Source organism: Euleptes europaea, chromosome 6 (assembly GCF_029931775.1).
Source record: "Euleptes europaea isolate rEulEur1 chromosome 6, rEulEur1.hap1, whole genome shotgun sequence".
NCBI classification, from domain to species: domain Eukaryota; kingdom Metazoa; phylum Chordata; class Lepidosauria; order Squamata; family Sphaerodactylidae; genus Euleptes; species Euleptes europaea.
Genome location: NC_079317.1, coordinates 23061147 through 23205325, shown reverse-complemented (window position 1 = coordinate 23205325; position 144179 = coordinate 23061147). Strand labels below are relative to the sequence as shown.

The 144179-nt window shown below is 45.0% G+C and overlaps 2 protein-coding genes and 1 non-coding gene across 3 annotated transcripts in view; 1 reads left to right on the top strand and 2 right to left on the bottom strand.

The window, feature by feature from the left end:
• Positions 1-32660: 32660 nt before the first annotated feature.
• On the bottom strand, positions 32661-95418 carry SYNE3 (spectrin repeat containing nuclear envelope family member 3). The gene is made up of 18 exons (XM_056851439.1): positions 95336-95418; positions 86178-86335; positions 81560-81732; positions 79112-79421; positions 75678-75839; positions 74173-74517; positions 72240-72376; positions 68309-68483; positions 65784-65966; positions 65194-65337; positions 63741-63875; positions 58826-58987; positions 56543-56706; positions 53366-53489; positions 49932-50084; positions 49391-49540; positions 47850-47888; positions 32661-32892 (listed from the first exon to the last, which is right to left on the bottom strand). Exons 2-18 carry the CDS (start codon positions 86319-86321, stop codon positions 32695-32697), a joined length of 2898 nt encoding a protein of 965 aa, XP_056707417.1. The 5' UTR covers positions 86322-86335; positions 95336-95418; the 3' UTR covers positions 32661-32694.
• Positions 95419-136874: 41456 nt separating this feature from the next.
• On the bottom strand, positions 136875-137148 carry LOC130479842 (small Cajal body-specific RNA 13). The gene has a single exon (XR_008933389.1). It is a non-coding gene; the product is annotated as a small Cajal body-specific RNA 13 (non-coding RNA).
• Positions 137149-141405: 4257 nt separating this feature from the next.
• GLRX5 (glutaredoxin 5) overlaps positions 141406-144179 on the top strand; it is a 5895-nt gene continuing 3121 nt past the window's right edge. Inside the window, exon 1 of the mRNA XM_056851610.1 lies at positions 141406-141709. Coding sequence (XP_056707588.1) covers positions 141406-141709 — 304 coding nt within the window. The remainder of the gene's footprint in view (positions 141710-144179) is intronic.

The following is a 144179-nucleotide window of genomic DNA, read 5'->3' as shown; positions in this document are numbered from 1 at the left end:
CTCTTACAATTTTAACTTCTTTGGCATCATGGCACTCTTCTGCCAAACAAGCAACTGGGTGTTAATGGATGTTACAGACTTAATTGAAGACATATCAAATGTTCTACCCTATTCTACATCTACGCAAGTTACCTACCGTCTTTCGTTGCTTAATGTGTACAACATTATCTCAGTCTGCAAAACCCATGGATCCCAAAGCAATTTGTAAGGGAACTCCCAAGTTAAAATACAGAGAAAAGGCTAACAATATAAGGCAGAGCTAGGAAAGTTATTTAGTCCTCTGTCTTCCACAGTAACCTTGGAGTGTGAAGGTGTAGACAAAGATAACAGGAGAACTTGGAAGAATTAACAAGTTTGAAGAGCTGATGATAGAGCAAATGATTACTTATCACCACAGTCCCATAGATGCAGCTAAGTCCTTGCTTGTTGCAGTCGCTGATCAAGAGGGTAGGGTTGCCAGGTCCCTCTTCACCATCGGCGGGAGGATTTTGGGACGGAGCCCGAGGAGGGCGGGGTTTAGGAAGGGGAGGGACTTCAATGCCATAGAGTCCAATTGCCAAAGCTGCCATTTTCTCCAGGTGAACTGATCTCTATTGGCTGGAGATCAGTTGTCATAGCAGGAGATCTCCAGCTAGTACCTGGAGGTTAGTCTAGGAAATAAATGAAAAGGAACACCTATGCTGAGAAAATGTGAGTCACAATCCAATATACAGCACAAGGCTCTAATGCTCACAACAACTACAATCACAAGGAAACTTATACTTATTTCAAATTGTATTGTTTGGTAACAATATGGTACATGAATTTCAATGGTAATAAATATTCCTATGTCAATACAATATTATTACAATACAAAGCCACAATATATGAACAACCTTAAATTCTCAGTGAGAACAGCTATAATGAATATATCTGTGACCCAGACAAGCATCTCCCTAGAAAATATTTATTTACACCAGCATAACAGCCAAAGCAAGTTAATACCAATGCATACAGGAGAACACTAAACACAGCGTGGTGTGCGTTAAATGAAAAGGAAAGGGGAAGGAAAAGAAGGCGCTCCCTTTCCAATCAAGCATGAGTGGAGCTTAAGGTATCGAGTCCTCTCTGTATAATAAATAATATTTATTACCATTGAAATTCATGTACAAAAAAGTTTATATTGTTACTAAACAATACAATTTGAAATGTATAAGTTTTCTTGTGTTTGTAGTTGTTGTGAGCATTAGAGCCTTGTGCTGTATATTGGGTTGTAGTACCTGGAGGTTGGCAACCCTACGAGAGGGGGATATTGGGTACAGTCTCTTGGTGAAATCCTTGGCTCTGTGTGTCTCTCAGAAAGAGGTGAAGGAGGTATATGATATCCATGACATTATGAAAACCAGATTTAAAATTTTAGAAACGTCAGCTTATGGTCTCCATTTTTTTTTAACTGAACATGTGGGCAACAGAGATATTTAATAGGGCCTGTTGGTAAGGTTGACCACTTGTATTGCCATTCCTTATTAATACTGCTTCTTTCACTAAGGGGCGGCTCAGTTCTACGAATGACAAATGTCTGTACTCCAAGCCCTCAGACGTACTGATCCAAAGAATGCTGCCATGTTTGTTTTTGTGCGGAGGCCATTTATAGTATTTTGAAATAGCAGCAATGTGAAGGAAATGGTGACACTGGAACCACAATAAAGGTCAAGGGACACAGGGAGGAAGAAGGTCAAAGTAGTTAAGATGTGGAGAGCCATAATTAGGATATCCTGTGGCTTTTTCAAGCTAATTAGAGGCCCCATGCAGATGCTCTGAAGATTGGCACAGAGGCACTGAGAGAGGGGTGTTTAGCCCTTTCCTCCCTTGATGTGTCCACCATTGAAATCGCCCCTCTGAGCACCTGATGGGGGAAACAACAGGTGCAAGTATTATCTCTGTTTCCACCTACTGGAGCTAATTTTGCCTCTTTCACTGGAAATGGAGGGAGTTGATTTAAATAACTAATATTCATTAGGGGAAAGAGTTGAACCCCCATTCCCTTAGTAACCCTTCTCGAATGGACAAACCAGCTGATGGGGCTGTTAATGAACTTAACAAGCTAGTTTGACAGTAGTGGTTGTGGTGAGGTACCAGCCATCAGCAGCAGGCCCTAGTTTGCATTCAGGATAGGGTTGCCAGCCTCTAGGTGGTGGCTTGAGATCTCCTGGATAACATAGATAACATAGATCAGTTCACCTGGAGAAAATGGCCACTTTAGAAGGTGGACTGTATGACATTATACCTCATTGAAGTCCTTCCCCTCCCCAAACCCCGCCCTCCTCAGGCTCCACCCCCAAAACCTCCCACTGGTTGCGAAGAGGGACCTGGCAACCCTACTGCTGAAGTCCCATAAAAGGGAGGGACTTAAGGCCATTTATGCTTGGTAATTAGGGTTGCCAGGTCCCTCTTTGCAACCGGTGGGAGATTTTGGGGGCGGAGCATGAGGAGGGCGGGGTTTGGGGAGGGGAGGGACTTCAATGCCATAGAGACCAATTCCCAAAGCGGCCATTTTTCTCCAGGTGATCTGATCTCTGTTGGCGGGAGATGAGTTGAATTAGCAGGAGATCTCCTGCTACTACCTGGCAGTTGGCCACCCTATTGGTAATTAAGTGTACTTTGAGTAAGGGTACTTTTTCATTCATTTCATTGTTGAATTTGCTGGTATGGAATGTGGTGATGGCCACTTGTTTGGTTGACTTAGGCCTGTGGAGGATAAATTTCATCAGTGGCTATTAGCCACAATGACTAAATGGAACCTCTGCTGTGGAGGCAAAAACAGGGTGAGACATTGGCTTCTGTTTGTAGGCCTTCTGTGAGTTTTCAGCGAGCCATCTTGTGAAATAGGGCAGCAGAACTAGACAGACAATTGATTTGATCCAGCATGGCTGCTTTTTGGTTCTCTATTTGTTATCTTTTTGTGTACATGTCTATTAGTTCCAGTTCTCTCTTTTATGCTGTTGGTTTTGTTGACTCATATGAATCATTTATGTGCCTTTTATAGTTTTTTATGTGCAATTTATATTACATGAAGACTGTAAAGGACATACACTGTACCTTTATACATATAAGTCTGATGTATAATGCTGATCCTCATAATGCTGCGTACACAAATAATGCTGGAAAGCGTGCATGTTTGTCAGTTTGGTGTGAGGTAAAATAACACTGTACAAAAACAAATCACCTTTGGTATGGTTTGCACAAGGAAGAAGCAAAACTCAAAACAGGGATTTACATGCTGAGACAGCAGGGATGAGAGATTCTAAATCATCCCTAGTGACAATGCTGCTGGAACAAAATTGACATAATGTGATCCCAGCGGATTTGCCCCAGACAGTTGCTAGGCAGCTGCATTTTGGACTAATTGTAAGTCTCTTAAGATCTTTTCAGAGGCAGCCCCCACATAAAGTGCTTGACAATCGTCTAATCTGTGAGTTACCAGAGCATGTATAAAAGCTCCCAGGTCAGACTTTTCCAGGAAAGGCTATAGCTGGTATACCCACCTAGGCTAGGGTTGCCAACCTCCAGGTAATAGCAGAAGATCTCCTGCTATTACAACTGATCTCCAGCCGATAGAGATCGGTTCACCTGGAGAAAATGGCCGCTTTGGCTATTGGAGTCCATGGCATTTAAGTCCCTCCCCTCCCAAACCTCGCCCTCCTCAGGCTCTGCCCCCAAAATCTCCCGTTGATGGCAAAGAGGGACATGGCAACCCTAACCTAGGCAGATAAGCTCCCTCCCCTCCCCAAACACCACCTTCCCCAGGCTGTGCCCTTCAAATCTTTTCTCAAGCTGGAATTGGCAACCCTATCCCTGTGAGGGGGAAAAACGCAGATATGTAACTCAGTTTTACAAACATAATTGAAAAATATATTTTGTAGGAGAGTTTTCTCTCTCTCCTTGTCTTTGGGGGGGGGGGCTTGACAACCCCCCCTCCCATGCCTGGCACCACAGCAAATCCTCCCAAAGCCCAGATGAGTCATGGGACTGACAGCCCATTGGCATGCCAATTAGGTGCCTGGAATAGACTGCAGTGGGCGATGGAGGAGAGATTCTATGCAGGAAGCCACTCGCTTCGGTTGTTATTAGGATGGTGGCTAAGAAGGAACACAGGAGCAGGGGCTGCCCTCGGCATCCACCCCCACTTTCACCTCTGCAGAAAGAAGATGTCTTCTAGACTTTTCCCTTTCTGTGGGCAGAGGCCCCTGGAAACCTCTGATGTGTAAGCTGAAGAAGAAGAAGAGTTGGTTTTTAAACGCCGACTTTCTCTCCCACTTAAGGAAGAATCAAACCAGCTTACAATCACCTTCCCTTCCCCTCCCCGCAACAGACACCCTGTGAGGTAGGTGGGGATGAGAGAGCTGTGACTAGCCCAAGGTCACCCAGCTGGCTTCACGTGTAGGAGTGGGGAAACCAATCCAGTTCACCTGATTAGCCTCCACCGCTCATGTGGAGGAGCGGGGAATCAAACCCGGTTCTCCAGATCAGACTCCACCGCTCTTAACCACTACACCACACTGGCTCTACACCACATTGCAATGAAGTGTCTGTTCAGGGTTGCCAGCTTTTTTTCTGGCATTGCTCTTAATACCTGCATAGCAGATATCCAGAAGAAAAAGCTGTCCCCAGCATTGCATTATTATGCTTGGGAAAAGGTTGCATTTTTGCCTGTCGTATTGGTAATAAAGGCCCAGACTTCCACAGACTTCTCTTAGCTAAGAATACTTAGCACTTGAAATGTCCAAACCACTCCAGACACATCATCACAACCAGTTCTTATAATAACCCTTTAAGGTAGGCCAGTGTGATTATCCCATGATGCACAGGAACACAGGAAGCTGCCTTATACTGAATCAGACCCTTGGTCCATCAAAGTCAGTATTGGCTACTCAGAGCGGCAGTGGCTGTCCAGGGTCTCAGGAAGAGGTCTTTCACATCACCTACTTGCCTAGTCCCTTTAACTCAGGGGTGGGGAACGTCAGGCCCGGGGGCCGTATAAGGCCCGCGTTTGGTCTGGCCCTTCGTGGGTCCTGGCAGATTTCTAGCTCAGAAGGATCTAAGACTGGTGATCCGCTCCCTCCCACAGACAGGAATAGCCTCTATTCAAGGCGGATGTGTTTGTTTTGCCGAGAAAAGGAACCTTTTTTCTGCCTTGAAGAAGAGTCATTAGCTATGGAGCTGCTAGGACTGCCCAAGAGTATAGCAGGCTAATTTTAAGTTGATAATTTTGTATGGCCGGCGAATGATATTATAAATATCTAAATGGCCCTTGGCAGAAAAAAGGTTCCCCACCCCTGCTTTAACTGGAGATGCCAGGGACTGAACCTGGGACCTTCTGCATGCCAAGCAGATGCTCAACCACTAAGCCAAAGCCACTCCCCACAGTTGAGGCTCTACTTACAGATATATAGCTATGCAACTCTTAATCAGGAATATGCCCTGGCGTTTGTCCCCTATAATGAAAATATGTCACTCCTGGTCAATTTTCTAAGATGCTGGCAGCAGTTTTGAATTTCAGCTGAAGCTAATCTCAGTGTTTGAGCCACAGTGTAACTTTATACCTACATGGAACACTTTCTGCCTGAGAGTAACCACTATGGAACATTGGAGCACTACCCCAAATAAACAAAATAGGTTCTGGGCACGTTTTTTTTTTTTTGTATTGCCAAAGATTCTGGGGAATTTTCTAGGTCTCTTATTCAAACTCTGTTGGGCCTCATTGTCTGGGGGGAGAGGGCTAAGACTTGCTTAAGTCCAGTATTTAGATTGGCTCTTTCTGGGGATGACTCAAATTGCTGCTCTTTATCACGGAAGCCCTAAACCAGTGATCCCTGTGTGGCACCTGGGGACTGCTTAGTTGTTGCTGCCCAGTTGATCAGTGATGGATTTATTGCTCCAATTGTGACCACATGCCATCCTAACCAGAGGTTGCTCTTGGGCCCAGGCCTACTGCTGGACAAGTAGGTGGCAGCTGCGGCCAGGAATGCCTTTTACCAGCTTTGACTGGTTAGCCAACTGCGACCTTCCCTGGGCAGAAAACATCTAGCCACTGTGGTACATTCCTTGTTTACATCTAGATTAGATTGCCGCAGTATGCTTTACATGGGGGTGCCCTTGAAAATGTTCAGAAACTTCAATTGGTACCAACTGTTGCAGCCAGGATGTTGACTGGAGTGGGTCATAGGGACCACATCACTGCAGTCTTGGCCCACCTACACTGGCTCCCAATTTGTTTCCAGGCAGAATTCAAGCTGCTGGTGCTGACCTTCAAAACTCTATATGTTTTGAGACCAACACACCTGAAGGACTGCCTAATCCCATATGAACCCACCTGATAATTACAGTCATCTTTGGAGGCCTTGCTTTGGGTGCCCCCGCCTTCTGAGACCAGGTAGGTGGCAACTCAGGAGAATGCCTTCTCGGTCATGACACTGAAGCTCTAGAACTAGAATGCCAACCAATTTATGGCAACTGCTCATGAGATTTTCAAGGCAAGAGATGAGTAGAGGGGTTTTGCCATGGCCTTCCTCTGCATAGCAACCCTCGTGTTGGTCTTCCATGGTGGTCTCCCGTCCAAGTACTAACCATGACCGACCCAGCTTAGCTTCCGACAAGCTCAGGCTAGTCTGGGCTGTTCAGGTTGGTAAACTGAGTTACAACCTTCTAAATCCATTGAAGCGAGACAGTTAAAGTCGATGGGATTATCAGGGTGTAACTCTACTTATGATGGCACTGTGGAACACCTGTTACATCATGTATTTCAATGTTTTTGCCCCTGTACTCATCACTGGTGGTTTTATTGCTTCCACTTTTTAGACAGCTATTGCTATAAGTAAAGGTAGTCCCCTGTGCAAGCACCTGGTCATTACTCACCCATAGGGTGATGTCACATCCCAACGTTTACTAGGCAGACTTTGTTTACGGGGTGGTTTGCCAGTGCCTTCCCCAGTCATCTACACTTTACCCCCAGCAAGCTGGGTACTCATTTTACCGGCCTCGGAAGGATAGAAGGCTGAGTCAACCTTGAGCCCGCTACCTGAAACCGACTTCTGTTGGGATCGAACTCAGGTCGTGAGCAGAGCTTTTGACTCCAGTACTGCAGCTTACCACTGTGCCACGGGGCTCTCTATTGATCTCATTAGACATTTTTATACTGCTACTAATTGTTTTAGTTCAGTTTTTATTGTTTCATATTTTGATTCTTGTCATATTTTGATTCTTGTCATATTTGATTCTTGTCATATTTGATTCTTGTCATATTTTGATTCTTTTTAGACAGAATGCGGGGGATAGAAATTTTTTAAACAAATAAATGGTGAATTCACGGGTGAGGTGAGATGTTTAACCTCAGAGACTTTCCAGCTCTTCTTTGCCATTACGTTACACTCACTTTAAATTCACAAAGATCAAGTTGTACGAATATACAAATCCTTGAAAACATTTACCAGCTGTTTGGTTATCAGAAGTGGATTTGGAAATGAAGAGATTCTTTGGCAGTGCTGTCAGGAATATGTCTTTAAAAAATCCAAAAACAACCTACAATGAATTATGTAAGCTACTTTCAGATGATAACATGTCTGACTGTGATGGTGAAGTTCTCTTTTCGGACTAGTTCCTATTCCCAATGACACATATACTTATGACATTTCAACAGTACTCCATAAAGATATAAATAGTGATTTTCATGGGCAATAGGTTCAGGACAGAAAAACGCAACTACTTCTTTATTTAACAGGTAATTAAACTGTAGAATTCACCGCCAGTGAACACAGAGATTGTCTTGAGCATATGTAGCTTTAAAAGGGGGTTAAGCAGGTTCATGGAGGAGAGGTCCATCAGTGGCTCAAATAATCCATGGATGTTAGTCAAAAGATAGTAGCATATTATTGGGTACACTTTTGCTTAGATCCATTTTGCACATTAAAAAAAAGTAAAGGTCCCCTGTGCAAGCACCGGGTCATTCCTGACCCATGGGGTGACGTCACATCCCGACGTTTTCTAGGCAGACTGTGTTTATGGGGTGGTTTGCCATTGGATTCCCTGGCTGTCTACACTTTACCCCCAGCAAGCTGGGTCCTCATTTGACCGACCTCGGAAGGATGGAAGGCTGAGTCAACCTTGAGCCGGCTACCTGAAACCAACTTCCGTCGGGATCGAACTCAGGTCGTGAGCAGAACTTGGACTGCAGTACTGCAGCTTTACCCCTCTGCGCCACGGGGCTCCTATTTTGCACATTACACAGTAGCAAAAACAGGAAACATCCCCATTCTTGGCTCCCTGATAACGTACCTTCATGATACTCATCTTGACAACCTTGGGTTTGCCACAATCACACTTAATAGCAGACCTGGAATCCAGCCTTAGGACATGATAAAATATTCCCAGCTGATAATGTTACCTCTCTAACACTCTCCCTTTGCACCGTCTCTTTGCTTTGATAATTTTTAAGCCCTTCCGTCTGGTTTAACTCCCACCTCTTCCTGGATTATTGTTTGTTTGTTCCGTCTTGGTTCTGCTACAGAATTCCCATCTGCTTTCGCTTTCATGTGTCTTTAGTTCTGCTTGAGAGCTGTCATTTCATTTTTCACACGCACCCCTTTTAACTAACCATGTGCGAATGCTGTTATCGTGCCCTTAACTACTTGGCTCCTTCACTGATTTTCTCTCACTTGTTTGTGGTTTCCTCTCCTGACATTTATCAGGGCCCTCATATGTGACTTCTTCTTTTGCCTTGAGTTCATTTCATTTCATTTCATTAACCTTTATTGGCATACCAAAAGACAGAGATTTTGCCTTGAGTTCTAATCTCCTATTACCTTGTCGAAGGCTTTCACGGTCAGAGTTCATTGGTTCTTGTAGGTTATCCGGGCTGTGTAACCGTGGTCTTGGAATTTTCTTTCCTGACGTTTCGCCAGCAACTGTGGCAGGCATCTTCAGAGTAGTAACACTGAAGGACAGTGTCTCTCAGTGTCAAGGGTGTAGGAAGAGTAATATATAGTCAGAAAGGGGTTGGGTTTGAGCTGAGTATTGTCCTGCAAAAGTATTGTCCTGTAAGTATCAAGATAATGTGCTAATGAGGGTATGGTATGTTGATATGGAACCATTGTATCCTGAAGTGATCTGTTAATGTATGTAATCCAAAACTAATCTGTATGGCTATTGTTGAATGTTGTCTTTGTCTGGAGGTTTTTCAGGGCAGGAAGCCAAGCCTTATTCATTCTTAAACTCTCCTCTTTTCTGTTAAAGTTGTGCTGATGTTTATGAATTTCAATGGCTTCTCTGTGCAATCTGACAAAATAGTTGGTAGAATTGTCCAGTCTTTCAGTGTCTTGGAATAAGACCCTGTGTCCTGTTTGTGTCAGTCCATGTTCAGCCACTGCTGATTTCTCAGGTTGGCCAAGTCTGCAGTATCTTTCATGTTCTTTTATCCTTGTTTGTATGCTGCGTTTTGTGGTCCCGATGTAAACTTCTCCACAGCTGCAAGGTATACGATATACTCCTGCAGAGGTGAGGGGGTCTCTTTTGTCTTTTGCTGATCGTAGCATTTGTTGTATTTTCTTGGTGGGTTTAAACACTGTTTGTAGGTTATGTTTTTTCAAAAGTTTCTCCATCCTATCAGTGACTCCTTTTATAAATGGCAAGAATACCTTTCCTATGGGAGACTGTTTTTCTTGAGTTTTCTGATTTTTGTTTGGTTCAATGGCCCTTACTCTTCCTACACCCTTGACACTGAGAGACACTGTCCTTCAGTGTTACTACTCTGAAGATGCCTGCCACAGTTGCTGGCGAAACGTCAGGAAAGAAAATTCCAAGACCACGGTTACACAGCCCGGATAACCTACAAGAATCCTATTACCTTGTTTATATTTTCCTTTAGGTATTTGGCCATGCCATCATATTCCCTATTACTATGTATGGGTGTGAAAGCTGGACATTGAAGAAAGCTGATAGGAAGAAAGTAGATTCCTTTGAAAAGTGGTATTGGAGGAGAGTGTTACGCATACTGTGGACTGCCAGTGGGTTATAGATCAAATCAAGCCTGAACTGACCCTAGAAGCTAAAATGACTAAACTGAGGCTATTGTATTTTGGCCACATTATGAGAATACAAGAGTTACTGGAAAAGACAATTATGCTAGGAAAAGTTGAGAGCAGCAGGAAAAGAGGAAGACCCCACAAGAGATGGATTGACTCAATAAAGGAAGCCACAGCCCTCAGTTTGCAAGATCTGAGCAAGGCTGTCAAAGATAGGACATTTTGGAGGGCTTTGATTCATAGAGTTGCCATGAGTCGGAAGCGACTTGATGGCACTTAACACACACAGCTTGGAGATAGGGCACCTCCTCCACACAATAAAAAGGCCTCAATTTATTGCGCCTTCTATCCCTTCATTGTCAAGTGTGTTGTTGTGTGCCATGATAACACATATGGCAGTCCTGCCTTATTGTAGCCCAGGAGGAAAAAAGGAGGTTCACGGAAAGCTAGGGGTAATGCTCCAGGGAAGGGGTACACTTAGCAATTTTATTGTAAAAAATATTTGATGAAAGTTGCAGTTAGAGTTCCTGCTGTAATGGTACAGTAAGAAATCTTCTTTAAAGTGGGAAAACTGAAGAGCAAATATAAAGTGGCGCAGAGTGGTAAGCTGCAGTACTGCAGTCCAAGCTCTGCTCACGACCTGAGTTCGATCCCGACAGAAGTCGGTTTCAGGTAGCCGGCTCAAGGTTGACTCAGCCTTCCATCCTTCCGAGGTTGGTAAAATAAGTACCCAGCTTGCTGGGGGTAAAGGGAAGATGACTGGGGAAGGCAATGGCCAACCACCCCATAAACAAAGTCTGCCTAGTAAACTTCGGGATGTGACGTCACCCCATGGGTTAGGAATGACCCGGTGCTTGCACAGGGGACCTTTACCTTTTTTCCTTTAGTAAAATGGCATCTGCATGACAGAGAGGGAAAATTCATGGGTCTCTGGTGATGCTTCAGGAACTAGCCAATAGGTATCTACAGCATGCAATCCTAACCTACGCTGAAGGTGATGTTGTCGTTTATATGCTAGCTTGGTGAAGATCCAGTCTCAGGCTGAAATTTTATCAATGGTCTGTGTTTGGTTAGGGTTGACAACCTTCAGGTGGTGGCTGGAGATCTCCTGGGATTTCAACTGATCTCCAGAGATCAGTTCCCCTGGAGAAAATGCCTATTTTGGAAGGTAGACTGTATGGCATTGTTCCCCACTGATCCGATCAGAAGCCCCACCCACTTTCTTAAAACACTTGGTAGGCACCAAGAAAGATGTCAAGGGGTGCCACGGTGCCCATGGGCATAGGGTTGCCAGGCCCTCTTCGCCACTGGCGGGAGGTTTTTGGGGCGGAGCCTGAGGAGGGTGGGGGTTGAGGAGGGACTTTAATGCCATAGAGTCCAATTGCCAAAGCGGCCAATTTCTCCAGGTGAACTGATCTCTATCAGCTGGAGATCCGTTGTAATAGCAGGAGATCTCCTGACACCACCTGGAGGTTGGCAACCCTACATGGGCACCATATTGGGGGTCCCTAGTTTAATACATAGACCATTAGCAGCAGTGCAGTCATTACATTTGAATGGTTTCCTATTTGTTTTCCCATGTGTCAATGAACATCTGATGGGAAGACCCCAGGAGCTACTATGCTGGTTAGAAAAAAAAATCCCATTGTGATCTCTTTTGAAGCATGGAACCTTTCTCAAGTACCCAGTCCAGACATTGCAGATCTCACAGCTGGATTAACTGGCTGCAGTCAGCCTGCACTAACTCAGACTCTTGTCAGGGTTCATCTGTACTTGGTTTTTAGCTTCATCCGCTATCCCATCATGACCAGATGCTGGATAAGTCCATCTACAAAGCTGCCTCATACTGAATTAAATGGTTATTTTATCCAGCTAAGTGTTATCTTCTCTGCCTTCAGGATCTCAGGCAGAGAAAGTTTTTTTTAAACCTCCCAGCCCTGATCCTTTACTGGAGATGCCAGGGATTGAACCTGGGATCTTCTGTGGGCAAAGCAGGTGCTTTGCCATTGACCTGCCCCAGCCCTGAATCAGAGGAAGTGTGTGTGTAAAGTGCCGTCAAGTCACAGCAAACTTATGGCGACCCCTTTTGGGGTTTTCATGGCAAGAGACTACAGAGGTGGTTTGCCAGTGCCTTCCTCTGCACAGCAACCCTGGTATTCCTTGGTGGTTTCCCATCCAAATACTAACCAGGGTTGACCCTGCTTAGCTTCGGAGATCTGACAAGATCAGGCTAGCCTGGGCCATCCAGGTCAGGGCAAATCAGAGGAAGTATGTTACTATTTTTTTAAAACCCAACATCCTGAGAATACACAGGGTTGTGATATACTTTTGCTAAGGTCATAAACTCCTTCAGCCAAGAGTCTGCTGTTTGCTTGGCCAAAGGCCTTGTCTGGCCGCATGCAAATCAGCGTTTAACTTGTTCTGGCAACCTAGAAGGGCCAGATGAGAAAGACAGGCAAACACAGCCCGTCACTAGAAGTGCTTTGTTGGGCCTGAGGAGAAACTTCCTCTCGCTCTTCCAAGTTATCTGCAGGAACATTTCCTCCAAGTTAAACAATTTCAGGGGGACTGCAACGCCTGCTTAGTTTCAACCTCAGCCAGCCCCTGTTGCAGTTCACTCAGACGTATCAAAGTTAAATGTTTTAAATGGTATTTATCTAGTTGCTAGGGCTTTCCGCCTCCCCGCCTGTGTCAAGCACTTGATCCATCAAAAACGACAAAGTAATATTATTTTTATTTTTTTTATTTTTAGGGAAGGGTTCATAGACTTTTCTCATCATGTTATTCCTGCCCCTTTCCAGCTCTCTCTCTCTCTCTCTCTCTCTCTCTCTCTCTCTCTCTCTCTCTCTCTCTGTGTGTGTGTGTGTGTGCGTGTATGGGGCAGAGGGATATCTGTTCTGTAATACTGCAGTTAAATGAATTACTGCTGCAGATGGCCTGCAGAGATTTCATGCATGTTGCAGTTCATTTGTCCAGGATTTTTTTTTTTAAAGAGGGGGAGAACCCCTTGCTCTCCTCTCGGGTGGGTGTTATCAGTGACAGCAAATCAGACATTGTCGGCTTCACTAGCACTTCGCGAAGAGCCATTTCCTAAATTTTGTATGACTCGTCATTTACCATTCCTGATCTTTTAAAGTAGCACGCAAAGCTCCATAGCATGTAAGAATTTACTGACATGACCTCAGGTTACAATTCCTTTTTATTCTCCAGTTATGAAGTGTCACTGTGAACTGCTTAATGGATATAGATTTTGCCTTAGCAAGAGGCCGTCATCTGATTTTCCCGTTCTCACTGACTCCGTGCCAGGATTTTAGTGTCAAGCTCCTGAGAGAGAGAGAGAGAGAGAGAGAGAGAGAGAGAGAGAGAGAGAGCCAGCATGGTGTAGTGCTTAAGAACAGTGGTTTGGAGCAGTAGACTCTAATCTGGTGAACTGGGTTGGTTTCCCCACTCCTACACATGAAGCCAGCTGGGTGACCTTGGGCTAGTCATGGCTCTCTTCGAGCTCTATCAGCCTCACCTACCTCACAGGGTGTCTGTTGTGGGGAGGGGAAGGAAAGGTGATTGTAAGCCAGTTTGATTCTTCCTTAAGTGGTAGAGGAAGTCGGCATATAAAAACCAACTCCTCCTCCTCCTCCTCCTTCTTGAGGTGGGAATCCTTGGGGCAGCCTCACAGCTGGCTCTAGCTTTCCACCTCCTATCTGCTGCTGTTGTCTGGCTCTCTTTGCTCACCCCTCTCTGGGTTGCCTCTACACCCAATCCACATCCTGCATGCCCCTGCCTGGATTCCTTTAAGGTTCATGAAGCATTTGCTGTGGCAACCAAAATGGTACTCTAACTCCAGTTTTTTAAAGGTCTATGCAGTAAGTGCTATTAATTTTTTTTTGGGGGGGGAGGATTAACCCCCCCCCATTAGTATTCATCAAAGAAAAGTCAGATTTTTTTCAGGAAATGTATGGATTCCCTTGGGTTTGCAGAACCCTAAATCATAGCTATGTCTGGTCCTTTGTGTGAATTTCCCTATTTGCCCAGAGGCCAGCCCTTGGATATGAGGGGAGTATTGGTATGGATGGCTCAACTGAGCTAGACCAGGGTTCCCCAGTGAGGTGCCCATGGCATCCACCAGCACTTTTCCTGGCACCTGCCAAGTGCTTTTGCAGAGCAATCCTATGCAGACTTACTCCAGTTTAAGCCCATTGAAATGAACGGGCTTATACTGGAGTAACTCTCTTTAGGATTGCACTGTTAGAAATGGGTGGGGCCAAATGGGGTTCCCGCCTGGTTGGCCATTAGAGATCTGATTGGCTGTACAAATTATAACAACCACAGTGTTGGTTTTATCCTCTCAATCTTTCCCAGTGTTTTTTTTTAATTACTCCTCTTGTCCCCTGCCCTTGGTGTTCCTCTATGTGTGTGTGTGGTTGGCTCCACCTCCCATGGTAGCCATTTTGTGGTCGTGCCCAGAATTCCAAAGGCGCCCACAGGCTCAAAAAGGTTGGGCACCCCTGCACTAGACCAAGGTAGGATACTTGCCAGTCTTATACAGCACTATCAATATGCACAGTACTCTGCATAGTACAAGGAGACAAAACCCAGCCCCAAGGGGTTTAAGAACTGGAGGATGCCAACCCAGTAATCTCAGGAGAACAAAAGGTATCAATAAGTATTCCACAGAGAGAGAGACACACAGATAACTACCTGCAGGATTGTGGGGATTCATTATACACTGGCGACCATCAGAACAGTAAGACTTTCTGCCCTTAGTGTTCCTTAATGATAGAGGACTTGAAGTCTGGGGTAATGAAAACAGCTGAGAAGAGGCAATGCCGTTAGGTAGCTTCCAAGAATCCCAAATGATTCCCCAGCTGACAACCAGTCAGGATCTGCTCCCTGTTTCCATTTTCACTTCATTGTGTTATCTCTTTGGAAGTCAGGAAATCCCGGCAGGTCGGACACATGATTCATCATCTCGAGTATTTTTCTTATCAATGGTTGAAGGAGGTAGCAAAAGTCACCATAACAGTTCATGGAGACTTTCTTTGGCTCAGCTAGTAGTCTTTGGGTGGATCCGCGCAAGCATGCACACACAGAAGAGGGCAACTAAACAGGCTTCTATTATTTATACATTTCAATTGACAATTGGGGGACATTCAGTGAAAAGATTAGTTCTTGTGTGGCTAAAACACACACACAAAAGCATGAAATATTTAGTGCATTTGTAATGCACTGCAGATGGGAATAATACATATTTATGGACACTGTTAACCACATCTCTCCCACATTACTCTGATGGAGTGCATACACGCACTTGGAGCGGGGGAAAATTAAACAGCCCGTTAGAACAATTTATGAATACGGCTTCCTCTGAGGGAGCTGTATCAAGAGGTCTGCAGCCAGTGCAGTGTGGGCCAGCTGATACCATCTGCTGGGTTATTCAGTGAAGAAGATTATATTACAAGCCTTGGTAATGCCACGAACGTGACAGTAAAACTGGATGAGACTTTGGCTTGGTGCCGCCCCAGAAATGTGGAGAGCGAGAGTGGTTTTTCCACCGTCGGAGGTGGAGGCTTGTCTTTGTGGAATTGAAAGAAATCAAATTCAGAAGCCTTGAAATATATCAAGTTAAAATGAAGAGGGGGTGGGTGGGTTTGCACTTCTCTGCCTTAAATCTTTCTAGGATAGCACTCTCAGCCAAGCCCTCTAGACAATAGCGACTTTTAATGTTAGATAACTCTGGGAGTGATTGATCTCAGGATGGCTCCCAACCCAGAGCTATCTGTTAATGCTCATTTCATTACTATGACTTCACCTTTGGCAATCTTGCCCCCGTTCTCTACATTTTTTTAGCATTATAAGCGATAGTATCTTTGAACAAAAAAGTAGGGGCGTTATCTCTTTATTGATGGCTCTGCACTTGAATCACTATATTATTCTGGAAAAATGATTGAATTCTCTTTTTTAAAAAGTAAAATTAAACGTGTTCAGAATACCCAAGTTTTCTGATGCCCTGACCCAACTAGCGGCCATTCAAAAGAAAAGACCATCAGCGGTAGAGCTTGTGTAGAATATATACTTTGCATTCAGAAAGAACTAAGTCTGTCCCTGACATCTCCAGATAAAAGGATCACAGGGCCTAACTACATGGTACATTGTTTATAGGTTTATCCTGTGACTAACCCGTGTACTATTGACCAGACATATGTTGTGTGTTCCACGTTGAAACTTAATTCCTAGTTGTGAAGGGGCACCGATTCAGATTGGGCCCACAGATTGGGCCCACAGGGAGAAGGCACTTAAACCTTTTCTCCACGCATCATTTTCCTGACCCAAAAATGGCCCTGGAAGCCACTGTTTGCCTCAGTGGGGAAACTCATGGGTTGGATCTAGGGTTGCCAGTTCCAGGTTGGGAAATACCTGGAGATTAGGGTTGCCAACCTCCAGGTACTAGCTGGAAATCTCCTGCTATTACAAGTGATCTTCAGCTGATAGAGATCAGTTCACCTGGAGAAAATGGCTGCTTTGGCAATTGGACTCTGTGGCATTAAAGTCCCTCCCCTTCCCAAACCCCGCCCTCCTCAGGCGCTGCCCCAAAAACCTCCTGCTGGTGGCAAAGAGGGACTTGGCAACCCTACTGGAGATTTTGGAGGTGGAACCTTAGTTCAGTGCTATAGAGTCCAGCTGCCAAACGGCTGTTTTCTCCAGGGCAACTGATCTCTGTCACCTGGAGATCAGTTGTAATTGTGGGAGATCTCCAGCCACCACCTGGAGGTTGGCAACCCTAGTTGGATCCAAGCTAAGTTTTCCACTATATATTCATTTATTTAAACATTTATTAGCCCCCTTTCTTCTTTACAGAGCTCAAGGCAGCTTACAGCATACATAAAACACATAAAATATTAAAAACATAAAACCCAAAATTTAAAATCACAACTTGGGTTTGCTAGTAAACTTAACCAAATGTGGGCCTAAATAAAATCTGCCTTCCACTAATGGAAAGCAGTTTCATCAGTGGAACAGAACTTTCTTGCCTCTCCCCCCTTCTGATGAAGCCCCCTGATTTCATTGAAATACTGCTCCTAGGGTACAGGGGACCCACAGGATTGGCATGAGGGGCAAATCAGGGGTTTGCCACAGGAAGGGGGGAAGCAAAAATTACACCCCTTCCATTAGTGGAAAATTTAGCCTGGAACCAAACCTATATGTATGATGGGCTACATACAGGTTTCCCCTACAAGGCAAAGAACAACTCTCTAGTCTGTTTCAGGTTGGGAAAATAGTCTGGGATTAGGGTTGCCAGCTCCAGGTTGGGAAATACCTGGAGATTTTGAGGGTGGAGCATGAGGAGGGTGGAATTTGGGGAGGGGACAGACTTCAGTGGGGCATAATGCCATAGAGTCCACCTTCTAAAGCAGCCATTTTCTCCAGGGGAACTGATCTCTGTCGCCTGGAGAGCCGTTGTAGTAGTGGGAGATCTCCAGCCACAACCTGGAGGTTATAAGCTCAAAAAATCACCTGCGCTGTACAGTATAGTAGATAAATAAGAACCAGCACGCAGCTCAAATTTGCAAAAGTATCAAACAGTGTATTAATAGACAAAACAGTGGCCACAGTGGTGAAGTGCAAACAAACAATGAACACAACAAGAAGTAACAAAGTCTCAAGGGGCGTGTTGCAATAGACTTTTCAGGAACCAGAAGATCCAAAGGACTTAAAAGGTGTCTAAGTTTAGACAACTTTTAAGTCCTTTGGATCTTCTGGTTCCTGAAGTCTATTGCGACACGCCCCTTGAGACTTTGTTACTTCTTGTTGTGTTCATTATTTGCCCTTCACCATTGTTGCCACTGTTTTGTCTATTAATACACTGTTTGATACTTTTGCATATTTGAACTGCGTCCTGGTTCTTATTTATCTACCCCTGGAGGTTGGCAGCCCTGGCTGGGAGGGGAAAGATTAATGCCACTGTCCCAATCCAAATAAGATTCCAATCCAAATAAAGACTCAATGCACCTGGGAATACAAAACAAAACATCTGTCAGCAGAACCCAGGGCGGACCTGTAAACAGTGTAACATGTAGCTATGCCTGGTCCAGTAGCAAGTGCCAGAGAAGACCTTTCTCTGCCCAAGGATCTTGGAGAGCTGTTGCCAGTTAGAGCAGACAAAAGTTGGCCTAGATGGACCAGTGGTCTGATTCAATATGTCATCTGCTCTGGGTTCCACATGCATATATATCCAGAATTAGGTGGGGAAATCATTCATCCAAATAGGGGCAGAGTGCAGAATTTTCATGTCTGATTCAGCACATGCTGCTGATTGCCTGTAGCCACATCAAAATGATTATCAGTAGCAAGGGGTTGGATTTGAGCTCTCTCCTTCCTAAATATTGTCGAAGGCTTCCTGTTCGAAAAAGGCCTTGGTGTGATCATGGATTTTCTGAGTGTTCTGTGTGTGTAGCCCATGCTGCTTTGCATGCACACATTTGGGGTTGGATCCTGTCTAAATGCACACATTCGGGGTTGGATCCTGTCTAAATACACACATTTGGGGTTGGATCCTGTCTAAAACTTCCCCGGAAGTGCGACTTCCCTGCTGCTCCTCTTTTACTGCAGTCTGAAATGCCCCAGAAATGTGCATCTGGGGGAAGAGTTGGAGGGCTGCACAGGATGAGAAAATTGTCAAAATCTCCCCCTTGTGTGTGTGGGATTATTTCCCCAACATCCAAGCCCTGGATTGGGGCCATGGCATATCAAAAGGAGTCACTGCTGTCTTAACTAGATTTTCTGATTTCTTGGCTATCATGTATTACAAGCACGTGTCGCACAGACTAAGGGGATATACAAGGACACCCTATCCCTGGATGGCCCCTCTTTGTAGATTTTTTGATCCCCAAGGGGATGCCATATATTGCTACTAGGTATATGATGAAGACATGAAATGACTCAGTTACCTAAATAGACAAATGTGTACAGAAACACTTACACTTTATAATATTGTATTGAAAATAGCACATAGGCTATTTCCCCTCAAAATTGGACAAATGTAACTGTCCAGGATTTCCAATGAGTTCAACAGAAACCAAACCTTATAAACTGAAAGCATGTTGAGTGACAACTTTCCATTTGCTTTACCTGTGTACTTAAATTTTATTTCTCTTCTGGGTGCATGGTTGTGCGAATGCTTTCATGTTCTCAAATCCACATTTTCCAGTCTCACAAAACTTGGTTTGAATATTATGGTAAAATGTAAAAAAAATCAAGATCCAGTTCCATGGGGTCAACAATCCACAATAGTATTTCATAACTTTTCCAGTAGAGGAAGGAAATAATTCTATCACCCCTCCATCTTGCCACTTTCAAATGGAATATCAATTGGCCTTGAATTACTTCTATTTGTGTGACTTTTATTTCCAGAAATGTTATAGATTCAGACCTTGCCGTGGAAATTGTGAGTGCTCAGTACTGTTCTGCACATTTCTTGCCACTTTGGTACCACCTTTATGTTTGAAACTTCAATGCACCTTCCAGCTTTGAAATGAATAGAAAGTTCCAGTGTGTTTGAAGTGGGAAGCCAAAAGCTGGGACAATGCAGTAAGCTATTGAGAAAAGACTGAAGAAAACTGAATGTTCTTACCCTTAAGAAGAAAAGTCTGAGTACTTGCCATAATCTAAATAGTAACCACTTGCTGTCAGTTTTGCACTAAAACTTGAAAAGATTTAGGTTAAACAGAAGGATTTTTGTTATGCTAAAGCTGGTTCAAATGGCAACAATAACTAGGTTATTCTGTAATTTTAACAAGGATGTCTGTGCATTGTCCTGGGTGCTGATTGAGATAGGAAACATTATCTTTTTGAAATATTGACGAAGGCTTTCACGGTCAGAGTTCATTGATTCTCGTAGGTTATCCGGGCTGTGTAACCGTGGTCTTATCTTTTTGATTCTAAACAACGAACAATGCACTTTCAATCCACTTTCAATGCACTTCAGTGATTGTTTGCAAGTGGATGTAGCCATTTTACACAGTAAAATCCAGTTGCAAAGTGCACTAAAAGTGGAATAAAAGTACATGATTCAGTGCCCAAAGTGAAGTGTGCCACCAATTCTAATCCAAAGCAGATCAACAGTTTGGAAAATGGTCAACCATGTGTAAGTATAGTGGTGAACACCTCTTTGGAATTCTCTTAGAAAGAATGCATGGTACTCTTATATCCAGGTCTGCAGAAAAATGTGACCTCCCCCAAAATGGAAGAGAATACAAGGGAGCATCTTGTTCAGGGTAGCTTCCATCCAGAGCGGATGGAAGAGCAAGAATGGGAGCTGCCACCACCTAACCTGGGCAGATACAGGAAGAACTGAAGAAGAAGAAGAAGACTTTTTTTTTATATCCCTCTTTTCTTTACCCTTTAAGGAGTCTCAAAGCGGTTTACAATCACCTTCCCTTCCTCTCCCCACAACAGACACCTTGTGAGGTAGGTGGGGCTGAGAGAGTTTGGGGAGAACTGTGACTGGCCCAAGGTCACCCCGCTGGCTTCATGTGGAGCGGAGAAACCAACCCAGTTCCCCAGATTAGAGTCCGCCACTCTTAACCACTACTACACCATGCTGAGAGAGGCAGAGCCGTCGCTGCACGCGCCAGGCAGCTAAGAGGAAGAAAGGACAGCTGCCGTCACCGCCACATGTGCCAGGTGGGAGAAAGGAAGAGCCGCTGGAGCTGCGGCTGCACGTGCCAGGCAGGCTGGTGGGGGTGGGGCAGAACTGCTGGTGCATGTGCCAGGAATCGAAGGGGGGGGAGGAGGAGAGGAGAGTTGCCCTTGCATGCAGGCTTCTTCTCGTGATACAAGAAAATACATTTGCAACAACAGTTTACAAACAGTTCAGTATTTATTGGAGTAAAAATATATACATTTTTTTTATTCCAAACATAAAGCAAGTGGCAATTTACAAAAAAATACCACAATTACAGTCTTTTAGCATTCAATGCTATTAAAGATTTTCTTTTTTGAAGTGCAACGTTTCGAGAGACCACAGTTTTAATAAGAAAATAGGCTGGTCCACATTTCCTTGCATCAAGCCGGAAAGGTTAAAGAAAGGTCCAAGACACCACGTCTGTCTAGGAGCTGATATGAAGCATGATAGCTTGCACATGTGCAGAGACAGCTGTTTGGCTCCAGCACTGTTTACCTTAAAACAAGCCTAATTTATTACAAAACGTATTTCAAAACCATATGCCACATGACAGAAATGGTCCCTGTAGTACCAAGCATTTGTCTAACTCTAAAGGTACTTAGTCGGCTAAAAATACGAAGGTTTTTTTTTTTTTCAAGATGTCTATGCTGGTAGCCATTAGTACAAGGGTCATAGTGATCGCCCAGGAAAGTAGAGGGGGACACACACTTGTGTTAGCCATCTGGGTTGTTTTACTCCAATTTTCCTTGACCCCCCCATCAGCCCCTTCTAGCACCAAGCAGCTTATTTTGGGCCTGTTGTCTGTTTGCAACGCTCCGTGGGTCTGTCTCCACACTGCTGATTCAAACCAGGCTGCAAGCCACTTAACAGCCCTAGGCCCCAACCAGGGACTGGGAACTGTTGTCTTGTGAAGGGACTTGAGATCACTAACAAAGACTTCGCAGCATTTTTGCAACTCTTGTTCAGAAGCCATGACAGTTACAACAGGTTCACATAGGGTTGCCAACCTCCAGGTACCAGCTGGAGATCTCCTGCTATTATAACTGACCTCCAGCCGATAGAGATCAGTTTACCTGGAGAAAATGGCCGCTTTGGCAATTGGACTCTATGAATTGGATTGCAGTTGTCCAATAACTACTTGTGCTACTTCAATTTATAGTGCAGCCCTTTTCATGTGGATCGGACCTGTTATCTCATTCCAGTTGTCAATAATTTCAGTTGAGCTTGTGTAGGAATAGCATTCAACAGCTTACATCCCTAGATAGGCATTAAGAACTCTGTGATGATGTAGAACCTGATGTCAAATATTTGAATAATTGGTGCCATCTCTAAGTGCTACAAAAGGGAGATGCTCACATAAAGGTTTCCATCATTTTGGAATTGTGATCCAGTTTCTTAGAGAGATCCATGCAGCATCCATGTTTATTTGAATAATTGGTGCCATCTCTAAGTGCTACAAAAGGGAGATGCTCACATAGAGGTTTCCATCATTTTGGAATTGTGATCCAGTTTCTTAGAGAGATCCATGCAGCATCCATGTTTATTAACTCTAGAAGAACAGTTATATTAGCCTGTGATAGAAAACTCAACAAGTCCTGCGTCATCTTAAAGAACAACATGGCATGAACTTTGCTGGCCGGAATCCATTTTGTCAGGTTGATGTGCCATACACTTATGCTACAATAGTCTTTAAAAAGCCAAATAACTATTGCTTAACTCCATAAACAAATTATCATTTCAAGTACCTGTCAGGCAACTATCTGCCTGTAGGAACTCTGCAAAAACACATAAATAAGAATTTGGGAAAGATGGTTGAGATACTTTGAAGCTGGAAAAATATTTTTCTGTGAAATAATGGAAGATATGGACAGTTTGTTTACCTGTTTGAATTTTGAGATCCCTACCACCAAGCTTTTTGGGCTTTTCCCACCTAGGAAAACCATCCGTGGGTCATGGGTGCCTGAGAAAAATGCCAAAGCTGACTCAGAGAGAAAATTTAGTATTTAAAATATCCCTGTACAAGGAACTTGTCTCTCCAGGACAATGTCCTGGTGGTTCTACCCACCACATTTCATTAATCACATTTCCCTGAGAATTTTTATTTCTTTTCACAAACATAAATTTGACTTCCATTTGCCACCAGCTACAGGGTGACACTGGCAAAAGAAAAATCCAGTAAAAGCATGTATACCTCTGATATGAAGAAAACCACAACGGAAAGCCACCATTGGGCAAAATTCCTTAAGTGAAAGCATTGGATCAGATCGAGCAATTCTCATGAAGGAAGTTTTCCTTTGTGGAAGATTCTGACAAAACAGAAGGGAATCTTTGGCTTCAGCTCATAATGTGTTAACACCCCCCAAAGGTAAAATAAATAAAATTTATCGCCATAATTATACCTTTCTTCTTAGTTTTGTATGAATTCTCCCAATGTATTTATATAATTAAAATATTTATAAGACTGCCTTTCTTCTGACTAATCCATCCCTAATCCATCCACCATCCAAGAGTAGGTTCTTAGCTGTTAAGCTTCAGAGAAAAGTGAATCGCCTGCAAAGCAAACCCCCATAGAACTGCTTAGTATTATTTTTCCCTTTTCGGAAGATGCTAGAAAATGTAGTTCAGGGTTGTGGTGTGTGGAATTACCAATGCTCTTTCCAAACTACAATTTAGAGGATTCTTTGTAAGAAGCCATGACAATTAAATTGGTATAAGACCTATGCATTTGCAGTGCTGATATGCCTCCAGAGAATCAGCATGTTTCATCCCCTTCCCACTTCTTTTATCATGAAATGCAGCTAATTCAGATCTAAATCCAAGAGTAAGTTCCAAATTATACAATCTTCATATTACTATTCAAATGGTAATCCACCACCGTGATAATAAAAGGGTCAAATCCAGCAAAAAATTCCAGTTGCCAAGCTGAGGTGAATAAGAACTCAGTACTCTTTGAAACGCAGGATCAACCTTAGCAGAAGGGAAAACTTAGTATAATAAGGACCTCTAAACTCTGCCTGTTTCTCTTGAAAGCATTCTTCTTTTCAAAAAGGCTGTGCATGAAAATTATATGGATGTGGAATGTCGCCTTTCTTTAAATAGGGCAATTATATGACATTTCCTATTATACACAGATCACAGTAATGGTTAAACTCTTGCTTACAGAGCAAAGGGACATGTGCATCTGCTGCAAGACCCCAAACCTGCAGTTTTTTACTTTTATTAGCATTGACAAAGGCTATGGTTAGGTTTTTGTCAGCTTCAGCTTCAGGAGAAATAATCCCCCAGGCAAAACTGTAAGTACAGGAAAACACCGGCCCAAGAGCTCAAGCAATGGGCAAGTGGGTGGAGACAAAAAACCCCATCCATCTCCTCACTGTTTTTTGAAATGGACCTACACCCCTTTCAGAAAGAGACCTCGATCGATAGTTTTGTTAAAAAGCTAGTTCGTAAAAAACTTTCTCCTTACAGCCTGATAACAGTAACCCTTGTTCTTTCACGTTGGGGAAAAAAAGATCCTGCTAAATGGTTGCATGTAATTGCAATGTTCAAGTATTCCTAGCTGCTCTAAGGAAATTGTGATTCCAGGCTTTGAAAGACCATGAGCGAGGATATATGGGCACATAAGAAAACTGGGATTGCATTTGAACGCACCCAGTCCTTCCATTCTTATTTAATAGCAAATTAGCCTGGGACCATGTATTTCTAAAGTGGAAGGTCCAGCTAGGGACATCCCATTGCCTGAAGTAGAAGGGAAGGGTGGAGAGGGTCTCCACCAATAGCGAGGGCTCAGAAGGACCCCCTGCTTTCTCCTTATAGGTCAGGATGCGCACATGAATGTGCTAGCTTTTGTCCTTTGGGGCAGGGCCCCATCAGCAGAACAGCAAGGTACCACTGGATTCAGCCCATGGAAACCACTCAAGTCAGCCTTGTTGGGCTTAGAGATGGGGATTGGTTGAAAGCTCAACGAATCCCTGACACTCAGCTGAGCAGGGGCACTGAGACTCAGCCTGGCTAAAGTGAAAGGAGAACAACTAAAGCCCTGGGTAGAAGAATCCATGGGGGCTGCAACTTTCCCAAGCTCCTGAGCTGTGTATGTATGGAAGGGAGGGTTGGGGGTGGAGGAAGATGAGCAGTGGAACTGAGGAGGGGAGGTGTGGGCCCAGATAGAGAAACACAATTCAGGGTGGGGGTTGAAGAAAAGAAGCAAAGTTAAAAGATAGGACATTTTCTTTCTTTTTCCAACTCCCTTTGTCTATCCCTCTCCATTTACAATCTCCCCACTATATGCAGATGACCTATAATGCAGATTATTTAGGGGGGTTATTCTTCATTAAAAGTCAATCAGCAAACTCAGAGAGGCATCAATTAAAAAAAATAAATCTGCTGGCCTTCCAGTATTGAAGCAGGAGGGAGACTAGAAATTCAAAGATGTTTCTTTCATGCTCTGCTCGAGGGCTAAAAGCTGGTTGCAAGATGAAAGGAAGTTATAAGCAGTTTCTTGAACTGTTTATAATAATAATTTATAGCCAATAGAAATCTAGACTACTGTTCTGGAGCAAAGAAGGGAGTGTTTGGAGGGCACCTTGGTCTGAATTAAGGTTGAGTTTGATATAGAGTCTTGCTGTGAAACTGACAAAGGCTTGGAGGGGAGTGAAGATTGATGTGCATTTATACTGGTGGTATACCTGGTGGATACTCATTTGGGCTCAGAATTCTGCTGCGGGGAGAGGAAGAGCTCCTCCCCGCACCCAGCCATTTTCCTGCCCTGAAACAGCACTGGTTTGTGTGTGTGTGTGTGTGGGGGGGGGTGAGATTTCCGTTTTTGATGACCCACTGCACAGAATACTCCATGTGGTGTAGCAAAAATGGGGAAATAACTCCCCCTGTGCTGTTGCAGCACCAGAGAACAGCTGGGGGAGGCAGGAACCCTTCCTTTCCCTGTGGTGGTATTCCAAGCCCAAACAAACTTTCCTCTGTTTTTAAATAGCCATTCTCTGCAGCTGCAGGGAACCAACAACTAGTTTGGCCCTATGTCCCCCATCCCCCCCCCCCACACACTATTAGCAGAAGTGGATGCTGTACAGGAGGCAGCCTGCAAAAAAAAAAAAGTCATCTGCAAAAAGAGATGACTGGTGAGCCCCGGCAACTGCCAAGGCAGAGAAGTAACAATGGGTTGCTTGTGAAACAATTACCGTGGTGCCGTTTAGACTACGGATCAGGTTCAGCATTTTCATGATAAGCCTGATCCTTCAGGGACTTCTGATAATGCTTTAGTAAACACATGCTCAGGTTTTAAATAAAACAGAACTGTGCTTCTTCTAAAAAAAGGGGGGGGTTAGATTGAATGCTAGGGGTTTCTTCTCCCAGAATGAAGAGTGTAACAGAGGAGTGTAGCGAAGGAATGGGCATTTTTCTTCATTATATAAATATAATTGGCCTCCTTAAAAAAAAAGCGACATATTTAATGCCAGAATGTTTTTAAAAAGGAAAGTAATAGTGACTGCAGTATTTCAAAACCTCTGCATCAGTGGCAGAGAGGGGGATTAAAAGCCATAACAGCTGCTAAAGTGATCCTAGCCTTGGCAAACCAACTGTCATAGAATCATAGAGTTGGAAGGGGCCATATAGGCCATCTAGTCCAACCCCCTGCTCAATGCAGGATCAGCCTAGAGCACCCCTGGCAAGTGTTTGTCTAGCCCAGTGGTTGGCAAACCGCGGCTCCCGAGCCGCATGCGGTTTTTTGGCAACTTGAGTGCGGCTCTCGAGGAGGAGGAGGTGGCGGCGTGCTGCGGCTCCTCCCCGCAGGTGGAGGTGGCAAACGGCTGGTGAGCGGGCGGGCAGCTGTCGAATCCGCCTCTGCTCCCCCCTGGTGAGCAGCCCTCCGCCAGGGGGCAGAGGTGCTGGGTCGCAGCCTGGGCAGGCCGGACTGGCTGGCCAGAGGAAGAGCTGGGGAAGCACGCCCCCTGGAGCAGGAGGGTGAGGAGCCGCGGGGAGTCGGCTGCGGCCGAGGTAGGTGCGGGGCAGGGCGGGGTTGCGGGGAAGAGTGGGCCGGGGGCGCTGCCTTCTGCCCCGCCCTCCACTTCGGAGTCTCCCTCGCCGCGGCTGGGCTGGCTTCGTGGAGTCCGAGAACATTTGGCCGGGCGTGGCTGCGGGGCACTGGGTATGTGTGTGTGTGGGGGGGGTGAGTGTGCAGGTGATGATGGCTTTTCTCCTTCTCGTTTGTGCATGGCCGTTGATGCACAGAAGGTTTTGCCTTGGGTTTGCTGCTCTGTAGATGCACATTACGGATACCGTGGACCTCCAAAAAAACAAAAAACAAAACAAAAACAAATCAGTGGGTTTTAGATCAAATCAAGCCTGAACTGACCCTAGAAGCTAAATGACTAAACTGAGGCTGTCGTATTTTGGTCACATCATGAGACGACAAGAATCACTGGAAAAGACAGTCATGCTAGGAAAAGCTGAAGGTAGCAGGAAAAGAGGAAGACCCAACAAGAGATGGATGGACTCTATAAAGGAAGCCACGGCCCTCAGTTTGCAAGATCTGAGCAAGGCTGTTAAGGATAGGACATTTTGGAGGACATTGATTCATAGGGTCGCCATGAGTCGGAACGACTTGACGGCACTTAACACACACACACACACACACAGATGCACATTTCCCCCCATCCAAATTCTCAAAACTCTGCAGGGGGGCTTAATTTTGAGTTTGGAGGACGCGCATGGGGGAAGATGTGCATCTACGGAGCGGCAAAGTTTAAGAAATTTGGCTCTCAAAAGAAATCTCAATCGTTGTACTGTTGATATTTGGCTCTGTTGACTAATGAGTTTTCCGACCACTGGTCTTACCATTGCTTAAAGACTGCCAGTGAGGGGGAGCTCACCACCTCCCTAGGAAGCTGATCGAACAACTTTTACAGTAAAAGTCCCCCCCCCCCCCGAATACCCAGCTGGTACCTTCCTGCATGTAATTTAAACTCTAAGCTTTAGTGCTGGCAGGCAGATAGAAAAGCTGAATGGCCAGGCAGCAGTTGCTTGATGAATGCAATAAAGTAGAGCGTCTCTCAGCAGGCTGATGCTAAGCACCAAGAAGGGCTGGCTGGCCTCAGGCAAACCCCGCCCCCCTTGAATCCTCACAGTTCACTGAGCTAATGAGTCTTTCCCAAGAGCAGATGATGATTAGAGACATTCCAAAGACAGTTTCCAGCCAATCCAGCACCGCCAACAGCAGACTGACAGCTCCAGCCTGCAATCCTGTGCACAAATCCCCTTCTAGCGATGCCACAGAACTCCAGCCCTAATCTGCAGCAGTGAAAGGCTGCAATCTTAAATGCAGCTCAGGGAAAGCAAATCCCCCTGAAACTAGTAGGACTTTTATTTTCAAATAAATAAATAAATAATCAACGGCTTTAAGATCAGACTGTAGAAGAAGAGTTGGTTGTTATATGCCGACTTCCTCTACCACTTAAGGAAGAATCAAACTGGCTTTCGAACAGCTTCCCTTCTCCTCCCTACAACAGACATCCTGTGAGGTGGGTGGGGCTGAGACAGCTGTGACTAGCCCAAGGTCACTCAGCTTGCCTTATGCGTAGGAGTAGGGAAACCAACCTGGTTCACCAGATTAGCGACAGCTGCTCATGTGGAGGAGTGGGGAATCAAACCCGATTCTCCAGATCAGAGTCCACTGCTCCAAACCACCGCTCTTAACCACTACACCACGCTGGCTCTCCTACACCATGCTGGCTCTTTGTAGAAATCCTGCAATGCCTGAGAGGTTCACTGGGGCAAATTATTGTGACAAGAACCCTTCCTTTATACTGTGAAAGAAGTGAGAAGACAAAGATGCCTCTTCCTGTATTGTTTTGTACATGATATTCAGTCATTGACCATTAACAAGCTTATGTGGTTGTTACTTCTCCTGGGAGGGGGAGACACTGGTGCAGTGTATTTGTCTAAGTTAGTTTGCCCAGCCCATGCACAGAATTACCTTCTCCAACACTGAAAGAGTTTAGGTTGTTTTTTTTAAAAAGCTATTTATGGGCAATGTCCTCCTCAACCTGCTTCAACACTGGCCACATGGCATCTGTAGGTACCAACTAATGTGTTTTTTAAAATTGCCCTGCCTAAGATTTCACACTATGCATTCCTAACAGCCTCAGTCAATGCACCTTTACAAGCACAAACACCCTGAGTTTGCATGCAAAAAGTCTCTAATCTCATCTGAATTCTTTGCCAGTTTGGGTCTGTCTCATTTATACAGGGGCAGCATAATCCATGTGAGAAAACAGATTCTAGATGAAGCAACCAGAGAAGAGCAGACACAAGAATCACAACACGGGCCCTGTCCTTTGCCAGCAGACGCTTGAGATGCATCACCTAACTCTCCAATTTTTAGTTCCTGGTATGAATTAAAGGCTGGTGTTACTAGTGGCAAGGGCTCTGCTTACTTTCTAGAGAATAAGCCTTCAAGGCAGGATCTCTGTTTGGTTTTAATACTTTGTGGCAATCAGATATTTATTATACGTTCCTAATAATAACAAAAACTGCAAGGATAATAACGCACAAACTATTCCCTAGCTGCACAGAAAGGTAGAGATCTAAAGCGCTCGTTCCTCCAAAGGGGACCAACCCAGATTCGTGCTCCCCCTGGAAGTGCATGTAAAAAGTAAAGGTAAAGGTCCCCTGTGCAAGCACCGGGTCATTCCTGACCCACGGGGTGACGTCACATCTCGACGTTTTCTAGGCAGACTTTGTTTTACGAGGTGGTTTGCCAGTGCCTTCCCCAGTCATCTTCCCTTTACCCCCAGCAAGCTGGGTACTCATTTCACCGACCTTGGAAGGATGGAAGGCTGAGTCAACCTTGAGCTGGCTACCTGAAACCAACTTCCATTGGGATCGAACTCAGGTCATGAGCAGAGCTTTTGACTGCAGTGTTGCAGCTTAACACTCTGCGCCATGGGGCTCCTTGGAGGTGCATGTACATATAGGATATTTACTTTTGCTAACACAGGGAATAATGTATATAGTGGGCTGGACTTTGCAGCAAGCATTCAAACATAGTATGTAGCTAGCAAGACCTGAACTCCACCCAGCTCACCTCTATATTGCTTCACTTCCCCTAGTTCACAGAATGGTTTACATGGATGGTGTGGATAGGGTTGCCCACACTACCTCCACAAATACTGGAAAATGTTGAGGGCGGTGACGGAGGAAGGTGGTGTTTGGGGAGGGCTGTGATGTCATTTCTGGGTGATGCTCTAAGAATTTCTGCTAATCTCTGTGGTAAAGACCACAGAGACATGGGGAAATTCTGTCACTATGGAGGCTGTTTTTCTTTCTCTTGCTCCTCAGTTTCTTGAGGGTAAAGGGTAAATCCAGAGTCTAAAAAACACTTGACTGCACCACTGTGTGTGTACCAGGAGACTACAAGAGAAGGCTCCTACCACCAGCTAGGAGCTCCCAGGGCTGCTTCTCCCTGGCAATGGGCTGACATAAAGTTCCGAAGTAAACACAAGAACCTCAGACTTGCCACCTTCCGCCATCCCATGAGCTGCTGCAAAGACGCACGTGGTTTGCTTATTCATTATACTAGGGGAGGGAAGTTCAAGCCTTCTGTTCCTTGATTTAAGGAAGATTATAGGGCAAAGTTTGAGAACCTGGATGAGCTGAAATAAGCAGCAAAGAATAAATCCCATGCTAAGAGGGGGAAGGGGAGACCTCGAGCTACAAAAATGTGTTTCCAATTTAGCTTTTCCAATGGGGAAAAAAATAACCACAACACTGAAACGTTAAGGTGACACTGCAGTTATTTTTCTCTGACCCCTATGCATGGAAAGAATGTCTGTTATGTCTCCTGCAATCTGCCCACAGTCCTACAACCTCCTAGAGCAACATCTCATTCCAAGGGGTAGCAAAGGGATCTATTGCAGGTTGGGAAAAATAATGCAACCAAGATTGCTGATCGGGACATCATTTCAAATTTCACCAAAGAAGAGGGGATCTCTGCAGGGGTGGGGCCTTCCTCCCAGCCTCAGGAAGCCCATTCTAAAGAATGGGAGCAGCTACCGAGAAGCAGTTTCCACTAACACAAGTGGAAGAAGCTATTAATGACCCTGGTCTGATGGGCAGCCACAGTTCCTTTCCGTCCTGTACAAGGTACAGCACACAATCCGAGTTGTGAGATGGCAGCCCCGATTTGAATATGCTGTAGGGACCAGTGAGACATATTCTCCAATCTTTCTTTCTCCTTTTTACTTAAAAAATAATGCCAGAGCAGCACATGGCTCGAAGCCTGATGCATTAGATCCGTGCTGGGCAGCCACAGGCTTGTTCTCTTCTGGGTCGCTAACAATTTAAGAGAAGCCCAGAGGAGATCTGCATAGATCAAGAGCTAATAAATGAGGGAGAAACAAGGAAACAGACACATGGCATCCTCCAATAAGAGTGACAGGTATGACACGGATAAAATTGCCTCATTTGCGCATTATAGCTCCTTCCCATCTCATTCCTTTCCCTTTCTCTTTATTATTAGAAGCTTCTCTTGCAAAGGACACTTTCTGCCTTTCTCTGCTTAGCCTAGTGCTATCCAGCATAGTTTTTTTGTCCTCTGCAAATCTTTCAGGTAGGGTTGGTAGGTCTGCACTGGCAAATGGTGGGAGATTTTGGGGGTGTGGCTAGGAAATGACATCCTCTGTGACACTCTAGGAATTTTCCCAGACTCTGTGGTAAAGACCATAGAGCAGGGGTGGGGAATGTCAGGCCCAGGGGCCGTATAAGGCCCGCGAAATCATTTGGTCTGGCCCTACAACAATGGCACAAGTGTCCAGTCTCCTCTAAAGCAAGCCAACCCAAGTAGTGCTACCGCTGGAACTTCTCTGAGAACTGTGGAGTGACTATCTTTCCCTTTCTGAGTCTGGATGAAGGTTCCACTGACAAGGTTAGATGCATACTAAAGTGGCAAATTCCACCAAGTTTCCCTTCCCACCACATAACCCGCTCATGTCATTCCTCAGGGTTCCCCATCCTTCAAGGAGGAGGATTTTGTGGAGGTCAGTGGGCTGCAGCAGAAAACTTCTATTCTGCCATAGTAATATTTAATCTGGCTACAATCCATGGTGGTGTAGTTTTAGTTGGCTTGTGATTAATACGCTGGAGAAACAAAATAATTAGAGATCACGATACCTCTTTAGCTGCTCAGGTAATATTTCTCCCTCTTCTTTTCTTTCTTTTCAATGTCAGATTATAGCAGAGTTCATTTAAACATGATTGCATATCATTTGCTTCTGGGAATTTCCCTGGCACAGGATTCTCTGGTTAAACTCTTATCTTCTCACACTTTGGACAACAGATGAAACGAGATACTCATGGCTGCCACCAAAAATGACAACCCTGAGTCAAGTTGACTTCCTCAGCCCACAATGTGTAATTATGAAAATATGTGATATGACCTCACAGTATCACACATTTTCCATCCCCACCCTCCCAAGCAACAGCCACTAATAGGAAAGGGTTTTCTTAACTGCACATTAAGGGCAGAGGATTGTGAATTTGAAGTGAAGTCACTTCTTTTGCGAAACCATAAGTTCTTGTTATATCTAGTTCCACTCTTAGTTTAACTTTCATTAACAAGATGTTAAAAAATTGGCAGAATTAGGCTGAAAACATTAATTTCAGGACTTGTTTTGCGATATATATACACACATATAAAAATTCAACATATATACAGTATAAATATAATCATATATTTAAAAATAGAATTTTCGCTCTATAGACGAATACTTCATTTCTATAGACAGAGCATATATGGGCAATGTCGGTCATGCGACCAAGTTTCCAGTTTACACGGGTCCCTGACTAGCTGTCTTAGATTCCACGGGGGATGTGCAGTAGATAAGATACCCCGAAGGAAAGTTGCTTGGACGACAATCTGTCACCTTGGCTGCACCTGAGAGCTTGGAGGATTCAAGTTGGCGGTGGACCCTCGTATCTCAGCATTAGGTTGAAGGAGCGTGCAAAGTTGTTGGCGAGCTTGCAGCTGTGGGTCTCCTCCACGAGAGGGAGCAGAAAGGCCAGGAGAAGCAGGAGCAACAGGAGCAGCTGGAGGGGGAGCGCTGCACAGCATACCCGGCGGAGGAAGGAACAGGCACCTCTCCCTCGTCCCTGAAAGACACAACCAGGGTTTACAGGACACATTTGTCAAGGTTGGCTCTGATGGCAACCGGGACCCAACAGGCAAAGGATGTGTATATATGCCCACAGCAGATTTTGGCTGACCTTCTTACTGCTGAGTTCACTGTATATTGGGCGGGGGGGAAACTCAGGGTATGTTAGAGTTTCGGTTTGCGGCCTCACAATCACCTGATTCCACCACCATCAAAATCCATTGGTCGCCGACACTGGGGCTCATTTCTGGCCCCGTAGGCCAAAGGCCAGTGGTCCCTCTCCCCACACACCCAAGATTGTTACCATGAACCAAGCGTAAACATAAGCATCACTACTAAGGGTATAGGGTTGCCAACCTACAGGTGGGAGTCTGGAGACCTCCCAGAATTACAACTGTTCTCCTGACTACATAAATCTTTTATGTATTAATGTATTTAAAATATTTACTCCACTTTTCCTGGAGAAAATGGCTGCTTTAGAAGGTAGACTGCATGACATTATACCCTACTGAGGTTCCTCTCTTCCCTTAATCCCAGTCTCCCAGGCTCCACCCTCAAATCTCCAGGTATTTCTGAACCAGGAGTGGGCAACCCTAGGGCATACAGTGTTAAACAACAGTAAAATAGCCCAGATTCATGTTATCCCTTTGTTTAAAGCATTAATGTGAGGCTAAGTGCACCCTTTTTATCTGTTTCAGACCTCACACTTCCCTAGCATACCTGACAAAAATTGTCAGACTAAAAACAGGGTAATTTATTTTTCTTATAGCAGAATGGAAGCCACTCCCCACTATTCAAGTGATACAAATAGCTGTGTCTGCTTCCACAGAGCCTATCTAAATCCAAAACCAAGATTTCTAGGTAATATAAAAGGCCTTTGATGAATCAAGAGATCAGGTGTGTTGGATGTGTGACAATTTGCCATTATTTCTCTATGAAAACCAATTAGTAGATTTTTCCCATGCAGCTCGGGCCTGTTTGAGGAAGAACAATTGCCTTTAGTATTAACTGCATGATTTCCTAGTACCCATTGCTATTTTTCCAAACCACTCACATGCCAGTTGGTGGCTGTGGGGAAAAACAACCAGTCCTGGCAGCTATTCTGTACCCGTAAAGTAAGACTTTCACACTGTTTCCTCAGGGCATTCGCTCTGCTTCCTGTTTGTATACATTTGTGGAGTTCAGGCCATCCACCATTTTGGCTAATTCAGTATCTGAAGCAAGCTGTGGGCCTCTGCTGAGGGACCAGGAGGGCAGCACAAAGTTCCCTCACAGCAATCAGGCCCACTTCTTTTCATTATTTCCTGAACAAGTCTCATATTTTACAAGATGCCAGAGAATAAAAAGGGAAGTAGAACAGATGGTGAAATTTGAGTTCAGTGCGTTGTACCCTTTACAACTCTGTCTGCTGTGCGACATTCGGCCATTCAAATAAGGCAAAGGGAAAGAAGGACAAATACTGAATTTCAGCCTTACAAAAATGTATAATTTCTCTCTAAGAACACCAGAGCATCTCACAAGAGGATGGAGATCACGCCCGTGCCTTCTAGAACTCCCGGACACCAAGAGAGTATTCGCCCATCCTACTCCCCATCCCACTGTTCAAACCATCCCTTCACCCTCCCTGTTTGAAGGTGCAGCAGCATGATTTGTATGGCATTGTGGGCTAGCCCATCTTTCTAATTAGATAGTAAAAGAAATGTAGCCACCACAAGAGAATCCTTTCCAAAGACAGTAGATTACAACTCATGCCCTCGTGTGAAGTCAATTATCATCCTTTGGAGGAAGTTTAGCACACGTGCCTAGAGTTTGAGCAATGGGTTAATGCTTTATTTCTCTTGCCAACATCATAAGAAACAGTTGTTCTTACACCTGAACCTAGTCTTGAGTACTAGACCCAATCCTCACGGGTAAGGTTGCCAACTGATCAGAGGGGGAAATGTCCTGTCTCTTTAACAGAGGTTTGATATGGAGGAAGTGGGCAGTCAAAACTTTTCATGGCACAGAGCTCAATAACATCAGCTGATAACTGCTGCAGATCGAAGGGACATCTGTGGGGCCAGTTTAAAAGTTGGCAACCCTACCTGGCAGCCTAGTAAGAATCCTATGCCTCTTCTTTTTAGCAGCAGCACCCCGTTGACCAATGCTAACCTAACTAAGGTATCTGCTTCAGCAAACCCCATTTATCAAAAGAAGACGATTGCTACTAATGTACTAGAATGTGGGTCTCTTCTCTGTCATTTTTCACCTATTAGTCTTTCTTCAAGCCCCCTCCTCCACCATGAACTTGCGGTTGTTTTTCAGTAACCCCCTAACCTGTAGTATGTAGAAAACAGATGTTTCTCTTCCAATTAAAAAAATATTATGTTGATTAATTGGGTGAGTTTCAGTTAGTTAGGCACCCCATGGCGCAGAGTGGTAAGCTGCAGTACTGCCGTTGAAGTTCTCCTCACGGCCTGAGTTCGATCCTGACGGAAGTCGGTTTCAGGTAGCCGGCTCAAGGTTTACTCGGCCTTCCATCCTTCTGAGGTTGGGGAAATGAGTACCCAACTTTCTGGGGATAAAGTGCAGATGACCAGGAAAGGCAATGGCAAACCACCCCATAAATATAGTCTGCCTAGTAAACTTCGTGATGCAACATCACTCCATGGGTCAGTAACGACCCGGTGCTTGCACCGGGGACTACCTTTACCTTTAGTTAGTTACTTGTATACAAATGTAACTGATTAAAAGCAAAGTTCTAAAGTAAAAATCATCCTTTGTTTTTAGAACAATATGTGCATCTGTCACAGCAGGAATGACGAAAGAAGCGTTCCCTCCTGCGTGCAACGGAAGAGAGAATGCCTCTTCTCAGATGATCATTGCTCTATGCATTTTTTTTAGAACCAACTAAATTACTATTTTCTAAAATCTGATTAACTGGCGGTGCCTTTTATTGGTAAACATCTATAATCAAGCCAAGTAAATATTGCACCCCAAAGCAAAAAAAGAAAAGAAAAAGTGACCCAGCTTGCCGGGTTGTTGTGAAGGGGAATGCAACGCAGATTGAAACTTAGTCAACCAATTTAAAGTTCAGTTCTGATAACAAGCGACACGGCTTAGTGATTTTCCATCTCAACCCATCTTTACTATCCTCTGAGGCCAGCAGCCCTAAGAGAAGGAATGTAAATTGAGTGCTCTGGCTACACTTTGCCTGCCGCCCCTTGTTTTGCCTGATCATGCAGCGGAGGCTGCTAGCGAGTGTTAATTACTCAGCTGGTTGCCATGGCAATGCCTGGGCTGTCACAAAATCAGCATTGTGATGTCTCCGCAGGATCAAGGAGTGGGAAGCTCACGCTGGCTTGTGACTTAAGGAATGATCAGAACGTTTTGCCCTGGCTTCTGCAGGGCATGCGATTTCTTGTTGCCTCTAATGTTACTGAGGACAGCCAGATAAATAATTGGGGCAACTAAGCCCTTGCGGGTGGTGGCTAGGAGTAAAGGCAGATGGAGTATAAAAAGAGAGCTTGCAGCCTAACTGACAAGCATAAGGTGAGCCCAAGTTTCCCCCAGTTTTGCAAAAATTGGGACTTTGTAAGCCCCCCTCCCCAATCAGAAGCACAAAGCTGCTCTTTGGATTGGGGGAGATGTCTTTGTGACATCATGGGTCCTAGCCAATTGGTGCAGTCCACAGCCAGTTTATGAGACAAACTTGCTGGACTATTTGTACAGAGCAAATCCCTCAAGGACATATGTTTGCAGTGCAATCCTAAACAGAATTATATGCTTCAAATCCCATTCATTTTGATGGGTTTAGAAAAGTGCAACTCTGTTTAGGACTGCACTGTTGAATTTCCAACCCATCGCTCCTCTTCTACACATATGCCTTTCCCCTCGCAGTTCTTACATAAGCATTTCGCAGAGTTCAATTACATAAAATACTGACTTATTATCATCTGTTCCTGTTAGTGGATCCCACATGCCCAATATTGTTGGCAGTTCCATATATGGCTGTCTCGGCATCTCATTTTGTTTGGCTTTTAACTTACCCCCCTCCCAAAAAACCCTGATCATTATCAGTTGATTCATTTTTGCTACAACCAGCCACTGGATAGAACAGGAAGTAATTAAGCTGGAAGGTCAAAGAAAATGTAAAGACACAGCAGCCCTGAGAAACCTCAACAGCACTTTGACTATCTCCACTCCAAAACTGATGCTGCAATCACAGTTTATGTTAAAGAAAATCCCACCACAAATCAGGCCTGGAAAAAAAAGAAGGTCAGCAGAGCAAACAATGGAATGAAATAGTTGCCAATAACATTGCTGAGATTCTTTATTCGAATAGTGTGAATGAATCACAGCCATTTCAAATTAAACTGCATGGGGTGGAGAAAGTAGGTACAGAGAGCATTTTCTCCCTGTTCCATAATACTGGTACTTGGGGGTTCCCAATTAAATTGTTGAGAAACAGGTTTGGGATGGGTAAAAAAGAAGTACTTCTTGATCCAACGGGTAATTAAACTGTGGAATTCTAGTGGAGATAGTGATGGATACAAGCATAGATAGCTTTAAGGGGGGGTGTTTAGACAGATTTATGGTCCATCAATGGTTACTAACTATGGTGACTGAAGGGAGCAGCCTTCTACAGAAGCAGCAAATCTCTGAATACCAGTGCTGGGAGGCAGCAGCAGGGGAGGACCTTGGCTGGCCTAATGGTGAGGCCGGCCCTGGTTATCATGATCTCTTTAGCAGTTTCCATCTGGTGATTGTTAACCCCCCCCCCCGATATCTCATGAAAAATAGCTTTGATATTGGAGGGGAGGGATCCACTCCAGGACTGGATGCAGAAATTGGTTGAATGTATGGAGTTGTAATGTATGGAGTTGGGAAAGCAAACCTCATGAGGAGCCTGGAGTTTCTCCAGGCTCCTTCGCCTGTGTGAGCCTATTGGACAATGGACTACAGCCACCCAATCACGGCCCTGGGGGGCGTGGCCCCGGGTGGCTGGGGTTGGGCATATAAGGCAGGTTGTTGCACAGTTCACCAATTCAGTTCTAGTTCATTCAATAAAGCAGTTGTTGTTGGAACTCCATCTCTGGTCTCGTGTATCACCCAAGTATATATTACAGCTACCAACATATTTCTCTAAAGTCACTACTCTTCTAACAATTAGGGTTGCCAGGTCCTCCTTTGCCACCGGCAAGAACTTTGGTGGCAGGGGGGCAGGAGGCGATTTGGGAGCATGCAATAATGTCCCTTCTGGGGTAAACCTGGAAGTGACCTGGACGCTCTAGCACATCCCTCAAAAAAACTCTACGGAAACCATAGTTTTTGGAGGAATGCACTAGACCATCCCTGTCAAACCTGAAAGTGATGGGGATACTCTAGCACATTCCTCCAAAAACTCTATGGTTTTCATAGTGTTTTTTGAGGGACGTGCTAGAGCGTCCCCATTGCTTCCAGGTTTACATTATTGTGCTGTGAGCTGCCGCGTGCGAATGTGGATCGTCCCCCACTTTAACTGGCCTGCTTGCCCCTCTGGCCAGCTGAGGGGCGGTGGGCAGGCTTGTAATTTAGTGGGCAACTGCCCGCCATTAACAGGCATCTGGCAACCCAACTAACAATGGTTGAATGTAACCTTCAATGAGGATTCTTAACCTCAGAACAGGGGCCCCCAACCTTTCTGAGCCTGCAGGCACACTGGAATTCTGACAAGTCATAGTGAGTGCAGCAACAAAATGGCTGCCCCAGGAGGCGCATCCAGCCACAACATGATTGCCATAGCTTAACTTTGGTAACACACTGCAAATCCTTGCACTGCAGTGGCAGCTACTGCCAAACCAATGTTTTAAAAAATCTGGACAGCCAATCAAATCTCCAATGATCAGAAGCCTTGCTAGGGCAAAACCCCTCCCTGGCCCTGCCCAATTCCTAAAAACACCTGGCAGGTGCCAGAAAAGGGGTCAGCGTGCACCCACGGGCATCACATTGGGGACCCCTGCCTTAGAAGCAAGCCCAGTACTTGGATGAGGAGGTAACTGGGGGAGGGGGCTCTACTGATATCCGCATTTCACACCAGCACCCTTAGTCACATTGCAAGAATGCATCGCTTGGCATGAGCTGTTCAACCACATCAGGGATGACCATAAGAAATTGCCATCTCATGGGTTGGCAAATCAGATGCTTGACCGCTGAGCAGCGGCCTCGTCCCCAGATCCACATCTCTGTTTGCAGCTGTCCTAAATGCCTGGCAATATGGACATTTTACTCTTTGCACAAGTCTAACGTTTTAGTAGGGAGGCCTAAACGGGAAAGCTGTATGTTCTTTCTGATAATGAACGAGCGCAGCCGCTTTGCAGCCGACTTCCTGGATGGCTAAACTGATCTGAGGATCAATGATGACTCCTAAATGAGATTAAAGGACACGTCCTTTTTTTATCCATCTGCTGCACAAGATTGCAGTTATCTCAAAGGGAAGAAATTAGGCCAGCCATGAATTTAATAAATCCTAATTATTTTGTTTGTACAAACAATGAAGCCCAAACCATTGGCGCAGCAAGGAGCTCTAACTAGGTAAAGCACTGCAGAAAATAAATCAAACAGGACTACCAAACCCCATAAATAACCTCCTTTGATTCCTCCCTCCCCAACTAACACTAAGTATGCTCCAGCAATACTTTCAATGAATTGGAAGTCAACCTTTGAAGAACCATTTATCATCATTATTTTTTAATATTTGTTTTTACAATGCACCAAAGTTTGCTGAAAGCCAATAAGGTATTACATCAGTGTCAAGGAGCTGAAAAGACACAGTGCCTGGAGAGCACAGCATTCGCTTTTCTCTCGCTCTGTCCTCCTAGCCTTCTCTTTATAGATAAAATTATACTGCTGAATATTTTCATTCATTTGTGGGTTTGAAATTGATATCCTTTTAATGGCTTTTGTGTTCAAAACGGATTTTTTTACTGTCTGTTTTCTTTCTCTTTTTAAAACAAAACAATTTCTAATTCGGCAAACTTTGTAAGACAGAATGCTTCAGGGGATGCATTTGTGTAAAGAGAATAAAGCTATAGTATAATGGAATGCGCCCTGACCTGGGTGGCCCAGGCTAGCCTGATCTCATCAGATCTCAGAAGCTAAGCAGGGTCGGTCCTGGTTAGTATTTGGATGGGAGACCACCAAGGAATACCAGGGTTGCTGTGCAGAGGAAGGCACTGGCAAACCACCTCTGTTAGTCTCCTGCCATGAAAACCCCAAAAAGGGGTCACCATAAGTCGGCTGCAACTTGACGCCACTTTACACACACACACATAATGGAATGGAGGGGGCATTTATAAAGATAACATAATTCTAGTCTATTCCACTGTTTATTGGACAGACTATCTTACTCTTACGGTGTTGCCTTCTGCTTTTGTAATTCAATGGACTGCATTGTCTATGAAATTTCTTCCAATTCTTTTTCTCCACCGTTTCTAATTTTTATAGTCCCTGTCCCTGTCCCATTGCATTGTTTATTGGATATCTCCTGCTCTTTTATTGCATTCTCTTAGACTGTGTAATCTGCCTTGAGTCTTAGTGAGAAAGGAGGGCTATAAATAAAGTAAATATAATCTGCTCTAAGCAAACAGGGAAAGTTTGACCACAAGACCTATAAAATAAAATGGGGTTGGGGGGGGGTGGCAGCCTTGGTAATTCCTTACAATTGTCCCTTCCAGGGAAAAAAGTATTTTTGTCTTAAGGTTTGGCAATCTTCCCATCAAGAATTAACCATGGCATGTTGTTCTCCTTGGGGCAGATGAGTTGCTTATGTCTGATATGTCTGACACTTGAGCTATCATGCTGGAACAAAACATTTCAGTGATCTTGATAAGGGATCTGACAACATCTGATTCCCCAGCCCCGTAACTAGCCTGGATCCAAAGGACTGTGCAGTTGGCACTCAGTGAAGGCTATACAGACATCTGAGGCTGATCAGTCCTGTATGTGAAAGAGAGGTCACCTTTGTGGCCCTGACTGGGCTGAAAGATGGGATATAACTGTTGTAAATAAATAAATACATAATAATAGCTCAAGGTGGGGGGAGGGAGAGAAACCATTTGTGAAAGAGATGAGAAGTTTCTGGAACAAAGTTTGTGACATGCCGTGGGAATCTGCTTTCCAAATAAAAGAAAATGGGGAAAAAATCCCATTGGGCAAGCACAAGTCTTAGAAGTAGCTTTCTGGATCGCTGGTAGTTCAGGGCCACTCCACACATTATGAATTAAAGGCTGGACATAATATCCCACTGGGAATCCTTATGTGCAACCCTCACTGAAATGAATGGGGCCCACGTAAGAGCAGTTCTGATGCAATATAAGGCAAGGCAAGCCTCATTTTTTATGCCAATACCCCGGTCATTTCTGCATATGTTTGAACTGTGAGTTCACCCAGCAGCAAGAAGCTCAACTGGTTGAGGCTCTTAGATGCACCTAAAATCTGGGTGCTCCCTGCCCCAAAATGTGGTGATGGCTGCCAACTTGGAAGGCTTTAAGAGGGGAGTGGACATGTTCATGGAGGAAAGGGGTATTCATGGCTATTAGTTAAAATGGATACTGGTCATGATGCATACCTACTCTCTCCAGGATCAGAGGAGCATGTCTATTATCTTGGGTGCCATGGAACACAGGCAGGATAACGCTGCTGCAGTCGTCTTGTTTGGGGGCTTCCTAGAGGCACCTGATTGGCCACTGTGTGAACAGACTGCTGGACTTGATGGGCCTTGGTCTGATCCAGCAGGGCTTTTCTTATGTTCTTATGAACCACTGGGACGGTGTGCACCGAGTGGGAGTTCTCAACCACCCAATACAAAGAGCGATCTTGGACCGCAGTAGTGCAACTACAGCGGCGCTCCATGCCAAGCAAGAGAAAGAAGATGTCCCATGGCATCTGGCGTCCCTGCCCGGATTTCTGACTACAGTAGGTTTTCAGACTATGCCTAGGATGTCTGAGGTTCCTTGGAAATTTTTCAGAGGTTCCTCAGGAAGAGGAAGATTAATAATGGTGGTTAAGGTTACCAGAAACACCACTTGGCCCACCTCCTCAGATCTTATTTATGTAATTAACTTATCCCGTTTGTAGTCTGCCTTTTCCCATGACATGTGCTCACATCTCCCCCTTGCAATGTTCAGTGTAGACTCTCAGGTGCAATTCAGCGTGCATTCATGCAGGGCAGTGGTGAGACCTGACCATGTGCACAAGAAGGGGGGCACCGAAACAGTGGTTCTCAAACAGTGGGATGCAGAAGCAGTCTAGGTGGGATGCAGAGTTTTCATAACTACTAAGAATTCATAGCAGCCATATTGGTCCATTTAGTCCTGATCTCATCAGAGCTCAGAAGCTAAGCGGGGTTGGTACTTGGATGGGAGACCACCAAGGAAGACTGGGGATGATATAAAGAGGAAGGAAATGGCAAACCACCTCTGCTCACCTCTTGCCTTGAAAACCCCATGAGGTGGAACTTCCTGGGGCCACCATGAGTCTGTTACGGATCTACAGCACACTTTACTATGAACTCTCCCTCAATCCCCAAGTGTGATATACCATCTGCTACTGATCCTACCTGCCAGCAAGGTGCAGTGGTTAAGAGTAGTGGTTTGGAGCGGTAGACTCTAACCGGGTGAACCAGGTTGGTTTCCCCACTCCTCCACATGAAGCCAAGCTGGGTGACCTTGGGCTAGTCACACCTCTCTTAGAGCTCTCTCAGCCCCGCCTACCTCACAGGGTGTCTGTTGTGGGGAAAGGAAGGTGATTGTAAGCTGGCTTGATTCTTCCTTAAGTGGTTGAGAAAGTTGGCATATAAAAACCAACTCTTCTTCTTCTGCCACGGATCCCCTCTGACCACTAGCATGTGTCTCTGACGTGCTGCTTCCTGCTGTCCCTACCAGCCAGGGATAATCCACTATGCTTCTGCAATCTTTTATGTCCTTAGAACTTACTATAAACGATAATTATAATAACAGAATGGCTGTAAACATAAATGTCTTTCTTGGACAAAGTGAACTTTTTGTTGTTATCATGGTAGGAACCAGATTCTTTGATAGAGCAATTGGTGGGATGTAAGATATGAAAGGTTGAGAACCGCGGCCATGGGACACACCCCTGAGTACTTTGTAATGCACGGGGATTTCATGGCAAGGGTTCTTCAGTGGGAAAGTCAGTGTGGAAAGTGGTCCCTTGAAAACTCTGGGCTTTACTTTGGATGGGTGAAGAATGCGTCCTTGTGTATGGAAACACAACCCTGAAAGTTTTGGGACATGAAAATGGAAGCTGAAAAATGGTGCAGAAATAATCAGTTCTGGGAAATATGTAGAGAGTTTGATTAAACTCTTATTAAAGCAGAAGGAAAAACAAGACCCTACTCTCCCCTGCTACATGAAGGTTTCCTGCAATATCGTGAGAAGCATTTCTATGAATGGAAAACAATGTTTCACTTTCTCAACAGAAGACTGTAAACCAGTCTGAGAATGTTAACCAATGACTTAGATCAACTTATGAAAAACCATTTCCCAAGCCAGAAACCATTTGAAGTACTGCAAAAGGAAATAAAACAATTTTATGAAATGATTTTGAAAACTCCCCCCGCGCCATAAAATGGTTTAGGAAAAAACAACAGGTTGTGCAGGGAAGGGAGGAATTCTCTTGGGTTTAAAGAGGACTGGCCTCCGTGACAGGAAATGAACTTGAATGTCAAAAACTGTCTTGGGAATTAAAGGGTCTGGTGAAAGGGGGGAAAAGAGCGAGCGCTCTTGCAAAATACTTGGAGGTACCTCCAGGAAAATTCAGATGGTCAAAAGCCACTTGGCCATACAGCATGGGAAGCCAACCACATGGCCACAGAAATGGTGTGGAGGAGGGGATTTGGCTACAGTCCTGTGGCGAAGATTTGCATTGCCATTCCTTCATAAGCACTTGGAAATACAAGAATGGTATGTCTGGTTTTGGATATTTCTTAGCTGCCTCCACAGAAAACTGTTCAAGGAGGCTTAGAACAATGTAATAAAACAAAAATCAAGCGAAACAAGAATTAAACTTTAATACTGCATTAAACTAGAGAAACGCCGGGAATTCGATGTTTAGGTTGATAGACAGGTGTAGGCAACTCCTTATAGAGTCACAGGTGCCATTAAGGAAACTCTTTGGATTATTGGGGGTTAGGGTTGCCAGGTCTCTCTTCGCCATCGATGGGAGGTTTTTGGGGCGAAGCCTGAGGAGGAGGGGTTTAGGGAGGGGAGGGTCTTCAATGCCACAGAGCCCAATTGCCAAAGCGGCCATTTTCTCCAGGTGAACTGATCTCTGTCACCTGGAGATCAGTTGTAATAGCAGGAGATCTCCAGCTAGGACCTGGAGGTTGGCAACTCTACTGGGAGTCAATGGTAAACTCTGAATTAATCCTGATCTCCAGCTAGTACATGGAGGCTAAGGAAATAAAACTAATCTCTGCCTCAGAGGGAGCTTCCTCTTCTGCTAAGACTTCCACTTCTGTAAGATCGAGGGGCCCCTGCCCTAGTGGAAGTTTTAGCGGAAGAGGAAGGGCGCTCTGAGGCAGAGACTACCTAGCGCACAAGGAACCCAGAAACAGAATCCCAGAAAACTAAGCAGGTCTACTCTGAAGTAAGTCTCATTTTATTTAAAGGGGCTCGCTCCCAGGAAAATGTTGTGTTTTTTTGGACTGCAGCATTATTCGCTTAAAAATACCAACCTAGAGAGTTCTTGAAGTGGCTTAGAAATGCAGCAAAAAGCAAAACTGCTAAAACCAACTAGGATTGCCAGGCTGTGCCTGGCAACCTGTGGGAGGGTTGTGAGGGGGGCACGGCACCATGGGATTAAAAAAAAAATACAACCTCGTGTACTTACTGGAAGTGACAAGGGTAGCTCTAGGAATCACTGGAATTCTGGTGATTTCTAGAGCTTCCCTTTTGTCACTTCTTGTATCTTCTTCTGATAAGTACATGAGGTTGCTTCCCCCCCCCCCCGTTAATTTTTCTCTCACCACTGCTCAGAGTGGCAGGGGGAACTGGGACCTGTGAGGCGGAGCATCCTCCACCTGCGCCAGGGGCTTGGTAGCCCTAAAAACAATCTATGTGCACCCTGATATAATTGAGTTGAGCTGAATAATAGAGTTGAGCCTAGAGAAGCAAGAAAACTATCTTGCAGATAGCCAAAAACCTGGCTCAAGTTTTCACCTGGCACCTAAAACTTTAGTGATGCAGGTTGCTGGATGAATTGGTGCAGGGAAGAAGTGCCACAAATGAGGAGACACAGCAGAAGACACCTTGCCTGTACCAAGAATCATAGAGCTGGAAGGGGCCACACAGGCCATCTAGAGCAACCCTGGCAAGTGCTTGTCCAGCCACTGTTTCAAGACTGCCGGAGAGGGGGAGCTCACCACCTCCCTAGGTAGCTGATTCCACTGTTGTGGATTCCACACATGGCTGAAAATCATAGGTATTTCTGTGGCTTACACCTTTGATATCTGTGGCTTACACCTTTGATATTTCATAGAATCATAAGAGTTGGAAGGGACCACCAGGGCCATCAAGTCCAACCCCCTGCACAATGCAGGAAATTCACAACTACCTCCCCCCTCCACACCCCTAGTGACCAGAAGATGGCCAAGATGTCCTCCCTCTCATCATCTGCCTAAGGTCACAGAATCAGCATTGCTGACAGATGGCCATCTAACCTCTTCTCAAAAACCTCCAGGGAAGGAGAGCTTACCACCTCCCGAGGAAGCCTGTTCCACTGAGGAACCGCTCTAACTGTTAGAAAATTCTTCCTAATGTCTAGACGGAAACTCTTTTGATTTAATTTCAACCCGTTGGTTCTGGTCCAACCTTCTTGAGCAACAGAAAACAACTCGGCACCCTCCTCTATATGACAGCCCTTCAAGTACTTCAACATGGTTATCATATCCCCTCTCAGTCTTCTCCTCTTCGGGCTAAACATACCCAGCTCCTTCAACCTTTCCTCATAGGACTTGGTCTCCAGAACCCTCACCATCTTTGTTGCCCTTCTCTGGACACATTCCAGCTTGTCTACATCTTTCTTAAATTGTGGTGCCCAAAACTGAACACAGTCCTCTAGTTGAGGTCTAACCAGAACAGAGTAAAGCGATACCATCACTTCGCCTGATCTGAACACTATACTTCTGTTGATGCAGCCCAAGACTGCGTTTGCCTTTTTAGTTACAGCATCACACTGCTGACTCATGTTCAGTGTTTGGTCTACTAAGACCCCAAGATCCTTTTCACACACACTACTGCTCAAACAAGTCTCCCCATCCTATAATTATGCATTTGATTTTTCCTACCTAAATGCAGAACTTTACATTTGTCTTTGTTGAAGTGCATTTTATTAGTTCTAGCACACTTCTCCAGCCTGTCAAGATCATCCTGCATCTTGGCTCTGTCTTCTATTGTATTTGCTACCCCTCCCAATTTAGTATCATCTGCAAATTTAATAAGCATCCCCTCTATTCCTTCATCCAAATCATTTATAAAGAGGTTGAACAACACAGGGCCCAGCACAGATCCCTGAGGAACTCCACTAGTCACTTCTCTCCAAGTGGACGAGGAACCATTAACTAGCACTCTTTGGGTTCGATCTGTCAACCAATTGCAGATCCATCTAACAATAATAGGATCTAACCCACATTTTCCCAGTTTGTCAACTAGAATACTATGTGGAACCTTATCAAAAGCCTTACTGAAATCTAGATAAACTATGTCTACAGCATTCCCCTGATCCAGCAAGGTAGTAACTTTCTCAAAAAAGGAGATAAGATTAGTCTGACATGACTTATTCTTGAGAAACCCATGCTGGCACTTAGTGATCAAATCCATCCTTTCTAAATGCTCAAGGACAGACTGTTTGATGATTTGTTCGAACACTGTTCCTGGTATAGAAGTCAAGCTGATGTGTCGGTAGTTACCTGGATCCTCCTTTCCCCCCTTTTTGAAGATGGGGACAACATTTGCCCGCCTCCAATCTTCTGGCACCTCACCTGTTTGCCAGGACTTTTCAAAAATAAGGGACAGAGGTTCCGAAATTACATCTGCAAGTTCTTTGAGTACCCATGGGTGCAATTCATCTGGCCAAGAGGATTTTGTTTCATTTAAAGAAACCAGGTGTTTGTGCATTTTTAGCAGCGTTGGACTTCCAACAGATATCCGGGTAATTAAAATCGCCCATGACCACCATGTCCCGTCTCTTTGAGAACTTTGTGATCTGGCTATTTCTGTGGCTTGTGTGTGTGTAAAGTGCCGTCAAGTTGCAGCTGACTTATGGCGACCACTTTTTAGGGTTTTCATGGCAAGAGACTAACAGAGGTGGTTTGCCAGTGCCTTCCTCTGCACAGCAACCCTGGTATTCCTTGGTGGTCTCCCATCCAAATACTAACCAGGGCCGACCCTGCTTAGCTTCTGAGATCTGATGAGATCAAGCTAGCCTGGGCCATCCAGGTCTGTGGCTTACACCTTTGATATTCCAAGCAAGAAATATGAGAACAGAAGCAGGCCCAGGGCTGAGACACTTCACCAGTCCTGAACTTCTACACCTTGGCCACATTCTAAATGTTATACTTTTAATTAGTTTCACTTCATTGGGTATTTCGTTCTGTTCTGCTGACTCAATCAAACAAAATTCTCTCTTCGTGGTTCTCAAAGTATTGATCAACAGACATTATTTTTCCTTTCAGGAAAACTGAAATAACTAACTAGAATACCTGAAAGGTGACATTCACCTAGCTGTTTGGATTTGATGATGAAGTTTTGCTATACCCTCCCCAAAAGAATAAACCTTTCTTTCCTTATTGGACCACTGCATCTCCTTAAACCTCTGGAAGAGTAATTAGGTATTTATTTTTAAAAAGCAACAATCAGTAACATTTGACTGACCGCCCCCTCCTTTAAAAACACAACAAAACACAACATACTTTACCTTTCTGAATGTGTTTGGCTCTTCTCCAAAACTTGTAATCTGTTTATAAAGACAAAAGATTTTTTTTTAAAGGCACGAATCGTGAGATCCCAGTGGAGCCTATAAGCCAATGTTTATTTCACAGGGGGAATGTTGCTTTACAATTTCTCCTCATCTGGACAAGCTAAAGCAGCAGGTGATTTCTATTTAATGAGCTTTATAGCACACATCCAGTCTAAATTCCAAAAGGACTTGGGTTTCCTAACAATTTAAATCAGAGAACAGAAATTAAAACACGAAATAACTGTGATTTTACTGACACCTACTGACAAACTATAGCTTTGCAGGGGGAGGTTGGGCAAAAGCATACCACAAAACAAGCTGATTTTTTTTTTTTTTTTTTTGGCCGCAACCCTTAAGAACCCGAGAGAAAGTTCCATGGGGAAAAATAGGACTTACTTCAGAGTAGACAAAATTTGGATTGTTTCCTTGGTAATATTTCCTACAATGTTTTTGTTGAATACCTCCAATCCATTAAAAAAAAAAAAACACCAAGTGGCTTTATTTAAAACGTTGAGTAGCAAAAGGAGCAAAACCAAATGAATGCAGCACTGAATCAATAAGAAAATAAGAAGAGCCCTGGCTAGTTCAGACTAAGAGCCCATCTAGACTAATATCAGCGTTCCCAACATCCAGGTGTGGCCTGGAGACCTTTCAGAATTACAACTGATCTCCAGACAACTGAGATCAGTTCCCCTGAAGAAAATGGCCAATTTACCCCTTGCTCCTGTTTTCTTCTATGGCCCAGCCCTACTGCTTCTTCCACAATGCAGTAGACAGGAGGCAAAATCGTGCCAAAGCACAGAGTGCTATTTATGTACTACACACCAGTTATATGGCCTATCTCATATAACTGTGGCACGTTCGCTAAGAAGGTTGGTCAACTGTTAAAGGTTGCTAAGAAGGTTGGTCACTTAACCTGTTAAAAGTGGAAATCAGCAGCAGAGATCAAGAAATTATTTTGAATCCATGTGTTGTTCTGCATTCAATGAATAGGGTTGCCAACCTCCAGGTACTAGCTGTGAGATCTCCCGCTATTACAACTGATCTCCGGCTGATAGAGATCCCTTCACCTAGAGAAAATGGCTGCTTTGGCAATTGGACTCCATGGCAATGAAGTTCCTCTCCTCCCCAAACCCTGCCCTCCTCAGGCTCTGCCTCAAAAACCTCCCGCCGGTGGCAAAGAGGGACCTGGTAACCCTATTGCCGAACCATTGGCTAGTCTTTCAATCTGGATTTTGAACTCAATGGATGGGTTTTCCGGCCTAACTGGGCACATTTTCTTATTTCTGTTCATGCTTATCATAGAATCACAGAATCATGGAAGGAGCCACACAGAATCATGGAAGGAGCCATCTAGTCCAACCCCCTGCTTACTGCTTCATGGCTGCCACTGGGCAGCAAGCAAAATACACAAGCCTTAGATTGCCAATACTCAGTCCATTAATTGAAAAGGCCCACAGACCCTCCGTGATCAGCTGTTCTCAAATCACGAGGCCTACCAATGAATCGCTGGAGTCATTCAGCTTAGATTTGTAAAGCATCCAACGGTAGCGTAACTCCTCCAGCTCCTCCGAATTCCGGACCACTGGCGGAAGGCTGAGGAGTTCTTCAAAGCGACGCTGCCCTTCAGGAACATGGCACTGGAGCTCCTGTGGGGAAGGAGAGAGCGATCACTGCCCTTTCATACAAGTATTGGGGGATGGGGTCATTATGCTGTCTCTAGGAACTTTTTGTAAGTGCATTCATTACTGTACGTGTACCCCAATCATTTCAAATGGGGAAAAGTCATCCTATGGTGACGTTTCCCTGTTATTTTCTTATTGTTAAGCTTCTCCGTGAAGGCGCTGTCACGAGTTAGTTTTAGAATGGACTCTGTTTTGAATTAAAAAATAAGCTGAAACAGGCGAAGGGCTTTTTGACCAGAATGGGGGAACTTCTTAAGAATTGTCGAAGGCTTTCACGGTCTGAGTTCATTGGTTCTTCTTAAGAATTCTTCACCACGTTGTAAGTAACATGAAACGAAAGTGGAGTGGGACAAACCATTAGCTTGCTTTGCTTTGCTTTAAATTCTTCCCCATTGGATGGTTTCACAGCCAGAATTTTTGATAGTGTAGCATTTTCTCCTTGCAACCAAAGTTCAAAGTCCCTCTTGAGCTGGAAATCACTGGCATCTTCCCCTTTGGCTAGATCCTCCTGGATTACAGGACGAAAGAAAACACAGAAATGTCGCCAAAGACATTGAAATGTGTTTCTCTTCAATGCCAAGATTATTCTGTGACTAGCTGAGCAATCTTGTGTATGCTAACTCAGAAGTAAATCCTATTCTGGGGCTTCTACCCAGGTAAGTTAGCATCAGACTGCAGCCCAAACCATAAGAGGTTCTACCAGAATCAATCCTCTGTTATCTTTTTTCTATCAAGAAGGATTTCTCTTGTGTCCATATTCAAGATTAATTGTTTTAATGAATCTTAAAAACATCTGCTTTGGTTAATGTTAACGCCTCCAAACAACCAAAGCAAGGCTATCAGCACAACATGGGTTCAGGGCTTGGATGACTTTAAAAGGGGGAAATAGACAAATTCAGGGAGGACAAGTCTATCATCAGCTATTTGCCATGATAATGAACAGAACTTCCAGGTTTGGAGGCCATTTGCCTCAGAATACCCGATACTGGAAGGATACCCAACGGCAGAAGACTGCGCCATTTCTAGAATTACCTGGCTAACCACTCTTAGAAAGAGGATACTGGGATCGAGAGCACTTTGTGATGATTCAGCAGGGCTCCTTTTTATGTTCTTATAGAGAATTGCATTCACGGGACAAACACTCTATTTAAAACAAAATGGTCTGTGTTCTTGGTATTCATACCTGGTTCAACAGTCTACAACAGCATTTCTCAACCTTTTTATCCTTGCAGAACCCTTGAAATAATATTCATGTCTCAGGGAACCCCTACATATTATGACTGCATATGATTTACATATGATTAGCCTATTCATCACTGTTTCTCATGGTGCCTCTAGCGAATTCTCTCCTGGTTGAGAAACTCTCGTCTATAATAATAGTCACATGGCTAATCTACAAAAATAGGTGCTCTTGAGGACCACTTAATCTCTTGTGGTCTGAGGCAGAAGGCAAGTCCTTACAGTCAAAGGACATTTTGATATACGGGTGTCCCACTACAGACCAAGGACACTTTTGCAGTAAACACCGGGAACCATGAGTTGGATCCAGACTAACTGGGCAATTTCTACCAATCCCCCCTTCCTGCTGCAGATCCTCCTGCATGCCATTCCCCAGGGTCCCCGAACCAGGAGCAGCATTTTGTGGAGATTGGTGGGTTGCAGTTGGGGGGGGGGGTAGCACTGGGTTCGGAAATTCCTGGAGATTGGGGGGGGGTGAAGTCTGGGGTTTGGGAAGGGGGAGGGACTTCAGTGGGATAAAATGCCATACAGACACCTTTCAATGCAGCCATTTTCTTCTTGGAAACTGATCTCTGCCGCCTGGAGATCAGTTGTGATCCCAGGAGATCTTCAGCTGCCACCTGGAGGTTGGCAACCCTATGGGCAGGGAGGCAGGAGAGTTCCATTCTGCCACTGAAAAATTCAATCTGGATCCAACCCCATGATTTAAATGTTCTATATTTCCATAACATCAGCATCATTACGTATGGTAGTATTTCCTAAACTAGGTGATGGAATGAACAAACATGCCACCAGAGAGGCCAAAGAGGGCCAAAGCCGCCATTTTAGATGCCTCATCATCAAAGCAAGAAGGTCCCCTCACTCTGCTATAAAGGGGTTGCAACATGATCCCAAGGGAGGGAGAAAGCACATGCAGGATTTCCCCGAAGCAGCCTGTGGCTACTGCTGCTAAAAAGGTAACAGTCCCCTGTGCATTCCTGACCCAAGGGGTGACGTCACATCCTGACGTTTCCTAGGCAGACTTTGTTTATGGGGTGGTTTGCCAGTGCCTTCCCCAGTCATCTTCCCTTTACCCCCAGCAAGCTGGGTACTCATTTTACTGACCTCGGAAGGATGGAAGGCTGAGACAACCTTGAGCCAGCTACCTGAAACAGACTCCCGTCGGGATCGAACTCAGGTCGTGAGCAGAGCTTGGACTGCAGTACTGCAGCTTACCACTCTGCACCACGAGGCTACTAGGTGCAGGAAAATCCATGAAGAATCTCCATAGCACAGAAAGCACCGAATGTCTGTCATTATGGTGCCTCTTGACATGGAGAGAGGGATTTGGCCAGCCTCTTTGGTTACATCTACATTCGGTTGGGCCTGACCCTCAAAAAGTGCCCATGGCTTGAAAATGCATCCAATTAAGACTGTGAATCAGTTCTGAAAGATCCTTTGCTAGACCAGATTGCACAGAGTGAGATTGTCTGCAGGTTTCCGGGAGGTACAGAAGAGAAAGTAAGGCAGATTTTAAGGAGCCGGGAAGAAGGGAACTTTCAGCATTAGCAACATACTGGAGCCGAAACCAGACTTCATTCCCAAGGTGTCTGTAACACTGACATTCTACTGGCTAGCAGTCTACACCTGCTGTGAATACGGCCCTGAGCTTTCTATTAAATACTTTGATAGATGAACATAGAGTTGTAAACCACGGAAAACACACTCAGAATGAAAACAAGGTCCCAGTACAAGCAGCAGGTTTAAAAAACAAAACAAAACACCAAGATCTGCTTCATAATCGGGATTTAATTTGAGCCAGGGTGCAGACCCAGCATCTGTAGACTCTGCCCAGGGGTCCGTTCTTAATTCCAGGGGTCAGTCCTGGAGCATGTAAAGTCATTTTAATAAAATGGAGCACGCCTCTCACCATCGGCAGAGTACGTTTCCATTCCTACTGAGGGATCGCTGCTGGTCCCAATACAATTCAAGGGCAGGGCTTCCAGGTCACACAGTGCAGCTTTGAGAGAGTCACAAGCTGCTCATGAACAGCTGAATTGCTCAATGAAAAACTGGATTTCTGTGTGGCAAGCAGAACACGAGACAAACCAGCAGGTGACCGAGCATTTCTAGTCTATCCAGATTTTCAACAGGCTGGTAAAATATCTTCATTTGTTTTGGTGAGCAGATTGATCTAGAGAGCAGAAAACTGTTGATGTTTTTATAACTTTTACGATCACTTCATTGACAACAGTATCGGCTTTCAATATCTACTTTGGTTTTAAGATGCTTTTGATGTTTTGAATGTATGTTGCATGTTTTTGCTACTGAATCCTGTCTTAAAAGCTGAAGAACGGGGATAGAAGTTTTAAACAAATAAACAAATGTTCATTGTTATCCGTTTTCCATTCATTATTTCCAGGGACAGGGGATACTCACTAGGCCTGCTTAACATTATGATCCCAGTTCTGCAGTTTCTTCAGAGGCTAATGCCATATTCCCATCAGCTCACCTTCCCTGCCTAAAACAGAAAGTTCCAGCAAAAAATAAACCAAAACTTTTTTTTCTCACCTCATAATGCTTGTGCTCAACCACCGAGTTAAAAGCAAGCCCTCCTGCTGATGTTTGGTCTGAAAGTGTCATCTTCTTTCCTGCATCCATCATCACCCAGTTTGGGGGCATTTTTTTTAGGAAACTTGAAGATAACCAGAATCAGGAGACAAGAAGACAGCACATGAAACCACTTTTAATGTACTGGTTCTCTATTCCACTATGTCAACAGCCAGAAACAGAACCAAAATCTCAATGCATCTGTGTTGATCTGTACGTGAGAATGTGTCTCATATTTATTTGGTGGAATGAATCCAACATTCCCCCCTCCCCAATAAAGTAGCAACAGGGAACAAGTTAAAAGTGTCACAAAACTACATGCTCCCATCAAAAGCGCAAATGCCAAAGGGAACACGTGGTGTAATAGAACTGGTAAATCCATCCAGAACTTGCTCCCCAGCAGTTGGGCTGTCCATTTCATTCCATATCTGAACAGGAAATAACACATATGAACACATGTCTGATCTGTCAAGGTCAGTATTGCCTGCTCTGACTGGCAGCAGCTCTCCATGGTCTCAGACAGAGCTCTTTCACATTACTTCCATCTAATCTTTTTAACTGGAGATGCTGGAGATTGAACTTGGGCCTTTCTGCATGCCAAGCAGATGCCCCACCACACTGAGTCCCTTAGAAGCTATCACCCTTTGGGGAACAAGGCTAATCCCTTAGAGAGGTCAGTGACCTTGTGCTTTCCTGTATGATGCCTGTACTCTTGTTAGTGGCAATAAAAGCTAAAAATCTAAACAAGAGTGGAAACAAATGTGAAAAAAACCATTCCAATGAAAGAGCATATATTTCAAATGCCACAAAATGGGAATCTGTGAAAACAAATCTTGAAAATCTAAATTCAGCCAGCAAATGTAGAGACTGAAAATGTGGAACCCCCTTACTCAAAGTTCTAAATTTCAGTAAAATTCCAGTCTTATTAGGGCCAAATACACATTACGTGTCACATGAGTCAGGTCGCAGGTGCCTAACCTGACTCATGTCACATGTTCATATGGGGAATAACCTTTAAAAACCGCTTCGTAGTTCCACGAGGCTCCAAACACATTGAGAGGGATGGAAGGGCTTCAGTCCCCCCCCCCATGGCTATTTCAGCATGAATGTGTGACTGAGAGTCAGGTTAGGCACCTATGATCCAACCTGTGCCATGTATAACATGTGTTTTGGCCTGTCGACCTTCACACAAAGGTGGCACCATGTTACAGAAACCTTACTAACCACTTATTTTTATTTTTTTGCTCTCAAATCAATCTGACTTATGGTGACCTCTGGTGGGGTCTTCAAGGCAAGAGATGTTTGGAGGTAGTTTGCCATTGCCTGCCTCTGTGTCATGATCCTGGTATTCCTTGGAGGTCTCACATCCAAATACTTGCCAGGGCTGACCCTGCTTAGCTTCTCAGATCTGACGAGATCAGGTTAGAGATCAGCTATCCAGGTCAATCCATCCAGAACTTGCTCCCCAGCGAGTTAGGGCACTAACCAGTTAGTTAGGGCACTAACTTCTCTAGGATCTAGGAAATGAATTTTGGAGACTTTTCCTTATGCTGAAGGAAAGAGGGTGGTGGGAGATTGGGTTGAATCTGCCAGGTCTCCCAAATTTACAGCCTGAGATGGAGGTTTCAGGTTGGATCCGCACTAAATTGGCTTTCCCTTATGCTGAAGGAAAGAGGGTGGTGGGAGATAGGGTTGAATCTGCCAGGTCTCCCCAATTTACAGCCTGAGATGGAGGTTTCAGGTTGGATCCGCACTAAATTGGCAATTTCCACCGATTCACCCTCCCTCCTGCAGACCCCCAATGTCATTTCTCAGGGCCTCCCCCCCCCTTCCCTCAGGAGCAATATTTTGTGGAGATCAGTGGGCTGCAGTGGGATGGAGGAGCCAGGAAAGTTCCATTCCACCGATGGAAAATTTAGTCTGGATCCAACCCTTCATCTTACCTCACGGTCAGCTCTGAAAGCGTCTTTGTGATTCTTCTAAAGAACCGAAGCACCACAATCCAAGTCATACACTATAACACCACCTTAGCAGCATTTAGGGGTGGGTGGGAGCGAAGAAAGAGCTGAAAAGGATACTGTGACAAGGGAAAAGGGGTTCCTGCCAGTGGATTTTGCTCACTTTCCTGGATGCGGTGTTGCTGTTTAAGGCCATTTTTAATGGATTGTTACTTTCAGGGGGATCGTTCTAACAGAGGGTTTGTAGCTGTGATTAGGAAACGGCTGCAACCTGCAGCTGGTTTCCCAAATGATGAGGAAACCTGACAGACGCAGAAGGTGGGGATGGATTTCCTTACCAGCTGCACCTAGCGAAAGAGCTACTTCAGCTTGGAAAGGGAAAGTTTGGTCAAGGCAGGAAAACTTACAGGTGCCAGGAAAGTTATGAATAAAGGAAAGGAGGCAAAAGGTCAAATTCCAAGAATCCTTCAATGATTTGCCAGGACTTAGAGGTATGATTCGACTGCTTCCCACACAAGAAGGACACAGGAAAAAACCCAACCCATCACTGAGAGGCCAAGGAGCTGAAGCAAAATAAAGGGTTCAGTCTGGGAAGATCATTGAAACTTATGAGAGCAGAAATACATTTTCACTGAGAAAAAGAAGAGGGCCTACGGAAAAGGATTTGTTTCAAATCCATAAGAACATAAGAAAGGCCATGCAGGATCAGACCAAGGTCCATCAAGTCCAGCAGTCTATTCACACAGTGGCCAACTAGGTGCCTTTAGGAAGACAACAAACAAGACAACTGCAGCAGCATTCTCCTGCCTGTGTTTCACAGCACCTCATATAATAGGCATGCTCCTCTGATCCTGGATGCTTGAGGGAATACGATCTGTTTATTACTGGGTCCATTTTTCCTAGGGATGTCTATGAACAGTTTTTCCATGCTAAAAGGCCTCTCAAAACCTGGAACCGGCTATTATAAAGCACCACACTGTAAATGTGGATAGTAGTGGTGTCAGCCCCAATCCAGAAGGTCTACGTTTACCTTTCAAAGTGCTGAGGGAATGGGAGAAGGCAATACAATTTTGGCTTCTCCTGCCACACTCCTCCTGCCCCCTCTTTATCTGCCCTCCTCACCAGCCAGCTGAGGGACATGTCTGAGAGAGGCCTAGTCTGAACCTGCATAGCCGCTTACCTTGACATCATGTCTTCAAGCGACTTCCAAGATCCCTTCAGCTTCTTCAGTTCTGTCCGGATATGCGCAGCCCCCTCCTGAGAGGAATTTTCCTCAACCAACTGCCCGTGGGCCTCAATGAGGTGCAACTGGATCTCTTTATCTGGAAACTCTGCTTGCAATTTCTGAAATTCCAGAGGGGGAACTGTGTTATTTTGCTGTGGCAAAATGGAACAGGAGCCTAGTGATGCCTTAAAGACTACGCATTTGGTTATTCTAGAAGAAGCTTTTGAATGCTTAAGCATACTGACCATCAAATATATCACTCTTCCTATCTTTCTTGACACATCAAAAGATTGTAACATGAATTTGTCCTCCATTATCCCAACAGATGAAATTAATGGAGCTTTTCTGGATTTTCATTCCTTCAGAAACAGCACAGTAATAGTGTGGAATGTTTAGGGTGATCTGGCTGATTTCCCCCTTCCCACCCCTGTGGTTTGACCTCACAGTGAGGGGGAAATAAGACTAAAGGCCTTTTTTGGTAACATCCATGATACTCATGCTACTCTACTCAATTACATTATCAACAAAATATGATAACCTTCAAGCTTCCAGTCTCAGAATATATTTATTTACTGCATTTGTATAACTCTTTTTAACTGTCTGATATGCATAGGAGTTCACATAAGAAAATAAATGCAAACTACTGAAACCAATCCAAACAAAAATAAATCAGCAGCGCCCACGGTGTCCACAGAAAGTTATACTGGGGGGGCATTTTTATAATTGCATATGAGGTTTTATGCCGGTTACTTAATCTAGATTCAGATTAAGGCTGCGATCCTGAAGGGGTGGGGGAGAAGCTCCTTAGGAACTGGTGTGACCCTGCACCAGCATCTGTGCCATTTTACCATGGTGCAAAGTGGCACAGATGCCGGCACGGGGGCAAACATGTCAGCGCTGGGGAGCCTCGGAGCTGCGCTGGCCTCCGTCGCCAGCACAGCCACGCTGGCAGGGAATTCCTGGAATGGAAAGCCTGCGCCAGCATGGGGAGGGCATTCCCAGGGGTGGAGCTGACACTAGTCAGCTTCCAGATCCCTTTCAGCGACACACGCCTTCAGCCCAGACACACCCCTTGCGCAACTGCATTATATTCTACGGGTTGTTTTTTTTTTGCCTTTTCCATTTTCCCCTTTTTAATTTTTGTTTTGCAGCTGGGAAGCCTCTGAGGAGGTGGTGTGGCTGTGCCACTCCTGGCCACTGCCTAACTACCCCCCTTCAGGAATGGGCTGCCTGTCAACCACAATAAAGTCCTATTAAAACCCATAGGTCTTGTCAGCTGCGATTAACTCATATATACAATGAGTGGGTTAAAGATAAAATCAAGCCTGAACTGACCCTAGAAACTAAAATGACTAAACTGAGACTATCGTATTTTGATCACATCACGAGACGACAAGAGTCACTGGAAAAGACAGTCATGCTAGGAAAAGTTGAGGGCAGCAGGAAAAGAGGAAGACCCAACAAGAGATGGACTGACTCAATAAAGGAAGCTACAGCCCTCAATTTGCAAGATCTGAGCAAGGCTGTCAAAAATAGGACATTTTGGAGGACTTTCATAGGGTCGCCATGAGTCGGAAGCGACTTGATGGCTCTTAACACACACACACTTCCGACTCATGCCGACCCTCCCGGCTCTTTAGGCATTACTACAACCTATGGATCTTGCACTAATTACCTCTATAATCTAGTTCTACCATCCCAGAGAAGAGCCTTCATGCTGGCTAGATTAAATGCCTTTCCATCAGCAGTGACTTATGGCAGGTTTCTTTGTATACCTCCCAATGCCCGATTATGCGCCTGCGATGCTGGAGTCCCCGACTCAGTGGAACATATCCTATTGGACTGCCCATTCCACAGCAAACCTTGCCATTTAATGCTCAGCCATCTGCCAGATCCTCGGCGTAAAAGATCAAAAAGGGATCTGACTCACTTCCTTTTAGCAGATCAGGACAAGAACCTCATTGCTCTAGTAGCCTCCTTTTTAGCTACAGCCCTCACTGAATCTTCAAAGATCATCTGGTTCAAAAGAGCTTAAGTATTTCACAAAACTTCAGTTTTAATTGATAAACTACCACTACTAATGAATAACAAGAATGATCTTAACCTATTTTAGCCGGCTGTTCGGCATGTTTTATTATTCTAAGATGCCAATAAGGGTATTGTATTTGTATTTGTTAGTTCTCTACCAATAGAATCCTTCTCTACCAATGGCATAACGGATGCTGAAATGTTTGCTACCTCCAAATCAGATGCTCTGTTGTGTGTCTTCCATCCCACGCCAACATCCTGGTAGGATTCCAGTTTCTGCCTAGTCGCTGTAAGCCACTGTTGGAGCTCAAGCAATTTGTCATTGAACGCCCAGTGTTCCTGCACGTGCAGCTTATTCCGGGCAATCATGATCTGAAAATGGCACCAGGAAAGACCAAACAACATCAGCAACTGAACGAAAGCAAGTAACAGTTGTAAAACTTTGGAACCAGCAAGGAATGCTACAGCAGCACACATCCAACGCTAGCTGCACTGGCCCTTGCCAAATCCAGAACAAGAAACAAAATCCAAGTAATACGTTTTATTAGGGGCAGCTAGGGTTGCCAGGTCCCTCTTTGCCATCGGCGGGAGGTTTTGGGGGCAGAGCCTGAGGAGGGCGGGGTTTGGGGAGGGACTTCAATGCCATACAGTCCAATTGCCAAAGCGGCCATTTTCTCCAGGTGAACTGATCTCTATCGGCTGGAGATCAGTTGCAATAGCAGGAGATCTCCAGCCATTACCTGGAGGTTGGCAACCCTAGGGTCAGCCAAAATGACACAAAACCCTGTGCGAGCTTTCGAGCTCATCAGAACTCTTCTTCAGGCTAGATGCTATTAAAAAATTAAAAAACGAAGGAGGAAAAAAAAGCTAATTTTCCAGGTCGAGATCTTAAGACCCTGCCTTGTCCGCCTTTTATGTTACATGCTGACAAGATCACAGTATAATTGCTGTGGGTCCTAGATTACAGTGCTTGAATTCTGGGAAGAAGCAGCAAACAACAGAAGATCAATGACGCCAAAGGGAAGATGGCAACACCCAGGTCTGGCAGGGTTGAGGGAGGTGCCCAGCTGAGTCGTGGGAGGTGCAGGGCTGGCTGCCCCTTTGTGGGGAGGGGGCCTGGGTGGGCCAGTAAGAGGAGCCCTTACCCAGGGCCATTTCCCCTTCCAGTCCACCCTTGAATCCACCTTTCATCAAACTCTGGATTGAGCTACAGGAAGAAAATCAACAAGCCCTGAAGAAATCAGTAGCATGTGACTTGCATCTTCAGCCTGTAAACCATTAGCAGGGTGTTTTTTCTCTTCTTCTGAAGGATGGAGTTCATGCAGAAACACACTCATAATCTAAGCATAATCCAGGACAAGAAGGAGCTGTTGGATGAAAACAAATTCCTTGTTATCCTTAGCAGCTGATAATGACAACGTTGCGGTTTTAATGTGATGTATTTTAATCTCCTGGTACGCTCCCCAGAGAGCCTCACGCTCTGTGAATAACAACCTGCTGGTGGTCCCTGGCCTGAAAAGTGTCTGGCTGTCCTCAACCCAGCTGGGTGGAACGCTCTCTCTGTGTGAGACCAGGGTTCTGCGGGATCTGTAAGACTGAGATGTTCTGCCAGGCCTATGGTGGAGGGCAGCAACGGTTTCCATTATAGCTGGCCTCCCCATCCTTCTTCCTTATCTGAATTTCCAATTGGGGATCCTGAATGTTTCTCCCAGGATCGCCTTGGTCTTGTTGCCAATAAATGGGCGCCAGTTGATTTATTAACAGAAAACATTTTTAAAGTTTAAAATGAATTTTTATATACTGTATTTATTGTATGACATTTTAACTTGATGTTAGCCACTCCGAGCCCAGCTTGGCCAGGAAGACAGCAGGATAGAAATCCAAATAAATAAACCAACAATCAAAAAATAATAATTCATGTATTTAATTAGGTTTTTAATTGTGTATGTTTGTAATCCGTAAATGGCCTGAGGCACTGTGGAAAAGTGTGATATAAATGTTTTAAGTAAATAAGCTAATAAGCAGAAGCTGCTGTACTAGAGTAGAGGTCCTGAGTACAACACTTGAACCTTGATTATATAAATATGCACAAAAAGGCACAATATTGTGGGGCATTAGATATTCACAGATCTCAAACACAGCTAAAATAACCAACCTGAGGCTATCGTTCTTTGGTCACATTATGAGAAGACAAGAGTCAATGGAATAGACAATAAGGCTAGGAAAAGTTGAAGGCAGCAGGAAAAGAGGAAGATGGCATTGAACACACACACGCGCACACACACACACTGGAAATGCCAGATATTAAACCTGGGAACTTCCGCATGCCAAGATTTTCTACACTGAGCTGTGGCTTCCCCTCAAACATACAAGTGGCTAAAAAGCAACCAAAGTAACATCTGAATTAGCCTTTCACAGAAAAATGGGAAATCTCTTTTACCAGCTCCCCTGTAAAAGCTCCAAAACCCTACATATTTAAATCTGGCCACATGGTGGTGCTTTATGAATGAAAATGAATAGCCCAAACATGTAGTTCTGCTTCATGCATTTTATGAAGTGGGTTGGAGACTAGAAAAGAGATACTTGGTGAAAGAGAAAACCCCGGTGAATTAAAAGCAACAACCTCGTTTCTCATGTGCCGCTCGGCTCGCTTTTTGAGTGCTTAGAACCAAAGATGAATGCCACTCTTCCTCTATATTTTATGACTGTGTACAGGTCCCCAACAAAATATCACATCACAACTGCATCTGAACGTCATTAGCGAAGCTTGCTTGCTCCCGATGAGCCTTGTGGCGACTACATTGATCAGGCAGCAGCTAACAGGAATCGTGGCCTCTGTGCATGGTATGCGGTGCTCAAGAGCAAGAACTGTCCTGTGGACCTGACACGGTCACTCTCAATAGTGAACCATGTGGCAGAATATACAGCAATGCTCCAGCTGCCCTTGTTACCCTACCCTAGCCAAGCTCACAAGGCACTTCAGATGGAGTCACTCAAGACAGATAGCAGATCACGGGTTTCACAGCAGGCCTAGAGTTAACCAAGTATATGGTCAGGCTCTGCAGGACCTTGGAGAGTTCCAAGAGATGGTAGATCTTGATCCACAACAGTCCAGAACTTCCCTGAGCCCTCTTAACCTCTTATTGCCCTGAACTGGATGGCCCAGGCTAGCTGAACCTCATCGGATCTCGGAAGCTAAGCAGGGTCAGCCTTGGTTAGCACTTGGGTGGGAGACCACCAAGGAAGTCCAGTGTTGTGATGCAGAGGCAGGCAATGGCAAACCACCTCTGAACACCTCTTGCCTGAAAACCTTATGGGGTCGCCTTAAGCCAGCTGCAACTTGACAGCACTTTCCACCACCACTTATCCTCGAGCTGGAATCCTGTGCCCTCCAGTAAATTTTGCAGGCAACTGGAAGAAGCCTCGCTCTGGGAAGCCATCCAACGGCCTCAGACGGTGCCCAAGGAGAATGAACAATTTTTGGGTGGTTCTTTTCAGACACTAAACTGCCCTTTCCAGATTTGAAGCTAGTGAGTCCTTTTTCTTTGTACAGAGGCCTCCAAGGAGTTCCAGTTCAGATTTCAAATCTGGAGGGTTTGGAAACTGTGAGGTCTCCTGGGCGGATGGCCATGGCTTGGGGTAAGAGATTGAGAAATCACTAATGGAAAAAGTTTCAGGGATCTGTAACAGCCACCACCTCCTTACAGTGACCAACGAAGGAAAGAGAACCATAATCACCTGTGTAATGAACTATACCAGACTGTGGACCTGGGAACATTATCAATTGGTGTCTACCAGAGACTTCTATGCAGGTCTACCTTTGCCTTTCCACTTGGGCCTTTCCACTTGGTAATGACATCTGTGCATTGTATTCTTGCCCTTCCATATGGACCAGTTGTGGGATCTCCAATTTAAAGGTACTGCTTCATGCCCAAGGAAGCATAGTATAGCCCGATCTCTTCAGATCTCAGAAGCTAAGCAGGGTCAGTACTTGGAAGGGAGACCACCAAGAAAGGTTCTGCCGAGGAAGGCAATGGCAAACCACCTCTGCTTCTCACTTATCTTGAAAGCCCCTTGCTGGGGTCACCATAAGTCAGCTGTGACTTGGTGGGACTTTGCACACACACACACACACATACTTCATGCACAAAACTGCCAAACTAGCAAGCAATGCATATTTGCAAAAAGAATTCTTCCCCCTCCCCATGGGAGAGGAGCAGTGGCTGAATGGTAGAGCATCTACTTTGCTTGCAGAAGGCCCCAGGTTCAATCCCTGGCATCTCCAGGTAAAAGGATATACCAGTGGCCTGACTCAGTATAAGGCAGCTTTATGTATTCACGTGTTCAAACCGGTGCTTTCAAAAATGTCCTCCCCAACAAAGATGTTTGACATTTACAGCAATCTAAATCCCTTGAAAAATAAGGCTTCTAGGCTGGCATCAAATTTTATCAACTTTAGAAATGGAAAAATCCTAATGCAAGCATGTTGCTGTCTGTGGGTTTTAAAAAATAAGTTTATAGTTTTATTCCCCACCAACAAATCACTCGAGGCCAAATTGATTCCTGGCTTTGCGGCCATTCATTTTTCGCTATTATTACCCTTTTTTCTCCAGTAAACTGTCCTGATGATCTAGCACTAAGATCTTCTGCACAACAGAGCACACAACCAATACCTGAAGCGATGAAAAGAGAAAACAAAACACAGCAACACAAACATGGATTTTGAGCCCTCGGGCGTCAGCAGCCTTTTGGCACCCAATGGAAATGTTCAGACCTCACCAAAAAAATTGTCCTATTTAGGCTGCGTTATTAATCTCACTTGCTTGGGAGTCAGCTACACTGAACTCACTTGGACTTACTTCTGAGTAAACATGCAACAGGTGTATCAGACCCACGGAAAAAGCAGGGCTGATGCCCACCTTCTGCTCTACACGTCCATCGATTCTGCTTCTCATTTTTTGGAATCCTGTGTAAGGGCGCAGTGTCCCTTTTGCGAGGGGCTGGCACACACGAGGGAAAGGCTGGCAGGGACTGGCAGAACGGTTCAACTGCCTTGCCTTCCAGCACTGAGGCAGGAAGAAGCAAACTATACGGCCTGCATATCTTCACCAAGCTTCTGCGTTACCTCCAGTAGCCTCTTCAGCGTTTGGTAGTCTGAGGAAAGCTGCTTTATTTTCTGCATCTGAGCTGGGTCAGACTGGGCACACTTTTCCAGTTCTTCCATTTGAACGGCACACTCTGCCATTTCTTCTTGGATGGTCTGTGGAAGAAGATCGCATATTTCATCATGACATTAAAAAAAAATAAGGCCAAGGCCAATGGTGGAAAACAGGTAAAAATATATTTTATTGCTTAGTTAAAGTTCCTTACGCATTTCGCCCAAGAGGCTTCTTCAGGGGGATCTGTTAGTCTTGCAGTGGTTTTTCAAGGCAGAGTATAAGATCAGTAGCCATTTCAAATATCATAATGACCCATGAAAGACGCCACCCCAGACTCAATAACAGATACCCAAGCCTTCAAAGATCTCAGGCAGAGGGTTTTCCCAATCCTGTGTTATCTGAAGGCCAAACCTGATGAGACATGGAACATTCCATGACCAGAGATCCCAACATTTTTAAACATTTGAATTAAGATCACAGGTAGAAGGGATGGGGCGGGCTTAAGCTTCCTCCACCACGCCATTGTCCTGATTTGGAGTTGCTATATGCCTAGCATAGCCAGGCTGTAGTGCCAACTCCCCAGGAAGAATTGGGGGTGGGGGCGGTACCTGGTGCACAGGCAGCACACTGGCTTGCTTATGTCATTTCCAGTTCAGTAGCACCTTAGAGACCAACAAGATTTTTTGTGTTATAAGCTTTCGAGAGTCAAGGCTCCTTTTGTTAGGTACAAGATACAAGGACTTGTATCTGATGAAGGGAGCTTTGACTCTCGAAAGCTTATATCCTAAAAATCTTGTTGATCTCTTAGGCGCCACTGGACTCAAATCTAGCTGATCTACTGCAGACCAACGCGGCTAACCCCCTGAAGCTATCTTTATGAAAAGAGGTTTTTGTAAGAGACTGCACCACACAAAAAATACAACTCAGACAGCAAGCCTCTCAGAGCAGGAACTTAGTCTTTACTCAGTAAAGAACCATGAACAAGGATTCAGCAATATTAGTTACAATAATAGATCTTGTGGATAATGTTCCATTCCTGAATAGAGTTCCAGAGACACCATCACAAGACCTGGGACTGAGTTCTGTTCCCCTCTCAACCCATTCTCAGCATTTCTTTTGATTGTTTCCTTTGCCGGGAGCTACAGCAAATGCTGCGAAGGAACCGTTTTATCCAAGACAGAGCTCCAGAGACACCAGTCCCACCACACTTGGCACTATGCTCTGATTCCCAGATTTGTATAATTTTACATTATTTAGATTGACTGTGAACCCTTTGGGGATGGAAATACATTTGGAGGGAAAAAACTGCTGGAAGTTGTTCCGAGCCCATGGGATACAATGGGTTATAAATCAAAGAAAGAAATAGCTATGACATATCCTGAAACAGGATTTCCCTGAATAGGAATTGCAGTCTCTTACCTGTAATCTCTGCAGTCGGGATTGTTTACCCAACAGATCAGGTAATGGTGCCTTCTCGGCATCTAAACTGGCTTTGATACTGGACAGTTTCTTCTGCAAGGCTTTAAAGACGGCATCGAAGTCTAAATGCTGAGATACCAATGCCTAGGCAAAAGGGGAAAAATACAATGGCTTTCATACCAATCCTAACTATACAGAGCCAGTGTGGTGTAGTGGTTAAGAGTGGTGGTTTGGAGCAGCGGATGTTAATCTGGTGAACTGGGTTGGTTTCCCCACTGCTGCACATGAAGCCAGCTGGGTGACCTTGGGCTAGTCACAGCTCTTAGAGCTCTCTCAGCCCCACCTACCTCATAGGGTGTCTGTTGTGGGGAGGGGAAGGTGATTGTAAGCTGGTTTGATTCTTCCTTAAGTGGTAGAGAAAGTCGGCACATAAAAACCAACTTTTCTTCTTCTTCTATACGATTCACTCGCCTTGTCTCCACAGCCCAAACCCACAACACAGATGCCTCAGCAAATCAACTTCTACATAACAGCAGGCTTTATCCGGAAATAATCCATTGTCTTAGTGGTTGACTCGGGAAGCTCCTCACCTGCAGCCTTCTTTTCCTTTGAAGCAGCCCTTTGTGTATGTGCTCTCTTTCTTTTGTGGCATCAGCTGCCTCAGCCAACAGCGACTTGGCCCTCTCCTCGTCAAAGATGCTATTCAGGAAATCCTTTTTCAGCTGTAACATCAGGAGCTGTTCCTTAAAGCGGGAGCTTTCAGCCAAAAATTCCTGTAGAAAACAACAAATCAGTGATTACAGCAAATCTCAAACTGTTCTCCCAATAATCTTGGAGTGGTGGTGGTGGGGGGTGTCCCTCAATTAGAAGATCAGTAATGGCAGAGAGTTTTCCTTGAATGTCAGCTTGCCCACCACTACTTATCTATCCTCAAAACACGCAGCAGCCAGGACATGTTGGTTGCATCGCTAAATTCATGCTGCATTCACAACCGTCCACATTTCACAAAAGTTTAGTGCCCGTCCTAGAACCTGTCCCCAAATCCTCTAGAGTTTGCAGTGGTTTTGTGGAAGTGAGAGAGCTGAAACATACCAGGCCCTTGAAGATCGATGAATAGATTTCAGGGTATGTTTTTAAAATTTTGAATAGCAACCATAGGATCATGTGTGTGGGGGTATCTCTTTTCCTTCCGCAGTACGTTCCTGCCCTCAGTCCCCAAATCTGTTATAGGGGAGGGGCTGTGGCTCAGTAGTAGAGCCTCTGTTTGGCATGCAGAAAATCCCACGTTCAATCCCCGGCATCTCCAGTTAAAGGGACTAGGAAAGTGAATGACGTGAATGACCTCTGCCTGAGACCCTGGAGAGCGGCTGCCGGTTGTGGCGAGAATTGTCTGCTTACGTGGAGGGGGGGGGGATTGTTTTCCGTACACTGGTTGACGGATGGAACAAGATTTATCAGAGACCTGGACATGGGAAACTTATTATGGAACAGGATATTTCCAAACAACTTATAGCCATGATTTGTGAAAACTCATCTCCTGGAGAATTTGGGAGGAGGGGGCCGTTTGAGACCCTCCCTAATGATTAAACCTATAAAAGACTAGTCCGGCTGTCGTGTCATCGTCCTTCTCAGGGAGAGACCAGGCTCCACAATTTGTGGTTCTCTCTTCTTTGGAACGACCTCAGAGCGCTCTGATAATGGTTTGTTTGTCTGTCAAATTGTGTGTGGGGTTTTGTTAAATCTGTCAAGTATTATTCTTCTCTTTGCCTTGTAACTCTTTGTAAGTTCAAATAAACCTATATGCTTTACTGTTATATATGTGTGTAGTCTAAGAGTATATGGTCAGTCTTTCCTATCACATTATCTGGCCTTTGCTTTTGGTGAGTAAAGCAGGCAGGGAAATTCCAATTACAAAAAGAACCAAGAAAAGGGAGAAGCAGGAAAATTCTCCCATCACCGGTCTGAGTAGACAATACTGGCTTTGATGGACCAAGGGTCTGATTCAGTATAAGGCAGCTTCATATGTCCATGTGCCCCACTGGCATATTTGCCCTACTAGGACAAATAAAAACTCTTAGGAGAGGGGGATGGAGAACTTGAGATCATGAAAATGGCACAGGGGAAGCATAAAAAAACCAGTCTTCCTCCCTGTCTCACTGCCCTGTCTCATCCCCCTCCCCAGCTCCTATTTTCCGATTTACAGATCTTTCAGCATCCTGTTTGTTTTCACTACCAACGGGCCTTGGGTTGACTAAGCGATGTGGAAAGAGATAGAAAGCTGGAAAATCACTTATTCATTGTGACAAAGATTTGATGTAAGGAATAAAAACCATGGGAAAAAATTATCTATTGAGCTATCAAATGTTCCACTTGATTCCTAAGAATGCTGCCCGAAGGAGAGTTATACCCTTCTATGCCTACTCAAATCAATGGGCTTAGAAGGGTTGTAGGATTGTACTGTACATTTTTAAGTGGCGTTAAACAGAAATGGCATCACGATATTAACTACGGCCAGGGCAAGTGTGCCAGGTGCATAAATATCCAGGCTGCTGGCTTTAGAAAGTGCTTCTCTTGATGTAAGGTTACCTTTTAGTAACATTGGCAGGGGGCCTTGCTTGTGGACTTTCCAATTCTTGAGGTGAAGCTGGCTAGGACTTTGGTCTAGGCCTTCTCCATGGCAGCCTCTGCACTGGACTATTTTGCCATTTCCAGTAAGTGGAGGATTGTAGGGCATATCCCGCATCCTCTTCCATACCCACTTGGAAAATAATAATTGGGCAGTATGTCCTGAGTTGCTAGGCAACCGCTGCCAAGTCCTACCTCATGCCCCTTCTTCTAGCATCCACAAAATTGTCATCCAAGGATGCAGAGCGATTCCAGGAGCAACTGCCCAACTTTGTGTCTTCAGCCTGCACTGCCCAAGGTCCTTGCAATATGCAAGGCTACTCTTCATAAAGATGGACATTTTGTGAGTTAAAAATAAAGGTTATCTCCTCTAGTAAAGGCTATCTCCTTGGGGTTGTTTCGACAGCTGTCAAAATGCATGTATCAGCAAAAAAAAAAGTTTTCACAGACAACTTTTGGCCTCCCCAGCATTGTGGAGATTCTCTGTCACCTCAATCTGAAGCAAGAAAGCATCTGTCAGGGTCGGATCAGAGACATTTGCTGTGGTGTCCAGGAGCCTTTGAGCTGACGGTTTCCACAGCTGGAACTCCCTGAGAGGGTTTTGAAAGCGCTGCCTCAGTTCTGTCTCCGTCTCCGTGCTCATTTTAAACGTCTTTCCCTTCAGGCTGTAAGAATGGACAGACAAAAAAGATGAAGTTTAAACCCGAGGAGAAAAAACATCCCACTCCTTTGCGAGAGGCTGCCTCCATAGCTTGCTCTCAGAAAACAAAGGCCCTCAGTCTTTGCTTCATATACACCCTGTCTTCTTGCCCTGGGGCAGCTGCTTCTGCCAGTCAGATTATGAAAAAAACCTTTTTTTAGATACCAAGACAGACATTCATTTCTAGAGCACCTGCCAAGGAGAATTACCAAATATAAAGCTGGCCTTGTAACTGTGACTCTCAAACAACCTTTTAAAACTACTTATAACTAATATATCTTTCAGCTAGAAGAATAACAAGCACACCATACTGGACCCAAGGGTGCGATCTAGCACATTTTAGCTGCAATGCTGCTGAAGTCGCTGCTTACCTTGCTTGTAAACTGACAGGCCATTCCTGCGCCCAGTGGTGCCCGGGCATGGCATGGCCAAGGTGCTGCTGCTGTGCCTCCAAAGAGGTTTGGAGGCTGCCATGAGCAGTAAAAAGGGCTTTTAAAATGTTTTTAAAAATGGGGGGGGGGGGACCCAAAGAGAAAAGTGATGCTGCACCAGCAAAAACTGCGGAGGTGTAGGGGGGGGCATTCCCAGGCTGGAAGGGGTTAGGAAGAACAAGAGTTGGTTTTTATATGCCAACTTCCTCTACCACTTTAGGGAGACTGGCTACTCAGACCAGCAGTGGCTCTCCATGGTCCCAGCTCAAGCTCTTGCACATCACCTACTGCCAAATCCTTATAGCTGGAGATGCCGGGGGTTGTATCTGGGACCTTCTGCATGCAAAGCAGAGGCGTCACCATTTAGCCACACCCTCTACACACGCACCACAGTGTTCTGCATTTGATCTGTGTCGTAGTGGTTTTTACAGAGAAGGGATGAAATCACTTTGAAATAGTCACATCGTTATGTGCTCCCTTCTTTCCTGAGCAGTGAAAAGTCGCAGGGGTGGGTAGCAGGGTTTAGCCCTGGAAACATATTGTGTGTTTTGTGGGTGGCAAACCGATAAACAACATTCATCTACCAGGCAGCATCAGCTGCATTAAAAGGAAGTCACATCTACTGTATTTATTTATTTGTAATAATTTATCCCGCTCTCTATCTGAAGCAGTCCAAAGCTTTTGCTTCTAGACGCCTCCAGAAGTCAGATCCATTTCTCCCTTGCTGGATTTTTTGCAGCTCCAAACTAATTCTCTCTCTACCTTGCAAACATTGTTTGAACCTGAAAACCAAAGGAGATGAGAGACCAGGAATTCCATGAATGGAGCTCCCGGCAGCTTTTTTTTTAAAAAAATTCAATTTTCAAGTATGGGGAGGCTAATTATTGCAAGGGGAGAAAGGGGGATTAAACCTTCCCTTCTGCGCTGTATCCCCAACCAGAAGTGGCTGGAGATGCTATTTACCCTGCTGTGGGAAACATACACGCAGCTGATATAGGTACCTGTATGGTATGACCTTCAGCGTCACTTGGGAAATACACAGGTCCCAGCTGCCAGCAGCTACAAGCGTTAAAAGGCCTTTCAAGAAGCATCTTCCATTCTCTAATACTTATTGGTAAAACATTGTTAGTTATTAGTGAATCAAGGAGAAGAATCACATGAGCTTAGTTGCGAAGGGGAAAGAAGAATGACATGAGCTTAGTTGTGAGGGGGAAAGAGGGCCCTGTCTTTTTCTGCCACTCCTTCCTCAATTCCTGCTACAAGGCTTTGTACGGTTGCCACTCCCTTCAAACAAAGCCAAGCTGGAAAAAGCTGCCAACAGCCGCCTCTGCTGTGGCAAATTTTCAAGCCTTCCATTCTTGCTGTTTGTCTCTGGAAAGCGTCCTAGTTTTGTTTCTAAAATCTGAATGCCTGGTTCTCCCGTAACAAACTATTTAATTAACACAAACCTCTTTCAGCTTGCCAGCACGGCCTGTATTTGACACAAGCGCAAACAGAATGCAACCTTGTTATTGCTCAGCCGATGATCTTTTCTCCAGGTTTGCAAAAGGTTTGCAAAAGGCTATAGGCACTTTGCTTCCTGATTTCAGTTGGCCGGGAAGCGGAAATCCTTTGCCAAAGCTCAGAGTGAGCGAGCAAGAGAGGCGGGGTTTGCCATTTCTCCTGCTTGAATGTAAGCAGGAAGAGACAGGATAGGACCACTCAGAGGGGAAGGAAACCATCAAAACAAACTTGGAGAAGAGGACCATGAGCAGGCAAACAGCAATTCATTTCTGCCTTTGCTGCTCCCTGCATAGTATTTGGCTCTATCACTTGAAAAGCTAGTACCAAATCACTGACATTTTCACACACAAGCATAGATAGGCTGCCGAATCCCAAACACTGGCTTTAAAGGTATGGTCTCAAACAGTGACCCGTAAAGCTGAAGATTAGTACAATCCTGTCTCCTATAAGAAGCAGCTTGATCCACTTCCTAGCCTGAAATCCTCAGCCCTTCAAAGTTCATTGAAGTCAGAACATAAGAAAAACCATGCTGGATCAGACCAAGGTCCATCAAGTCCAGCAGTATGTTCACACAGTGGCCAACTAGGTGCCTCTAAGAAGCCCCCAAACAAGATGACTGCGGCTGCATCCTGCCTGTGTTCCAAAGCACCTAATATAATAGGCATGCTCCTCTGATAAAGCAGAGAATAGGTATCATGACTAGTATCCATTTTGACTAGTAGCCATCATGACTAGTATCCATTTTGACAAGTAGCCATGAATACCCCTCTCCTCCATGAACATGTCCACTCCCCTCTTAAAGTTGGCAGCAATCACCACATCCTGGGGCAGGGAGTTCCACAATTTAACTATGCGTTGTGTGAAGAAATACTTTTATCTCTTCTGAATTTCTTACCCTCCAGCTTCAGCAGATGACCCTGCATTCTAGTATTATGATAGAGGGAGAAAAGCTTCTTCCTGCCCACTCTCTCCATGTGTGTGTGTAAAGTGCCGTCAAGTCACAGCCGACCTCCGTACCATGCATAATTTGATAGACCTCTATCATGTCTCCCCTTAGCCATCTTCTTTCCAAGCTAAACAGCCCTAAGCTTTTTAACCGCTCCTCATAGGGCAGTTGCTCTAGCCCCGTGATCATTTTGGTTGCTCTTTTCAGCTGGCTAAGAAGAGTGTACCTCTATACAGGATTGCGCTGTGGGTTTCTGAAGCACTGTTCTCCACTCCACATCTAAAATCAACCTTCTCTCTATCTGGTAATTGTGAGTTGGTTGGGTCCTATGGGAAGACTAGACTCTCACAAACAAAAGGCTGTCTGGTGGAGGCAGTTTGTGGGCGAAAAAAGAGACTTCCATCTAGTTGTAGCAGTAAAATCCACTGGAGAGGAAGAGACAAAAAGGGGGCTCCAGATGCTCTTTTGGCTTGCCTTTGCTCTCTCTCATGATGTAGACTAATGCCCAGACCATGACAGAGACAGACCAATAAAGCAAGTCACCACCAGGGTTGGGGTGATTTCTGACATGCTGCCGCCAACCCCCCCCCCACCATTTGTGGCGACAGCTGCCATTTCCTGCTTCTCTGGTAGGGCCTCTTAAAAAGTCTTCTGCAAAGCAGCCGTAACCAAAGCTATTAAATTTAACATTACGATCCACCTGGTTGACTTGTTATTTTTATAGCTGGCAGATAAATCTAAATCAGGCTCTTACTTGCATTGTTTCCATACTGCCAGAGCCACCTAATCCCTCTGACGTTGCTTATTTTAAACTGCTGCCCCTCTCCCGACTGGAAAATACCTTTGATATTCCCGGATTGCACATAACACGCTGTCCGACAGCGGCTGCATGTCCTGTGAAAACCTGAACAGCTCCTTAAGTTGAGTCTTCAGCCTCTCGACCTTGGACTCCTCTTCTGTAAGAGCTGCTCTTGTTGCCTTCAATGCAAAAACACAGCCTTTAAATACACAGTCAATCAGTTCTCCTGGTATATATTTTCATGCTGCCTCTAGAGAAAACTAATATGCTCAAGATGAGAGCTATTTTACCATTGGGCTTCTTGCCTAGTACAGTTCTGTCGTCCGCATAATCCAAACTATAGTACACTCTGCTTTTAAGACCCAGATTTCCAACAACAGTGAAATATTTTATCAAAACTGAGAGAGGAGTGAGTGTTGGTTTAGGACTTGGGGAGCCCCAGGTGCAAATCCCCCCCCAAAGGTTTAAAGTTCACTAACAGCGCGTTCCTGACCTTTAAGAGCGAAAGCGGTTAGGAGGCCAGAAAGGTGCTGAGCCAGCATTGGGGTCCTCCATGCCGGCGTCTGGCCTACTTACGCCACCGTAAGTGGCCCCAATGCCAGTGGGGAGGGCCGGACGCTGGTCACCACCATGGCAGCAACGCCCCAGGATGCTGGTGGGGCCTTCTGCTGGCATCCCATCTGCGTAAAGGTCCGCACCTGAGTCCCGGGGGGTGTCCTGGGAGGCATTCCGGGGAAGAGGAGATGCCTTTAGGCAGTCTCCTGTCCCCATTCGCCCTGGGTACACCGGTGGCAAGAGGAGTGAGGCTGCGCCTGTTTTTTAGCAGGTGCAGCCTCGCTTTTCTCATTGGGGTGAAAAGTTTGACAAAAAAAGTCTCTAAGAGGCTTTTTTTTTTGTCTTTCGGCAGCCATGGAATGGCTTAGGAGGAGGCGCAGCGGCACCTCCTCCCCGCCGTCCCCGGGGAATGGGCTGTAAGAGCGCAATCCTAAGGAGGGGGGTTTAAGAAGTGCCCATGGATGGTTCAGTCACACTGCCTCCTGAGTGGCCTCCCAGCCTGAAACAGGAAGGCAAAAAAGGTAATAAAAAAAAAAACAACCTGTGAAACTCCTCCATAGGAAACTCGGCACCTGCACATCAGGGCGATCCCAGACTGTAATGAATGCCTCCTTTGATGCCGGTGTTAGCCTTGTGCCAGGAAAACACTGTTGGCGAGGCCATGCCGGCATTCGCAGCTTGCACTGCCACACTGCTCCCTGGAGCTGGCACTAACACCAGCACTGGGGGTCATGCCAGCTCCTAAGCCGGTTCGTCCCCCAGTTAGGATTGGGCTACAAGTGACCTTGGCCTGGTCAATATCACTGAGCCTAATATGTAAACCCACATGGAGCTGCCTTATACTGAATCATACCCTTGGTCCATCAAGGTCACTATTGTCAACTCAGACAGCGGCAGCTCTCCAGGGTCTCAGACGGAGGGGTCTTTCATATCACCTGTACCTGATCCTTTTAGATAGAGATGCTGGGGATTGAACCTGGGACCTTCCACGTGCCAAGCAGATGCTCCACCTCTGAGCCACAGCCCTTCCCACTACTTCTAACGCACAGGTTTGTTGCATGGATCAAACAGAAGGGGAGAATCATGTTTACCATTCTAAGCTCTTTGGAAAAAGAACAGCAATTTTTAAAAAAATGTATCAAAAGGGTACTGGACAGAGGAAAAGCAAAATGCAGGGGAACGGACAATAAGTAGTAACAATGGCACATGCTTGTTCTAATCCCTTTATCTGCACATCTAAGAATATATTTTAATATAATATGTGTATAAAGAAATGCAACTTTAATTTCATTGGAAAGTTACTTTCTGATGAAGGAAGGGCTAGTGCAGATCACGGCTGTAAGAAAGCTGGTTCTTTATGGAGCACAAATCTTCGTCCAGCTTCGTTTCTTCTTTCCTGATCAGTTATTGATACCCTTACCATGTATCTCCTCCACAGAGCGATCAAGTCCTCTTCGCTTCTCACTCGGTCGTTTGGTTCAAAGTTGTTTCTTAGTCTTTGCAGGCTTTTGCGGAACTCTTGGACCTCGGCCTCTAACAGCCTGGCTTGCGAGTGGTAGGCATTTTCTGACCGGAGAGTCTTCATCAGTCTCTCCTCTTCCTCAAGGCATGCCAGCTTCAGCTTCTCCAGTGCTTTTTTCAGTTCCTCCAGCTCATCTTTCATCTTCTCTGCTCCCAGCGGGGAGGTGTTTTGCATCACGCCTGCAGACTGAGCTTCGAGATGTCTCAGTTTCTTCTCACCATTCTTCACATCTTTGGCAATGTCCTGCAGGAAGAAGAGGTTCAGAGTGAACCGGACAGTGTTGGGAATATGTCATGCTGGCATAGTGGTGATGCAACACTGTTGGACTAAGTGCATCATGCTATGGTACCTATACATATATAGAAATTCCAACATATGTTAATTTGTGACCTGGTCTGCAGACGCTTTTGCTCGTGACAATGACTTTGAGCCAAGATGATCAACTCAAGAGGTCTCCTGGCCCCTTGTGTCAACTGGAGTTAGTCTGAATGGGAGATCCTTGAACATTTCTCTGAGGCAGACAAGTGGATAGGCTCTAAACCGGGGAGGAACAGCTGAGATCTTTTTGGGGATGAGTGCTCAGTCTACTTACTCCCTCACTAGGGCTGTTCTCCTCCTAAGGGTATCCAATAGAAAAGACACACCTCAATAATGTTTGATGGTGGCTCAATGTGCAGCAGCAAACCAGAATAATTTTATTTGTATTCTTTCTAGCTTGGCTTGCAATTTTAAAAATACTTGGTCAGTAGTTGGGGCTAGGGGAGGATTTAAGTTGTCAGTAAGGAGGAGGCATGATAGGCTCTTTGATGGGAGTCAGACTGTACAGCCTGTTGTGGCCATATTTTGGAGATAAAAAATAAGGGCAATGGTGCGAATATAGCAATATATATATATATTATTACTCAGTTAAAATCCCCCCCCCCAAAAAAATCCTACGTGTTTCACCAAAAGACCTTGGCTTTATTTTTTATCTCCTGTGTCTGGTGAGGCCCTTTTTCTAGTGGCCATATTTTCGCACATTGGGGTATGAAGTCTGCTACATCAATGTGTGAGGTAAACAGGAAAAAAACTGAAACAGGAGCCAAAAAAACCCCAGGCCATTGGCAACTCTACATCCTATTGTTACCTTGAGCGCTCAAACACAGGTACAAATTCATCTTTTTGGTTCATTTTTTTAATCCTCGCGGCAGCCTTGCAATTTAGGCCCGACAGAGATGGCGCCTTTTTCAAAGCCATCAAGTTGAGCCGAGGCAGGATCCTTAAAACCATGTTTTCTTTTCTACCCTACATGCCGGCTCTCCAAGACCACGCATACAAACGCACAGGCCAGGAAATATGACCAAGAGCCCTTTCTTCCTATGAAATCCCCTTCCTCAGAACTAGTCCCAACAACAGTTGAGTACCTGCAGGGACTTAATTCTGTTTTCTGCCAGTACTTTTCCTCCTTGGCTGAGGCAGCCGTTTAATCTTTCTGTCACACGAGTCAGCCACAGCTGAAACTGGTCAACGTTGGTTTTGTATTGCTGGTGCTCTTGTGTTATCTTCTCAAGCAGTTGGACTCTCCTCTGAAACAAAGAGAAACATGAACCGTGGGGAGAGGGGAAAGTTATCTTTTCTCTTCATTCGTCACATTTTTAAGGCCGAGGACACAAAGGGCCCCATTCTCCTCCCTCTCTCCCCTCCCCTGTCACTTGGCCATTTTAGGAATGTGCATCGTGGTGCGCATCTTGGCCTTCGCCTCAGGACAAAACAGACAGTTCCTAGTCCTGTTGTGCTATGATTCAGTGTTCAGTCTAATGGACACAAAGTTCTGAGGGCCTATAAGGTCATGTCCAGATTTTTTCCCATGCTTTCCTTTTTTTTAAACGAGAGAAAGAGAGAACCCATAACCATGCTAAAATCTTGTCAAAATATCTATGTGGTACTCAAGAAATTTATTTTAAAAATGCTTAGCTTTGCATAACTGGCTCAGCTTCCACAGGAGTGAAAAATAAGGCCAAAGCTGACGGGGCAAAGCCAAGTAAAATATATATTTTATTACTCTGTAACTATTAACTGGCTTAATAATAACAATAACACCACCAATAATAAAAGTAATAATAATGTAAGTAACAATTGGGAACGTGTTTTGCCCTTTCACTCTTCATACTGTTATGTAGCTTAACTCTATTATGTGTAAATAAATATTCCAAGAAAAAATAACAGTGCATGTTATAAGCACCCGCATGAGTCAGAGTAATCCTACACTGGGTGCCCTGGCAAGACCAATCCACAGTAAAGGTGACCCACACGGAATACCAAAAGGCAACATTCTGACCCAGGCCCCTAATCTGAGTTAAAATTTGGCAACAGCATGATTTGTGTGCCTCTTGCCACACTGAAACAACCCTTGCCCAGAACGTGCTGACCAATAAGAAGAAAAATGGCTCTGCTTTTAAAGGTTGCTTCAGAAGTTGTCTTTGCCGTTGACAAATGGAATTTACCTCTTCAGACTTGGCTGTTCCCTCTCACTGGACTCACTGAAACCCTAGACTAAATGCTTGGATTGAAGCTATGCCTCTATACATTTGCACAAATGTGTATAAGACAGAGCAGATTCTGAACAAGTAAACGTGCCTTTGTTCATCTGCCCTCCCCGCTGGCTTTTTCCTGTTTGTTGTGTGCCTGGCACAGACAGTAAGGTAAAGAAAGAGAGTGGGAAGGGGACCAAACAGGAGACAAAAAAGGAGGGAAACCTCACAAGGTACCCCTCCCAAATAAATTTTTACTATATCCCAATGCATTTGAAGACCACCCTTTCTCCGATGGGAAATGCTATTGATTGCACAGAGGCTATGAACATGAACTTGCTGGCTCCTTAGCAAGACAGATTGTTTCTTAAGGAGTTTGCAAATTTAAGTGATCTCAAAAAGCATTTGGATATATAAATACATTTGAGGTTTTCCTCCTTTTTTCTTACAAAAGTAAAGATCCTAAAGAATTGCTGTCACCTGGAGTAGACAGGATTGGGCTGGGTGGGCCAGTGGTCATAATAAAAGGCAGCTTCATATGTTCAGAAGATCACCATTTTTGAGACTTTTCTAGCAAAATTCCAAATTCACCCACATAGGATGGCTATGTACATCTCTGACTTGTTCAAAAGGCTGCCCTCATTGATCTCTCTGTAGGTAGTCAAGGATTCAGGAAATAATCAACAGCCTCTGGGCCAGATTCCAGTTACATGGAACAAACACAAATCACACTTCCCACTAATTTAAACTCAATTAGTATCGAAATCTCCCTCCTCTTCCTGCTACAGCTGGAAAGACAGAATGTCTCCAGTGATTATTTACATTATTTTAACAGCAGACTGCCAATAAGCCTTTTAGGCTTCCTATGGCTGAAGACAAGGAATGGAAAAGAAATCAGCAGCCAAGCTCTAGAAGTGTTTCAGTGGCTGTAACTGAAAGGCTTTGGTGGGTGGGGAACGAAGCCAGAAAGGGTGAGAATTCCCCTTTGGCATTACTCAGGAGCATATGAACTCATTCCAGCAGCAACATCCTGGCTAAAGCAATTTGGAGCTCCAATTAAGAGCTCAACTTATAAGAGTGTGTGTGTGTAAAGTGCCTTCAAGTCGCAGCCGACTTATGGCGACCCCTTTTTGGGGTTTTCATGGCAAGAGACTAACAGAGGTGGTTTGCCAGTGCCTTCCTCTGCACAGCAACCCTGGTATTCCTTGGTGGTCTCCCATCCAAACACTAACCAGGGCCGACACTGCTTAGCTTCTGGATGATGACAATTGCAAGAGAATGAAAAAAAAAAAGTTACAAGCACTGGTAAAAGTGGCAGATCTCAGCTTGTAGCCGATCCTGCCAGTGGCCAACTGCGAGATGTATCCATTGAACACATGAATACATTGAGCTGCCTTATCAGAGCCTTGGTCCATCAAAGTAAGTATTGCCTACTCAGACCGGCAGCGGCTCTCCAGGCTCTCAGGCAGGGGTCTTTCACATCACCTACTTGCCTAGTCCCTTTAACTGGAGATGCCAGGGATTGAACCTGGGACCTTCTGCATGCCAAGCAGATGCTCTACCACTGAGCCACAGCCCCTCCCCAAAGAGGTCACATGAAGCTGCCTTATACTGAATCAGACCCCTGGTCTATCAAAGTCAGTATTGTCTACTCAGACCAGCAGCAGCTCTCCAGGGTCCCAGGCAGAGGTATTTCACATCATCTACTTGCCTAGTTCCTGTAACTGGAGATGCCGAGGATTGAACCTGGGACCTTCTGCATGCCAAGCAGATGCTCTACCACTGAGCCATAGCTCCTCCCCTTACTTGTACATGGTAGGTTGAAATACTCTGGTTGCATGGGGGGAAATTCCATGGCTTGTATCTGCTGGTTGCCAGGTCGGACCCTAGTCTCATAAGACTTGTCTACATCATGAGTTTACCAAGATCCAAAAACTCCACTGATCGTTGAGTTAAAACATAGACTAGCTCTAGAAGGGACCAACATTCCTTCCAAGTCCCAGCATACACCACAAGATAGAATCATCCACTACTCCACTACACATACTGCAAGTTGTTAAAGATAATTCAGACTCTGAGCACCACCCTAAGTGTGAACCAGAGACCTACAGAAGCTCACACCATGACTTCTGGCTCCTCATTCCAGTCCCCAGTTGCTAGGAGCATTCAGAAAAACAGGGCAACCCCATATATGGTCACGTTCAGTTGGGAACTGGAAGCACCCCTATATTTTCACTGAGTTCACTGGATTCATACCATGAGGGAGAAAATCCCTGCAACTGCTGCTTTAGTTTTATTTCTGTTTCTACTTTAGTTTTTTTTCTTACCTGTGCTTCAGTCTTGACTTCTTCATATTCCAGCTTCATCTTTTTTTGTACATCCTCATCTACACTAGGGTCCCCAATCCTATTATACAAAGAAGCAGCTTCCTCCAATAGCCTTTCCAGAAGGGTTGATTGATTGATGACATCATTGAGCAGGACCTGGGCATGGTTCAGCTGCCACTGCTTCTCCTTTAAGCCAAGCTGTAACTCTATGTCGGGCTCCAAGGTCACCTTCATGTTGTGAATCCAGACATTAAATTCATCTTGAGCCTTCAAGTATTCACTCCAGTGCAGCCACACCCACTCAATACGGCTGTTGAGGGAAAGAAGAAAAGCTTAAAATGCTGTGTGAAGTACATACGTATGTGCCGTCAAGTTGCAACCAATTTATGGTGAGCACAGTCAGGGGCTTTCAAGGCAAGTGAGAAGCAGAGGTGGTTTGCCATTGCCTTCCTCTGCACAGTTTTCCTTGGTGGTCCCCCATCCAAGTACCAATCCTGCTTAGCTTCTGAGATCTGACGAGTTTGGCTACATCATACCATTTCATATACCTGTGTGAAGCGGTGATGGCCAAAAGAAACCTATTTCTGGGGAAAACAGGGCCAGATTGTAAAAGTAGAAGCCATCTGCCACTGCAGTGTTGTGGCACAAGCTCACTGATCATCTCCCCTAACATGGATAGGGTTGCCACTATGGTTGCTCTCCAGAACCAGCTGATACCTTTTGCCTAATATTATTGCATGCATAGTTTTTCAAAAATTAAAAAGCCAGCACATGTCAGAAAACATGACCCTTGGGGAGGGTCTGTGGCTCAGTGGAAGAGCCTTTGCTTTGCATGCAGAAGGCCCCAAGTTCAATCCCCGGCATCTCCACTTAAAAAAATGACTAGGCAGTAGGTGATGTGAAAGTCCTCTACCTGAGACCCAGGAGAGCGGCTGCCAGTCTGAGTAGACGATACTGACCTTGATGGACCAATGGTCTGATTTAGTATAAAGCAGTTCCATGTGCGTTCATGTATGCCCATGGTTTAGATTGTTGACATAAGGAGGATAGTGTAGAACTAGAAACTTAAAACATGTCTCTTGGTAGTGGAGTACTAGCTGGTAGCAAGATGACTGAGGGAATGTTTCCCTCTTCTACCCCATGCTCACAAAACATGAATTTTTCATTCATATAAAAGTGCTTCTGAGATTTGTGATCTAAAGCATGGGACAAGTCAAGCAATCTTACTTTTAGTTCAGGGCCAGTTCTCTGTCCATGTTACACAAGCAGCTGGTTGGTGTAACACAACAAGAGGCAGTAGTGAGAAAGAAAGTGTTGGGTGTAGGTTACATGCTTGTGGCCATGCACAACTCCTGGTTTAACTTTCTGCTCTATTTTTAATTGACCCTAATTTAGCTCTCCCATGACAAAAATGCAAGCTGTTCAGATAGTATAACTCCAGGAAGTACAGGTTGAGTATCCCTTATCTGAAGTGTTCCGTATTTTGGATTTTTCTGTATTTTGGAATATTTGCATATACATAACAAATCAGTGGGTTATAGATCAAATCAAGCCTGAACTGACCCTAGAAGCTAAAATGACTAAACTGAGGCTAGCGTATTTTGTCACATCATGAGACGACAAGAGTCACTGGAAAAGACAGTCATGCTAGGAAAAGTTGAGGGCTGCAGGAAAAGAAGAAGACCCAACAAGAGATGGATTGACTCAATAAAGGAAGCCACAGCCTTCAATTTGCAAGATCTGAGCAAGGCTGTCAAAGATAGGACATTTGGGAGGACTTTCATTCATAGGGTCACCATGAGTCGGAAGCGACTTGACGGCACTTAACACACACAATGAGATATTTTGAGGATGGGACCCAAGTCTAAGCATGAAATTCATTTATGTTTTATATACATCTTATACACAGCCTGAAGGTAATTGTATACAATATTTTTTAATAATTTTGTGTATGTGGGGCATTGTGGGGAATCTGCTGTTGGCGCGGCCGGCCTGCACATGTGCCCTTTTATTACCATTTGTGCGCTCTCAAAAGGTTTTCGATTCTGGAGCCTTTTGGATATCGGAATTCTGGATACGGGATACTCAACCTGTAGTAATGATCTCAGGAAGTCACATTCTAATTCATGTGTAAATCTTGTCACAAATGAGTACCTGCTATGACAATATGGTGAAGCTTAAATAATGTTTTATTGTAAGAAAGGCTTCCTGAATGTGGGGGGCTATATAATGTTGAAGACTGAAGTGTTGCTTCACATGGAAGGAGTTGTATATGGCTCCCACACAATCAGACTAGGAGGCCAATCAGAGGAAGGGATATCCTACAAAATGGCAGAGAAAAGTGGACAAAATCTGCCATTTTCAGGCTGAATAACTGCCTCTGGTCTCTGCCATCAGACCTAAAAGATACTGTTGGTAGGCCCCAAGGGTAATGCTTAGCAATATTACCTGTGGCAGTGAGTAATATATATGGCAGTTTCTTCCCACATGGCTTTAACGTCTTTTAGTTTGGATAAAATCTCATGCTTTTTCTCCTCACTGAGGCACCGAAGTAGAGCATCAGCCTTCATTAGTACCAAGTCGACTTTCAACCGGCCTTCAGGCTCCAACTGACAAATTTTCTGTGAAGAGGAAATCACACATCAAAGTTAGACCATCAATAAGTTTTGAAACTGAATCGAAAAGGAAATGCAAACTTTATTTCCATGGCCAGAATTGTTTTTAAAGCTGAAAACCTTAGGGATTAAATAGCTGAAGATATGAGAGATCAGCGATTGGCCCTCAGTTTTAATTTTAAAACACTTCTGGGGCCAGGGACAACCAGTAAATTGGTGTTAGACTAGCAAAATGCTCTTGGGGGGGGGGTGTTCCAGGAGAGACAGTCCCGTAGATACGAAGGGCACACAGACCATCCATATTTATATCTATATATCTGAGCATCAACACTGATGTAGAGTAAGCTACCAAAAAACACATCTAACTAGTTTTCCCTCCAGCGAAACAGGGAGGAGAGAATCCCCTCTGACCACCAAAAAGGCTGTGCTGAATATCATGGGATCTGCTTAGACAAAAGCTATGTGGGACAGGGGCTGTGCTAAGGAGGGGAATTGGGTGAGATTGAGCAAAAAAGTTGGCTCAAACCAACCCCTAATTAGTAAGGCTCAAAACTAGAAGCCATTTTTTTTTAAAAAAACTGCATCCTATATGTATATGCTTATGACTTTGTTAATGAGCATTAAACGACTACCACTGATAAAACTGCAACCAACTACGCGGAGCTCTTCAAGCATGCTGAGAGATGGCTGTATTTCCCCCCATCCAACAAAAGCTAATTTGCAGCTCGACAAATCCAAGCGCACAAAAGTAAGGGGCACGTTCTCATTCTGGAATTTAAGAGAGCAACACAAACACTAGCGGCCTGGGATCACTTGGTGGTGCAGAGTCAGTGACGCTAAACGGGTGTGGACTTGGTCAGCCACTTGGCTGGGATGCAATGTGCCGGCAGGGTTAACACATCAATTCTGTCTCAGAAAGAAAAGGTAGGTGTAACGTTGAAAGAGAAGTCAGAGTGTGTTTTTCAACTGTGGGGTGAGCTGGACTTCCTCCCTGCTTTGCAGTCTGTACCTCAGACAGGCATTCTATCAAATCAGATAGCGGTTTTCCTGTCAGCCGTGCATCCCTTTCCCCACTTACACTTCAAAGCAAGTTATTCTATTTTTTAAAAAAAACACTCCCAGAAACATGAGCATATTTATGTTTATCATTTCCCCATTTTTAAAAGATAACATTTTTAAAAAGTGTTGCAGAATGCCTCAGAGGTTGTGGGGCAGTGTCTATGATCCCATGCATGTTAGCTAGGGTTGCCAGGTCCCTCTTCACCATCGACGGGAGATTTTGGGGGCGAAGCCTGAGGAGGGTGGGGTTTGGGGAGGGGAGGGACTTCAATGCTGCAGAGTCCAATGGCCAAAGCGGCCATTTTCTCCAGGTGAACTGATCTCTATCGGTTGGAGATCAGTTGTAATAGTAGGAGATCTTCTGCTATTACCTGGAGGTTGTGCAGAAACAACGTTGACTCTACATGAGTTTGAACGTAAGACCTTTCACCCAGACAAGAAATCTGCTGGCTGAAGCTGCCTAATTTTGTGGCTCAACGGCCTTGATGGTCTAATGGAGAGGCTACTTCCCTACACATATATTGAACTTTAACGCATACAGCTAGACTCGTTTCCATATGTATAACAATTTGGATCTATTGGACTTTTGTACACATCTTTGACACTTGATACAAATACTGATGTCATAAAAATATTTTCCTGTATGTGAACCAATTTATAAGCATTGTCTTCCTAGAAAAAGAATTCCCTGTATATAATTGTATTGTAAATATTTTGTTACATGTGATGATAATTTTTGTATTCACATTTTTGTAATAGCACCTGTTCACTTGGTATTGTAATAATATATTTATTAATTTTTGGCATTATTGCTGCTTAATTCTTTCATTACCTGGAGGTTGGCAAGCCTAATATTAGCCAATCAGTGCCATCCACAGCTGGCTGCTGTGACACATTTGCACAATTAAGGAAAAGGTACATTTGTCTTAAATGCGGTGCAGGGGCTTCCAAAGTAGCCCCACTGCTCTACAAATGTTACATCCCTTTCCTTTTAGGCTTTGGCCCTGCTGCCGCTTCCACAGTACTCTTCTTCGGAGGCTGTGTCTGTAAAACTAACTAAAATTCAGCAACTGGCACATAATATAAGGCGACAAAAGGGAGATCTATAAATAAAACTGCGGCCCCGGTTTCAGAGCTCATTAGTGTTGCTAGCGATGGTGAATAAGCAGCCTTGAGAAAATCGACAGCAATGTTGACACTTGCATTTTTGGAAACCTTTTTTGTTTTGTTTTAATTGCTGCTTTTCTTGGCTGGAGTTTTCATTAACAGATTAGTAGAAAATAAATCATAGAGAGGGGAAAAGAAAGACAAAGAAAAAGTATGCGCTGCCAATTTGGAAAGAGAAATTTTGGAAACAATTTTTTTTAAATAGCTATGGCGAAGAAGATAATTTCTGTCTGTTATTATTACAGTGGATGAATAACTTACTGTTCACTCTTAAACAGAGTTATATCCTTCTAAACCCTTTGACTTCTATGTATTAAGAAGGGCATAACTCTGCTTAGGACTGCACTGTTAATCACCGTTGTAAGGTTTATAAGAGACAATTATAGTGCAGAGAGGAAAAACTACAACCTGGCTTGGGACAAAGGTCCAATTAATTATTCACTGGAGAACCCAGCTCTTCTATAAGAGACGGATTGGGACAATATAGACTTTTAGGAATCACTGCCCTGAGATGAGTCAGTGGCAACTTAAATAGCCTTTAAAAAGCATCAGACGACAACGAAGAAGAGTTGGTTTTATATGCCAACTTTCTCTACCTTTTAAGGAGAATCAAACCTGCTTACAATCACCTTCCCTTCCCCTCCCACAACAGGCACCTTGTGAGGCAGGTGGGGTGGAGAGAGTTCTGAGAGACCTGTGACTAGCCCAAGGTCACCCAGCTGGCTTCATGTGATGGAGTGAGGAAACCAACCCGGTTCACCAGATTAGAGTCCACCACTCATGTTGAGGAGTGGGGAATCAAACCCAGTTCTCCAGATTAGAGTCCACCACTCTTAACCACTACACCATGCTGGCTCTCATTGTCAATCAAAGTGATGAACCATGACAGTTAAACAGAACTTCCATATACAAGGGCAATATATCTTATGGATGCCAGAGTTGGAGGATCTGGTTGGCAGCTGGAAACAGACGGCTAGACCAGATGATCTTTGCTCAGATACAGGAACACAATGTTTAAGTTCTTATCTGAGGCTGATTTTATGCCTTGTGTTGACACTGAACACAGCAAAACAGAAACGGGATAACTGACAAAGATAGCTAATCACACTATAAAAAGCTACAACAATCTCTACATGTGTTTCCTGCTCCAATCCATCACTATTTTGACATGTGTAGGCTACGCGGTTTGCAAATACTCAAGACATAATTTCAGCTCTGGGGTGGCCCGTACTGAACAAACAAAAGCCAGTTTATAAGGAAAAAATGTCATTCAAATCGGCAAGATGCTGGGTATTCAGACATTTAGGATCAAATTAGATACAATGGGAGGACCTGTGTGTATTTATTCATGTCTTCCTGTTTGCACGTCAAGCAGTGTGTGCCTGCATCCAATTTTAAAGGAAAACAGAGCCCATGATTGACAGGAGCGAAAGCCCTGCCCTCTCCCCACTTTAAATCACTCCGCTCTGTTGCATGAAACATTTTTCTTCTGCCCCAGCTCATTTCCAATATCCAAGCTGAGCCTGGAGAAAAATTCTTAATGCCTCAGGAGCACAATGAGATAAGACCTGCAACAGGTGGGGATTTGGCTGATCTACACCATCTGCTTTACAAGTAGGGTTGCTAACTTCCAAGTGAGAAGGCTGGAGCTCTCCCAGAATCACACGACTACAGAGATCAGTTTCCCTGGCGAAAATGGCAGCTTCAGAGGGCGGACTCTATGGCATCACATCTCTGCTGAGCTCCCTCCCCAAATTCCGCCATTCCCAGGCTCTGCTGCCAAATCTCCAGGAATTTCCCAAACCAGGGCTGGAAACCCTATTTACATATGTATGTATATTAAACAAGCAGATCCAATAGACCAGACTAGTCTGATCTCAGCAGAGTTTGGAAGCTAAGCCGGGTTCTTTATGGTCAGTACTTGGATGGGAGACCGCCAAGGAAGACTCTGGTTGCTATGCAGAGGAAGGCACTGGCCAACCACCTCTGCCTTATCTACTGCCTTAAAAACCCCACGAGGTGGAACTTGGTGGGGTCTCCATGAGTCGGTTGTGACTTGATGTCCCGCTTTACCTTTATATAATAAATATACATGTCTCTTCCCGTAGTGCCTAGTCTGATCCCTAGAATGGCAACCCAAATCATGATTGCTTGTACTCACAGCTATGACAATAATAAAATACTTCCGAAGCTACATCCAAAGGGGAGCATCTCTCCTTCTTTACCTCTGTGTCCCTTAGCCTGGCCTCCAAGGCAGACCGAGGCCCCTTGGTGTTGTCATTGATCCGCAATCTCTCCTGGATGGTTTTCATCCAGTCTACCGCACTCTCCACGCTGCTTTCAAATTCCTCCTGCGGCTGCTGGGTCATTGCATTAGAAGAAACTGGGGAGAGACAATTAAAAGAGGAGTTCAGCGAAGTTTCCCCTGAGCCATCTCTGTAGTTCAAAACATGTGAATAATACGATTGTTTTCCATCTGTGATCATTCTTTTAGGACCCCGATTGGTCTGAGATGGTTTCACTGCTGACGGGTTCCCCGGTCTGGATCAACTGGAGTCCACAGAGTCAGAATCCTAGAATCAGTTTACAGGGTATGTGTTTTGGTGGGGGTGGATTCTGGAAGCATCAGCAAGTCACAGGCGTGTGAGCTGCAGTGATTTTCACATGATCAGCACAGCAGATCAGGAGGCTGATCCATGCAGTCAGAGTGAATGATGGAGTTCCACACAGACAAAGACGCTATTGAACCTCACTTTGTTACCCTAAGTAGACAGTCTCCATATAAGTTGGGGGAATTAGCTGAGGAGACAGAGCTAGCGAGGGGTAACTGGGATCGATAACTTATGTATAGTCTGGGAAAAACTCTCAAATGAGCAGGCAGTTGTACAATTAAAATTGGGTTTATTAAAGAATCATAAAGACAAGAAATATACTTTCAAGAGCTGAACACACACACATAAATCATACAAGAGTGGACTAAGAGAAAAAGGGTGGAAGTTGGATAGGGTTTCAGGGATGGGCGATAATTACCAGTCTTGAAGGGAAATCCAGGGAAAGCAGTACTGAAAAGGGAAATGGCCAGAGTTTCTGGGAGCGAAGAAAGGAGCCCACACGCAAGTGAGGGTGGGTGCATCCATGCATACTTCTTCCACCCTTTTTCTCTGTAAGCTTAGGCTCTGCCCTCAGGGTTCATGCCCGCCATTTCCATCCTGCTTGTCTCCTCAGCTAATTACCCCAACTACAGTGGAGACTGTCTACCTAAGGTATCAACTTCAAAGAGCCTCTGAAAAATGTTTTTGCTTCCTGTACTTCTGGTCTCCTGCTAAGACACCAAAAGAGGACCAAGTTGCTTCTTTATTATAACTTTATATATTCCAGACCTGATAATCCAGCATTAGAAGACATCCCCATAGTCCAATATAAATTGGCTAGATTCGAGTCCAATAGCACCTGAGACCAACAAGATTTTCAGGGCATGAGCTTTCCAGAGTCAAAGCTCCCTTTATCAAAGGGATCACTGATAAGCCTGTGTCAGTAATACCTAAAGAAGGGTGGGAACCAGAAGGCCCTTTCATTTACCCAGATGCCCAAAGCAGAACCATCCATCCATCTGAGAACCTCCCCTAAATGAGATGAAAAGTCTACCTTATACAGAGGTCACGAAAAGCAATGTCCCTCAGAGCCAGTCTCTGGGCTGGCCACGTGAGGAGGAGGACTGGTTTACCTTTTCTGTTCTCCGTGCATATAATTTATTTATGATTGACTCTATTAAACCATTTATATCCGGCATTCCCTCGTAGTTCAAAGCATCTTACAATAATAGCTAAAAGCATCTTCAGTTTAAAGCAAAAAAAAAACCCAACCCCAAATCTCTCTCCCCCCTCCCCTCTAAAAAGATGCCTGCATACCAACCCCCTCAAAATCCAAACAGGCAGGCCTTGCAGAGCCTCCTTAAGATCTCCAAGGAGGGCCCCTCATACCTCTTCAGGAAGCCCATTCCACAGAGCTGGAGCCCCAATCAGAAAGGCCATGGATCTAAGTGGTGGGACAGCCAACAGATGGCGCCTGATGACCGTAGCTGGTTGGCCACTGTGTGAACAGAATGCTGGGACAGATGGACCTTGGGTCTGATCCAGCATTGCTCTTCTTACATGTGTGATTTCTGTGGTTTAAGCAAGATATGGGAATGTGGCAGAGGTAGTCCAATTCCTTGGCCATGAGCCCAACTGCAGTGCGAGGTCCTGCTTTGGGACAAGGTTACTTACATAAAGTTCATGCGAATGGGCTCTAACTGTGCTCTTGCCGCTCCCCCAATTTTCTGACGCAATGTGTAAGAGTACAAATGTCTCCCAGGCATGTAAAGGTTTGGAATCTTTTACAAGCTAACTTCCCTTTGCAGCAGGGTTCAGCTAGGGACTGGGCGTGCTTCTGCTTGGCAAAGTGTAAAGGAAGGTTTGTGTGCAGTGAAAGTTTAGCCTACCGGTAATAAGCCTCTGCCCTGACCTGGATGGCCCAGGCTAGCCTGATCTCGTCAGATCTTGGAAGCTAAGCAGCATTGGCCCTGATTAGTACTTGGATGGGAAACCTCCAAGGAAGCCAGGGTTGTTACATAGAGGCAGGCACTGGCAAACCACTTTGCCTTGAAAACTCTATGTGGTCATGATAAGTTGGCTGCAACTTGACAACACATCTCCCCCCCCCCCACACACACACACAATAAGCCCCCAATAAGCCTCCAGGAAAGCACACACATAAGTCCTTGACAGTGCAACTCTGGCTATTACAGCTCTAAAATCCTATTTACAACCCCAGCCTCTCTACACAGCTGAAATGAGTGGGGAGCTTGTTCTGTTAAGGGAGTCTCTGAATGTATGGTTCCAAATCTTCTGGCATAGGCTATTTATTTTATAAAGATATCCCTAGTTCTATTCATTGCACGTCTTAAATTGCACAATTTCACACACCCCTTCTTTACTCTGAAATCCCCCTTGAGTCTCAGTGAGAAAGGTGGTTTGTAAATAGGGCAAATAAATAAATAAATAAATAAATAAATGCATTGGATTGGATTGCATGAACAATTTAAGAAACTGTTTGAGATATTAGACCTGGTATTCCTTAGGCTTTCTTCATACAGGAGAAAACAGAACATGCCTTTTGCAATGAAATATCACTTGTTGCTCCTTCCTTCCTTCCACCTGCCACTGTGATCTTAATCCAGAGGGCCTTCTAGTAGTGGATGCAGCAGAAGGTTCAAGCTCCTATTGAGCTGTCATCACTCTCCCTGCCAGATACACACACAACTCACATGTGCTGAAAGTCACTCTTGATGGTGCAACTAAAAAAGATGGCAGAAATTCATAACTGGATCTTCCATCTAATCGAGACATCTTTAAATAGCAGCCAACGGGTTGAGAGAGGGGCAACTGGTATTGGGTGGGGAGGTTAACCTTAGCCCCTGAGCCCTTCAACCCCCTGGAAGGGCAATTTACGCTGGCAGAGAAAATGTATGTTGTCCATTATATACCCTATAATGACAAACCGCACAGCCATGGGCCGATTTACACTGGGGAAAGAGCACAAGGGGTGGGTGGGTGGGTGAGAAAGGGTTCATCTCCTACCTCCACTGTAATCCTGATCCAAATCCCCCTTCCCTCCAGCTCCTAGAGAAGTTAGAGGAGTCCCCCCCCCCCACACTAACTATTTTCTCCAGGGCAATAGATCTCTGTCATCTGGAGATCAGTTGTAATTCCAGGAGATCTCTAGGCCCCACCAGGATGTTTGCAAACCTAGTAGTGGTTAGTATGTCAGGTGTCAGCCTAGGCTTGGGGACTCGGCAGCAAAAATCCTCATGTGGGGTTGCCAGCTCCAGGTTGGGAAATACCTGGTTGGGAAATACCTGGAGATTTTGGGGGTGGAGTCTGAGGAGGGCCAGGTTTAGGGAGAAGAGGGACTTCAGCGGGGTACAATGCCATAGAGTCCATCTTCCAAAGCAGCTATTTTCTCCAGGTGAACTGATCTCTGTTGCCTGGAGATCAGTTGTAATAGCAGGAGATCTCTAGCCACCACCTGGAGGTTGGCAACCCTACCTGAAGGTCACTGGGTGACCTTATACCAGTCACCTTCTCTCAAGTCTAGCCTCTTTCACAGCATTGTTGTGAGGAGAAAATGGAGGACAGGAGAACCATCCTGTGCCACCCTGACCTCTCTGGAGATGGGATAAAAATGTAAGAGATAGATAGAAGGAAGGAAGATATAAGCCTCTGTCTTGCTTCCCAGTATCCTTCAAGAGTAAAATTCCAAGGATTGTAGTCTCAACAAACCCCTTAATCTCTATGTCAAAAGTCAGAAAAAGGATTAAATAGCTATTCCTTTCAGATGGGGCTCAAGTATCTCTAGCACGCTTCTAAGTACAACAGTCCACAGGAAATCCCACAAGACCTTGAATACTTTGCTTTACCACAGCACACAAGAATTTTAAAGGAAACTTGCTTAATTGCTTCATTTCCCCCTTACTCTGCATACAATCACTTTTTAAAATGGCCAGTAGTCTGTTTGGCTTTCTACTTCTTTTTCTTGGCTCCTAAACCTGACTATTTTTAGCTCTGTGTGAAACTACTGTTCAAATGAACACACACAGATGGTGCCAGGCACATTCTACTTGTCACTCCATTCTACAGAGTTAAAAAGGTAAAGGTAGTCCCCTGTGCAAGCACCGGGTCATTCCTGACCAACGGGGTGACATCACATCCCAACGTTTACGAGGCAGACTATATTTACAGGGTGGTTTGCCAGTGCCTTCCCCAGTCATCTTCCCTTTACCCCCAGCAAGCTGGGTACTCATTTGACTGACCTCGGAAGGATGGAAGGTTGAGTCAACCTTGAGCTGGCTACCTGAAACCAACTTCTGTTGGGATCGAACTCAGGTCGTGAGCAGAGCTTGGACTGCAGTACTGCAGCTGACCACTCTGCGCCACGGGTTACTACAGAGTTACTCCAGTCTAAACCCATTGAAATGGATGGGATTAGACAGGAGTAACTCTCTTTAGGATTGCACTGTAGTGCTGCAAATCTAAGCAGAGTTACATCCGATTGGCTGAATTGGACTTAGCTGTGTGTAGATCTGCTTAGGGTTGCACTGTTACCACCCGCAAGGTAAAAATTGATCTTTCCTGGCATGGCATTGCTGGGTGTGACCTTTGTCATCTATCTGGAAAGAAAGGAACAACTTATGTTTGAATGAAAGGAAATGTCCCCTTCGCTCCTTCCTCCGCAATTTCACTGCCTCCGTGTTGTTGGCACTAACAAAATTGAGATGGGGGCAGTCAGGGTAACCTCCTACATTGTGACAGTAAGTTTCTCACGTGTTCTGAACACACATGGCATATGAAGCTGCCTTATACTGAACATCTTTGGTCCATCAGGGTCAGTATTGTATACTCAGACTGCCAGCAGCTCTGCTGGGTCTCAGGCAGAAGTCTTTCACATAACTTACTGCCTGGTCCTTTTAACTGGAGATGCTAAGGATTGAACCTGGGATCTTCTGTATGCAAAGCAGATGCCCTAACAGTGAGCCGCTGAGAGAGCCACAGCCTCTCTCCCCCCATTCCCCAAGCAGTAGGGGGCAATTAGTCTCTTCACTGTAGATGACTGTAATGGGACACCAAGTAACTTCCAGCAATTAGCATTACCAAAGGATACAAGCATTGTGATATTCTGGAGAAGTGCTATGCAAATGCACATTTTAAAAACTGTGCAGTATTATGCTATTCTTGAGCAGAGTTATCTTTTTTTTTTTTAAAGGGGAAAGAGGATCATGACAGCACCGTAATGACAAAATGGGGTGGTTGGTTGGGATGAAATATGCATCTGGTGTAAAACAGAAAGCATGGCTAACAAAGGCAAAAACAACAACAACCCTATGCCATGTGGAATCTCTGTTGCAAGTGCGAACTGAGCACCAATCACACTTGTAACATGACCATGGGGAAAAAACCCTTGTGTGGAACCAGCCCTTCTTCTAATATAAATTGCTTTTTTGTTTAAAATCTTTGTGAACTGAAATACCCCACAAATGGCTTACATTTGCATTTCACTTAGTTGCTACTAATAACATTTGGAAAATGTAGCATGTACACACAAACAGGCCAAAGTATCCATGAGATTCAGAGATCTTGCTCACTGCACAGATGGCTGGGAAACAGGAAATTACAGTTCAATTATGTTGAAACTGCAGCAAGTATCTTTGCCAAAGTAGCAGGACGGCTTTCATCATTAATATTTGCAAAGCTATCCTGAGATCCTTGTTTATGTTTGACATTATTATTGCAGCCATGTTCTCCCATCGCATAAGCAGAGGGGAGACTTGGGTTTGTTTATGGGAAGCGGGAGGTGGTGATGGCCATGAACTAAGCACCTGGAATGGGACACACCCAGCAGTAGCAGGGCATGGCTCAGTGACAGAACATCTGCTTTGCCTACAGAAGACCCCAGGTTCAATCCCTGACATCTCCAGTTAAAGGCTCTGATAGTAGGTGATATGAAAGACATCTGATCGAGATCCTAGAGAACCAGGTCCAGACAATGTTCACCTTTATGCTCAGACTAAGGCAGGTACATGTGCAGAAAATGTTTTTGCCCAGTCTGAGAGAACATCAACATTATAAACTGGTTTACCTGTCATGACTCCACACCCCCTCCCTAGCCCTGCTAAAGAGGCCTATGGTTTAATTGTCCTGCTTAGCATTCTGCTGTATATATGTTTGTTTGCTTGTAAGATGATAACTCTGCTAAACACCAAGACATCAACATGTAGTACATTCACCCAGAGCACAGTTCTATGCTGAACCTTCTCCTCCATTTTCAAAGGGAGAGGGACACACAAACTACCATACCACACAACATCTCCCTTGAGTACTAACAGAACGGAATTCAAGGTAGTGGTGAGCATTAAAAATCACTTAGGAAATACAAAAAGAAAAAAATCTTATGACTATTTTAGAAAAATTAGAAAGCAAACCCCACACACAGGATTGGATCCAGGAATCTGTCAATGAATTTCTCTACTTCTTCTCCCTCAGTGGCTATTTCCAGTCCTGGAATAGTTGATTCCTGTGGTTTTGAAACCCATGTTGATGAATTACCACATGGGTCAATGGGCGGCCTGCAGTAAGGACATGGCAGGGGGTGATATCCAACCAGCTTCATTGGAACGGAACTCATATTGCACCAGAAGAAGCTGCCTGCCTGTGCAGTTAATACTGCATCCCATTATAATTTGTTCAACATATGAACTTGTAAATAATAATTTGTTCAACATATGAACTTGTGAATAAACAAAGTATCATATATCCCTCCCAATGTATTCCTTCCAAAGCTTTACTGAATTTTCTTAATCTGGCTGCTAGTCACATTCTCTGCCTGTAACCACACTGCTTCTTAAATATATATTAAAACCAATCTTTGAGCCTGAATAGGTTCTGAAATCACTTCAGCGTGTCTCCGATTATCTCACTTCCCTCACTTGACTGCCATCCCGCACCAAATTCTTATGCAAATATACAAAGACAGGGATAGAAACACATTGTAGGAAATTGCCATTGCTCCTTGTTAGACAGTGTTTTCCAATTACTGAACTGTGACAAGCTGTTCATGGCTCTTTCCATTTGGAAGCGATCAGGGTTCCCGATTTACTTCTGAGAACTGTAGTCCAAATAGGCAGGAGCGTGTCAAATTGTGTACACAGGCAATAACATAGGATTGGCTGTGGTCCCAATTGTCTGGTTCTAATGTTCAGAGGTAATTTTCATAATTGTTAACACTACACTGGATAAAGGCACTTGAGGGCAGGAGCCAAGACACAGGTCCTGACCTGGCCGCTTGAATGACAGAGGAACGCCACCCCTTCCTACAGGATATCAAATTAACAGACACACTGATCTCTACGACCTGGTTGTTCTTTCATTCACAACTGATCTGCAGATTCCTGCCCTCAATGCCCTTCACAGTGGTTTTCAGACATTTTTGTCTTGAAGAAACATGTTCCACGTCAACTTGCTGGCCAAAAAAATTTCTGCACGTGTGCCATGGAACTCCTGGGTGTCACAAAAGATCCTAAACACATTTTAAACACACTGAGTCCCCACAGAGTGCTTTTCAGCTGTGTTACACCTCATACTCTGTGTAAACTGAGCCAGTGTCACACCTAATAGCCCCGTGGCATAGCATTTCAAGAGAAGGCGTAGCAATGGACAAGATGACTTTTCAGATGTTTTGGCCACCATTACTGACCTTAGTAAGGCATATGTGATAAACTACCTACTGAAAATGAAGAAGTACTGTAATATATTTACATTGCAAGAGTTACACCCTTCTAAATCCACTGAAGTCAACAGGCTTAGAAGAGTGTAACTCTGTTTAGGATGGCAATGTTAGGATATAGATAGACATATGTCTTTAATAAAAGTACAATGTATATGGAGATCAGAATCAGTTCCCAATGATCTTTAGTTATTTGGCACGGAGGAGGAAAGAGTGATTAACTCTTTTCCTATCTTCTACTTCTCTACTCCAAATGTTAGGGTTATTTGTACTTCGTGATTTCAAAATCTTGCCCTCATAAAATGCTATTTTAGTTCCAGTGTTGATTTTTACAGAGATTACATTACATTACATAAACCTTTATTGGCATAAAGATTTTTACAGAGAAAAGGAAGGCAATGCCTGAAAGATGACCAGAGGTGGAAGGTCGTGATGAATCTCTGATACTTTGTTCCCTCCCACATGCATCATCCAAGCAATAGTTTGCAAAGAAAAGAGCAGGAGTCAATGCAACAGAGTTCACATGGATATGTTTCGCAAGAACACACTCACATACATGCGGTACCTGACAGACCCATCCTTGACACCCATTCAGTTCATCAAAATGACTGACCTTTTTCTAGTTGAACACATGCGCACAAAGCTGCCTTATTATGAATAGGGTTCCCTCTTCGCTACCGGTGGGAGGTTTTTTGGGTGGAGCCTGAGGAGGGTGGGGTTTGGGGAGGGGAGGGACTTCAATGCCATAGAGTCCAATTGCCAAAGCAGCCATTTTCTCCAGGTGGACTGATCTCTATCAGCTGGAGATCAGTTGTAACAGCGGGAGATCTCCAGCTAGTACCTGGAGGTTGGCAACCCTAATCCAGAATCAGTTCACACACACCCTCTCAAGGTCAGTGTTGCCTGCTCTGGCCGGCATCAGCATTCCAGGGTCTTGTACAGACCCTATAATCTGATCCTTTCAGGTGGAGAAGCTGGGACCTTCTGCAGGCAAAGCTCTACCTCTGAGCCATGACTCATTCCCTGCTCTTGTAGAACTACCTGGAAAATATTGCATGTAACTTACCTTCACCCTTCAGGCTGCAAGTTTGGTACGTCTTTGCTGAAATGGTCCAAACTAAGATCCCAACTTCTGTTCAGTTCCCTAAAATAAAAATTGCATTATTAGTCTACCACAGAAAAGCTTTTGTATTTATTATTCCCAGGACTGACCTTCACCCATCCTTTGAAGATTCCATTGTATCCTATTTTACTGCAAAGAAGAAGTGGTTTCTATACCCCAATTTTCTCTACTTTAAGGAGTCTCAAAAGAGTTTACAATCACCTTCCCCCCCACACACACACCCCAGACACCCTGTGAGGTAGGCGGAGCTCAGAAAGTTCACAGAGAGCTGTGACTAGCCCAAGGTCACCCAGCAGGCTTCATGTGTAGGAGTGGGGAATCAAACCTGATTCACCAGATTAGAGTTTGCTGCTCATGTGAAGGAGCGGGGAATCAAACCCGGTTTAGAGTCCACCACTGTTAAACACTACACCATGCTGCCCCATCAATCAAGATAGGAGGAACAAACACTTAGCCTAACCTACCTCACAGGGTTGCTGTGAGAGTAAAATGGAGGAGAAAAGAATGATGTAAGCTACTTTGGGTCTCCATTGGGGAGAAAGATACGATTTAAACTAAGTAAGTAAATAAATGTGCTCTCTCTCCAGAGTCATGGAGGTTTAGTTTTCACAAACAAATGAAGTTTTCCAGGGGTTGCCAACCTCCAGATGGGGCCTGGAGTTCTCCTGTTATTGAAACTGACCTCCTGGCTACAGAGTTCACTTCCTCTGGAAGAAACGGCAGCTTTGAAAGGCAGACTTTACGGCATCACATCCCTACTGAGCTCCTAATACTCCCCAAAATCTACGCTCCCCAGGCTCTGCTCCCAAATCTCCAGGAATTTCCCAATCTGGAGCTGGCAACTTAAGAACATAAGAAAGGCCCTGCTGGATCAGACCAAGGCCCATCAAGTCCAGCAGTCTGCTCACACAGTGGCCAACCAGGTGCCTCTAGGAAGCCACAAACAAGACGAGTGCAGCAGCATTTATCCTGCCAGTGTTCCACCGCACCCAAAATAATAGGCATGCTCCTCTGATACTAGAGAGAATAGGTATGCAGCATGACTAGTATCCTTCCAGCTAATAGCCATGGATACCCCTTTCCTCCATGAACATGTCCACTCCCTTCTTAAAGCCCTCCAAGCTGGCAGCCATCACCACATCCTGGGGCAGGGAGTTCCACAATTTATGCGTTGTGTGAAAAAATACTTCCTTTTATCTTGAACCATTCCCAGCTGCTGGAGGAGGCCTGCATAACTGGATGTTCCTTGGTACAAAAAAACAAATAAATCCTGGCTCATGAAAAACTAGACACTGAAAAACTAGTACTGGTGCCAAAGTTTGAAAATAACACACATAATATGTAAATTTGCCCAGCTGAACATGCAATGGTATTTCAAGGGGAGCTACCTTTTTTGTCAGTTTTTGTACCTGCACAGTCTACATGCCCTGATAGTCTAGGCTAGCCTGAACTCGTCAGAGCTCGGGAGCTAAACAAGGTCAGCCCTGGTTAGTGTTTGAATGGGAGACCACCAAGGAAGTCCAGGGTCCTGACCCAGAGACAGGCAAAGGCAAAACCACCTCTGAACGCCTCTTGCCTTAAAAACCCCATGGGGTCGCCATATGTCAGCTGTGACTTGAGGACAAAAAATACAAGGCCTACATGCCTCACGCTAGGTACTCAGAAAGACAGCAGCTACCGTGTTGGCGCTCACTCAGAATGTAATTTTCAAAACTGTATCCTAGATCCTAACTCTCAGTCACAGTTTGCCCAGAAATTGCAAAAACTGTGAGCCTACCCTCAAGGGAATGGCATTTACATGATGTACATTTACATAATGTTCATTTATTTATTTAGAATATTTCTGTGCTGCCTTTTCGGAGTCTACTCGACGTTGTTTACAATTCAAAGCAATATTAAAACCCAAGCCAATCGACATAAGCAGCATGAAAACTACCCATAAAACAGAAACAGACCATTAAAAAGCTGAGAAGATAAAACCCCTAATTAAAAGCCTGTGTAAACAGATGTGTTTTAGCCTGGTGCCTAAAAGAAAGTAAAGTAGGTGCCAGGTGAGCCTCAAGGGGAAGGGCATTCCAAAGGCGAGGTGCCACCACAGAAAATGCCCTGTTGCTCGTCACTACCTAGAATCATAGACTCACTACCTGACTCACCTCTGAAGGTGGAGGCACAGAGAGCATCGCTTGAGAGGCAGATCTTAATTGGTGGCCTGGAAATGCTTTCCATGGTGATACTTCCAGGTGAGTAGCTGTGTCAGTTTGCCGCAGCAGAATAAAACAGTCCAGCAACATAGGGTTGCCAACCGCCAGGTACTAGCTGGAGATCTTCTGCTGTTACAAGTTATCTCCAGCCAATAGAGATCCATTCACCTGTGGCATTGAAGTCCCCCCCTCTCCAAACTCCACCCTCCTCAGGCTCCACCCCATAAACCTCCCAGGTGGTGAAGAGGGACCCAGCAACCCAGCTGCAGCAGCGTCCCACCTGTGTTCCACAGCACCTAATATAATAGGCATGAATTATAACTCTGCTTATCAAATGTGTAGAGCACAACCATTAGAGATACATTTTCTGCTAAAAATTGCAAACAAAAAGGAGGGGGCGGCCAATGAAAAACGAGATTAAATCAAAAGAGTAATCAATCTGCTCAGAGTGGATGAGAACCACTCCCAGCTGTTCGTAGACAGGCAAAGCAGGATAAACAGAAAATCAGATTTAATCTAGGAAAGTGCGGGGCGAAATATGATCAGCTTCCAATCAGGGAAGTATAGAGGCATACCTAACCAGTGCATCTGATTAAGTGAGCTGTAACTCACTTTATGCTGGGATATAGTATGGCAATCTTTAAGGTGTTGCTGTAGGGTTACCAGGTCCCTCTTTGCCACCGGCGGGAGGTTTTTGGGGCGAAGCCTGAGGAGGACAGGGTTTGGGGAGGTAAGAGACTTCAATGTCATAGAGTCCAATTGCCAAAGCAACCATTTTCTCCAGGTGATCTGATCTCTATTGGCTGGAGATCTGTTGTAATAGTGGGAGATCTCCCGCTATTACCTGGAGGTTGGCAACCCTACGCTGCATTCATCTTGTTTGTGGACTTCTTAGAGGCACCTGGTTGGCTAATGTGTGAACAGACTCCTGGACTTGATGGGCCTTGGTCTGATCCAGCATGGCTGTTCTTATGATACTGTTAGTACCAGCGTTTATGGCACACATCCCTTCACCCCCCTACCACAGAGTCCCTGAAAAGCAGAAAAATAACAGCTGAACTACATTTCAGTGGCATGGATCCAACTAGTCACAAAGTTTGCAGAGCAGAACATTCCTCCTTTCCCTTGCCAAGGCAGTCCACGTATGCCATGGCATATATTGCTCCTACAGCTACCAACTTTGAGTTGGGAAATCCCTGGAGATTTGAGGAGGGAGATGTTTGGGAAGGGATGGGACCTCAGCAAGGTATAATACCATAGAGTCCATTCTCCAAATGAAACTTAGGACTAGTATTAGAAATCAGGACTTCCTTGATGGTTTCCCATCCAAGTACTAACCACGGCCGACCCAGCTTAACTTCTGATATCTGACAAAATTGGGTAGCCATCCAGGTCAGCGCCCTGCACACTTAGGCCTCCATTTTCATTTTACTACCTATGAAAAATAACTAATTTTTAAAGTCTGTTTCAGATGGTAGCTGTGTCGGTCTGCAGTAAGGCAACTAGATTCTACTAGTTCTACTAGAGTCCAGTAGCACCTTAGAGACCAACAAGACTTCGTCAGATACCATCTGACGATGGGTCTTGTTAGTGGCTTCCTAGAGGCACCTGGTTGGCTACTGTGTGAACAGACTGCTGGACTTGATGGGCCTTGGTCTGATCCAGCAGGGCTTTTCATGTTCTTATGAGGTTTGACTGACAAAGGGATATCTGATGAAGGGGGCTTTGACTCTGGAAAGCTCATACCCGGGAACTCTTGTTGGTCTCTAAGGTGGTAGTGGACTTGAATCTAATTTTTAAAGTTTGTTTGCACTTTATTTTCACCTTGGAAATTAGCAGAGCCCTGCCTTGTAAAACTCAATTATTTTTCAAATTCAAATTTAATAACAAGTCCTCTAGAAAGGTGGTGCCCCTTATCAGAGGATACTGGCAAGCAGACTCCTCATTTTAGTCATACTTGGGTGCAAAAATATATGTAGGATTAAAGCGCATGATCGTAAACATTTTAAAGAGCTCTCACCAACACCATGAGGGCAGTTATTATATAGGACTATCTGTTCCGATTGCTTCAGGGTCTAAAACTCTGGAACGATATCAAAGCGACAGACTCCAAAATAATTAAAGTTGCTCTTAGACAATCCAGCCATTCTAATCCCCTTTCATAACCATATCTGCCCGAGTCAATAATGTGCTTTATGTTGCAAAACAACCCTGGCAAAATTAACAGCAGTTATGCAAAGACTTGCCTGAATCCCAGGAGATACAAATCTTTGGACCAACCAACGGCCTCACCCCAGGTGTCTTCTTCACAAACCAAATCAACTGTTAACAAACGCCACATTGAGCAGATAAATTTTGACCCATTTGAATACGTTTCTGGAGTTAAGTAAAATAAGCTGTCTTCTTGTGACTCATTTTTGCCTGGGTTTTTGCAGTTTTCCACAGATTAGTCACCCACTCTCCCACTGCGCATAGAATGCCAAGCATTGTGGGTCAGAGGCAGAACAAACATCTGCTTTCAATTCCAGAGACTAATTCTTTCAAGTTGATGAGATGGTACTCTCATTTTTGCAATGAAGCTGAAAGCCCAGGACTTTAGGTCTAAATCTCTACGTGCAGCAAAATGTGGTTGCACAATTCCAAGAAGGTAGAATGGACATGAGGATTTTAATGCTCCACCATGGCACACCAGCATAGTGTAGTGGGTATTGTGTGGGACTAGATTCTGGGAGGCCATGGTTTAAATCCTCATTCTGCCATGGAATTTCAGAGCCAGTGTGGTGTATTGGTTAGGAGTGGTGGTTTGGAGTGATGGACTCTGATCTGGAGAACCGGGTTTGATTTCCCACTCCTCCATATGAGTGGTGGACTCTAATCTGGTGAACCGGGTTGGTTTCCCTGCTCCGAAACATGAAGCCAGCTGGGTGACCTTGGGCTAGTCACAGCTCTCCGAGAGCTCTCTCAGTCCCACCTACCTCACAGGGTGTCTGTTGTGGGGAGCCAGCATGGTCAGCAGCTTCTATTAGAGAAGTGATCGCAAGCAACAGTCACAACATTACCTGAGTTCGTGGGCAGACGCTGAGGGCACACAGAGACACTAGTAGTAAGTCTCAGTTCGAAAATCTCAAATTGATATTTTTCTTTCATCCACATGAGGAAAATTGAAGGTGGTGGCAAATATGCAAAGGGCAGTTTATGCAAAAAAAAAAAAAAAACCCACTATGTAATCATGCGAGAAAGCAGTATAATACTGAAAACATGTCTAAAATCCATTCAAACACATCTGAACACCTCCTTGAAAATGGTTCCCTGCTCGCGACTAGAAATCAGGACATGAACAAACTGGCAGCTGCTTAAACTTGGAATTCGTGTTAAACTGCATGTTCACTTGAACTGGCTATTTGTAGGTTTGCACATAGTCACTATACATACTGTCTCACCACATATGCATACAGAGCTGCCTTATACCGATCAATGGACCACCTATCTCTGATGAGCTCTCCAGGTCTCAGCAGAGAGAACTCTTTTTCCAGCAGTTGCTACTTTTAGCTGGAAATGCTAAGAATTGAAACTGGTGCCTTCTGTATATGCTCTACAAGTGATCCATGCCATCTCCTTACAATCTGTCATTAGACTGAGTCTGGATCTGAAAGAGCTTTTTGCTATCAGAAGGTCATTTCCTTTTCAATGTAGTTTTGGAGACATGACAGAAAACAAGCAACATTAGTAGACAGATTTATTCATTAAAGATACGTATAATCTTCCTTTTAGCATACTGTTCCCAAGGCAGTTTTCAATTATTATTAAAATGACAATACGGCAATCAAGAATTAAAACCCACAACAGACCAAACAGAACCAGCCATAATATCTGAGTTCCCTCAAGGAAAACCACCATGAAACGCATTAAAAAGATTGCTAGTGTGGCTGTAGTATGATTTTGGACTAAGAAACCCCAGGTTCAAATTCCCCTTTACAACGCCAACCACACCGAAGCCCTCTTTCATGACCAGATCCCATGCACATCTGAATGATGCCACCATGTGGGAGGGACAAATTCTGTGGGTCTTTTCCCTGTTGAATTCTCTGTTCAGTTACACGATAGAGTGTTCAGCTGCTTCTCAACCTAATCTGCCTCGGAGTATAGTTGTGGGACTAAAACATTTCCCTGAGCTCCTTCTCTGAGATATAAATGGGAAGAAAGAGGGAAACCGATTAGCTAGGATTTGGAGAATTCAGCCATGCTTTTCAAATATAACAGGAAAAGTTGCTCTCTAAACTCAAAACTTGATAATCAACCTTTTTCTTGTGTCAGTTGTACATTCAGTAAACTGGAGAAGAAGAGAGAGAAAGAGAGAAACAACTGCCAGGAAATTGTGAGTAAAAGGGAAGAAACATTTTCTTGAAAAAGCAGCTGACTAAGATTGGTTTAATGAACAGAAATATTTGAAAAGAGGCTGTATCTGGTGAATAGTCATAGTAGCTCAGTGGTAAATCACAACGGCCATTTATTCATGGAAGGGTTTCCATTGGATTTGCCACTCTTTAGATGCACTTTTTCCCCATCCATATTCTCAAAACTCAAAAATAAGCCACCATGCAGAGTTTTGAGAATTCAGATGGAGAAAAATGTGCATCTATAGAGTGACAAATCCAATGCAAAACCTTCCATGAATAAATGGCCAACGTTGGCATACAGAAGGTTCTGAATTGAATCACTGGTATCTCCAGTTAAAGGATCTCATGTGGCAAGTCTTGGGAAAAGAGACCTCTGCCCATACCCTTGGAGATCTGCTGCCAGGGCAAGGAGGTGGCATTAGGGCTAGGGTTGCTAGGTACCTCTTCGCCACTGGCGGGAGATTTTTGGGGCAGAGCCTGAGGAGGGTGAGGTTTGGGGAGGGGAGGGACTTTAATGCCATAGAGTCCAATTGTCAAAGCAGCCATTTTCTCCAGGCAAACTAATCACTATCGGCTGGAGATCAGTTGTAATAGCAGGAGATCTCCAGCTAGTACCTGGAGGTTGGCAACCCTAATTAGGGCTCTTCACCGGGGTGGGGGGTCCTCAATCTTGTTGAGTCTGTGAGCACATTTGGAATTTTGAGAACAGGGAGTTGGCTGCCATGGGGTGCTGGGGCCAATCACAAAATATCGGAAGGCTACAAGCCAAGCATCCTCCTAGGATGCAGGCAGCTGTATCTGAATGGGTGCTCCATGCAGACACAAAGGTGGCCTTCTGGACTCTTCTGCTTCTGTGAGGTGGAGGAAAGCTGGGGCTGGCTGATTGCTTTGGAGAAGAGATGCTTTGATGAAGAAGCAAATGGGTGCCAGAAAACCCACTGGCAAGCATCAAGGTGCCCACAGATACCCTGCTGAGATCCACTGGGCTAGTTAAACCAATGGTCTGACTCAGCGTAGGACACCTTCATTAATATGTTCAACCATGACCGTAGCAGCAGCGGCTCCTGTCCCACCATTAGTCACAACTCCTCTCGAAACCAGATTTCTGCTCTTTTACTTCCTACTCCCGCAGGTCTGTCAACTAAATCCTGCTCGGCAACCAGTTGTCAGAAACAATAATTTCAAACATTAATCCTTACGCAAGTTAACCAGTTTGTTCGATTGTGACCTGAACTCTACCGGGTTTCTTGGGGGATGAGCCCTATTTAAATGGTGTTCACCTTTTAAACAGAAGCATCCTGCTGAGCCCCATTCTTTTGTTTCAACAGATTGTTTTCGTGTCGAGCCTGCTGGCTTCTGTCTTCAGGACAGTTCCTTTGGGAGTAAGATGGGACGGAAACCGACCCATCCCTCTTTCTTAAATAAATTAAACTGACTCATTGCCATTTGTATTACTCAAGAATACTGTTTTATTAAGTATAAATTACAGCTAAGACATAGTTCAGGGCGCTGATTTTTTTCCTTTTTACGAAGTGTTGCCTTTTTTGGTTTTTCTTTGTATCAGGGTAGGAGTATCCAACCTTGTGGAGCTGGTAGGCAAGCTGGGGACTTTAAGAAACTGTAGTAGGCACCGCCCAGATCTGGATAGCCCAGCCTAGCCCTATCTCGTCAGAGCCCAGAAGCTCAGCAGGGTCAGTCCTTGTTAGTATTTGGATGAGAGACCACCAAGGAAGTCCAGGGTCGCTATGCTTCTTAGGAGTACCAGAAATGCCACAACGGATCACACTACCTAATCAATCATTCTTTGTAAGAATCCCAGTACTAAGCAGAAGAAGAAGAGTTGGTTTTTATACCCCGATTTTCTCTACCTTTTAAGGAGAATCAAACCGGCTTAATCTCCTTCCCTTCCTCTCCACACAACAGACACCTTGTGAGGCCAAGACAGTTCCAAGAGAACTATGACTAGCCCAAGGTCACCCAGTTGGCTTTATGTGCAGGAGTGGGGAATCAAACCCGGTTCTCCAGATTAGAGTCCATCGCTCTTAACCGCTACACTATGCTGGCTTAACAGCTACAGCACGTTGGTGGAAACTGAGAAGTGGTTCATTAGATTAGTAGACAGGGTTGCCAGCTCTGGGTTAGGAAATACCTGGAGACTTTAGGGGTGGAGCCTGGGTAGAGGAGGGACCCCAGCAAGGTATAATGCCATCGAATCCATCCTCCAAAGCAGCCATTTTCTCCAAGTGAACTGATCTCTGTCATCTGGAGACCAGCTGTAATAGCAGGAGATCTCCAGGTGCCACCTGGAGGTTGACATCCCTGTTAGTAGATGTTGGTCTACCTGCTACCCTTCCCTGGCATTCGGCCATTCAGCCACCTCAACTGAGTCATGACTGAGCCAATTATTTGAACCTTTCTGTGGTGTAGTGGTTAAGAGCATCAGATTAATACCTGGGAGAGCAAGGTTAAAATCCCCACTCGTGCCATGGAAACTCACTGGGTGACCTTGGGCCAGTCACACTCTCTCAACCTAACCTTCCTCACAGGGTTGTTGTGAGGATAAAATGCAGGAGAGGAGAATGATATACCCTCTTTGGGTGCCTATTGGGGAGAAAGCCAGGGTATAAATGAATTATACAAAATAAATAATAAACCCAAGACTGCCAGCTGACAGCTCATGCTCGTAGCTACTACATGGCACTAGGTTAGAGCTCAGTGCTTTACATAAATAAGGACTAGGCATTAAAGCCTGCTTTGCCCTGGAACATGTGAAAAGGTGTTAAAGCAATGTCTCTGAGCACGCCTAGAGTGTCTTTCCTATTCCCACAAGTAACTACTTGAGGATGAGAATTTCAGACAAGCTTGTGTTAAATATGAAACAGTCCAAATATACAGGGATTAACAAAGCAATCTAGGAATTCTAGCAGCGCTGGAGAATTTCCTGGTAGCAATAGCCTTGCGGCTGCCAGAATCTCCTCTAAGCTGGCTCTTCGAATCACAGGTTTATCCCTGGTCATCTTTCTGATTAAACTGGGATTTGGCATCCTACGAGAAAACAATCTTCCCTGAGAAGTATTTCAGTATCAGTGATAATATATTGTTGTTGTTGTTGGCTGATGATGGGGTGTGGGGAGGAAGATTACTAAGAATTATAATAATTTTGCTTGCTCCAGGTGGCTCTCAGCACATCCAGTGCCTGGCGGAAGCAAGTTGTAAATACCCTAACAAAGGAAGATTTAAAGAGGGATTTAGTTAAAAGAGGATCCGGAGGCTTTGAAGAACGTAAAGAAGAGATTTCCCCTTCCAAACATGCCGGGGCTGTATGAAAAAACTCACACTTGACAGTCGACAATCAAGGTTTCTGCAGTGTTGGCAGATGTCCACTATATTTAAGGGACACCACATCCACTGAAAATGGCCACCCCCTTCTCCATAGCTGGTACGAAGTTAATCCACAGGTGTGTATGACCCACCCCTGCAGCAATGCTTGTAATTATATACATATATATTATGGATTAAAGAAAGGAAAAAAGGAGGGATAAAAAGGAAAAATGGGGGGGACAAATATAGTCATCATAGTCCGTGCCCTTAGTAAAATTGCTTAACTGAACATATCCCTGGACTCTCTCTGTATATAAATAAATACATACATACATACATACATACATACATATATACATACATACATACATACATACTTTCATTGGCAAATACTGACTCTTAAAATTCTGTTACAGTTCTATACCTCATCATTCATGGGCCTCTGTGCTTTAAAATTAATTAACAATTAGCGCCTGTTAAAATATTATCATGTGTTTATACTTCATCTTTAGCTCCTACTCATACTTTCAACTAATCTAAGTTCGTTATCATATTTTATCATACATATCAAAAAAAGGTTGCCATCTCTTCTTATGGTCGTCAATTGACTTTCGTTGAAGCAAATTAGTTAGTCTTGACATAGTTGCAAACTCATGCAACGCTTGTAATTTTCATTCATAAAACAGCCTCAGAAACCAGCATGGCTGCGCTGGCAATAATGACTGGCAACATGGAGTTCACATTGGTCAGCCAGTGAACAGTTTCAAAGGCATACGTGATCCATTTATTATTCTCAGCTTCTGCACACCCAGCTTTTGCTCTGGGTCGGGGTCACAGCATGCACCTGAGCATTCCCAGGTGAACATGTAAACAGACTGAAAAAGCCAGGTGATACATTAACTCTGTCTGTGGCACTTGATTTGCAATGGCTCATACATACATACAGCTCAACAAGTTGTTCTGTATTCACAGTCTAGTGACAAACATGCGTGTGTGAACCAGTTCTGAGGCAGCCTAACCTACTGCACAGTTTGCATACAATTCCCATGCCAAACCATTTTTTGTGCTAAATACCGTACCAAAAGCCAAACTGTCACCTCCCCCAGTTTCGCAGCAGGATTGCCAACATGCACAACAAAGAATATTATACAGACTGTCACCTGCAACCCTCCCTCGCATTCCTCCAGGACTCTCAAGAGAAGCCGTGGAGTGAAACGATTAGTTAAAATCCTTCCAAGGACCTCAGGGGAACCTCTCATGGCATCTGCACAATGTATACAACTGGCCTCACATCAACCTGTCACTAACTCGGCCTGAGGGGTGGCATGATAGATCCATCCCTGTGCTGTGCTCTCCAGCTTTCCGCTGAAGTCACCCGAAAGATAGCTAAGATGTCCATTAAGAACTGGAAGACGGCCAGCTTCACTTCATACAAGCTGCCAGATGCCGGTAATGACTTTCAGTCACCGATGGCCTTATCTGGAGTACACCAATCCTCCAGATGCCACAGATCTCTTTATTAATGATCCCCCTGATTGGTCTTCAGAGACATCCTTTGTTGATGGATACTACAATTAGAAAGAAACTGCCTACATCTGTAAAACATGTTTGCCGCCACTGCTCCCATGACCCTTCCTTCCAACCGGTGATGGCTGAGGAGCCATCTTGAATTGGGTTCGTTAGCAGAACAATCAATTCAAAGATTCAGCGATTCATTGGTGGGTACAATTTTAATCATCAAGGAGATTTGCATCTGAGAGTTAGCATGGGTTTTATTTAAAAATTGGTTCTGGGGTCTTAATGTAATCGGGAATGAAAAGGAAATTACGAAACTTCTAAATTTGCAGTTCTGTTGCTATCCCTGAAAGGCAGGAAGACACTGAAATTTGGGTGACTGGAAAATGAATTTAAATTTAATCAAATGATTGTTGTAATGACATATGGTCAATTGACTAAACATTATTTGGCCTGTTGATAGCACTTCTAAATATTTATTATGGATCATTATTATTTATTTACTTCATTTATAACCTGTCTTTCTCCCCAATGAGGACTCCAAGCGGCCTACATTTTCCTCCTCTCCTCTATTTTATCCTTACAACGGCCCTGTGAGGTAGGTTATGCTAAGAGTGTGTGACTGGCCTGAGGTCACCCAGCACCCTTGGGATCTAGAAGGGCTTAATAAGCTCTCTGCCTTGCACCATGTTCTTCTAATCCTTCCTGCCTACTGGTGCGGCCTTATTTTCTCCTGACGACGGCAATAGACACATGCAGAGTTTGTAGAATCCAAGTCCAGGCTGATTTAAAATAAGCTTTCTTAAAAATAAGTCAACTTTATTTAAGTGCGGTAACCTAAAGGTCCCTTTAAAAAGTCATTTTAACTTTTCCACTTATGAACTGGAAAACTGTAATGAGAGCAAAAGCCTTAGCTTGTAGGCTACTTAAATATTCCCATTTAACAGACATTTAACAGATAGGTAAACAAAGGCACAAGGAGAAAAAACAAAGACGGCAGGCCTAAGAGCAATTACTTTATAATCCCATTGGCATCTATGGGACTTAATTCCTAGGGAAACATGCATAGAAGCTATCTGCCATTTAAAACAAAAACCAAAAAAGTGCCCAGCAATGCTGATTACATTAAAATTTTTGCAGATTTAACAGGGAGATTTGTAGAGGTCCTACGCAGCACATATAATATGCCAATTACATTAAACCATTCAGATGTCCAGGGCTTTACTGGAATCACATATTTTATCCCTCAAAAATGTCTTCTCTAAACATTTCTCAAATAACAAATTGCAGTTCTTATTAGTAGGGAGTGAGACGTGCCATCCAATCGCACAGTTCCCAGTTTCTCCGGTGGGAATCAGATTGGCAGCGTAATTAAAGCATGCTTGAAACATTCTCCAAAAAGTCTGGTTGAATCTGGAGTAAAGTTTGTTCAGTACACTTCCCCAAAGCCCATGATAAATTACTCTGTGCCATTAGGGGTCCCAGCAAGACTGGAGAAAAATATCCTATCCTTTTCAAGGAGGCAAACTATGTAACACAAAATTGTTCAGGAGGGCATTTTTATAAAGGTAATAGGGCTATGGGATGTGGAATGGTATAGTATCGCCTGATCTCGTCAGATCTCGGAAGCTAAGCTGGGTTGGTACTTGGAAGGGAGATCTCCAAGGAACTCTGCAGAGGAAGGCAATGGCAAACCACCTCTGCTTAATCATGCCTTGAAAGCCCCTTGCTGGTGTCGCCATGAGTTGACTGTGACTTGACGGTACTTTACATACATACACACAACAGGGCTATATTGTAATGGAATGGTTCAGGGAGCTGCTTTAATAACGGGGAATGGGACTGTGACTTATAATCTTGTTGCACCTGCGGGCTCCTTTGGAATTTTGAGAGGGGGTGCTAATCTCCACCCCAAAATGACTGCCACAAGAGGCAGAGCCTTAAAGGGGAATGGAATAACATACTGACTAAGGAAAGCCTGGGTTGTTACTACCCCTTCTGATTCCTCCAGTGGCTGCCTATTATTGCAGCCATGGAAAATCCTTTTATTTGAGAGAAGGCTGCCAACAAGTCCTGCCTTACAATGGCCACAGTCACTTTCTGAACCCTGATGTAAAGGCCATATTACCTGTTGCTGTATGTATAATTTTGCACTCACTTAGGGTTGCCAGGTCCCTCTTCACCACCGACGGGAGGTTTTTGGGGCAGAGCCTGAGGAGGGTGGGGTTCGGGGTGGGGAGGGACTTAGTGTGACACTATTCAGAAATGAATTGGCTATACGAGCAGTATCATTAAAGTAAAGAATCTGTCTCACTCCCTTTTAAAGCCATCGAAGCTCGTGACCATCACCATGTCTACTGTCAGTGAGTTCCCCAGTTTCATTCCTCATTGAGTAAAGAAGTATGCCTTTTGTCTGTCCTGAACACATGTGTACCTGCTCGTAAGGAAGGGCAAGAGTCGGCCTCACTGCCAATGAAGTGGAGGGGCTGTGGCTCAGTGGTAGAGCATCTGCTTGGCATGCAGAAGGTCCCAGGTTCAGTTTCCGGCATCTTCGCTTAAAGGGACTAGGCAAGTAAGGTAAAGGTCCCCTGTGCAAGCAACAGATCATTCCTGACCCATGGGGTGACATCACATCCTGACATTTTCTAGGCAGACTTTGTTTATGGGGTGGTTTGCCAGTGCCTTCCCCAGTCATCTTCCCTTTACCCCCAACAAGCTGGGTACTCATTTTACCGACCTCGGAAGGATGGAAGGCTGAATCAACCTTGAGCCGGCTACCTGAAACCAACTTCCGTTGGGATTGAACTCAGGTCGTGAGCAGAGCTTGGGACTGAAGTACTGCAGCTTAACACTCTGCTCCACGGGGCTCTTAAGTAGGCAAGTAGGTGATGTGAAAGACCACTACCTGAGAGCCTGCTGGACTGGGTAGACAATACTGACTTTGATGGATCAAGGGTTTGATTCAGTATAAGGCAGCCAGGACTTCACAACCAACCTACCGAAGGTACAGGATAAAGCCAGAGGAACAGACCTGGGAAAGAGCAAGCAGAAGCAGCCACAGCTCCCCCCACTCCCATCTGTTAATTGGTGAATTTACAGCTAAATTCACATTGTCCAGGTTGCAATCTGGTGTCCGCTAAGCTCTGATGGGGGGGACGGGGACGTTGCTAGGAAAAAATATAAACTGAACCAGCTGTTGAAACAGATAGTGCAGGCTCACCCATGGCACTATGTGTCGGGCTGGTACAAACACGGCATTATTTGAAATAAGGGATGCTTTGCAACCCAATGCAGAATCATACGCAAATGTTGCAACACCCTTTGTGTAACCTCCATTATCGCTGCATAAATCTGACAACAACAATAAAGGCAAGGCATTTGGACAGGCTTTGATCAAAGGTCTGTCCTGCTGTTACATGTGTTTGAGAAAACCCCACCCTTTCTTTGCAGTGTAATTAAAGCCAAACCATTAGTTTCTGCACCACCCCAGCCATGCAAATCCATCCAAGAGTGTATGTTAGCTAGAGGCACAACTAGATGGGTTGCAAAATTCACCCCCCCCCCCAAAAAAAGTCTCACCCTTCCATTGTGTATACTGGGCTAGAGTAGAGTCTCCTCCTGTCATTAAACAGGGCTGGGCTGCTTAATATAGCTAAAGCGAGGAGCCCAATCTCCTGTGAGTCATCTTCATTGTAAACAAGCTGCTGGCTTTAGAGGAGGAACGCAATTGAATTTCTTGGTCTCGGGATGGATTTTGGTGAGCGGGGAAGAGGCCTACAGGCAGGGCAGGGCTGTACTCTTCCGAAGTCATGATTCGTTCCTATCAAGTACAGTCCAGAATAAGATACATCTGCTTGTTGTTTTCAATGCCTGCATAGGGATGGAAGCATCTTGGAACAGCATGAACTCCACAAAGCACATCAGGAAGTCAGTTCGGAAGAACGGCCTCTTGCCTGGTCCAAGGAGCCACCTTGGACCAGACGGAGAAGAAGGGTTGGGTTTAAACCCCGCTTTTCTCTGCTTTTAAGGAGACTCAAAGCAGCTTACAATCACCTTCCCTTGCCCTCCCCACAACAGGCACCTTGTGGGGTGGGTGGGACTGTGAGGACTGTGACTGGCCCAAGGTCACCCAGCAAGAGCAGGGAATTGAACACAGTTCTTCAGATTAGAGTCGGCTGTTCTTGTGGAGGAGTGGGGAATCAAACCCGGTTCCCCAGATTAGAGTGTGCCACTCTTAACCACTACACCACGCTGGAATGAGAATGAAAAGCCATGTTTGATGCTGTCATGGGAGTACTAGCTTGATATATAGTTTGGGCACAAGTAATTAAGTACAGTGTGCTCTTGAGCATGCGCAGAATGCCTCTCACCAATGACAAAAGGCACGCAATACCTTTTATTAAGACCAATCCAAATGACACAAAACTGAGCGCTGGCTTGCAAGTTCTCCAAAACACTCCAAAACACTGGATATTTTTAAAGGGGGGGGATTTTGCCAAACTGCAGGTAGGGCTGGAGGGTAAGAGATTCAAAACTGATGAAAGAAAGTGTTTATTCACACAATGCATAGTTAAATTGTGGAACTCCCTGCCCCAGGCTGTGGTGATGGCTGCCAAATGAAAGGCTTTAAGAGGGGAGTTGACATGTTCATAGAGGAGAGGACTATTCATGGCTACTAATAAAAATGCATACCTAGTCATGATGCATACCTATTCTCTCCAGGATCAAAGGAGCATGCCTATTATTTTAGGTGCTTTGGAACACAGGCAGGATGGTGCTGCTGCAGTTGTCTTTTTTGTGGGCTTCCTAGTAGGGTTGCCAACTTCCAGGTACTAGCTGGAGATCTCCTGCTATTACGACTGGTCTCCAGCCAATAGAGATCAATTCACCTGGAGAAAATGGCCACTTTGGAAGGTGGATTCTATGGCCTTATACCCCATTGAAGTCCCTCCCCTCCCCAAACCCCACCCTCTTCAGGCTCCACTCCCAAAATCTCCAGGTCTTTCCCAAACCAGCACTGGTAACCCTGCCGATAAATGGGCAAACAGCGCAATCCAGTGCAGAGTTACTCTGTTCTCTGCTAATTGAAATCAATGGGTTTAGACTGGAGTAACTATGATTAAGATTGCCTGCACTGTTCAATGGTAAATGTGTGCAGTAGTGCAAACTCACCATTTTAACCGGGGGGGGGGGGTGTCTTTATAATTATGGAAGTGAAAGGCAGAAGACTGGATGGGGAGTGTCAAAATCAGTGTAGTGGCAAATCATACAGAAACATACGTCTCTGCAAAATTTTGCACAACAGAAGTGCACAACAAAAGCGCAAATAGTGACAAAGCATGAGAAATCATTCGGGTTGTGCTGTTGCATGTACAAAAGGCCATTGACAAATTGTGCAAAGGAAAGAGCTTAAATACATAAGGGGGGACTTCCTTGTTGTGACACCATCCATTTCTTTTCTGCAAAGTTTGCCAATGACTTGCCGAAAAGAAGCTTTCCTGTTCGGATGCAAGTAACCGAGGAAATGAAAGTGGGTTTCCCAGACAGCCAATTAGCTCACACCCTTCATAACCAGGAGCTTCCTGGAAGCACGTGGTCTGATGTCTATTTTAGTCAACTGGAGAAAAAAGGGAACAAAGAAACTCAACCTAAAAGTCAGTAGAAACCAAATGAGCTAAACAATATCTAATATAGCAACCAATAAATCTATTTTTATTATATATTGTGCACAATTGTATTTAAAAACACAGGGCCTACTATACAGGCTTCCTAAAAAAGCACAAACATAGTAACAAATATTACCAACACATAACAGTTGATGTTAGTACATAAAATGACCAAAAACTGACCAGATGAGTTTTGGCTTTTTGCAGGCCTTCCTCAGTGGTCATACAGACACAGTTTTACAATACACATCCTGACACATATGTTGTACAAGGTTAAAAAAATATAAAAGCCTTTTGGAAGGAGAAAAAAGATGGGTAAAAAAATCAATTAGTCTATCTTAGTCGCCCATGCCTTGAAAACTCCTTCGAAAACCATTGCAGAACCGAGGATCCCTTTTTTAAAAACAACAGTGCATTGTTTATTACTTAATGCCAGGCAAAGCCGGCGCACCTTCTGAGCACGTGTGTGGGTCAACTATCCTGGCAATGGGCATGTAAGAGCTACTTGCTCCTGAGCACCTGCATTCAAAGGTCGTCTGGCTGGCACTCCCCCCTTTCTCCCACTCCTTTCAGTTTCTTGGTCCAGCAACTGCCTACTTCTATGAGAAGAGAGGGAGGACATGCCTATGCAGATGTTTAAAGGGGCATGCCACAGTGGCAGAGCATAGGCTTTGCATGCAGAAAGTTCCAGCCTCAAGCTGAACGCCTACAATTTTTTTTAAAGGTCAAGTAGTTCTCAGTGAAAGTGCTTTTCCTGATATATAGACAGCTTTTGCTGGTTGGTTAGGTACTACTGAGTTAGACAAAACAATTCTTTGACTCAGTTAAAATTTTTACTACAGTGGAAATAAGTTGGAGGGTTACGATTGCCAACCTCCAGGTGGGGCCTGGAGATCTTCTGGAATTACAATTGACCGGCAGACCACAGAGATGAGTTTCCCTGGAGGAAATGGCAGCTTTAAAGGGTGGACTGTATAGCATTATACCCCACTGAGCTCCCTCCGCATTCCAAACCCCACCCTCTCCAGACTCCACCCCCAAATCTCCAAGAAATTCCCAACCCAGCTTTGGCGATCCTATGGGGGGGTGGGTAGGGTTGCCAACCTCCAGGTACTAGCTGGAGATCTCCTGCTATTACAACTGATCTCCAGCCGATAGCGATCAGTTCACCTGGAGAAAATGGCTGATTTGGCAATTGGACTCTATGGCATTGAAGTCCCTCCCCTCCCCAAACCTCAGGCTCCGCCCCCAAAACCTCCTGCCAATGGCGAAGAGGGACCTGGCAACCCAGGAGATATTGCGAATGGAGTAGGAAGAGGCTTTGGAAATGCTTTAGAAATGTCCCTCATCTTAGCCTCAACCATTTTATGACCTTTCAGGGGAACAATCAATCCGATTTATTCCTTTCCCTCTCTCCCCTTTAGCTTCTGTCAACATTCCATGCCTCCTACAGCATATTTATTTCTCACCAGGGTGGAAGTGTGAAGTTCTTTTATCTTTCCAGAGGTTGTCATATTTTTCTGCACATCTGGTGAGTCCCCTCCCCCTGAGTACGTAGAGTAGCCAATCTTGTCTGCAGGTGGCCCAGTTTTGCTGCTTTTTGTGACCGGCACAGGAAGACAGACATTCAGGTGGCACCTCTAATTGTGAAACAAACATATCCATTAAGTGGCATTTGCACATCTGCCTTCCACCGCCACAACCACACCATCAACAACAAATGTGCTATCTGGAACAAGAATAGCATTTTGCCAGGCAGTACAAAAATGGCACTTTTGATGACGGGGCGGGGGGATAACATCTCCACAGCAGAAGCACAGCTTGGAGCCCAGATGCATAATGGCCCAAGAACCAATGGCACTTTTTGAAAATGTGCAATATAGTGATTGTGAGGCCAGCATCCTGATCTGTTTATGCTGCAGTAGTATGATCACTAATTTAAGCCATTTGCTTGTGGCTGATACATTCTTCTATACTGGGCAGGCAGGACAAACTTGGCTCCCAGCTGCCCAGGGCCAGTTAGGAAAGCAAATCGCTCCTCCAAAATTTAAGAGAAGCCCTTCTGGCAAGGGCTGACACAGCGTTGTGTAAACACAGGGTTTTGCTTCTCGTTTGGCAGTGGTTAAAAGAGAAGAGCAGATGGCCCAAACAAAATACAGAACAGGGGAAAGAGACACACATCAGAAAGGGGTTGTAGATGATGCAAGGAAATACTCCCATCAATGGTTTTAGGAAGTGAGGACAGGGAGACGACAAAGAGGCCGGAGATGAAACTGGATTTAGTGACAGGTGTCCCAAAGAAACCTGGATGGCCCAGGCTAGCCCGATCTCATCAGATCTCAGAAGCTAAGCAGCATCTGCCCTGATTAGTACTTGCATGGGAAGACCACCAAGGAAGTCCAGGGTAGCTATTCAGAGGCAGGCAATGGCAAACCACCTCTGCTCATCTCTTGTCTTGACAACCCTGTAAGATTGCCATAAATCAGCTGCGACTTGATGGCACTCTAAACCACCACAGCCAGTACTGAGAGTGTCAGGCTGTGCACCAAGTTTGTAAACAGGGCACAGAAATAAGAAAGACATGGGAGAGTAAAGGGATTAAAATGGGTGTGTCTACATGGAGGCTCCCTGTGCCTCTGCTTCAGTTCTGCACGCCAGAAACAGAAATTCAAGATATTCTCTCAGAGCAGGATCAGGAAAACTATCTGCCCACTGGCATCTCTCTGTCACCTCTGCAGACTGCATCCCACCCTGGTGTTCTTCCAGTTACCGCCCCGGGTTTGTTTATTTATTTACTGAATCTATAGTCCACCTTTCTCACCGAGACTCAAGGCAGATTACAAAATGTAAAAATGCAACAGGAAAAGTACAAGACATACAATAAATGTTGTAATGAGACTGGATTGCCAAGTTAGAAAACAGTGTGATATATCTGTAAAAGCAAGGCATGGCCTAAAAGTGCAAAAACTGCGTTACTGAAATTAGACAACAGTGCATTCAAAACAAGAAATGCATGCCATAAACAGTGCGAACAACTACAGCCCTTTGTAAAAACATCCCTCTGCAACCTTTTACTACAGCCATGTTCCCTTTATAAAAATGTTGTCCTGAACAATTCCATTTTACACATGTAATTTTTTTTTTTGCTTTGCAGCCCCTTCAGCACACGCTCCTCCTTTTCTGGAATGAAAGCCTGTTTACTCCTCACAGAGACGGGCCCATGTAATAGCCAGTGAAACTATGTGGGCAGGATTCCCTGGCTGAAGTGTGCCAACAACACCATGTCTACTGTGAAAAGGCATCACGTGCCAGGTTGTAATAGTACTCAAGAGAACATGCCTTTTGCACATTAACTCTTCAGAGCCGCAAATCAAGACTCATCTAAAATGTGAACGGGTGCATCAGGAATACATTTAGATCCTGGTGATAAGCCTGAGAGCTGTACAAAACTCCTGGATGGAACATGTTCTTAACCTTCTAGGCACCACCTAGAAAGATTATATCGTTTAAATAATAAAGATGTCAAATGGGCCAACAAAGTGAAGATCTCAAAACAGCGCTTGTAAAACTAACTTCACTTTAGATCCCTATTTCTGCTTTGCATTCTTAATAAGACTGAGCCCCATTTACATAGGATCTTTCGAGCACTCAGAATACATCCTATTACTTCAGTGACATTTATTACATTGAGGCATCATTAACAACAACAACACCCCCCCCACAGCTTCTGTTTCTCTTCCTCTTTGATGTATTGAAGTCTGAACATGGCCAGCAGGGGATGTGGAATGGTATAGTCCATCCCGATCTCATCAGAGTTTGGAAGCTGGGTCGGTACTTGGAAGGGAGACCTCCAAGGAAGTCTCTGCAGAGGAAGGCGATGGCAAACCACCTCTGCTTAATCACTTCGGTTGAAAGCCCCTTCCGTTTAGCTGTGACTTGCTCAATAAAGCTAGAGACAGATGGATAAAGCCTTTTATTCAGGAATCTGTCTCTGAACTGGATAATCTGAGGGTTCTTTTAGCAGGGGTGGATTTTAATACTACATTGGCAGTCGCCAAATTAAAAAAATACTAATTTCCTTATGGGTTATTTAGATAGTTTCCTTTTTTCCCCTTTTTATTTTAGTCTCAGTGGGACATTGTTCAGGGCCAAATTGGCCACATGAACAATATCATTAAAGTAAAGAAAGCCCCTTGCTGGGGTCACCATAAGTTGGTTGTGACTTGACAACACTTTACACACACATAAGCATTTTCCCCCTGCACTGATCAAGCAGATGACAAAGCGCATTGTACCTCTGCATCCCGAGTTCCTTCTTTGCAACACCCTTCCCGCCTTCTGACAGGAATATAAGACCTCAGGGACAGCACATACTTACGGCCAGAGGTGTGAACCTTTTGGTAAGAGCTAAAGGGCTCTTGTCCCTTGGCTAACAACCTGTAGCCTTGAATGAGCTGGCCTGGTTGGATCTCAGAGTAGTCCTGAAGTTGTACTGAATTTTCTTTTAGTTGCTGGTTGTTAGCTTGTTTATTTTATGATAATGGGGAGAGGGCAAGCCACTTTGGTTTCCCAGCAAGGAAAAATATAGAAATATTTAAATAAATAAAATATGCCTAGGCCGAAAGCTTGGTGTACACATGAAGCAGAATAAGGTTGTAAAGTACGAACGGTTGCCTAACCTCATTTTGCACACTTGTCAGTTCGCTTTTCAGTTCCATTTGTCCATTCACATCTTTTTTTCTCTGTTCAGGTTATCAGCGCACACAAGCATTTGTGCACATTGATGGAATGCAGGACTGAAAAGGTATCCTGATACGGTCACATCGAGACTCGTTTTTATGTTGTGTTTCATCAATGGGCACATGCATTTCTGCTCATCGAGACCTTAGATGGGAAGGGGAAAGGATATGAATGAACAGAAATAAGCGCAAGTTATAGCAAACTGCACATGTGACTTCTGGAATGAATTTTAGACATTCTTCATGTTAAATTGGAAGGACAGTAGGGCATTACAAACCCTAATGGAATGCAAAAAAAAGAAAGAAAGAAATCTACCTCAAGGTGGGGAGGAGCAAGATTTTTTGCAGCTCCAAGGAGCTTCACCGCATATGAATGCGCAAATCTGCCTTATACGGAATCAGATGCTTGGCCCACCAAATATTGTCTACTCAGATTGGCAGCAGTTCTCCTGGGTCTCAAGCAAATGTCTTTCATGTCATGCACTACTGAATCTTTCACTGGAGATGCTGGGGATTGAACATGGCACCTTCAGCATGCCAAGCAGATGCTCTACTCCCAAGCCATGCCTTTCAACAGTTGCACCCCACACCCTCTGCAAAGCATCCTGGGGTGTGCAATGCAGGTTGCACAGTCCTCTACAGTTGACGTTTTCAGTCAAAACAATCCCAAACAGTAAACCTGGACGTTCTTCATCCACTTAGAAGACTAGAAATTCAGCACCTGAATCTCTGTCCAGCTTCTCCAGCAACCAAGGAGCAGGGAGCTCCCTTCTCCCCATGTCTACAGAAGATGCTTCCCTAAGATGAAACAGTTTACTGCACCCATGAAAAGTTGGTGATTTTATGCGAGACCAATAAGTAAGCAAGTAAGTAAACAAATAAATACATTTTATTTGCGGCAGGTATACCAGATAAAACAGGTAAAACACAAACTGACCACACAGAGTAGATGTTTACAACCAAGGCCAACAAAAGTAGGAATCACCCAGTTTTACAATTCCACCAATTAAGGATGTACATTAAGGCGACGCAGCTTCATTGCTACTGCACAATATTTTGCAACCTGGGTGGTGATTGGTGAGCTGTCTCCCAGCAGAAACCTTTTGGTCCATTCACCCTCATCACCAGAGCCCATTTCCCTAATCAAAGGGTCAATAATACTGAAGCCGGCTGACTTGTAGAGGGGACATCTAAAAAATACATGCTCCCCTGTGTTACACGGGCAAAGTCTCTCCACCAATAAGTCAACACCACAGTCGTTTTGCAGAGGAAGGCAATGGCAAACCACCTAATCGGTTAGTCTCTTGCCTTATTGGGTTTCCATTAGTCAACAGCGACTCGACGGCCCTTGACACACCCCATCGGACGTCGGTGGGGTTAACCTCTATGGCTTTGCCACTGGTTCAGCTAACAGCGGCAGTCAGAGCGAGAGTCGCTTTTATCCCCTCCTTTAACTGCGTGCTTCCGCAAGTCGCGTCGGTTAAAGCCCATCTGGACCCCCCCCCCTCCCGTAAGTTTCAAGTTGTTGGGGAAAGTTTGCTAGGACCGTCCGACATCCCATATCGACTCCCTCCCGGTCATTTCCACACCTCTGTGGGTGGCGGCCCCCCCCTTACACGTGCGCCGAGGACAGCGAACCTGCCCTCCCGAAAACGACCGTCGATCCTTCTGCGAAGAACTATAAATAAACCGCGGCCATGGAAGGTTTTGCCTTGGAGCTGCCACTCCTTAGATCAGTGGTTCCCAACCTTTTTTTGACCAGGGACCACTAGGACTTTTTTGTTCGGTGCAGGGACCCCAAGGTTCAAAATAAAAATTCTGAGAATTTGAAAATAAACTTTAATCATAACTGTTAGTTAAACATTAAACTTAGAATAATATTTGAAAATATATATTTTATAATAGAGAACTTTTAATTGGAAATATTAATTTATTATGGGTTTATAACTTTGTTCCGCGGACCTTAATTTAGCAGGGGTCCACGGACCCCTGGTTGGGAACCAGTGCCTTAGATGCACTTTCCCCCCATTCATATTCTCCAAACTCAACAATAAGCCCCCATGCAGAGTTTGGAGAATTTGGATGGGGGGAAATGTGCATCTATAGAGTGGCAAATCCAAGGCTATAACCTTCCATGAATAAATGGCCATAAGCCGTGAGAATGCCAGCGCAGGGCCCCTCCCTCCCTCCCCCGCCAACCCAGCGCCTTGATTAGTACGAGATGTTCTTCTTTAACTCGTCGGCACAGACACGGGGACCGCCCGTCCCGCGTCGGGAGCGTTCTCAAGTGACGCCCTCCCCGACGGAAAGGCGTCCCACCGAGCCGGCCGGGAAACAGAAAGCGAGCCCGGCCCGCGCGCCTGGAGAGGTGGCGACCGGTGCGCATCAGCGGCCACTTAGGCACTCGCGCCCTTTATGCAGGGGAGGTTTCGCCTTGGGGTGGCCACTCTTCAGATGCCCTTTCTCCCCACCCAAATTCTCCAAACTCACCAATCAGCCCCCCCGTGCAGAGGGTTGAGAATTCGGAGGGGGAAACGGCGCATCTAGAGCACTGGTGCCCAACCAGGGGTCCGTGGACCCCCAGGGGTCCGCGAGAACTAAAGGAAGGTCCGCGAAACAAAGTTATAAACCCATAATAAATTAATATTTTCAATTAAAAGTTCTCTATTCAATTAAAAGTTCTCTATTATAAATAAATAAATAAATAAATAAATATATATTCAAATATTATTCTAAGCTTAATGTTTAACTAACAGTTATGATTAAAGTTTATTTTCAAATTCTCGGAATTGTTATTTTGAGCCTTGGGGTCCCCGCACCGAACCAAAAAGCCCTAGTGGTCCCTGGTCAAAAAAAGGTTGGGAAGAGTGGCCAATCCAAGGCAAAACCTCCCGTGCATAAATGGCCTTATTGGGGAGCTTTCCGCCTGGCCTTGGCCCGTTGCCCCCATCCCAAGTCTCAAAACTCCCCCCTAAGCCCCCCCCCCGCCCCCCGGGGCCGAGTTCGGGGACTTCGGGTGGGGGACAGGGGCCTCGAGGGAGCGGCAGAGCCCCGGCGGAAAGAGACCTCCCGTGCGTAACTGGCACGGGCGGGGAAGAGAAGCGCGGCTGTGTTTCGGCCCCTTCCAGAGTCCCACTGCGGGACGGGCGCGGCTTAGGAGGCGGGGGGGGGGGGGCGCTCCCCCTTCTCCTCCGCCAGGCTGCCGGGCCCTGGGGGGGGGGAGTTCGGCGCCAGCGAAGGGGCCCCAGGCGCGGCGCCACCAACCCCCTGGAAGTGCCCCGGCGAGCCCCTGCGACGGGCGGACGGCCGCCCCCAGGCCCCGCGCCCCCTCCCCCTGGCGCTTACCTGGAGCAGGTGGCGTGGCATGGCATGGGGGCGGCGCAGCCCAGCGCCCCCGACGCCCGGCTGCGGCAGGGGGAGCGAGGAGGGCTGCAGGACCCGGGGCCGTCGCCGTCGCGTCGGAATCGATGGCGCTCGCGGAGGCTCCTCCTCCTCCTCCTCTCCGCCCCTTGCCCTCCGCCTCCTGCGGCGGCGGGGAGCCGCCGGACTCAGCGCCGCGGCCGCCCGGTCGCCGCTTCGGCGGGGCTCCGGGAAAGCCCGGCTGCTGGCTCGGGGTCGCCGGGGACGCGCGTCGGGAGGGAACGGGCCCTGGCGAGGATCCCCCCCCCCCTTAGGGGTCTCTATCTGCTCCGCGACGACGGGTGGGGGTGGAGTTGGGGGGGCATTGCTTGCAAACGGCGTGTTGTGCAAGCGCGTCGGGGACCGCTTAGCGGAACGAGGCTTATGCAATGGCAAGCCGGGTGGCGCAGCCGTCCGGGGGGGTGGGGGGGAGAGAATCAGGCAGTACAGTTTAATCCTCCCTCCCAAATTAATATATATAATATTATATATATATATATATATATATATATATATATATATATATATATATATATATATATATATATATATATATATATATATATATATATATATATATATACACTATTATTATATAATAGTATATAATAATATATAATAATTTAATTGCATACATTGGATATATGCCCTGACCTGGAGGGCCCAGGCTAGCCTGATCTCGTCAGATCTCAGAAGCTAAGCAGGGTCAGCCCTGGTTAGTATTTGGATGGGAGACCGCCAAGGAAGTCCAGGGTTGCTGTGCAGAGGAAGGCACTGGCAAACCACCTCTGTGAGTCTCTTGCCATGAAAACCCCCAAAGGGGTCGCCTTAAGTCGGCTGCGACTTGACGGCACTTTACACACACACACTCATTGGGGAGATATATATATATATATATATATATATATATATATAATATTGCATACATTGGATATATATATAATTTAATATCGGAAACATTGGATATATTATAAATATTATAATATAATATATTATAGAAGCTAAGCAGGGTCAGCCCTGGTTAGTATTTGGATGGGATACCACCAAGGAAGTCCAGGGTTGCTGGGGAGAGGAAGGCACTGGCGAACCACCTCTGATAGTCCATTGCCATGAAAACCCCAAAACAAGGTCACCATAAGTCGGCTGCGACTTGACGGCAGTTCACACACACACACAATATTGGATACACTGGTGCCCTTTCCTGCCCATGCCCTCCCCCCCCCATCTTTCTTCCGCAATAAATTTATGCGAGATTGCTGTGTGTGAGTGTGTGTGAGAGAGTGAAGTCGCTGGCGATTTATGGCGACCCCTTATGGGGTTTTCAAGGCAAGAGACTAAATGGAGATAACTTTGATACTTCTTGCAGGACAATGAGTCAGCTCAAACCTAACCCCTTTCTGACTATGTATTGCTCTTCCTGCACACTTGACACGGAGAGACACTGTCCTTCGGTGTTACTCCTCGGAAGATGCCGGCCACAGCTGCGGTCGAAACGTCAGGAAAGAAAATACCGAGACCACGGTCACGCAGCCCGGATAACCTACAAGAACCAATGAACTCTGACCGTGAAAGCCTTCGACAATATTTTAAACTGAGATAGTTTGCCAGGGCCTTCCCTCTGCATAGCAGCCCTGGTATGCAAGATTAAAGGTAGTCCCCTGTGCAAGCATTGGGTCATTCCTGACCCATGGGGTGACATCACATCCCAGCGTTTCCTAGGCAGCCTTTGTTTGCGGGGTGGTTTGCCAGTGCCTTCCCCCGTCGTCTGTTCTTTACCCCCAGCAAGCTGGGTACTCATTTGACCGACCACGGAAGGATGGAAGGCTGAGTCAACCTTGAGCCGGCTACCTGAAACCGACTTCCGTCGGGATCGAACTCGGGTGGTGAGCAGAGCTTTTGACTACAGTACTGCAGATTAGCACTCTGGGCCAATGGGTGGTTTTAAAAACAAAACTCCTTGGAGATGTAGGGCTCAGTTCAGCCTTTAGGAGACCGCTTTGTTTGTTGGCCTTGAGGGAGTTGCTTTGCAAGGGCAGCATTGGGGGTATATTGTTTCACCTTTGATGGTAAGGGGGCTAAGTTTGAGGGGAAAGCATGCTAACCATGATCTTCACCCATCCATATCATTATGTGAAAAGGGGCAACACGTGTGTTTTACATGCAACTGTTTCAAAACTTCTTGCTTCTGTCTTCATAAAAGCCCTCTCTGCCTTTGAACAAACCTCCAGCTTTATTTGAAGATATGGTTCAAGGGGGTAGTCCTGTTGTTCTGCAGTAGAAGAGCAAGATTTGACTCCAGTAGCACCTTAAAGGTCAACAAGATTTCCAGGGTATAACCTTCCAATGTTATATGTCAAGTGGCAGCAATGCCCTTGCACTCTATACATCGGAGAAGCAGGTCAGGCCCTATCCAAATGAATAAATGGACATACATCTACATTAAAAATCACAACACTCAAAAACTAATGGGAGAAGATTTGAATCTTCCAGGACGTTCCGTTGCTGATCTAAGAGTGGCAGTCCCCAAACAGAAAAATTTCAAGGGGAGATTACGTGATCATTCACAGATTCAGAACAATGATCCCCACCCCCCCAAGGCTGAATACGGACATAGGATGCTAATCTCACCATAGATGCTTGTTTTCTGCTTCTAACCATTTCTCTGGGAAGGAAGGTGTCATGGTATACCCCAGTCTTGTCAGATCGCGGAAGCAGGGTCAATACTTGGAAGGGAGACCACATAGGAAGACTGCAGAGGAAGGCAACAGCAGATCACCTCTACTTCTCACTTGCCTTGAAAGCCCCTTGCTGGGGACACCATAAATTGGCTGCGACTTAAGGGCACTTTACACACACACGCATTCCCCCCCCCCCATGCACTGATCAAACTGATTACAAGGCGCATCGTACCTCTGCATCCTGAGTTCCTTCTTTACAACACCCTTCCCACCTTCTGACAGGAATGTAAGAACTCAGGGATCTCAATTTCTACTTGTATCTGTAAGGTTGCCATCCAGGTACTAGCTGGAGATCTCCTGCTATGACGACTGATCTCCAACCGACAGAGATCAGTCCACCTGGAGAAAATTGCCGCTTTGGCAATTGGATTCTATGGCATTGAAGTCCCTCCCCTCCCCAAACCCTGCCCTCCTCAGGCTCCACCCCAAAAACATCCCGCTGGTGGCAAAGTGGGACCTGGCAACCCTATGTATCTGATGAAGGGAGCTTTGACTCTCGAAAGCTCATACCCTGGGTTATCTTGTAAGCCTTTAAGGTGCTGCTGGACTGGAATCTTGCTCTTCCAGCTGCATCTGAATCACTTATTTACACAGCTATCTCTGCCTGTGACCTCTCTCCTCTGCTCAGGACCAACCAAAGAGAAACAGAAAGCCCTTGACTAATCCCTGGCAGTACAACATAAATCAGGCTTTTCCATACTGCTACAAGGTATATAGCATTGATTCCGTTAGATTTTTAAAGGGACGTGTTTTGTGCAAACCAAAGGGTATCTGAAGAAGTGAGCTGTGGTTCACGAAAGCTCATACGAAAGCCAGACATTTTTGTTAGTCTTTAAGGTGCTTCTGGTCACTTGCTCTTTTCTACTGCCAAAGATATACAGACGTGGGAAATATGCAGGGTGCCCCTTTTCGCATAACTACTACAAATATCAGAAGTCTGAACACAAGGACCCCCCATGCCATACACGCACATTGTCTGATGTGTCATGATTTTTTTAAAATTCTGCAGTGGCATAAACAGACCAGCCTGGGGCAAAGGCCATGGAAAACAGTACCAGTCTCTTTCCCCTTCCCCTAGGTTTTGGTCCTGAGTGGCTCCAGATGATAACCTGGTTCTGTGTAGTGATTTTTTGTTTTTTAGTTCCACTGTTTGTCCAAGAAACTCCAAACGGGGTGCACTTTCCTCCTTTCCTTGCAGTAGCCTCATTAAAGTAGCCCGGAATGGTTTCTTTACTCAGTTCAACGCCAGTGCCCACAGAACCTTGCTCCCTCCGCAAGGCGAATGGTTTATGAACTCAAGCCTCCCAGATACTTGTCCAGCACGCTTATCACCACTGCACCACACTGACTCCCAGTCACTGTATGCAAAGGACTCCGTTGCTACACCCATCAGGCAATTTTCTCCGCACTCCATAGAATCATAGAGTTGGAAGGGACCACCAGGGTCATCTAGTCCAACCCCCTGCACAATGCAGAAAAACACAACTACCTCCCCCCCACACCCCCAGTGACCCCTACTCCATGCCCAGAAGATGACCAGGATGTCCTCCCTCTCATGATCTGCCTAAGGTCACAGAATCAACATTGCTGACTGTCGCAAGAATTTTTTGTATTGAACATTAGTTTATATTAAATATATTAGTTTATATTAAATGAGTTTGGGTTAAGAAAAACCAATTTTATTGATCTATAAGCTTACATTAACCTATAGCTTAGAAAGACCTAACTTTTAGTTGACCCTAGTTCCAATTAGGACTCTGACCTAAAAGGTCAGGGGAAATCACAGTGCTTAGAGTTAATCATCCACAACACATCAGATGCCCCAAATTTATGTTTATAATAGCAAGGTCATTAAAGCAGACAACAAATTATCTGTTCACGTAAGGGGGAGATTGTTTTGGTACATTGACTGATGGACAGGACAATCAGTAATCAGACCCGGACACTGAAAGAATTATTATGGAACACGAGATCTTCCAAACAACTTATAGCCATGATTTGTGAAAACTCATATCCTGAAGAATTTGGCAGGAGGGGGCCCTTCTTGAAACCCTTTCTCATGGTCCAACCTATAAAAGGCTGGTCCAGAGGCCCAGTCCTTTGTCCTTCCTAGGGTGTGGAATGACCCTTTCTTTCATCTCTGTCTTTCAGTGGAATGACCTCAGAGCGCTCTGGTAACTGTTTGTTAGTGTGTCAATGTTTTTGTGGATCCGTTACTTTCTGTCTTGTATATTTACCAAAGTATTGCTCTTTTTTCCTGCCTTATATATTTTCTTGTAAGCTTAATAAACCTGTATGTCTTACTGATGTATGTCTAGTGTGGTGTGTGAGAATGGTGTGCTAAGGAAGTGAGAGGCTTGTCCTCCTTATCTCATTCTCTGGGCTAAGCTTTGGTAAGTAGGCTAACAGAGAATCCCCATTTACACCAAGAATCAAGGGAGAGGGGAAAATTCGTGCAACACTGACAGATGGCCATCTAGCCTCTGCTTAAAAACCTCCAGGGAAGGAGAGCTCACCACCTCCCAAGGAAGCCTGTTCAACTGAGGAACCACTCTAACTGTTAGAAAATTCTTCCTAATGTGTAGACGGAAACTCTTTTGATTTAAAATGCAAAGCTGTCTTTCTTAGTCTTTGTGGTTGCGCGCAGGAAACCCCCTGCCCATGTGGTGAGCTGCTGCAACGAACAGCTAATGAGAGGCCAGGCTGTAACGCTGAGACTGGGAGTAGGGGCGAGAAAGTAGAAGGCTCACCAGACACAGCAGCTCAGACCCCGCTGAGTCCTATGGAAGGATTTTTAAGCAGCCTGGCCTCTCTGTGGTGACAAGAAGGGGTACAACTGGCCCTCAGAGACAAATATGCAATCCGTTGCTAAAAATCAAATTCCCTTCCACAGGACTGTAAGGTAGTAAATGTACCACCAATTTTAAAAAAGAGATATAGGATTTTGCAGGCCAGGTAACCAACATCTATTCTGGGTAAATTCGTGGAAGCTGCTACTAAGGATAGAATTACTCAGTGTAGGGAGGAATAAGCCTTCCTGAGGAGGAACCAGCATGGCTTCTGTAAATGGAGGTCTTGTTTCAACAACTTTTAGAGGGCTTTCAGAGGGCTTTAACAAGCACTCGGACACTCTTGTAACGTTGTATATTAGGGATGCCAACTCTGGGACATGAAATTCCGAAGATGGGGGTGGAACCTGGGGAGGGCAGGGTTTGGGGAGGGAACTCAGCAGGTTCATAATGCCATGGAGTACATCCTCCAAAGCAGGCATTTTCTCCATGATCTCTATGGTCTGTAGATCAGTTGTAATTCCAGATCTACAGGACCCACCTTATAATACATGAACAACTATTTCATATGCATGGACTTCAAAAGAACTTTTGACAAAGTTTGTACTCAACGGCTCATGAGCTTAATCCAGAATAGATGTTTCCGTAGGCCAAGGACTTCCACCCGTGCAGCCTGATTTGTCAGCCTTTCCCTGCTTCCATGGCAGCCTCTAAATCCTAGGGGTCCTCTGGCCCCCAGGAACTGGATTTCAGTAGGGATCTTGGTATGCCATGGTTAGGGGGAGGCAGAAAAAGCATGCTCTGTAGGTGGAAGTCCTTGTACCTGCAGAAATGTTACTAGGGGCCCAACCCATCTAATAAGAGGGCAGGCCATCTTGTGGATTAGAAACTCATTAAATGACAGCTAAATTCAAGTCCAGTAGCACCTCAGAGACCAACAGGGTTTTCAGGATATGAGCTTTCGAGAGTTAAAGCTTCCCTTCATCTGACAAAGGGAGCTCTTACTCTCAGAAGCTCATATCCTGAAAATCTTGGACTTGAATCGAGCTGTTCTACTGCAGACCAACACGGTTGCTCTCTGAAACTACCACTATCATTAGTTCAGAGAAGGAGTTACTAAGGGGAAACATGGAACACATTTATAAAATTAAGCATATAGTTGAGAAAAATGGAAAGAATTTTTCTCCCTCTCCCATAATGCAAGAATTCATGGGCACCCGATGGTTGAGGGCAACGACGGTTTCCACCTTGGCTGGCCTCCCTTACCTCCCTCTCTTTCTTCCCTTCTCTTTTCCACTCTGCTTTCTTAACTTTCATTGTTATGTTATATATCTTCCCTCCCCTATTGAGACTGTTTTCCTTATCCCTCACACTGTTATAGCCTTGCCACTGGAACTGATTATGGGCGCCAGTAGAACTTTAAAATGGTGAGAATTTAATTGGCACTGTAAATGTTTTAAACTGTGCTATCAATTGTAAGCTGCCCCAAGCCCGACATTACCAGGGAGGGGCAGGATACAAATCAAATCAAACACAAACAAACAATGAAGTCGATGGTCCATAGATACAGGGCAAGCAAAAGAAAGTATATAATACTAAGAAGTTGGCCAATGTGTGAATAACAATGCTGGATAACTATTAGGATACAACACAGCTTCTCTTACGTTCTTATCAAACCTAAAGTTCGTAAAGCAATTACAAATGGACGTCTAACATGAAGAAAAACTCAACTAGCAAGAAAACATTAAATATTTATTTTACAAATAATCATTATGCAACAGTTACCATAGAATCACAGAATCATAGAGTTGGAAGGGGCCATACAGGCCATCTAGTCCAACCCCCTGCTCAATGCAGGATCAGCCTAAAGAGCATCCCTGACAAATGTTCGTTCAGCTGCTGCTTGAAGACTGCCAGTGAGGAGGAGCTCAACACCTCCCTCGACAGCCGATTCCATTACTGAACCACTGTAAAAAAAATTTCCAATATCCAGCTGGTACCTGTCTGCCTGTAATTTATTTATTTGGACATGTATCCTGCCCTCAATCCCTGGCCAAGGCCGGGCTCAGGGCGGGTAACAGCAAAACAACAACAAGTACAATAAAACCATAAAGCATCTTCCATTAAAACCACACAACACTATGAATGAATAGAAGGAGATGGTGCTTACTTAAGCATAGCAGCCACTGAGGGCCTGGCAGAGCAGTCAGTTTGAATGGTGTGCTCTAAATCAGAAGTAAAAGCCTAAAACTGAGACAAACAGAACAGTTACTTTTCCAGGTTCAATATCACCAGTGGTGAGATGCGGATGATTGTGACCAGTTAATGGCCCTGCTGCTCATTTCACAACCATTATCTGCAAACAGATCAAGAACGGCACCACCCAATCATGTCTCTGAAGTGGTCCTAGTTTAAATAGATCTTCACAGATTAAAAACAGTAAAAATCTCTTAAATCTATTATACCGTGCAAGCCACTGGCGTAGAATTGGTGTAAGTCGTTCCTTTTTTCCCCATAGAGCCCTGAGAATTGTAGTTTCATGAGAAGGGGTGGCATGAATTCTCAGCATCCTTACTAAACAGTTCCCATTATTCTCTTGGGGTGTTAGAAAACACAAATTGGTCAGATGCCCTAAGTCTTAAATATAGCAAATAATATATCTATACCTTTGCCAAAGAAGTGTTGTAACATCCAGGTTCATCATTGTGGAATCAAACAGAAGAAAGGGATTTTGTGAAAAAGAAGGCATATGTGTCTTTTATCCAATTTACTTGAAGATGTAATCGTTTTCTGGATTTTTAGCCTACTCTGTTCCAGAGGCTTAGATGGAGTGACAATAAATTACAAATACCGGCTCAAAACATCCTACCAAATCAGTTTATTGCAGCTAAACCATTCATGCTAAAACACCATCTGCTTGTAGGCTTAGCCCCAGCTGTTGAAGGAATCTTTGCCAATGCTAAAAGATCTCTCAGAAGATGCTTTGCCAGACTTCTCAAGCATAGGTATTACCCCAGTTCGAAAGCCTTTTGACTCTTCAAAGAGTCAGGAACAGTGGGCCTCACTGCCCCATCTGGAACCAACAGCCCGGCCAAGAAAAAATTCATACCATCTATTGAAGTGGCCTTTATCAAGAGAATTTACCAGTTGCCTCTGCTGACAACTGCAGCGCTCATGTGTCTTAAGGAACAGGGGGTGCATTAAAGCATCATGAAGCTGCAGGAATTGGGTGGTTTGTCTGTCTAACCGGTGCCATCTAGTCAACTCTGACTAGCAGCAATTCTTTACAGTCTCAAGCAAAGAATAGGTTTTGCTTCCCTTGCTTCCTACTTAGTGGAGATGCCAGGGGCTGAATGCATCATGCTATGTATTCAATGTTCGCTCCTATCAAAGGTCTAGGGACACTCCCCCAGGCCTGTCTTCCCACGGGTCTCTCCGACTTTTTTCTTGAGAGTCTGCCTATCAGCCAATCTTAATCTCGCAGAGCAGCTGTCGGGACTTTAAATAGTGACATGGCCGCACGTCGCACGGGGCACATGAATAAAACACCATATTGCAAGCATATTGTAGTCGCCACCCCCCAACATATTATGAGGAAGCAAACAGTAGCTGTGCTACATTCATTTTGGCTGCAAGATGGTAGGACAGGAAATCTTCCTAATTAAGAAAAGCCCCATTTCTTGACTGGATGCCCGTTCTCTTTTGCAAGATTTGACGATTCCGTAAAAGGATGTACCAGCAAAATAAAACAGGAGCCCAGTGGCGTGTGACAGGCTAAACAAAACTTAGTCCAGCATCAGCTTTTGCAAGTTAAAGCTGACTTCATAAAATATGTGGAGTTTACATCCTTGGCAGTTACTTACACTTAACATTTATACTTTCAACTCTTAAGGGTGTATGTACACTCCACGCCTCTGATGAAGTGAGTTCTGACTCAGAAAAGCAAGACTAAGTTTTGTTCATCTTCAAGGAATGCTGGACTCCTGTTTTATCATATGAGAAGGTCACTGAGCAGCAAGTGCAAGGAGGAACCTGAAGCAGTGCAGGGTTTAGCTCAATTCCGCAGGGCTTGTGAGACAGATGTTCTGCCAGGCATATGGTTGAGGCAGTGATGTTTCCATCAATAACCATCCTACCAATAACTGTCCTACCAAGGGGAGGAGCTGTGGTTCAGTGATAGAGCATCTGCTTGGCATGCAGAAGGTCCCAGGTTCAGTCCCCAGCATCTCCAGTTGCAAGGGACTAGGCAAGTAGGTGATGTGAAAGACCTCAGCCTGAGATCCTGGAGAGCCGCTGCCGGTCTGAGTAGACAATACTTTGATGGACCAAGGGTCTGATTCATGTGTTCAATAGGTTGGCCCACCTTTCTCCAGCTTCTGTGCTTTAATCTGCTATCTTTGGGCCCTCAGCCTACAATCTATAAAGGGCTCCTCACCTTTATAATTCTGTGGTAAAAGGTATAAGTTGGACAGCCATTTTAACCTGTTGTACGAGCTGTAAATTGTACTTTGATGTTTTAATATATTGTGTGCATATATTGTTGGAAGCCGGCCTGAGCCCATTTTAGGATGGGAAGGGGTGGGGTATACATTGAATAAAAAAATATATCTGGGGATGCCTTATTAACTGATTGGCACTTATGCTTCTTGGCAGCACCTTACTGTGCTATAAAGAGATATAACAAATACTTAATCCACTTTTATGGGAAAGTAGTGTGCTGTCTGCCCTGACCTGGATGGCCCAGGCTAGCCTGATCTTGTCAGATCTCAGAAGCTAAGCAGGGTCAGCCCTAGTTAGTACTTGGATGGGAGACAACCAAGGAATACCAGGGTCACTATGCAGAGGAAGGCAATGGCAAACCACCTCTGTTCGTCTCTTGCCTTGAAAACCGTACTGGGTTGTCATAAGCCGGCTGCGACTTGACGGCACTTTACACAGTGTGCTGTCTGAACTGGTTGCCAAGACAGATAAGCACATCAGAGAATGCTCTGCTTGTGCGGTTTTGCTTTAAGCCTTTTTTAAAAAGATTTTATTTTCCTTGTAAATAAAAGAAACAGAAAAAACGTGTAAGAACATAATACAATTACATCAAAAGAAGAAAGCCAATCTTTAGGAGAAAAAATAATCTTGCACTGAGTATACAGTGTTGTATACTTACACGTGATTGTTAAACGTCTCCTTGCTGTTTGGGACCTGTTCTTTTGAACAGATGCCAGCTTCCTCTGTATGTTTTCTGGTCTCACTTTAAGACCAAACAAGACCAAACTAATACACAGTGCAAATTTTACACCTCCCTGTCCACCATTGCCCAGACCGGCAAAATGCCAGCAGTTTTCCTTGGGATGGGCACAACATGTGGATGCATTTCCTGCGATTAGTGTGCCCAAGAGAATGGATGGGAACTGCTAAACAATGGCTAGCAGCGATACAAAATAGTTGTTTTGGCACAATCTTTAGCCAGAACCAGGACAGCAGCTCAGAATAAAAGTAAGCCGTTTTTATGCTTTTCAAAAAATTAAACATAAGATTCGCTCTCAAAACCTTTGTTAGCCCAGGAGCATTTGCCTGCATGCACCGTTTCTGCTAGGATCAGAGAACACCTGTAAACCATTAGAACAAACTCACACAATATTAAAAAAAAAAAAATCCATACTTGCGCATTAGTACTCAAAATAAAGAGCAAAAGAAGTTAAATGCTCAAACTATGAACTAATTTTCACCCAGTACAGGGGATGCTAGCGGACTTTTAAAAAAGGTAAAGGGTCCCCTGTGCAAGCACCGGGTCATTACTGACGCATGGGGTGACATCACATCACAATATTGACTAGGCAGACTATGTTTCTGGGGTGGTTTGCTATTGCCTTCTTCAGTCATCTAACCCCAGAAAGCTGGGTACTCATTTTAGGATGGAGGGCTGAGTCAGCCTTGAGCTGGCTACCTGAAACTGACTTCTGTAAGGAGCGAACTCAGGTTGTGAGCAGAGCTTCAACTGTAGTATTGCAGCTCACCACTCTGTGTCACGGGGCTAGTGGACTTACAGGCAATTTAGTCCTTTTTTAAAATTTGAGACCAAATAATAATAAGCACCACTGAAGTAAACAAGGTAGCACTAACCTACAAAAAAAAAAAAAAAGAATACAGCATATTGCCATAGGGTCATTTTCTACCTGTGGAACTTTGTGGAGGAAAGGAAAAGAGTACCACACCCACCGCTACTAAGAAACATTTTGATGAAAGCATATAATCCTCAGAGCCCTGACCTGAGGCGCTTTCACACATGCCAAATAATGCACTTTCAATCCACTTTGCTGCTGGATTTTACTCTGTGAAACAGCAAAATCCACTTGCAAACAATCATTAAAGTGCACTGAAAATGGAAAGTCCATTATTCATCATGTGTGAAGGCACCCCAGCTGGATAGCCCCAGCTCGCCTGATCTTGTCAGATCCCAGAAGCTAAGCAGGGTCAGCCCTGGTTAGAATTTGGATGGGCAACCTCCAAGTACTACCAGGGCCATGACACAGAGGCAGGAAATGGCAAACCACCTCCAAATGACTCTTTCCTTGCAAACCCTACGGAGTCGCCGTAAGTCAGCTGTGACTTGATGGCACACACACACAGTCCTCTGTAGATCAGGCCATTTATGGATGCCAGCTAGGATCAGCACTTATGCCAGCTATAGTGATGCCCTCCTCCTCCCCCCCTTTACATGCTGCAACTCTATGCCTCACTGTTTCTTGCTGACCCAGAGATTGATGTTAAATGTGAATCAGACATGTTCCAGAGTGCCCGGAAAGCATAACCACAAACCGCGATTTGTGGTTACGGTTTTCCTAGCATGCATGCACCAACCAATGATGGTTTGTTGGGAAGAGAGGAAGAGAGATGGTCTCCAAGCAGGGGAAGGAGTGTGCAGAGCTGAGGCTTTGGCCCAAATGGTTGTTAAATGTGAGCCAAGCTACAGGAAGATGAGGACAGTGGCTTGGATCCAGCAATGTGCAAGCAGAAAAATAAGTGGGCAGCACAGTTTGGTTTGCACATGATCTTGGGCAACACTTTCCTGTAATGCAGTCTACATGGTGCTGCCCTTGAAAAGGGTTTGGAAACTTCCAACTGGTGCAGAATGCTGTGGCCAGGATATTGACTGGAGAGGGTCATGGGAACTGTATTACTCCAGTCTTGGCCTACCTATAATGGTTCTCTATTTGTTTCTGGGCACAATTCACAGCTCTATATGGTTTGGGACCAACATCTGTTTCTTGTGTTTCTGCTTGCATGACACCTCTAGCCCAAGCAAAAAAATTGGACTGGATCTAGCCTAAGGAATGAAGGCAACACCAAATAATTTCAGCAGGGGGACATCTGGCTATATTTTAGTCTCTCTACAATATCCTTCCTAACTAGTGGGATGTTCCTACTGTAAGGCAGTAACTTGCACCTATGCAATTTGATTGGCTTCCGCAGCTGGGCTTTACATAGCACCCTTCACCCAATGTATGCAGAATTTCCATTTGTAGGAAACAGGTGGAGACCCCCATAGCACTTGCCAGATCATGTTTCAGGGTATCTACGAAAAATAAATCGCCCATTGATTTCCAGGTTTTTTTAAAAAAAAAGTAGCACAGAGGCCTTAACCCACTTCTGTTCTACCATGGGAAAGCCAGAGTTCCACACTGAAAATGTTGTGACAAAAATAGCTTTGTTCAGAATGTCTAAAGCGTCGGCTTTCATGGCAACAATCTAGAGCCACCTGTGCAAATTCCTGCCACAGTAGATGTGGGGATCCATTACCTACTCCCATTTAACTAGATTTGACCCTGCAGCATGCTACACAGAAAATCAGGGATACTGTACTCTAAAACACGAATTCCCAGAACTTTCTACTCTCAAGAATCCTTTTCACATTAACACTCCACACTGCTAAGAAATCGCTGCAGATCATCAGGTCACACCGATGAGGCCAGCGTGGTACAGTGGTTAAGAAAGGCAGACTCTAATCTGGAGAACCAGGTTCGATTCCCCACTCCTACACATGCAGCCTTCTGGGTGACCTTGGGCCAGTCACAGTTCTCTCAGAAGTCTCTCAGCCCCACCTACTTCACAAGGTGCCTGTTGTGAGGGGGCGGGGGGAGACTAAGCCTCTTTGAGACTCCCTATGGTAGAGAAAAGCAGTTAGCTCTGGCAGCCATTCCCACACACACACCAAGCAGAGAGAGCATGAGTCCTGCATGCCTCACAAAGAACTGACTGTCCCCCAAGTTCTCTGCAAGCGCCAAAGGACACAGGTGAGGGATAGCAGCAATGGTGAATTACCAGTACGGGCCGGCTACGAAGTCAAAATAGCCGGACACATAAGAATTTAGAAAAAATATGACACCCCTGTGTTACGTCAATTGTAGCAAACAAATCCAACACAGAAAAGCATACACTGGCCACAATTAGACTATGACAAAATAACATATAATTCTTACTTATCAGTTCATATCAGAGAATCTGTACATATCCACAACAACATTCTCTAGTCATTCCAGATTGACAAGTGGAAATAATAGAACATAGTTCAGTTCCTTATCCAATATGGGGTGCCCTGAGGTATGCAGAAGGAAGACGGGTTTTCTCAAGTTACTCCGTTTCGGTATCCTTCATCTGATGAACTGATGAATGTTGTTGTGGATATGTACAGATTCTCTGATATGAACTGATAAGTGAAAATTATATGTTATTTTGTCATAGTCTAATTGTGGTCAGTGTATGCCTTTCTGTGTTGGACACATAAGAACAGCAGAAAATTCATGGTATCAGACTCCCTGAGCATTGCTGTGGCCTGTACAACATACAGAACTCCTACAAGATGGGACAAGATGGGCAACTGGGATTTCAACCACAGGGATTAGTATGTGCAATCCTGAAGGCACGCAAGCAAATACCACAACACCGGATTTCAATCCAAGCTACATGAGCAGGTTGCTGAAGCACATTGCACCCAGTGCCAGCTCACAGCCAGATTAAGTAGGGATTGTACGAGTATATACAAGAATTAGCTATAAAGTCCAACACTACAAGAAATTTAATCTCAGGCGTATCTTTTGAGTACTTGTTCTTTCATCACATTGCAAATAAAGCAGTTTACAATAAGCAATGTCTAGGAATGGTTTGGTGAAGAATGTATTTATTTAGATAAAAAAAATTTATTCTGCTCTGGAGCCCAGTCCAAGGCATTTTATGAAATAAAAGTAATAAAAAACGAAACATTAAAAGGTATTAATTGAAATTCAGCATTAAAAACCGAGCCCAGCATGAAAACACAGACCAAAAAACAGATCACTAACAGCTTCCGATAACAGTTTTAAAACTAAAACAGTGTTATATCATCAAATAGTGTTAATAATAGTTCTCAATGGAGACTGTGTCTATCTTCCCCGCCCCTCCACTTCAGCAAGGGCCACCCTAAGCAAATGCCATTCAGGCTTGTGTTTCAGAAAACAAACCTAGGATCATGCTGAAAGGTGGCTACTACATGAGTGCATCACTTGACCAACAGATTCAGGTCACTAGTGATGGCAGAGATTTAATGAGGACTCATCAGTTTCTGGGCCAATTCTGAATTATCATATTGGCTGTAGACCTGGAATTGGGGGTGAATGACGAGGCGGCCAAGTTTGAAGAAGACACCAAGTTATTTAGGGTGGTTAAAACAAAATCAGACTGTGAAGAGCTCTGAAAGGATCTCTACAAACTGGAGAAATGGGCATTAAAATGGCAAATGAGATTCAACGTGAGCAAGTGTAAAGTGATGCATATTGGGGCAAAAAAACCTTCACTTCACATACACGCTGATGGAATCTTTGCTGGCAGCAACAGACCAAGAAAGGGATCTTGGGGTGGTAGTGGATAGCTTGTTGAAAATGTCAACCCAGTGTGCAGCTGCACAATGCATAGTTAAATTGTGGAACACCCTGCCCCAGGATGTGGTGATGGCTGCCAACTCTCCAGGATGCTGGGGGAGGGTCCCTGGCTTTGTGGTAGAACATCTACTTTGCCTGCAGAAGACCCCAAGTTTAACACCCAGCATCTCCAGTTAAAAAAAGGGATCAGATATTAGGTGAAGTCAAAGTCTCCTGTCTGAGACCCGGAACAGCTGCTGCCAATCAGAGTAGACGATACTGACCTTGACAGTCTGATGGTCTAACTGGAGAAGGCAGCTTCACGTGTTCACAGTAATGTAAGAACTGAGACCAGGCAGCTTCGTAGGATTCCATCTTGAGCACGCAGGAGTGGAAAATGTAATCATTATGCAATTCTCTCTTGGCTTCCCCACCCACCCCATCGCTGACTTCGCAAAAGGCAACATTTGCACACACAAAAAGTTTTAAGCAAGAATTTAGGATCATTCCTGGCAGGTTGCATTTGTGGCACGTCATCTTCTGTTACAGAAACTGGAAGGGGAGAACTCGCAAGTCCTTCAGCCTGAATAATAAAACAAGAACAGGCAACTATTACTCACGCAGAGATATTCAAAACATACAATTTTGCTAAAACGTTGTGAAGGCTGTAAGGCTGGATCCAGCCAGCTTTTTCACTCAGCCTCACCCGATGCCCTTCCTTTCTCCAGCCCTCATTGCACAAAGCTTTTCTTCAGGCAGGTCCCGCGATCCGCCTGGCATAGTTCTTTTGGAGGGTAAAGAGTCATCCCTTCTTCCCTCCTCGTCAGGTGCAGATCTGTAGCAGTTTTCAGTGTTCGGCAACAGCGCTCTGGTTGCCAAACGATATCCCACTGCAGGGTTGTTCTGACTGTTGATGGATGGATAATGACATTGGGATGGTCATTACCTCCGTGGCAACAGTTCTGGGAGTGTCAGAGGAATATTGCACATGGAGCTGCTGATGCTTTTTACAGGCCTGCCTCGGCTTCCTCCGCCCAATGCTCTATCTGCAAGCCCAACAGTCCCAGAGTACAAACGCAACTCAAGGCACTTCCAGGGCTGCAGACTTCCTGGGATGCACTGAAAACGCTGGAGCCCTCTACACCAGCCAAAGAGTCCTGGGACAACTCGAAGAACACTGTATTGACTGAAACACACAAGGTCTTTTCTACAGAGCCTTGTGTCACACTCACAACTACAGTCCAAAGCAGAGCTGCATCCTCTTTAACCCAGTGAATTCATTGGGTTTAGAAGGGTGTAACTCTGTACAGATTGGCACTGTAGATGTGTTAAGTCTTTAATCAGATGCTGTTTTTGAAACAGACTAAAACAACTATCTAGCCTTCTAGCACAAGGGTCCCCAACGATTTTGAGCCTGTCGACACCCTTGAAATTCTGACACAGAGTGGTGGGTGCATCCACAAACTGGCTGCAGCAAAACAGCTGCTGCAGAAAGCAGAGCCAGCCATACAATGGCTGCCACAGCTTACCTTCAGTCACAAAGTGAAGTTCTTTGTGCTATAGATAAAGCTGCTGCCAAAGCAATGTTTAAAAAAATCTGGTCAGTAAAATCTCCAACCAACAATCAGAAGTCTTGCTGAGTTAAAGCCCCACCTGGCCACGCCCACTATTCTAACTTGGCGTGCACCAGGAAAGGCGTCTGCAGTGCAACATGGAACCCATGGGCAACATGTTGGGGACACCTGTTCAAGAGTATACACGATTATTTATATTTGAGTCTAAGCTTACGAAACACAAGTAATGACACTTCTGTTGACACTAAACGGGACTGGGCTGGAGGAAAGTGGGGGGAGTAACAAAAAGTAACATGTCCTTACCTTACATTGAAACAGAAGATTTACAAACAATTATTTGCTCCAAACCACTGCAGTCAGAACACGCTCCACTTATGGAGACAGCTTTCCAGCTTAGTTTCAGGCTAGCGATGGAAGTTCTTAAACAGTCTTGGAGTAGCTCTCAGTAGGAGAGACACTTGACACTTCTGCTGAAGTGTCCGTCCTCATAAAGGGAGAAGCCCCTCAAATCCAGTTCCAAAGCCTCCTTCTTCATCATGGTGCATGCATGCAATTCCTGTTTCTAGGTTGGCCCTGGGGGCGGAAGGCGGGTGAACAGCCCAGGAAGTGTGTACATGGTTACTCCTATGGCTGCCTAGTTGGCATGCACTGAATTGCCCTCTTTGGCCCTTCTCCACTATTGCTTGTGCCAGGGGCAGGCTCCGGCGGGGCATCCTACACCTCTGCCTGCCCCTGAACAGCACTCATTTGTCATCTTCTGCTCCCCCTCAAAAGTCATGTGCCTATTCTTGGGGGATGGGCTGGCCTCATGGTTGCCACAAGACAGCCTCCACCCCCACCCTCTTCCCCAAACACAGAGGGCAACTGCTCATGCTTTAGGCTTGGTTCCTGCCCCCAAGCCAGACGCAGCTCTCCTCCTTTCTCTCAATAGGAGCCACCAGATACTCTTGATAGAGTTGCTTAAGAAGGCACAGCAGAATGGGGGAAGTCACTTGCTCTATACGCAAGCGTGCACACACACACTGTAATCAATAATAGACAGAAAAGCAAATTATTAATGGGTGTGCGCATCAACCAATATCAACACCACACACACACACATGCCACTATGCGTGTGGACTGCAATCAGTGGCAGAGAGCACAGAGAACTAACTAACCACCACGTCCCAGTCCAGTAGCACCTCAGAGAACCAACACGATTTTCAGGGGGTCAGCTTTTGAGATGAACAGAGCTCTGACTCTTGAAAGCTTATACCCAGGAAATCTTGTTGGTCTCTAAGGTGCTACTGGACTTGAATCTACTGCAGAGCAACATGGCTACCCTCTGAAACTAAGGGAAAACTAATAAAAGAACACACACACAAACACACCAAATAGCAGAGCATCAAAACATGCCTAGCAACAGAGTTGACAAAGGATGAGCCTGAGCGCAGCCTGTACGGCTTATATAGAATCAAGGAAGCTCCCACAAGCCCAAATCGCTAAGCCAGCAATGCTTGGTGGAAACACTGTGGAAAGAAATACCATTCTCTTTGCTCTGATGATTGGAAAGCTTCCATGTCAGCATCACATCACTGGATCTCTCCCCATCTATCACTCCTCTCTAACCCAGACCGGCAGGTGCCAAGAAAACAAATGGCATTCATTCATTCTATGTTTTTCCCGTTATTCATTATCCTCATGAATGTAACAAATGAGGCTTTGGGGGGTTATTTTTCTCATTAGTTTGGAAATTAACATCACTAAAAACCATCACCAGAGCTTGTGTGTAAAGCCAGAGAACCAGTCAGCTCATTTCTTCTGCATCTGCCCCCCAAATTTAAGAACAGCACCATGTACTCCCTAGACTACAGCAGCTTTTGAAAGGTCTGGCTTGTGAAGAGAAGCTCTTTTTTCAAGTGATCACCACAGGTCACCAATAAGCTCTTTTTAAAGAACTTGCCATCAGAGAAAAACAGCTCTCCAAATCAATCTTCCAAGCTGCTTGAAAACTTGCTCCAATCAATGCTTGCTGATACTTTCAGAGTATTAGCTTCAAAACGAATCTACATTTCAGATGCTCTGCCTTCAGCTATCTTTGACTCTTCCTGAGAATGCCAAATGTACTTTTGTGTGGTGATTTAATGGCATCTGATTCTGTTCTTTTGAAGCAGCAACTATACCACAATGGCTGCATTTGGAATTCTTCTCTATTAAAAAGAACTTTGTTGTCCAAAGGGCACTGAACTTCTTGTTCTCTTTATCCATTTCTTCCTTCTTTGCCAAAAATCTGCCCATGTTATTCTTCTGAAACAAACAAAAAAAGGAAATAAAGTCTTAGATTAAATTTCACTGCAAGTGATTTAAAAGGCGGCAAACATGGAAGGCTTAAAAAAATAGCTATTTAAAAATCTTGCTTGAAAACAGGAGAGGTGTAAAACAACATTTTTCAAAGCACAGTATAGCTAATATTTTTGTCTTTTGGTGCATCCAATGGAATATATTGCCCCAGAAATATTTTCAGGCACTTTCCCCCCAAAGCTCCTCTGAATGAATCCCAATTACTGGGTTGAACCCAAACCAGCTTGTTTTCTGGTAAAAACAGTAGAGGGTCCCTTTTGACAATCAAAAAGGCTATGGTAGGGATCCTGGGCACTGCAAAGCCTTGCAAGTTGGAAGCTGAGATAAGGCAAGAAATTAAGTGTGATCGAGCAAAAAAAAAAAAAAAAAAGGCTGGCTGGATCTAACCCAAAGCACTTAGTACCAGCATCTGACAGAGAAAATTATTTCAGCAGGCAATATAATGTGGCTAAACAGCCCATCATAATGGCATAATTGACAGGGCCGCTCTCTCTGGAATATAATGTACAAGAGGGGACTTTCCCCACACATTCACTTCAAGGTATCTTCCTACAGATTTTATTACTTTTATTATTCCTACATATATTTTTATTATTATTATAGAGAGCCAGCGTGGTGACTGAAATCTTTTCAGGCAGAAATGTCAGGGATTGGACCTGGAGCTATCTATCTACAGGCAAACTGAGAACTGTACTATGGAGCCACGACCCAAGAAGCGAAGAGTTGTTTTGCACCGAGATGCAGCAATGGGGGGAAATGCACAAGTACGCCCAGAATCCAGAGCCAAAGCCACAGTTAAAGGCACAGAACAAATATTGTTAAAAAAAATCAATTTGATCCCCTGTTACTAAATTCTCACCTACCTCTCAGAACTCGTTCTTCACGCGCTCACTGCAAGCCAGACTCCCCCGTCCATACAACCAACGCTCAGCTATCCGCCAGAAACGGAAACAACCTCCAACCGTACTTGCTTTTCGTTCTTCCCATAGACAAAAAAAAAAGACCCTATCGCTTCTGCACGTAAGAATGACCACTATCGCCGCCTCTCCGACGAGATTGACAGGCGCCCCCTCCAATCACAATGAGCCGCGGGTGTTCTGTTTTTAAACTTCGTCAAGAAAAGAGCGACGCTCCGCGACGAGTCGGGCTTTTAAAGGGCTTCAAAGGAGGCGCGCGGCGGTTGGCTCACAAGGCAAGCGGTGTGGACCAATCCGAGCCCACTAGTATTCGTTAGTAGGGTAAAAAGTACGTTGGTGGGGCGGGGCGGGGCTTGGGCGAGCGAGCAGCCTTTCCCTACCGTGACTGGTGCTTGGACAGTGATTGACAGAAGGATTCCCCCTGTCGCAGGGCGGTATTCACCGAAAGGGGCGGGGCGATACGTGGCCCTCCCCGCGCGGCCCTGAAGGAGCAGAGTCGCGTCTCGCTGAGGAGAAGTTGACCGAGGGCGGCCATGAGCGGCTCTTTCTGCCGTCTGCCTGCCGCTCTCCGGCAGCTGGCGGCGTCGCGGCCGCTGCTTTTCGTCAGGCGGCCGCTGAGCCAGGCCGGGGATGGCGGCGGTTCTTCGAGCTCCGGGTCGAAGGAGGCGGAGGAGGTGGGGAAGCTGGTGCGCGCCCACCCGGTGGTGGTCTTCATGAAGGGCACGCCGGCCCAGCCCCAGTGCGGCTTCAGCAACGCCGTGGTGCAGATCCTGCGCCTGCACGGCGTCACCGACTACCGCGCCTACGACGTCCTCCAGGACCACGACCTACGGCAAGGTCAGCGCTGGCCTGGCCGCCCCTTCCCGGCCCCCTCCTTCCCTCCCTCGCCCGAAAAAGCCCCGAGGGTCGCCAGCCAGGAGCACAGGCCCAGCCTTTCATGAGCTGGCTTTATGTGGTCATGGAATCAAAGAGTTGGAAGGGGTCCACCAGGGTCATCTAGTCCAACCCCCTGCACAATTGCAGGAAAATCACAACTACCTCCCCCCCAGTGACCCCTACTCCATGCCCAGTAGATGGCCAAGATCATAGAGTTGGAAGGGGTCCACCAGGGTCATCTAGTCCAACCCCCTGCACAATTGCAGGAAAATCACAACTACCTCCCCCCCACACACCCCCAGTCACCCCTACTCCATGCCCAGTAGATGGCCAAGATCATAGAATCATAGAGTTGGAAGGGACCCCCAGGGTCGTCTAGTCCAACCCCCTGCACAATTGCAGGAAAATCACAACTACCTCCCCCCCAGTGACCCCTACTCCATGCCCAGTAGATGGCCAAGATCATAGAGTTGGAAGGGGTCCACCAGGGTCATCTAGTCCAACCCCCTGCACAATTGCAGGAAAATCACAACTACCTCCCCCCCACACACCCCCAGTCACCCCTACTCCATGCCCAGTAGATGGCCAAGATCATAGAATCATAGAGTTGGAAGGGACCCTCAGGGTCGTCTAGTCCAACCCCCTGCACAATTGCAGAAAATTCACAACTACCTCCCCCCACACACCCCTAGTGACCCCTACTCCATGTCCAGAAGATGGCCAAGGTGCCCTCCCTCTCATGGTGACTGACCGTCTTCTGGGCATGGAGTAGGGGGTCACTGAGGGTGTGGGGGGGAGGTGTGAATTTCCTGCAATCGTGCAGGGAGTTGGCTTAGATGACCCTGTGATTCTGTGTAGGGTAGCGGTTACAGCGCCCAGCTAGGATCATGGGTTCAAATCCCCACTCTGCCACAGAAGCTCGGTGCGTGTCCATGGGCCAATCACACACATTCAGCCTAACCCACCTCACAGGGTGGTCGTGAGGATGGGACAAACCGTGTGTTCTGTGGTAGAACATAGGCTTTGCATGTGGAAGATGCCAGGTTTGGTCCTCTGGCATCTCCAGTTTTAAAGGGTTAACTAGGAGATGAAGAAAAAGACACTCAGACTCCACCTGACACTGGAGAAACAATGCCAATGATAACTTGGTCAGACAAATGACTTAACTCTGTAAACAGCATCATGTGGACACAAGCTGTGAGAATTAGATTTGGGGTGGCAAAGGAAAGTTTGTTTTCACCCAAGGAATTATTGGCTTGTGGAATTAGCAGCCACAGGATGTACCATGACCACTACTTTTGTTGGCTTTAAAAAGAGATCAGTACATTTGTGGAGGACAGGTCCATCAATGGCTGTTAGTCACGCATTTCAAAAGCATGCTTTTTCTTTTAATACTATGGGGGCATCAACAACAAGGAAATTTTTTGGCCTCCATATGTTGCTTCTGACTAGCCACTGCATGAGACAGAGTGACAGGCCTAAGATCACTCAGTGAGCTTTCATAGCAAAGTGGGGGTTCAAAGCTGGTTCTTCCAGCCCCTGGTCTGATCGTCTAACCCAGGGCTCCCCAACCTTTTTGAGCCTCTGGACACCTTTAAAATTCTGTGACTGGAAGGTGAGTGCAATCACAAAATGGCTGCTGTGGGAGGTGGAACCACAGGCACATACACACATACAGGGGAAGTCCAAGTGCAGGGGAGAAAGGGGGTAATTTTAAAAAATACACTGGGAAAGAGAGGTGAGTAGGAGAATAGAGCCAACACTGGCAGCAGCTGTTGCTGAAATAACATTATTTAAATCTGCATGGCCAATCAGATCTCCAATGGCCAGTCAGAAGCCTTGCTGGTCAAGAGCCCTACCTGCCTCCTCCCTTTCAAAAAACTTTTGGTGGACACCAGGAAAGGTGTCTGTAGGCACTGTGGTGCCCATGGACACCATGTTGGGAAATGATTCATGAGTTCCAAGCCACCAGTTAAAGAAGTGTGCTATAGTGGTATGCTGCTTTAGTCCACATTCAATTTAGCATCCCCCCACCCAACCTCATGAATAAGGATTTTTGAGTATGGTTCTGGGTTCATATTTACAGTTGTGAAGAGGTTAATGTCAATACAGATTTTGCTGAACCAAGCTAAATGATAACCTAACTTCTACTTGGTTTAGCAGGGTAATGTCTGTGAAGATCACAGCAACTACTTCTGGGGTTACCAAACTGCAGTATGCGTTTTTCCTAGGCAGACTGTAACCATAGCGATTTTGCATGCGTCCCACTTTCAAAACCAGCATTGGTAGCAGCTTTCAGAATCTCTGCTTTGCCCATGAACATATAATGGAAGGGGCTATTGAGCTATAATCCATGTTATCTAGAGATCAAGAGCAGTGCGGCACATGACATTAATGCTGTAATCCTATTCCCATTTATGTGGGAGCAACT

Coding starts and splice junctions, on each gene's coding strand:
- SYNE3 (XM_056851439.1), bottom strand. CDS start 86,321: ATGACCCAGCAGCCGCAGGAGGAATTTGAAAGCAGCGTGGAGAGTGCG. Junction 63,876..65,193: donor CCCGACTGCAGAGATTACAG/GTAAGAGACTGC, acceptor CTTCTTCCACAG/ACCATCCAAGAAGAAATGGC. Junction 53,490..56,542: donor CTTGAAGACATGATGTCAAG/GTAAGCGGCTAT, acceptor GTTATCTTCAAG/TTTCCTAAAAAAAATGCCCC.